The sequence below is a fragment of the Jaculus jaculus genome, chromosome 2 (assembly GCF_020740685.1).
Source record: "Jaculus jaculus isolate mJacJac1 chromosome 2, mJacJac1.mat.Y.cur, whole genome shotgun sequence".
Lineage (NCBI taxonomy): Eukaryota > Metazoa > Chordata > Mammalia > Rodentia > Dipodidae > Jaculus > Jaculus jaculus.
In genome coordinates this window covers 156,576,318-156,720,496 of record NC_059103.1, presented here as the reverse complement: position 1 = coordinate 156,720,496, position 144,179 = coordinate 156,576,318, and the positions used below count along the sequence as shown (strand labels likewise).

Below are 144,179 nucleotides of genomic sequence, written 5' to 3'. Positions count from 1 at the left end.
GAATCATGGATTTTCTCTTACTGAGTATTGAGTCCAATCTAAAGAGAATCTTCTGTCTTTTCTTCTTCAGTGTCTCAGTTGCCTGTCTAATTCTCCTCTTGGATTACAAGTCTTGGAGTCCCAGGAAGGGCTCTTTAACACTTTTCATTTTCACTCTTTTTCCCTTACATCAGGCCAGCTGTAGGAAATGGCAAGCTAATGTATACTTCTATTATTCTCTATATCTTACTTTTCATGCCAAATCAGAGTAAAATGTGGAGGATAAGTGAAACATTTACAATCAAGCCACCATATTACATCCCTGGCCCTCATAGACTCATGATCATCACACAATTTTAAATGCATTCAGTCTAACTTCAAAATTCCCCACAGTCTTTATAAATTTTAGCATTGTTAAAAAGTCCAAAATCTCATCTGAGACTAGAGTGTCTCTTATGAGCTTTGTAACATTAAAAATCAACTTTACATACTTCCAACACATAATGGCAGAAAGCAAACATTTCCTTTACAAAAAGAAGGCATATGAATGAGAGACAAGATGAATGTACAATCAATAACCAGGAGGCAAATACCTAACATCTGCAGTTTCAAGTCTGACATCTGTAACCAGTGATGAAGTCTTTAAGTTTCCAATAATGCCCTCCATCTGAGCAGCTCAATGCTATGGAAAACTAAAACTGGAGCCAGCAGTTCTCCTTGGCAGATGTCTCTCAATCTTGGTACCCAAACTCTAGGATCTCCATTGCAACCCATGGTTCTTCTTCATACAATGGTCTTACAGGGTCTCCAAACAGGAATTTCAACTCTGTTTCACATTTCCACATTTCAATGGCTCTAGGAACTGTGTGTACTTTGTGATCCTCTTTCCTGTATTCTCATGCTTTCAAAACCAGTACCAGGTAGAGGGCAGAGGCAAATTTGTAAGTCCAGGGGAGAATAAAGTTTGACCTTGAAGAGCAGGATACTACTACTTTACTAGTCTTTCTTCAAGCCTCACCTTTCAAAATAATTTACATCCCTAATAGTTCAACCCTCCATGGTTGGTTTTCACCCTCAGAGCATACTAATTTTTGTTCCAATGCTTAACAGTTGGCCCACCTTCAGTGGTGATGATCTCATTAACAATTATAGCTTAAGTCTAAAACCAGTATCTGTGCCTCTAATTTCAAACTTGCTCGAAAATTTCCTGTGATAAGCCCTATACTTTCATACATTTCTCTTTTATGCCTTCTTCCAAGCATACCATTCCATTACTCTAATCACAACTTTGCTTAACTTCTCAGGATATGGGCAGAATGCAGCCAACTTTTCCACCAGTAAACAAATTCCAACAAAAATTCTCTCCTTTCCCTTTGAAATGTGATCAGCCAAGCCTTCACAGTCCACATTCTTCTTTGCATTTAGCATTTTCAAACTCTCTTCAGAACAACCCATCAAGCTCTGCACATAATGCCACAAAACTCCTCCAGTCCCAAGCACCAAATCCTTTCATATGCATTCCGAAAGACCAAACCTCACATGGTCACATTCTTCACAGTATCAATCATGGTATCAATCATGGTATCAATATTTTTGTTTCAGTTACCTGCTAATTGCTGGGACAAACACCTTACTAGAAGTAGTTTGTGGGAGGAAAGGGCTTATTTCAAGCTTGCAGAGTCCAGGAGAAGCTTTATCATCCCGGAGGAAGCTGGCTTACTGCATCATACATCCATAGCAGAGAGACAAAGTCAGCACTAGCGAGCACGAGCTGATTCTTAACACTCATCTTAGGGCTGGGACTCAAGATCTGCTCCCAGAAACCCACCTCTTCCACCAGGGCTCAGCCTGCTGTAGACTTAAGTAGGAGGCATAATCTTTTTTTTTAAATTAATTAATTTATTTATTTGAGAGCGACAGACACAGAGACAAAGACAGATAGAGGGAGAGAGAGAGAGAGAATGGGCACGCCAGGGCTTCCAGCCTCTGCAAACGAACTCCAGACGCATGTGCCCCCTTGTGCATCTGGCTAACGTGGGACCTGGGGAACCGAGCCTCGAACCGGGGTCCTTAGGCTTCACAGGCAAGCGCTTAACCACCAAGCCATCTCTCCAGCCCAGAAGCATAATCTTAATTAGAAGTACCTGAGGCTGTTGTCAATTTAAAATTAAACTGCTTCATTGCCTTTAAAACTTGAGGGAGAGGTCTTGTGAGTCTTGTAATTTCTTGGCTTTCAGAGCCAGTAGGTATTGTTAGTTTTCTGATTCTTCTGAGCCTGTATCCCTCCTAAAAGAGGAATTGTTTTATTTCAGAAAAAAAAAAATGGTTACACAATAGTAGCCAAATCAGAAAAAAAAATGTGGATAAGTTGGGAAGATTTTAAAGAATTTCTGCATTATACAAAAGTTACAAAAACAACCAGCTTAGCCGGGTGTGGTGGTGCATGACTTTAATCCCAGCACTCGGGAGGCAGAGGTAGGAGGATTGCCATGAGTTCAAGGCCACCCTGAAATGACAGAGTTAATTCCAGGTCAGCCTGGACCAGAGTGAGACCCTACCTTGAAAAAACAAAACAAAACAAAACAAAAAAAAAAAAAACAAAAAAAAAACCAACCAGCTGGAGTCATGAAGATCACAAGTTTATGGCCATCCCATCCTGAGCTACATAGCTAGTTTTAGACCAGCCTGAGCTACATAGGGCCTGAGCTACTTAGGAAGACTATACCAAGGATGTAAAGAAAGAAGGAAATATTAACATGCTTCTGAGGCAGGATAAAAAGAACAAGAACATAATGAGTATACAAGGAGGGAAGGAGCCTCTTACTATAGTCTGGTTGAAGATTCTTGCCAGCTCAGAATGAAGAACTGCAGCACAATTAATCACATTACTGTGAAGGTTACCAAATATACAATATTTCTTTTGTGTACAAACATCTTCAATAATAAGGATTAATATAGGAATACTTGAGGTTTAAGTCTCAAGGGTATATGAACTTCAGTGTGGTCTTACTCCTGTCCTATATATTTTCTGAGAATCTCACAAAAGACTATGAACTTTGGTATACAGTAAAGATAAGCTAGCCTCTCTCATGATTTAGAATTTTATCTAATCCATGCTACTCATGTCTGACATAACTCAAGTACCATCTTGTGACATTACTTAAATTTCTCTGTAACACTTTGAAGATAATTTCAAAATTCACCAAAATCTTTAATGTAGCTATGGCAAAGACAATGAAGGGTGACTCTCATTGGAGAAGCCCACACCTACACTTTCTATTACCTCCTCACCTGTATACCTTAAATCTTTGCTAAAAATTCAGTTTAATAAACTCTAATTCTGCATTACCTTTGCTCATTCTGAAATATCTCTCTGTGGATAAGTCAAGGATCTCAGTGCTGTCTAAGTAGATCTTTGAAAAAAAAAACTCAGGCTAATGTCACTGCCACATTTGCTTCACATTCTGATTTTCTCTCTTTGTCTTAAGCTTTGTTTGTGAAAAATGTTAAAAGTGTATTTTGTATATGTTGTATAAAATGCTTCCCAACCTCTTGAGGGCAAGATACAGATAAAAAATGTGTTTTTTATTGTCCAAAAATATTTCAGGGTATGTTTCCTAAAACAAAGATATTCACTTGTATAACTTCAGTCAAATTATTAAAATTTGGAAATTAACATTGATAAAATACCAATGGTAGCATACTGGTGAAAGTGTTACCCTTAGCTTTCAGGCTAATAAGGTACCCCATTTTGTTGCTCTTGGTATTGAAATGAATTAATACCCTGACATAAAACCTTATATAAATTATAAAATACTGAATTTTTTAAGTTGTTATTGCAGATATCTCTCACTGCTGGGACAAAACACCAGCCAAAAGCAGCATATGGACCAAAGGGTTCATTTTCCTTTGCATTCTCTGGGGGAGAGTTGTCATGGTAGGAGACATTGCAGCCAGCAGGACCCTGTACCATCACATTTTACCACAGCAGCTGGTGGGAGGCATCAAGAAGGGTAGCCAACAAGCAGTGTCAAGCTGGCCTAATAAACTTGATGATCCACCCTTCAGCAAGTCTCCACCTCCCAAATTGCCACCAATCAGGGACTGAATTGTGCATGAGGCTTAATCACAAAGACACGAGGTATATTTCACACTCACTTGCACTCCCACACTTGTTTTTCACATCAACTTTCAGGATCCACTGCAGGACTGTTTGTAGCTGGCTTCTTAAGCATGTACAGGAGGTGCCAAATCAATCAGTCAATGGCCAAACTCCAAATCCCACTCAGCATATGGCTGCTTCCTCCTTGAAGGAAGCACATGGCCAGTGAGGAGTCATGATGGCCACCCGAAGCTGTGCAAAAGAAAAGTAAATATACATCTGGCCATTGAATTAGCATTTAATGAATCTTCCCTCTCCTTTGCTCTGAATTCTTACTATCAATCAAGGAAGTAAATCTGAGCTTAACCTTCTTATGACCTCCTCACTCAATGACTGTGTATTAAAGCCCTCTTTTGGAAAAATTGGATTATATGCATGTTGAACAGCAAGATACTGCTTGACAACACTATTTCCCATGACATTAATACTCCTGTGCTGGGAAATTTCAAGCCATGAACTCATGTCCCTATGCTTGGGGTAGGACCAATGTATATAGGCATCTGCTCCTGTGAAGTATTGCAAACAGAATCAGCAACACACACACACAAAACTATACTTTCATTGGTACAAGGTCTTAAAATTGTGTAGCAGTAAAGAAAAAAAAATGTTTCTTTTCAATCAAATATTTTCCTACTATTTTCCTGTATTCAGTTAATACTGCCTCAGTTTCATTTATGTACTATTTTCACTGAGTATAGGCAGATACCTGTGGCTCAACTAGTCCATTTTTATTTAAAAGACTGATAGATTTTAGTTATAAAACAATGTTATAGGTAACTTACTTAAATGAGGTGGCTACCAAGGAAGCTAGAAAAAAGTTGATACCTGGAATTAAGAAGATGGCAATTTTATATCTGTCAGATATTGTGTATTTTAAAATATGAACCCAAGTATATAAAAATCAGGATACAAAAGCTTAAATAGTATGAAACCAATATTGTCACATACTTACAGTATTTTAATGGAAGTTGATATGCCTTTGGGGTAGTTTGAATGTATGGCTCCATAGACTCATTTTTTTTTTTTTAATTAAAATTGAGTTTGCAGCCTCAGCCCTTAGTAAGCTGACTCCTGCTATAGGAAGTGTGTCACTGGGAGTGGATCTGAATTCCAACCCAAAAGTATGCAGAAAAGTTTGATCTCTGGGGACCCTGCTTGCTGCTGGTTTGTGTTTGCTGCTTTTTGGTGTTTGCTGGCTAGTGGTGGTTTCTCTTACCACTTGAATGTATGCATAAAGGTCAGCTTCTTCTACCATTGACTTCTCCTGGGTCCATAAGCTCAGAATAAATCCCTTCCTCCCATAAAACTGTTTGTTTGGATTTCATTCCAGCATTGTGGAACTGACTACCACAGCCTTATTGTAAATAAATGAATATAATATAATATATACAATATTCTGTAAGAAACTTGATAAGTTTTTAAATGCTTATACATACGAAAGTAGAGATGAAATATTTTAATATATCAGTTTCTACTTAAGTATAAAATACTAGGGGAAAAGACTTAATTAGAAAATGATGTTATCCTTATTTTTCTTTTATTTATTTATTTATTTATTTATTTATTTTCAAGGAGATACAGTGAAAAAATGGGTGCACCAAGGCCTCTAGCCACTACAAACTCCAGATGCATGCACCACTTTGTGTATCTGCCTTACATGGGTACTGGGGAAACTAAACCAGATCATTAGGCATTGCAGGTAAGTGCCCTAACTGCTGAGACATCTCTTTGGTCTGTAATCCTCATTTGAAAATTCATATCAGTAGTGATTTCCATAAAAATGGAATAGAATGTTTTCAGTGTGACTATTCTTTTTTTAATTGAGCATAACTTAAATAAATTCAATAAAGTAAAGCAAGAAAGATTTTGATATTTATACAAGCAATTGTGACTTCTAAGGAAATTAAGAGAAAGTTGATGTCTGGAGTTCAGAAGATGGTAATACTGATGTATGACTAAATTCACTTGAAATTTATATGCCTGTCATATATTGTGTATTTTCAGATATGAACCTGACTATGCAATGAAACAGCATTCAGATCAATTTGGAAAAAAATGTTGTTTAAAACAGGATAATCTAATAATATAGTACATGTGAATTTAGACATACTCATATTATATTATATTATATTATATTATATTATATTATATTATATTATATTATATTATATATTATTATATATAATAAATAAGATATTAAGGTATATTACCCTATTGATCTATAACAAATTTTACTTTTGTTTGGAATGTGCACTTTGCTTTACATTGATGCTGCTACATTCTGCTCAGATATAGTGCAGAGTGAACTCTTGATAGTTATTATAAATCAGTAACTTTCAACAACAAAAGGAAATTGTGTGCATGTGCGCATGTGTGTGGGGCTGTGTCCGCACACGTGCACATGCATGCACATGCATATGTGCTGGTGCAGCATCCTGTGGGCTTGCCTGCAGGGCCCCATGGGCTCATTTGCAGCAGCTGGATGTGTTCCCTCCATCACTTATTTGCTTGTTTTCCTTTCTTCAGAGTTCCTAAGTAATTCCAGAAGTCCAGTGGTTCTCTCATCTTTGCTCCCCATAAGACTGGGATTACACATGTGCTTGACCAGGCCCTGCTGTTTACATGGGTCCTGGAGACTGAAATTTCTTGGTCTCAGATTTTTTAAGATTACACAGGAAGTACACTTAACCACTGAATCATCTCACCAGTTCTAATTCTTTTTTAAAATAATATTTTATTTTGGTTTATTTATTTATTTGACAGAGAGAGAGAGAGAGAGAGAGAGAGAGAGAGAGAGAGAGAGAGGAAGAAAATGGACATGCCAGAGCTTCTGGCCACTGTAAATGAACTCCAGATGCATGCCCTACCTTGTGTATCGGGCTAACGTGGGTCCCGGGGAATCATAGCTGGGTCCTTTGTCTTTACAGGCAAATGCCTTAACTGCTAAGCCATCTATCCAGCCCTCTAGTTCTAATTTTAAACAATATATTACTATAGTAAAAATATAGGGTCCTACTGGGCCTGGTGGTGCATGCCCTTAATCCCAGCACTCGGGAGGCAGAGGTAGGAGGATCACCATGAGTTCAAATCCCCCCTCCTCCCCGCCGAGACTACATAGTTAATTCCAGGTCAGCCTGGGCCAGAGTGAGACCCTATCTCAAAAACATAAAACAAAAACAAAACCAAACAACAACAAAAAAAAAACAGGGTCCTGTGGAGAAAATAGTAGCTAGGCAAAAAGGAGACATGGTTAGTGGGTGTGTTACCATGGATTTTCATACATAATGAAGCCTTATGAAATACTTCTTACTATTTCCCTAGTGATGGCTCAACTGATAAAGTGCTTGGTATACAAGCATAGATCCTCAGCACCACGTAAATGCTGGTCCTAGAAGCATATGCCTGTCACCTTGGCGACAAACTTTTGGTTTCCAAAGAAATCCAGAATCCTCCCTGATGTAAAGACATGACAAAAATAAAAAAAGAAAGTTATAGACCAATATCCCTTATGAACATAGATGTAAAAATTATCAAAAATACTTACAAACAGAATTCAAGGCTGGAGAGATTGCTTAGTAGATAAGGTGCTTGCCTGTGAAGGCTAGGAATCCAGGTTTGATTCCCCAGTACTCATGTAAACAAGTTGTACCCAGTGGCACATACATCTGGAGTTAGTTTGAGCCAGCTGGAGGCCCTGGTGTGCTCATTTTCTCTCTCTCTATATATGCCCCCCCTCTCAAATACATAGGTAAAATATAGTTTTTTTAAAAACAATATCCAAGAACCCATCAGAAATCATTCACTATGATAAAGTTGACCTCATTCCTTGCAGAGATACAAAATGACACAATATACATAAATTAATAATACACTCTTATCAATGAGCTAGAGGACAGAAATCACATGATCATCATCATAAATCTATAAAAGGCATTTTAAAATATCTGACATCCTTTTATAATAAAATCCCTGAGGACACTGGAAATAGATGGAATGTATCCCCATCCTGTAGAGGAGCACAGAGCAGAGAATCACTGGAGCTCACAGAGAAATAACCACCCAGAATCAATAGGAGACTCCAGCTCAAGCAAGAACAGACAGAAGAAAGATAGAACAGGGCACACTAAGTTCTCCTCTGGCAAGCAAAGGCGAATGTAACACCCTGCAGGTGAGTCTATGAAGTGTCACAAGAGCACATGCACATGCAAGGACCACATATAGCACATTACACACACACAACTGAGAGAGAAAGATTCTTACACAGTGATATTACTGTCTTCGGCTATATCATCCACTCTTATATTTCCATGAGATTCCTGGACTTCTTGCTCTTCTAGATCCGTAGTTGTGTCTGGTTGAGAGAAGGAAGGAAAATAGATCAGTATGGCTGAAGGCCCATGTTGGCTGTGAAGTCCATTGATCCATCTAGTGGTTACTCATGGCTAGGCCAAGCTTTTTTTTGTTGTTCCTGGGGATCAAAGCCTACTGGTCTCTCAGCCTCTTCAGATTTTCATGCCGGCACAGTAAGTTCTCTTGGTCAGTAAGTCATCTTTCTAGCAGTATTTTTTTTTTCTTTTTTACTATATTTCACTGTGCAACCTAGACTGACCTCAATACCTTGACCCTCCTGCTCCATCCTCTTGAGTACTGGAAGAAATCTTTAATTCTTTATTATTTGTTTTTATTCACAGGACAGCTAAGTGTGGGAGGCGAGATTCATGATTTTCTTGAAACAGGATTTCAATATGTATCCCAGGCTGGACTTGAACTCACCAGTCTCCTGAGAGCTGAAATTACATGCATGTACCACTAGACCCAACTACCACTACCACATTGATATTTTCTTCCTTTTTACCTTCCTCCCATCTTCCCTTCCTCCCTCCTTTCCTTCCTTCCTTCCTTCCTTCCTTCCTTCCTTCCTTCCTTCCTTCCTTCCTTCCTTCCTTCCTTCCTTCCTCCCTTGTGACCCAGGCTAGCATTCCATTTATAATGTAGGTGAAGATCACCCTGAACTTTTCATCTTTAGTGCCCCACGTTATATGACTGCAGGCATATACCACCAGGCCAGGCTCACTTGTTAGTTTTCCTATGATATTAGGGCTAATTAATCGGTGAGTTACTTGACCAGTGGAAAAAAATTGTGTATATTTATATAGTACTACTGAACAAATATTTGTTGAATAAATTCATCAATGAGAGCAATAAATGAATGAATTATTCTCCTGAGTTATTGTCTTAAAAATTTAACTGGAGACCAAGAAGTAACTGGAGTAAAACCTCCTCTTCTCTTCCTTCTAGAGAACCTGAAGTCATGCCAGAGCACTCAGCAGGACTGTTGTGAAGAGTTTTTCCCCTTAAAAGCAATACTTGGAAATAAGGGAAGAAAGGAAAGTACTAGTTTTTGGCTTATCTTACAGATATGTTATAATATTCCTATATTTATCACAGAGCTAGAATTTGCTATTTCTCAAAATTTATATATAGCATAAGGAGGTGGACATGTGCATGTTTGCAAGCATATATGTGCAGTTTGCATGCATCTAGGAGTGTTAAATATTCTTTAGTGAATGACTGGATGAAGAAACTGGCGTTACTTCAACTCCTAATGCTCTCATAGGATGACTCTTCCAGGAAAGGCCACGCTCAAGCTCAGTGTTTCTAAGCTACTTAAGGAGTGTCAAATCAGATCATTGAGTGTCTGGTTGGTTCTTCCCCACCCTACTCAAGAATGTGCCTTCAAAGGAAATTGAACAATTATGAAAAGGGCCTGCTGTGGAGGGGAAAAAGTGGAAGAAAGGAAGAGATCAGTCTCTGTGGTTAAGCTTTAGTCTGGGATCCATAACAAAACACCATGGTCCCAAGTGGATTATAAACAATAAACTTATCCAAATCCATATATAAAACCTATTCAAAAAATGTTAAATGAATTTTTTCTGAAAATTTTGTTTGATGAGATTTTTTTGTAAATCTGCAGATATTAATTAAGTTCTGGAAGACTGAGGACCATAAAATAATTGCCTTGATGATGCTGTGCTTTGGATAGAAGTTGAGTGTGTTTCCCAAGGATTCACTCTCCACCATGAGGTATTAAGAGGACAGAGACTTACTTGACCATGTTTGTATAGGTTGGTCCTTTCAATAGTGATTATGTGATTAATAATAGATAAGTTCCTCAGGGTGTAGTATCCAGGACTTCATCTTGTGGTCTTTATAGGGAAAAGAGAGAAAGAGAGAGGGAGTGAGAGAGATTGGGAGGATGAGAGGGCCTACATGAATGCATACTCCCTGTTCTTTACCATGTGATGCCCCATACCATCTGAAGTGTCTGTCAGCAGTACGACCATCACTAGATTTATAACCCTCCCTTCTTTTTTTAAATTTATTTATTTTTTATTAATTAGTTTTGTACTCAGTGAATACAGTCAAGTTGGTACCACTGTTAGGCTCATCCATATTCTACCCCCTGTCCCTGGTCCCTCCTTGTTGAGGTATATGGGTCATGCATTGTGGAGTTCGCCCATAGTTATGGGTAGAAGAAGTGTCTCTATGTATAATGACCCAACATATGGCTCTGACATCCTTTCTGACCCTCTTCTTCATTTTTGGTCAGCTTCAGTGATGAGGCGTTGGGAACCTTTGCATCTCTGGATACCTGATTTTGCAGGAGTTCATTGTTCTCTGTGTCAATCTCCTTCACCCTTGTGCTGGTACCCGGTTCACCAAGAAAACAGCACCCTTGCTTGTTTCGCTAATTATTCTTAGTTTCAGCTGGGGCCCTTTTGAGGTATGACGGAGTGGTTCTCTCCTTAGAATCCGCATCTATCTGTAAAAGAGAAGCAGATTATCCAATGAAGAGTAAAGTTAGCACCAGATAAATGGGATAATCCTTATTTTTTATAGTGAATTTAAAAGTTGTAGGCCCTCTTGTAGCCCATGATTGATGGTGGCTTGATAATGGAAAGCGGGCTCATGTTTGGATATGGTTCTGACTAGATAATAGGGTGGGTGGGGAGGGAAGGAAGGGGGTGGGGGACACAAATCTAGACCCAAACAGCAATGCTACCATAAAATTCTACATCCAGAAGGCAGAACAAATGGTTGAACCTTCATCAGGCCCTTAGAGGGAACACCTGAGTCACAAGCCACTGGAGAGGGTACGATGAAGACTGACCTTAATCTTCTACATTTTCTGTCTCTCTCTCTCTCTTTCTCTCTGTCCTCTCTAACTTTTTTATATTAGTTGTCTTTTTCTTCCTTTTCTTAGTGGGCACTGACCTGTAACTCCCAGTACCAACAGGTGGCTATCATCCGACAGATTTCTGTCAGAGTACTTGATGACCCACCAAAGGTTAGTGGAAAGACCCTACTGCTGAAGACACCATATGCAGTTGACATGTAAAATGGAATGGCATGGCTGGAAGCTGGAAAAGAGTCAGTCCCCAGACAGCATGTCTATGTGCCAGAAGGTACTACATGGGTGACTGGGGGAAAATGACCAATAACTGTACAAGCAACTCATGGTCTAACTTACTTAGCAGCAAATAACCTGTCGTGATGCTCATACAAGTGCAATAGTGGCACACAGCCATGGTGGGAAACCAACTGCTCTTGATTTGGCTAACTGATCCTCTCAGTGGAATGTGACCCATAGCTGGAGCTGGGAAACAAGTCAGAACCATAACCCTCCCTTCTTTACAATATAGCCTGATTTAGGTATTTTGTAATGGCAATACGAATTCATTTTTCTTAGAATAAAGTTTCAAGACGCTAGTAATAGCAGTACACAATATACCTAAGCACTTGGGAGGCTGAGTCAGGAAGATTACAAATGAGGCAATATAAAAATCTCTATAAGTCATTTGAACTGCTTTGAGAAACTTCTTGGTTTTCCTGTGAAATATGTAAAATCTTAAATACATGCTCATTACTAAATTTTTATTAACTTCATGGTTTCATCATTTTTTAAAATTATTCCTTCAAAACAAACTAAATTTCCCCAGTTTAGAGGCTTATAACCAGGAATAATGAGAAAAAAACATCTGGACCATGTGTTTTACATACTAGGATTGAGTCAGCGCTCCACAGGACCTGAGAGTTCATTGGAGAGGATTGCTTCCACTTAGAGCACAAATTACAAGATGAACTCTGCTACCTTATGATCATACACAGAGACAAAGCATGCCAAGAGGCACTAATATAAACAGATACATGATGAGAGCAATAAATTGTATAGTGAAGGGATAACAGCTATAGCAATCTAATCATGTGGCTATATAGGTAGGGATTTGTCAAATGTCAGGCCAGGAAAGAAAACCTGATATTATCAAAACTGGAGGCAAGCCTGATCAATGGTTCCTGATTGGCACTGTTTTCTTTTCTTTTTTCTTTTCTTTTCTTTTCTTTTCTTTTCTTTTCTTTTCTTTTCTTTTCTTTTCTTTTCTTTTCTTCTCTTCTCTTCTCTTCTCTTCTCTTCTCTTCTCTTCTCTTTTCCTTTCTTTCCTTTCTTCTTTCTCCCTTCCTTCCTTCCTTCCTTCCTCTCTTTCTTTCTTTCTTTCATGTTTTTTTTTTTTATTTGAGAGCATCAGACACAGAGAGAAAGACAGATAGAGGGAGAGAGAGAGAATGGGCGCGCCAGGGCTTCCAGCCTCTGCAAACGAACTCCAGACGCGTGCGCCCCCTTGTGCATCTGGCTAACGTGGGACCTGGGGAACCGAGCCTCGAACCGGGGTTCTTAGGCTTCACAGGCAAGCGCTTAACCGCTAAGCCATCTCTCCAGCCCTCTTTCATGTTTTGATGTAGGGTTTCACTTTAGCCCAGGCTGACCTAGAATTCACTATATAGTCTCACACTGGCCTCAAACTTATGGAGATCCTCCTGCCTCTGCCTCTCAAATGCTGGTATTAAGGGCATTTGCTACCACAACTGGCATGCTTGCCACTATCTCTAAAATTTTTATTTCCTAACTTGTTTGCTTATTTCTAAGACCAGTAACAAGACTGGATAACCAATGATATAGATATCAGGTGCCATGACAAAGAGCGACTCAATCCTTGTTAGCTGTGTCTCGAAGCCCCTTTGTTCTTAAGTATCCTTGATGCTACCACTAAGTTCTTCTCTCTATAGCAAGCACTAAGGCACAACAGACCCTTCCTAATTTCCACACATGCACACTAATGAAATGTGTATATCCTCAGTAGACACTAGTTTTATAATAACCACATCTATATTATGCTTTTGTCCACATTGGGCTTTCAAAATGAATCAGGAAAGAAATACTCTTGGTCCCCACAATGAATAACAATAACCCAATGAGGAAGACCCTCAGCAGAATTGGAGCAGGGGAGAGGGAGTCTAAGAGTACAAACTTTTTATTTAAAATGTCAATCAATGAATGAATAAGTAAATTTTAAATAGACTTATGACCCCTTCATTAACAAATCTGGTAGCCCACCTGGTTCTATGGTGTATAACAAATACTGGAAAGACAGTCATCAGAGTCATCAGATATGCAACATGGCTTTGTTTTTCAGAAATGGATCCTGGGCAAGGTGGCACAGTGTATGCAGGTCTAGGAAGACCATTATATGAAAATGAATTGGAGGTGCTAAGATGCAGCTTGTGAAGCAGGGTTGTTGCAATTCTTATGTTAAGGCCCAGAAAAGACATTGTATGAAGATGAACCAACTCTGGTCACTGCTGTAATGCGACGATGGGAAACAGGGTTGAAATCCCTATGTAGAGGACAAGTAACGCCATTGTATGGAGCTGTGAAGATGATGGTGTTGTTTGCAGTATAGACCTGGAAGATATTGTGAATGAATTACTGTGGAATGGCTGTTACATTGAGCTGCTGGCCCATCTGGAAGGGCCGAATTAAAAATCCAGACACTTTTGTCCCTGGTTATTGATATTGGACTTGAACTACACATATTTGATGTTTGCCTACAGGTTATTGATTTTTACACTGGTCGAGTCTTTATTATATCTTTTTATAATGTGAGTGTTTATTCTGTGCTATTATGCATTGAAAGTAGATAATTTGGTATTTCATTTATGTAGGGCTCATAATTAAGAAACAATCTTGAGGTTTTACACTTTTGAACAATGTTAAAGTTGGTAGAAACTTAAGTTGGACTGAATGCAATTGGCATTGTGAGATGGTCATGAGTTTTTGGAGGCCAAGGGCAGAGTATGATGGTTTGAATGCATAGCCTTCTATACTCAGGTGTTTTTGATTAAGATTGAGCCTGCAACTTGGGTTGGGGAAGATTTATGTCACTGGGGGTGGATGTTGTGGTCCAGCCCTAAAATGTGTTCAGAGTAAGCTTAGAGTTCTAGCTGTTCATGTTTCTTCACTGTTTCGTTGAGTCTTTCTTTCTTCTATGATTCTATGGAAGTCAGCCAGGTTTTTCCACCACTGATGGTGTTTTTCCTGGAATCTGTAAGCCCTAAATAAACCTACTCCTCCCCTAAGCTGTTTGTGGTTGAGTATAATGATAACATGGCTTAGGCATAAGGGCAGGATTTCACCTCTGTTCTGGAATTGACAAAACATCTGTGCATGAATCTGTGGATAAAGAATATATGTAATTGAATATTATTCAGTCTTTAAAAGTAAGAAGTTAGTCAAGGGTAGCAGTTCTTACCTGTAGTCCCAGTTACTCACTAAGCTGATACTGGAGGATCACTTGTGTTTATGAGTTCAAAACAAATCTTGGCAACATTATCAAGGCCTTTTCACAAACAAATGGAATTCCTGATACGTGCTACAATGTTCTTAAAGTCCCTTAGGCTGAATGGGGGCTGTTTTGAATGACACTGTATCATCAGTAGCTTTCCTCTCTCTCCCACAGACACATACCCATAATGTTCCCATGACCTTTCAGAAAACCAGTGAAGCTGCAGTGTTATTCCTTTGATGGCTTTTCAAAGCTGTTTCTGTATGATTTTGCCTTTAGGTCATGCAATATTTAGACATAAATCATCTACTTCTTTGCAGAGTACTTTTCTCTAATATAATACTTGGCTTTAGTCACTTACTCTGTGTTGATCTGACATTGCTGGTTTCCTCTGAAAGGGTATCAGAAGGAACACAGAGATCTGAGTTACTGCTGTGGAACTGTGACTTCTGCACAAATTTCATTTGGACTTTTTCAAATTTTCTGAATAAGATTGGATTTTCAGTTTATGTCTGACATCAGAAGGTATGAGAGCCACAAAGTTTTGTTGACAAACATAGCACTTATTTCCTGTGAGAAGTAGTAAATAAAAGTATTACCTTTCAATGTTGTATGCTTCTCTCAGAGTACAAAAATGCTGTGATAGGATGGGAAGTAATCAATGGTGAATGTTAACCTGGAAGTGTGTGTGGGTTCAGAAAGGGGAGCCCAGGGGTGTTTCTGAAAAGCACCTTGTTTTGGTATATTGTGTTTTAATGAGCTCTGTGTATGGCTAATGCTAGATGTCGATTATCCACACTGAAAAATGATTCTGTGCAACTAAGAGCATTATGAGATAACATCCCAGAAAGGGTAAGTTTCTGACCTTCATCCTATTCACACAGATTTCATATGAGGGGCTCCTGGAATTTCCCATGATGCAATATACTACTTTATTAGCAATGAGAGAACTCAATGTTCTATGAAGAGTTTATATTTTGCAATTTACATGCTATCTTAAGTTCTCTAGAGTAACTTTATTGAGTTTTCAACAGCATTTATGTGAGTACTGTGCCCTGTTTTTCCTAGTAATGTAGAAAGAATTGTCACTAGCTGCTACTGACACTCATTACTCACATAACGCATTATTCCTTTCCTTATTCATTAGGAAAAATTGATTTTCTATCTAGTATATTCTCTTGTATTTTGAATTTCATGAAATATTTGATGTTTGCCATACATTAGATATTGAATAAAAGATATGTTTGGCTCCAATTAGAGTAGGTTCCTCATATTATGGGCAGTATTAAAATTGTCATAAAAGCAAAAGTAAACATAGCCTTTACATTAACATAAGTTTAACTACCATGTATTTGGCATTTATCACACGCCAGACATTTTTTTTTTTTTTTTTTGAGATAGGTTCTCCCTCTAACCCAGGTTAACTTGAAATTCACTGTGTAGTCTCAGGATGGCCTTGAACTCATGGTGATCCTCTGGCCTCTGCTTCCCGAGTGCTAGGTTTAAAGCATTATCTCATTTAATTCTCCTTTAAAGAAAATCTAAGTGAGCCAGCAAGTAATTCAAGAAGTTGGCAGACTGAGACAGGAAGATCTCAAGTTTTACACCAGCCTGGACTACATATTAAGACCCTGTCCAAAAAAAAAAAAAAATGTAAGTGATCGGTGCTAAGGCCAATTATAGACGATGAGACAGGTATAGAGAGATTGCTTTCTGTCTTTCATCGCTAAGTGCCTTCATTTGACCACTTTTACTAGTCAAATAACTTTCAGTTTGAAGCAAAACAGAACAAAAGAAAAAACAAAAATCAATCAATCAATCAAACAAACAAACAAACAAACAAACAAAAAACCCTAGGTAAACCTGTCTTAAATGACAGCATGTTCAATTAAGTCCGCATAGATATAATGCATCTTTGGAGACTTTTGCTGTGGTATCAAAACCAAGCACAGGGTGATGGCTATTGTGATAAACATGAATGGCATCTGAAAAAGCAAAATAAAAAAAAAATAATTAGAATGAACATCCATATATGATAGCTGAATATGTACATAAGCCAAGTAAGTTGGTGTTAATAAACTGGCTACATAAGCTATTAGGCAAATGTGCTTAGAACTCAAGTCAAAGCCAGAGTAAAGGGAAATGTTGACAACTGTCCTTTGGGGGACTATTGGCTAGATGAATGATATCTAGCATTTGACTTCCTGACTGGAAATCAGCATGACCAATGCTTGCTAAGACTATCAGCTGTCGCCCTGGATGGCATGAACTGACTCAGACGCAATCTCTAAGGCCTAATGGAGAGCCCCATAATTTTTTTTCCTCAAAAATATTTCAAATCACTAAATAATTCAAGACAAAACACAAAATCTATCTTTACCCTCTGTTAAGCAGGTAAATATTGACCAGTGAGTATGAATTTATAGGTCATAGCAGTCAGGATAGGTAACCTGTGGCAGGAGCTTGAACATGTTTTCTCCATATTAATTCAGGTTTGTTACCTCAGAGTTGAACACATCTAAGTTCTTGAGGTTATCTTGTTCTTCAGTGGCTCTGTTGTGCTGTGATCTTTAATTTTGTTGCTTCTTAAATGTAGATGCATAAGGTTCGAACATTTTTCTGCCAATACTTCCAGGTTCCTAGATATTTTGCTATTTATTAGTTCAAGCTTCTTAAGTTTGTTTACTTTGGTAAGTTTGAGACTGAGGTGATGTCTAAATTGACTGGGCTGAGGAGCTTGCCCCTTTCTTTCTCTCTTTCTCTCAAATAAATAATTTTTTAAAAACATAAAAAATGAAGAGTAGCAGTGCTTCGGACTCATCTGTGATGCCTTTGGTTTTGTCTTCAATTGACAAGTTCTTTCACACCTATATTCCTAGGAAGCATGTACTAATCATTCCCATCTTAGATATGAAAGAACTAAGGGGTTGGGAATAAGTAATATGAGGTAACTTGGAAAATAAGCAGTAGTCTTTAGCTCAACCTCCTAATGATTATCTTGTGCTATTTCTTGGTGTATTAGAAACTTATCACTAGTTCAACCCTGTAATTCTATCCAATTAGTGTCAGTGATGTTCATGTGGATGTGGGTCAGCAAACTGTAAAATGTGATACATTTAAGAAGACAGAGCTGTGGGACTAGTACATGAGGACACCTCGGGGATGCACCTCTAGTAGGACTGTGGACGTCAATCCACCATCGAAACCAAACTCCCCCAAGTTTTCTCTGAGTATCCTCTACAAGTCACAGTTGCACACATAACATGCTTTGGTTGTTGATTTACCTGTATGCCAAATGTAACCTGTCTAAAGTCAAGAGACAATTGCTATTTTGGGGAAGCCAAGAGTATCTAGCAATATGCTTGAAATATAGTCACTTACAATGAGTCTGTAAATACCCAAAACTTAAGTGATGGCTGGAAAGAAGAGGGCATAGGAAGACTGAAAAGGAAAGATGGCAGCAAAGTTACCATAGTTGATGATGAAAATATTGTTTTCTTTTTCCCTGTGTCATTTCTTATGTGTTTTGAAAACATTCTAAAGATAATGTAGAAATTTGAATCTTGGCTCCAGTTCATTGGTGTATGAATTTCTGAAAGTGACTGGGGTTGTATAACCTGTTCTCTAATTTCCAAATGAGCATAATAGGGGTGGGTATCCAAATTCTGAGCTATTGAATAATAAATGATCACCCAGAGTATCTCATTAACATGCTTTATAACCCACCAGCATATTTTATTATGCTATTAGCCCTTATTTGCCAAATAATTTTCTTTAGCTTCCAAGATTTGGCTTAGGTTATTTTCTGATTTTAAAAATCTCTCCTTTTCTATAAAATGTATTTTCATCTAAATTGAATGTAAGTTTATGAATAGCAAGGGTTAAGAGATGGAATTTCTTTATGATCAAAGTAAATTCAATAAGAACAGTAAATGTCATTTATGACTTCACTTTCTCTCTCAATTTCTCATTTACTTAATTTGCCCTTTACTGGAGAGGTCACTGGATGCATAAGTGGCTGCATAAGTTTCAAGGAATCTCAGGTCAAAAGACTAATAATGATCTGTCCTACCATCCAAAGAACTATCGTCCTCTCTCACAAATCTGTAAATGGAACCTGATAGATTTCCTATAGAGTCTGCCCAGCAGAAATTAAAGTTAAGAAGACCATATTATGAAACAAAACATGACCTTATTGGTGTCTGAATACAGTCGTCAAATACAGGTACATAGGTTAGCTTTTATTATACATAGGAACTTATTACAAAACCCACTTTTACATTCTAGGGTCTATGTAGATTGAGGACCCAGTACCTTCTTACCATTGACAACAAGGTCCAAATAGAAATCATAAAGTAAATACAGTTGGTCGGTTCAACAACCTTTGTTTAGATGACTGCAAGGGATCCTAGAGTGACCTTTAGTAGCACAGGTATAAGTGGAGAGGAGCAAGCATTCAGAGTACCACATATCAAAGGCAGCTGGCCCTTTTGGCCTGCAGGGTATGTCACTCTTGACGATTCAAGGATACTAGTTAAAAGGTTGCTAAATAATGAGGCAGAAATAGCAAAAGGAACAATCCATGTATAATTGTGGAGAACTCTATCTGTCCATGTAACTGCCACAGCATTTGCAGACAGAAAACAGCACAAGAGACAGTATGTTAAGGAGAAGGAAAGCTTTAGTAACATTTTGGTAACATTTAGTAACAATCTTTAGTAACACTTCCCAGAGAAAATACAAACTCTAAAAATCTATTAAGAAAATGTAACTTTGTTATTTCCATATAAAGTAACATACATGTATACAGTTCAGTCCCCATCAGGCATGGTTATCATTTTTACATCTTTCTCAAAATACCAGAAAAAAAAATTGAGGGCAAAGATGGATCATTTCTTTTCTATAAAAACAGTACTTGACTCACTAGCAGAACTTGTTCTGTTGAGTGGCCAGTAAAAGGCATGCTTATTTTCTAAACCTAGCAATGGGGATGCTGAGGTGCTGTCAGAGCCAGGTGCAGCACTGCTGGCAGAAACACGCACTCATCCTTGAGCAAGTTAATGTATTAGGAACCGGAACATAAGCTGAACACTGATAAAAACTATTTATGACATTTGAGACTTGTCTAAACACTTCTCAAGCAGTTATGCCCTTGGTCCCCTGGCGTCATGTGGCAAGGTATGCTTATTTCTCACAACTGAAGAGATTGGCAATGCATCCAAGTGGCAACCGGGAATTGTGCTCAGCCTCATACAGTGCACAGGGAGCCCTGCATCAAAGAACTATGAGGTCTTGTGCTGAGAATATAGCTCCAAGGTGAGATATTAACCTAGAAAACACAATGAGGCCCTTTGATTAATACCCAGCATCCCTTCAAAAATCTCATGGTCCCAAATGTGGACAGTGTTAAAATTGAGAAACTCTGCAGTTGACCAACTTTTAGGCAAGATTCTGAATATTTTCTTTGTTCTTCAAGATGAAGAGAACTTTTCAATTCTCATTCAAAATGTCACTAGGTATAAAACCATTAATGAAGCAATACAGTCACCATTTGTGGGAATTCTCAAATTCAAATCATATAATGTAGATACATGCTAAGATACAATCTGTCACATATAAACTAAATTTCAGGTTTTTTTTTAGTGGAATGGGTAGAGCAATCCTAATTTCCTTTGAAGTTATGATGTTATTACTAGTTTAGATGGTCATGAAGTGAGTGGGCAGGACATCAGAATGATGGCATAAATTACTGTAAGACTTTGCAAATATAACCAAATTAATATAACATCATATGTTCTCATTCTTAAGATCTTTATTTTGGGATAATGCTAGTCAGTTTTTATATTTGTGAGGTAGGGTCTTCCATATAGTCCAGGCTGGCTTACAGATTACTATGTAACCACAGCTGGTCTCAAACTTATGATCCTTCTATGTCAGTTTCTCTAGTATTGGGATAATAATTGTATATCACCAGGCCCAAGTATCAACCCACTTTAAGTATCTTTCAGTGTTAAATAGCTTTTTTATTAAGCACAACCCCACAATATTGGGTGTTATTATAATACTTCTTGCCTCAGTTCTTATTCATTTCCAAGAAGATATGGATGGCAGCTCCTTCTGGACACCACATCTTGACTTTTGGATACATTTACAATATAGTTATTTCTCATGCTGCAAAGGAAATTCTCCCTCACTTTCTTAGAGGATATTTGAAAAGCATGTTTGGGATAACCAGAGGAGGATTTTGAACAGTCCTGGCAGCATTGGGTAAAATAATTATATGTAATATTCCTGCATAATCTTTATTTCTATCTCATAGGTGATTTATTATTTTTCCTTCCTTTGCAGATCCTTTTAAAATTTAAAAATTATATCACTTTTTTTGGTTAAGAATTAAATAAAGAACACTAATGCTCATAAGGTAAAAGGTGAATGCACCTCTCTTCTCCAACTTCTCATTCTAGTGTCCCAAATGTAACTAGTAACATTTGTTTGTCTCTTGTCCCATTTTTTTACAATTATATCCTATTAACCTTGGTGAGGACTGATTGTACGAGTCTTTCATTGGCCCAGTATCAGGGATGTTTTCCCTTCCCATGGAGAGGGCCTAGAGTCCAATTAGAGGGCAGTTGGTTTCCTTGGTTTCCCCCATAACAGATGTGCCACTATTGCACCCGTTGGCTCATTTGGCATGGCTGGCCCAGAGCATGATAATTAGGCTAGGCTGGCTGTCCAGTGGGCCCCACCATTCCCACTCTATCCACCTTTTCAGAGCTGGTATTATAAGTGGGGGCCACGATGCCCAGCATTTGTAAAAGGGTTGTGAATGTTGAAATCAGTTCATCATGTTTGGCATACAAGCACTTTTCCAAATGAAGTACATCCCTTGAAGTAGTAAATTACATAATTTTTAGACTTCAAAAATACATATTTTTTTTGTATGCTTAATAATTATATAGTTCTCCACCCAATAAATTCATAGAAGTTGAATTTTGAGCTAATGTTTTCTTTAAGAATATTTTTATTCATTCATTTTTTTTCTTAACAATTTCCATGATTATAAAAATTATGCCATGGCATTGCCCTCCCTCTCACCACTTACTCCTTTGAAACTCCACTCTCCATCATAACCGTTCCCCATCTCAGTCTCTCTATTACTTTTGATGTCTTGATCTTTTCCTCCTCTTATGATGGTCTTATGCAGTTAGTGTCAGGCACTATGAGGCCATGGATATCCAGGCAATTTTGGTGTCTGGAGGGAGCATATTGTATGGAGTCCTGCTCTTCCTTTGGCTTTACATTCTTTCTGCCACCTCTTCCTCATTGGACCCAGAGCCTTGGAAGGTGTGATAGAGATATTGCAGTAGCAGTACTGACCACTGCAGTCATTTCTTTCCATTGACATGATACCTTCTGAGTTGTCCCAAGGTCACTGACATCTGAAAAGAGAAGATTCTCTACCAAAAGTGAGAGTAGCATTAATATAAGGGTGTGAACATTAACAGAAGTACTTATTGGGCAGTTTGAGGAGCATAGTATATACATTTGGCCAGACAAGAGCACACATTATACCCCTAGGGCTGATGACTACCCCTGTTTTAAGTTTTCAGTATCAGGGATGTATTCCCTTCCCATGGAGCAGTCCTCCAGTCCAATTAGAGGGCAGTTGGTTTCCCCCATAACAGATGTGCCACTATTGCACCCAATGGCTCATCTGGCATGGCTGGCCAGTCATAAGGCTTGCAGTGTCCACTGTTGAGGATCTTCACTGGTGATTTGTCTTTCTCCCATTGAACTGCATGCAGAATGGCTTCTTCCAGCTTTCTGTCAGCTGGTCTACATAGAGGAGGTTATCAGCTCAGATCCAGGAAAATTTCTTGGTGGCCTTGCAGCCCAAGTATATGGAGTCTTCAGCAATAAGGTCTTACCATCTATTCCTGGTGGGAAACCAAGGGCCTCGGCAATGGCCTATAATGTTTTGGGGGCATCAGGGATCTCCCTGGCCAAGACCTCACTGGAAGGTATTCCATCCCTGGCAGTAAAAACTTTCTAGCAACAATCTACGGCTGCTGAGTGTTCCATTGTGCAAAAAAGTAGGATTACATATGTTTTACTGATATACTCTTAGATTTTGATTAGCTGTCCCTCCACCTTTCCTTTACTCAATCTCTTCCCCAGAACTCATTTTGGGCCTTTTCACCCCCATAAATCTATTCTCCTACTTACACAAATACAATACCATCCTATTAAGTAACCCCCTCCCTTTCTTTCTCTTCCCTTTCTATCTATTTTCCAGCCTACTGGCCTCTGCTAGTGAGTTTTTTCCTTCTCACACAGAAGCCCAGTCATCTGTACCTAGGACCCACATATGAGAGATAACATGTCCTTCAGTCCACTTATATAATATATCACATTTATTGATTTACATGTGTTGAACCGTCCCTGCATCTCGGGCATAGAGCCTACTTGGTCAGGGTGAATGATATTTCTGATACATTCTTTTATTCTGTTTGCCAATATTTTTTTGAGAATTTTTGCATCTATGTTCATGAGGGAGATTGGTCTGTACTTTTCTTTTTTTGTTCTATCTTTGCCTGGTTTTGGTATCAGGGTTATGCTGGCATCATAGATGGAATTTGGTAAGATTTCTTCTTTCTTGTTTTTATGGAAAAGCTGAAGAATCAATGGCATTAGTTCTTCCCTGAAGGTCTGATAAAATTCAGCAGTGAGTCCATCTTGGCCTGGACTTTTTTTATTTGGGAGATTTTTGATAACTGCTTGGATCTCCATATTGTTATAGGTCTATTTAAGTTATTAATCTCATCTTGATTTAATTTAGGTAGGTCATATAAATGAAGGAAATTATCCATTTCTTTCAGATTTTCATACTTTGTGGAGTATATGTTTTTATATTATGCCCCTGTGATTTTTTAAATTTCTCTGGTATCTGTTGGGATGTTGCCTTTTTCATCTCTAATTTTATTAATTTGTGTCTCTTCTCTCTTTCTTTTTGTCAGATTTGATAAGGGTTTATCAATCTTGTTTATCCTTTCAAAGAACCAACTCTTTGTTTCATTAATTCTTTGGATGTTTTTTTTGTTTCTATTTCACTAATTTCTGCCCTAATTTTTATTATTTCTTCCCTGACTGACTTTTGGTTTGCCTTGTTCTTCTTTTTCCAAGGCTTTAAGGTGAAGCATTAAGTTGTTTACTTGCGACCTTTCTAATTTCTTAATATAGGCACTAAAAGCTATAAATTTACCTCTTAGAACTGTCTTCATTGTGTCCCAGAGATTCTGTTACGCTGTGTTCTCATTATCATTTGACTCTATGAATTTTTTGATTTCCTTCTTGATTTCTTCATTGACCCATTCATCATTTAGTAGTGCATTGTTTAGTTTCCATGATTTTGTGTATGATCTATAGCTTTTCTTGCTATTGATTTGTAGCTTGATTCCATTGTGGTCAGATAGTATGCAAGGAATTATTTCAATTTTCCTGTATTTTTTAAGATTTGCTTTATGTCCTAATATATGGCCTATTTTAGAGAATGGTCCATGTGCTGCTGAAAAGAATGTATATTCTGCAGCATTTGCATGAAATGTCCTGTATATATTTGTTAGGTCCATTCCTTCTATGACCTCACTTAGTCCAGAAGCCTCTCTGTTTATTTGTTTTCCTGGGATGACATGTCAATTGAAGAGAGTGGGGTGTTGAAGTCCCCCACTACCACTGTGTTTGGTGTTATCTGTGACCTTAGTTCTAATAGCATTTGTTTGATGAATTTGGGAGCCCATATGTTAGGTGCATATATGTTTAGGATTGTAATGTCCTTCTGTTGGTGTGTGCCCTTAATCAATATAAAGTGACCTTCCTTATTTTTCTTGACTAACGTTGGACTGAAGTCTACCTTGTCAGTTATTAAAATAGCAACCCCTGCTTGTTTTCTAGGCCCATTTTCTTGAAACACCATTTTCCTACCTTTCACCCTAAGATAATGTCCATCCTTTGTAGATAAGGTGAGTTTCTTGGAGACAACAAATTGTAGGATCCTGATTTTTAAGCCAGTCTGCAAGCCTATGTCTTTTGGTTGGGGCATTGAGGCCATTGATATTAAGAGATATTATTGAAAGGTGTGTATTTATATTTGCCATATTTTTTTGTAGTTCCGGTTCTACCTTTGCTCTCTTGTGTTAACTAGTGTTTGAGTATTGTTTGTTTATTCCAGGTTCCTTATATGTGTGCTTTCCTTTTTTTCTGCATGGAGGAGTCTTTCAAGTATTTTCTGTAGAGCTGGCTTTGTCTTCAAATACTCCTTTGGCCTGCTTTTGTCGTGGAATGTCCTTATTTCTCCATCTATTTGAATGGACAGCTTTTCAGGATAAAGTAACCTTGGTTGACAGTTATTATCCTTCAGAACTTGAAATACATTACTCCAAGCCCTCTGGCTTTTAAAGTTTGTGTTGAGTAATCTGCTGTAATCCTGATGGGCTTGCCTTTGTAGGTAACTTGATTTTTCTCTCTAACTGCTTTCAATACTTTTTCTTTGGATTGTGTGTTTGGTAGTTTGATTATAATATGGCGAGGAGAGGTTCTTTCCAGGTTTTATCTGGCTGGGGTTCTAAAGGCTTCCTGTATCTGCACTGGCACCTCTTTCCCAATTTGGGGGAAGTTTTCTTCTATGACTTTTTAAAACATTTTTTTGTTTATTTATTTATTTATTTGAGAGTGACAGAGAAAGAGAGAGAGAGAATGGATGTACCAGGGCCTCCAGTGCCCCCTTGTTCATCTGGCTAATGTGGGTCCTGGGGAATCGAGTCTTGAACCAGGGTCCTTAGGCTTCACGGGCAAGCGCTTAACTGCTAAGCCATCTCTCCAGCCCTTCTATGATTTTGTTGAAGATCCTACTATGCCTTTGCAGTAAAATTCTCCTTCTACTATGCCCTGAATTCTTATGTTTGATATTTTCATAGTGTCCTGAATATCTTGAAATTCCCTTTCTTACTTTTCTATTAGTTTGTCTTTCTCTTTATTGGACTGTATTAGATCTGCCACCTGGTCTTCTAGCTTAGATATTCTGTCCTCTCCTTCATTCTACTAGTGAGATTTTCTACAGAGTTTTTATTTCATTAACTGTGTTCTTCATTGATAATAATTCTGACTGGTTTTACTTTATTATTTCTATTTCCTTATTTATGTCTTGTATTGAATTCTTTATTTCATTAAATTGGTGTCTTGTGTCTTCTTTGATTCCTTTGATTTGTTCTTTGACTTCTTTGAACATATTTACAATCATTCTTTTGACATCTTTCTTAGGCATTTTCTCTAACTCGTTCTCACTGGAGGTCATTTCTTGTGTATTAATACTTTTGTGTATTTATATTTTCTTGATTTTTAGTGTTTCTTGAGTTATAATGTATACATTTTTGCTTTTTTGATTAATTTAATGCTTGGATTTTCTAGTTAGCTGGGTATTCTTAGTTGTATCAATCGATCTGATGTTATATATCTTCAGGGTAGGAGCTTAACATGTTAGGTGGGGCTCTTAAGTCTCTCAGGGTATCTACAAAGGTGTTCCTTTGGGTTGGGTTTGCCTTCTATGGGAGTATTCAAGTAGGCTGAATGGAACAAAATGCAGATAGATTCTAAAATTTAACTAAACAATGTACACATTCAATGAAAAACAGCACTAAGTATTTATGCAAGAGTAAGTATTACAGCAACCAGATCCTCTATCAAGAAAGAGGTTAAGGGCTGGAGAGATGGCTTGGCCGTTAAGCGCTTGCCTGTGAAGCCGAAGGACCCCGGTTCGAGGCTCGGTTCCCCAGGTCCCACGTTAGCCAGATGCACAAGGGGGCGCACGCGTCTGGAGTTCGTTCGCAGTGGCTGGAAGCCCTGGCATGCCCATTCTCTCTCTCTCCCTCTATCTGTCTTTCTCTCTGTGTCTGTCGCTCTCAAATAAATAAATAATAAATGAACAACAAAAAAATATTTAAAAAAAAAAAAAAAAAGAAAGAGGTTAAGATTTCTGGTCTGTTGTGGGTTCCAAGTCAGCTTGTGACCCAGTGAGACCCTTCCCTGGTGTAATCCTAGTTACCTTTTTGGGTGATTTTGGTCTCAGTTATGCTGTACTCTGCTTGAGTCCCTCTTTGGTGCACTGTGGGTTCAAGTAGGCTGGCTGGATTGCTGGACTATTGTTCTATTTTCTAGAGCTGGTCACTGGCTTTTCCTGTGGGGCAAGCCAAGCTTGGCAGCTGTAGCCCCACAGACCTGGCACTGCCACTACTAGAGCTGCCACTGCTGGAGCCCCTGCTGCTGAAGCTGCCACTGCTGGATCTGCCGCTGCTGTAGCTGCCACTGCTGGATCTGCCGCTGCTGTAGCTGCCACTGCTGCTGCTGTGGAGCTGGAGCTGCTGCTGTTGCCGGAGCAAGAGCCAGAGCCGGAGCCACCACTTACCCTGCTGCTGCCACACTGCCGGAGCAGCTTAGGCCTGCCTGTGTGGGCTCTGGATGCTCTGGATCTCTCCTACTTCTCTGCTGCCATTTTAATTTCTTATACACCTCACTTTTTAGTAAAAGTGTGTATTTTTCTGTGTATCCTTTGGCTTTTTCTCCCCTAGGCTGCTTTGGTGTGATTCCTAAGCTGCCATCTTAACTAGAAGTTCCCTATTCATTCATTTTTAAGAGTGGAAAGAGAAAGAGGGAGAGAACAAAGAAGGAGAAGGAGAGACTATGGGCATTCCAGAGCCTTGTGCCAAAGTAAATGAAGTTATAATGCCAGTTGGTACATCTGGCTTTACGTCTGTACTGGGGAATTGAACTCAGGCCATCATACTTTGTACACATGCATCTTTAACCACTGAACATTCCTTCCATCCCAGTTAATGTTTATTTTTTTAAATGAAATATTACCATGTTACTTTCCAAAAATAATTACATCAATTATATCAGTAAGTAATTCTAAAATTTTAACTTATATTTCAAATACCTTAACCATACCTACGAGATACCATGCTATAGACTGCTTATATAGAAGGAAGCATGATTAATTTTTGTCTTCATTCATAGAATTTATCACTTCAGGTTACCTTGTATTATGTCAACAGTCCCTAGTTTTAAGCATGGCCTAGACACCTCACAAACACCTAGTATGAGCACATACCATCAGCATGTTCCCAGGGCTTCTGGAACACTAAGATCTTATGCTGAAAGTCAGAGCTGGAGCTCCTTCCCATGCTTTTATCACATCCCTCATTACAGAAACAACCTCCTTTCCTAGGTTGCAGAACTTGTTTTCAAGGAAGAGGTTTGTTTTTAACAGAAAAGTGAGGAAGGGGTCAGGAATCTGACATTGACAGAATAGGGCACAACATGATTAGAACCACTTCTTTACCATGTAAGATATGGGATCATAGTTTGACATGTGTTCTACTAATGCCACTCAAATAAACTTGACATGCAGAGCACATGGAACTATAGAATTCTCATATACCATTGACAAATTTTCACACCTGTGTTTCATGTTTAATTGAAAAAAATATATTCCTTAATCCTTCAAGTTCCTAACTTTGATAGTGTATTACTTAGAATATTTGTGACTAATATAATTATGCACTTCATTAAAGAAATTTTGAAAAACTACATGTAAAAATAAAGTACAAATTAGCTGTTTGTTCACCATTGTTCATAGTTTACTTACTGTTTTATCAGAGATACAGGTCTCAGAATGGTCTATTTATTTATGACTTTGCCTAAATTATTTATTTCACATGCATCAGTTATTTTCAAAATCTTTCTTTTTGCACTGCCAAAATACCTTTCCTTTAAATATACATTTTCACATATATTTTAGGTTATTGTCTTAATTTGAATTCCTAGGGTACTATAGGTGATAAAATGTAAGAATAGTAATTCAGATGTTAAGCTCAGTGTAAGGACCATAAGTTTGAAAAAGAAAACACTGTATTCCTTATAAGCAAGTATAGTCAAAGTATATGAGTAGTTTCTCAAATAAGGCTAAACTGTTACAGCACCTATAAAATACTGCAATTCTTTGCTATGCCAGAAACTTACGATTTTTAATGGTGAATATTGCCAGACCACTGACAGTCATAAGAAATGCCACTTCCATGAAGCATAGCTGGCCAGAGCCCTTGTCACACTCCTGACTCACTGTATAAGGGCCCTTTACACAGTCAAGGCAGTTCATAAACCACTTCCCACATTTTCCCAGGTTTGCTTGGGGCTGGTCCCACAGGATCTGGATTCATTGTACTTTTCTGCAGGCTTGGTGAAGGCCGCTGCTGGGACAGCCAGGTGAGTGTGCTGGGCAGCAGTCCCATCAAACTGGGGCTGAGAACTCCCAGCACAAGGAGATGGTCATATTTACAGAGATGGGAATACTGGTGACTCCCACTGTCATCACACACTGTGTACAATATAATTAATTTTCACACTATACACCAATAATATGTACAATTATATTGCAATAGGAAGTATATTTTTAAAGCATTTTATTTTTATTTATTTATGAGAGAGAGCAAAAAAATGGGTATGCCAGGATCGCTAGCCACTGCAAAGGAACTCCAGATGCATGTGTACCCTTGTGTATCTAACTTACATGGGTCCTGGAAATCAAACCTGGTGTTGTTGGCTTTGCAGGAAAATACCTTAACCACTAGGAGATCCCTCCAGCTCCAAGAAGGTATATTTTTTTTAAACCTTCCTTTGATTTAACTTAGTGTATCCAACTTTCACCAAAACAAGAATAGCTCCTCAAAATGTATTAGTCCAAGAGGTGCTAGATGACAGGATTTTTGAGGAAGGTGCTGACTCAGGTTTTATGATGGTAGCAGAAATCAGCACCTTCCAGTTTCCCTTGTTTTTTCACTTATTTCCAAGTATCTTTTCATTCTTTCATTATTTTATTCTTTTAAAATATATGTTTAAGTCTTAAAGATTTTTTTTTTGAAGGAGGGGGGGTCTGTCTATGTAGCCCAGGCTAGCCTCAAACTAAAGCTCTTCCTAATCAGCTTTCCTGTGCTGGACTGTACGAACTCTCCATTACATGTGCCATAGTCTCTTGTTCTTTATGGCACAATTTGGATATAAAATGGGAATACTAAATAAAATTCCAATACATTGAGGAGTTTTGGCAACATAAATTTTAGAGTTATTTATAATAAATAAAAATAATTTAGGTGCTAAAATATAACTACATTTATAAATTCACCCTTTGTATATATATAATCTTCAACTCTTTCAACTGTCAATGGCCTGAATTTCTCATGTAATTTTTCTTAAAGCTCCCTATGTTACTGAGAATTGAATGTCATGAAAGTGTCAGCAGATGTTACCAACAACTGTATTCTGTCACTCTGAAGTGGTCAAGACAATGATCATTAATTTTGAATCTATTATGTGTTACCCACCAGCACTGGATATGACTTTCACATATTAACAGAAAATATATTGCCACACTTGGACATGAGCCATTTTTCTCGCTAACTCATACTTACTGGCATTCTGTTAGAAAACCATGAGTTCACTCTGTATGTACAATACTGGACCAGTATCAGTCCTTACTGCAAGTGGACACTAAGTAGGCGGTGCAGATTTTGTCATTTGTGTACACGTCTGAAAAGAAAACTTCTCTTGGTGATAGGGTAGGAAATGTTGGCAAGTAAATACACCACAGTGACCCCAGATACTGCTCTATGTATGCATGTGGGAATTGTCTTTTTGGGTTTTTCAGGTCTCCTGTAACACATAAAAGATCCAAACTATATTTGACAAAATATTTTTCCTCGAATTAACATTGAAATTATTCATGTGTCAAAAATTAGACTGAGTGCTTTTTTTGGTCTATTCTACTACTGCCAACACACACACGCACTCACGTGCACACACACATACAGTCACACACACATGCATGCAAGCACCACACACACACACACACACACACACACAATATTGCTCACTTATCTGAATTTCATGTTAAATGAAAAGGCTATAGCCCTTCTACCTGAAATACCCTTAATTTCATCCAAATAAAGGAAGGATATATTTTAGGAAATTTTCCCTAGGAATGGTAGTATTTCTGTTTTAATTTTTTGTTTATTTTTATTTATTTATTTGAGAGCAACAGAGAGAGAGAGAAAGAGGCAGATAGAGAGAGAGTGGCCTCCAGCCACTGCAAATGAACTCCAGATGCATGCCCCCTTTTGTGCATCTGACTAATGTGGGTCCTGGGGAACAGAGCCTCGAACCGGGGTTCTTAGGCTTCACAGGCAAGCACTTAACTGTTAAGCCATCTCTCCAGCCCAGAATGGTAGTATTTCTGAAGACACAAAAATGCAAAATGAAATATGATCTCATGGTTCCTGATCCTTTTGGAAAACTACATGGATAAAACTACACTAGTTACTGTGAACAAAAACTACTTAAGTACAAAGTTAGATGCAGACAGATCATTATTTCATACGTAAAATGGTATTTATTACACATTTCAGTTTACATAGTGAATTAACCAGCCCAACACACATGGAAATTCCCCAGTTTTTGTTTCCTCTCAGCTACCAGTGAAGAATTCTGTATTAGTTTATAGGTTAGTGTAGAACTATTTTCAGCAGATGTCGTTGTCTAACAACAGCATTTCTAGCAGTAGGGAAAGCTGAAACTGAGTCCAACAGAAGTCAGATAGATATTATAATAATTATAAATGGAGAGAGAGCACTCATTTTTCTTACCCCTGCAATTGAAGTTTCCCATTAAGTGACAAACTATTAAAGAGAACTATCACAGCCTTCATTTCTCAGTACTTAGCATTTTAACTCAATGCAAATTAACTGTTATATCACACCTTAAAGAACCAATGGAATGTCTTCTGGTCTGTTCTAAGACACAATTTCTAAATAATTTACATGTGGGTAGCCCTGTCTTTTGGAACGTGAAGTTTTTGTTCTTTAATATTTTATTTTCTGGTTTCTCTGCAGGATTTACTTTCTCTACATAATGTTTGAGAGTTGACATTGTCTAGGCTCCTATTTCTAATCTTAAACTATTCCTCTATATACTTGCCTTGTTATCTTATCTGTCATCCAGACCACTGGCCATTGGATGGAAAAAATATTATGTTCACTCAATGCGTGCTATGTCTTATATGCACCCCTTATGCTTCAATTCTTCACATATTTTTCTGTGACCAGAAATTTTATTGATTCACTCCACATTGCTAACATTTTATACTTTGTAACAATGAAATTGAACTGCTTAGGAGGCCTAGGTTTAAGGGTGGTGAAAGAAGGAAGTATCTTTTGGCTTCCTATGCTCATTGTTGCAGGTAGTAATCCCAAATAATTTTTTGCATTTTGGCTAGTTTGTTATCTAAAGGAATCCAATGTTACTGAATTATGGCTCTTAATAATGCCTACATGAAGGCTATAGCATTGTGATTTGAAATGCTTCATGTCAAACCAATTAAATCTCAACTAATTTTTTTTGTTTTGTATTTTGATTTTCTTTGTTAATTACTTGTGTTTACTTTTACTTTTTGTGGTACTGAGAATCCTAGGCCTTCATACATTTTAGGCAAAGCACTGTCCCGCTGAGCTATATCTCTCCAGGAAAGATGTAATTTATTAAATAGACCTTTATAATTATGTTTACATGTCAGAGAAAAGAGAATACAATAGAATATAATTCAAAAAATAAATGCATGAAAATACTGAAGTGCTTAATTTTGTCAAACCCACATACAACACAAACATGGTCTGATATTATATCCTTCCTGAATTCACAGTTTCATAGGAGGGATCATTTCTAAAATCTGAGTATCCATCTCAGGAAGGAAACTACATTAATCCAGAGGTACTATATTTGTACTTCTTGGACAGTCAATTTAAAAGAGCTGTTTGTTAATTAAATAAGAAGATTTTGGCACGAAATTGGAAAAGAATTAAGAGTTTGTAAAAGCACAAGGCTGGTGTATACTGATGTAGAAACCTCAGGTAGAAGAGAATATAATCATTTATCTTGGACAAAATTCCAAATACAATACAGATGTTCGTAATACACATGATAAGTCATGACTTATTTTTTCAAATTATTAATTACCTACTATGTGTGTCAAGCATTCTCCTCCTGAAAATGCATAACATCCTTGGAAGATGGCTTCAGTGATCAGGGTGACATCTGGAAGCTCACCATTAAAAGCATGCTCACTCTCTCTCTTCTTTGGCAAATAAATAAATAAAATATTTTTTAAAAGGGGGGACTGAAGGGATGGCTTAGCAGTTAAAGCATTTGCCTGCAAAGCCAAAGGATCCAGGTTAGATCCCCAGGACCCACATTAGCCAGATGTACAAGGAGGCACATGCCCATTCTCTCTCTCTCTCCTTCTCTCCCTCTTTCTCTGTCAAATGAAAAAAATAAATAAATAGTATTTTAAAAGCATGATGAAGTCTCTCTACATTCTCCTTCTTCCCTCTCATCATCATGGGCACTCCACTTAGAGAAATGATGATGAGTATGGATGTTTTGAGCATAGTGCTCATTGTCTGAAGCCAAGTCACCCCTTCCACAGAACCATAGTTCAGAATTTCCACCATCCACAACATAGCCACGGCCAGACATTTCTTTGGTAGACTTGTGCAGAGCAGCTGGGATAAAATGGATGATATCATACTCAGTAAGTAGCAGAGCTTGGGTAGCATCTAGCCCTGGGTCCAAAAACAAGGAAGTCCAAAGTCTCAGGAATGCAATTAAAGGGCCAAAGCATCTCTTGATAAAATAGTAGTGAGTCCCACTGTATGGGAAGGTTATACCTATCTCTGCAGAGCAAAGACCAGAGGTCATGGACAACAGGGCACAGGCAGCCCAGATACAAAGAGAGATCCCACATTCACAGAAAAGTACTCCAGCAGCCCTTGGGAGAACACAAAAATTCCTGCACCAACTATATTAGTAATTTAAACAACTTGTTCTCCAGAAATATTCAAGTTCTCTCTTCAGCTGTATTTTCTTCTCTCTACCCATTCTTATTGAAAACATTAAATTTTTGATAAATTATTTTTAAATATCTCTGCTTCTAATCCTGAAAGGTTGTCCATGGATACTCTGAAATAAAATGTACTGTCCTTTATGTTCCCCTTTATTAAATATGAACTATATTCAATGATTAACTAAGTCAATGTTACCCATTTAGATGAAATGATATAGGTTACTAATAATGATTTAGTTTGTCATGTCTTTTTTTTATTATTAGCAAAATACAACATTGCATCAAAAAAGGCATTTCAAAGAGTGGATTATAGTCCATATCTTCTCTAAAATATCCACTTCTAGAACAGTGTTCCTAGCACTAAAACATTTTTTTAAAAAAACATCTATCATCTATTAGCTTTTGGCAGAAGTTTTTTTTTTTTTTTTTTTCTTTTTCTTTTGGGTCAGGTCTTAAGTTGTTTTTCAGGATGACTCAGAGGAAAATCCTAATCTATGAGTGATTTGCCTACACTGAAGTTATTTAACACAGCATATTTTCTAAAGTAAAAACATGTTGAGGAAAACAGAAGTTCATCCTAGACTTTCTGGAGGAGATATCCATAGCATCTTCAAATAGTTGTGGCATGTTCTTCATGATCTCAGACTGTATGCATGTTCTGGGTGGTGAAAATTCCTAGGAAATTACCTGAAGGGTCCTATGTGCAACCAAATAAATTTTTACAACTGTTATAGAAACAAAGATATTACAAGATAAAAACTGAAGGTATACACAAACAGATTTATCCCATGTCTTTGTTATCAATAATCAGTCTAAAAGGCACATGGTGGAACACTGACAGTATATGAAGAAATAGCATGGGCTGGAGAGATGGCTTAGTGGATAAGAACTTGCCTGTGAAGCCTAAGGACCCTGGTTCGAGGCTTGATTCCCCAGGACCCACGTTAGCCAGATGCACAAGGGGGCACACACATCTGGAGTTCGTTTGCTGTGGCTGGAAGCCCTGGCGCGCCCATTCTCTCTCTCTCTCTCTCACTCTCTCTCTCTCTCACTCTCTCTCTCTCTCTGACTCTTTCACTCTCTATCTCTCTCATATAAATAAATAAATAAACAAACAAAATTAAAAAAAGAAATAGCATGTCATAAAATTGCTAAGCTGATAGATATTTAAAAATATAAATGAAATTGTGTAAATATTTTATCCCCTTATCTGATTTATAAGACTCATGCTGAAAGTCTTCTAGTGTATAAAGACGTACTTGCAGCTTTAGGACCAAAAAAACCATGTTATCAAAATATTTTATAAATCATATTTGAATAAAGAAAAAAATTCAGACACTAAAGATTTTTAATTTTTTTCCATGTTAAAATTTTAGTTATTTATTTGCAAGCAGAGAGAGATAGAGAGAAGAAAGACAGAGAGAGAATGAGCACACCAGGGCCTTTAGCCACTACAAATGAACTCCAGACATATGTGTCCCTTTTGCATCTGGCTTACTTGGGAGAATTGAACCAGGATCCTTTGGCTCTGCAGGCAAATGCCATAACCACTCTCTAGCCCAGACACTAAAGATTTTTATGAAATATATATTTTTTCTGGTAAAAGTCAATGATAATAATATGTTTATAAAATGCAGATATGTGGCAACTTAGAGATTTCCCAAGAAATTCAGTTTGATCACATCTGCTTTATATTTTAAAAGACACATAGTATGTTTCTAATCGTGATCACCACAAACAATAATGAATAAGTATTGCATTTTTAAGTTAATCACAATTGCCATTATGCATATTAAAATTCAGTTTATGTCATTTACGACAAGTTTTTGAGTGAAGGATTCATGATATAGCCCTGGCTACCCTCAAACTCATATCAATATACCTGCCTCCACCTTCAGAGCACTGAGATTATCAAACCAAGTGACCATATTTTCAAAATTCAGTTTTATTTGGGCCAAATCTGTATACAATAACTGACAAGTTTAAGTTTTATGGTTGTGTAGTAAGTATGATATCCAGAGTAGAAAATATTTTCATCACTTAAAAAGTAAAATTCCCTTTTTCCATATATGATTCTTAGCAATCAAATTTTTGCTTTTTGTCTTTGGAGTTTTGGATTTTCTAGAATTTTATATAAATGGATTCAAGCAATATAAAGTTTCTGTACCTGGTTTCTTTTACTCAGTATAATTGGTGATTTTTTTATGTTGTTGTTTCAAATGCAGGAATGAATTTAATTGATAAAGAGAAAATTAGAAAGTAAAGCCAAGAAATAAAAGTGAAATTTAATAAAGAAATAATGATGCTGAAGAAAAACCTAATGCAAAACTAAAATCAAATAGCCATTTAAAAGTCTCCAAGATTCCATCATGAAAAGAATAGCACATGTGGAGGCCATAATATCAGGACTTGAATACTAGACAGAGGAAACAGATCAGGAGGAATAAATCAATAAGTCAGAAATAATATATGAACAGAATACGAGAGAAATGTAGTACTCCTTTAAAGAGAGAACAACCTAATAATAGACTTAGATTAAGGGAAAGAACCACATCCAAAGGCATAGAGACTATATGCAGTAACATAGAGAAAACATTTAGGAATCTTTCTAAAGAGAGGCCAATCTAAGTACAGGAGGCACAGGACACTGAATAGACCATATCGTAAAACTGTTGGGTGAGGTGGCTCACTCAGGAGGCAGGCAGGAGGATCACCAAGAGTTCGAGGCCACCCTGAGACTACACAGTGAATTCCAGGTCAGCCTGAGCTAGAGTGAGAACCTTTCTCGAAAAACCAAAACCAACCAAACAAACAAACAAACAAAAAAAAACATATGAAAACAAATTTCCCACATCACATTATAGTTAAAACACTAAATATAAATCAAAAAGAGAGCACTAAAACTGGAAGAGGAAAAACAGCTGGCCACCTACAAAGGTAAGACCATCAAAATTGCATCTGATTTTTTAATAGTAACTCTAAAAGCCATAAGAACTTTGTTGTAGTCAGCTTTATATTCCTGGAAGAAAGCACCTGACCAAAAGTACCCTGTGGAAGGAAAAGGGTTTATTTTGGCTAACAAACTTGAGAGGGAACATCATGGGATCAGGGGAAAACATGGCATGCACAGAGGCTGGACTTCACCTCCTGGCCAACATCAGGTGGACAAAAGAGTGTGCCAAAAACTGATAAGGGGAAGCTGGCTATAAAGCCTATAAGCCCATCCTCAACCATGTACCTTCTCTAGGAGTCTCCAGTTCTCAAATTGCCACCAGCTGGGGACCTAGCATTCAAAACAACACATGAATTTATGGGAGACCCTTAAATAAAACCACCACAAACTTGGAATGGAGTATTTCATGTTTTAAAAGACCATAGCTTCCAACCTCAACTCCTATACCCAACAAAATTATCCTTTATAATAGAAGGTAAAAGGAAATTTTTCCACAATAAAAGTAGGCTTTATGAATAACTGAGCAGTAAACCATCCATCTAGAGAATACTGGATGGAATACTTCACACTAAAGAGAATCAACACACCCTAAAGGCCACTAGAGGGGAAAATGTCAAAACTAGAATAGCTACAAAAAGCAAATCAGATCAAGAAAACACCCAACTCTACCAAATCTTCAACTTTAGAGAGATTAACTCACACCTCTCAATTGCATCTCAGTACCAATGGATGCAACTGCCCAGTAGAAAGATACAAGTTAGGCAGCTGGATCACAAAACTGGATCCATCCATTTTCTTTCTTTCAGAAACCTATCTTAACATGAATGATAAACACTACCCAAGGGTGAAAGAATGGAGAAAGATATTAGAAGCAAATGGAAACAGGAAAAAAGCAGGTATTGCTATACTAATATATGAAAAAGTAGATTTTAAACCAAATGTAATCAACAGAGATAAAATAGTCCATTTTATCTCAAGAAGCTATTCAACAAGAGGGTATTGCAATCATAAACTTATATGCACCACACACAGGTAAACAAAATTTTATAAAGAAAAAACTAGTAGATATTAAGTCAGAAATAATTCCTAATACAACAACAATGAGTGACATAATTATTCCCCACTATTGTCAATATACTGGACATTTAAACAAAAAAAAAAAAAAAAAAAAGAAGAAGAAGAAGAACCGAGCTGAATAGCACCATAGGTCAAATGGACTTGACAGGCCTCTACAGAGCATTCCATACAAACCATGCAGAACACATGTTCTTCTTAGTACCTCAGTAAATCTTCACTAGAATCGATCATATATCATAACATACAGCACGTCTCAATGAATTAAGGAAATTTGACATAATTGTCTGTGTTGCCTGCCAATGATGCAATAAATCTAGAAACCAGCAACAAGAGAAATAATAGAAAAGACACCAACTCCTAGAGATTGGACAACACACTATTAAACAATGAATGGGTCACTAAAACAAATCAAGAAGAAAATAAAAACAATGAAAACACAACATGCCAACATATATGGGAAACAATGAAGACTGTTCAAAGAGGCAAGTTTACAGCTCCAAATGCCTATATTGCAAAAATTGAGATATCACAAATACATAACAATGATCTAGCTGAAGGTTTCAGATAATCAACAAACCTCAAAGTACCAGCCTGACAGAAATAATGAAGATCAGGGAAGTAATTGAATGATAATAAAGAAAACAATTCTAAAATTTGATGAACTGAAGAGCTTGTTCTTCCTCCCAGATAGCAAACTAAAAGCTAGATCCCATAGTAAGAGGGAGGGGCTAATCTTAAAACCATGGGCACTGCCCTGTAATTCTCAGTGCCAGAAATGGGTTACACTGCATAGAGCTATTGGTTGGGGAGATCTGTAAGTCTCCCCAAACAATGTAGGTTACTGCCTAAGTACTTGGTTACTTTCCAGAGCTAAATGGTAAGACCCTGTTGCTGAAGATGCCACAATCGATAGACCCAGGACATCCAGTGGCCCTGCTGAAACTTAGAAGAACACAAGCTTCCTACTGGCTAGCCCTGGTACTGCTGGAAAGTGCTATGTGAGCTGCTGGGGAAGAATGAGTACCCTCAGTGTGAACAAGCAAAGGATACAGCAAGTTTAGCACTGTGAGAGCTACTGGATCATAAAGGTCACCAACATCAGGAATAAGCAGTGGATCTTACGAGGTATGAAAGCACTAGACAGGCAAAATGTACCCACTGTTGCAACAGTGGTACAAGGCTATCAGGTAATCAACTCTCTCTGATTGTATGAGGTACAATTTTGTTCCTGCTACTGAGAACCAAATCAGAGGCCTATGACTTGGAAAGTCACAGACTCTAGAAGGAGGCTTCCACCGTTGCTGGAATAAAGTGAGAGTGTATGCTTGTCACAATTTTCCAAGTGTCTATGTTTATGTCTTTTGATCCATGCTGCTTACTCCTTGTCAGGAATCTGCTTTTTGCAGGTGGCAATGAATACAGGAGAACAGACACCCATCAGAATGACAATAAAAGACTGCTGACTTGGTACCATGAACAAGCCATTTCCTTCACATCCACTCCTGTCCAGGAACCATTACAGAGGAAGTTGCATATCAAATATGGGTGCTGCTTGTTCTCACTGTCAGTCTGGCAACCTCTTCCAGGGAGATGGTAGTAGACACTGAGGAGACTCAGCACTCCTCAAAGTATATACTTAGAAGAGGCTGAGAGATGAAAAGTAATGGACACTTGCACCATGCCCTCCAGCGCTCAGGGAACATTGCAGAAGAGGGGGCAGAAGGAATGTATGGGCCACAGGGTGCACTCTGAGCCATTGTATCTCCCACAGAAACCAACTGGTACATTCATGACTCCACAGTGATTTCTAATAACCCTACTGAAGAAGGCTCTCAGTGTAAAAGGGGAAGATGGAGTATAGACAGATGGGGATATGATCGATTTGCAACATGTCTATACATTCAAATTATCAATAAAAAAATCTCACATAAGATAGAAATGGAATTAATTCAAGTTTATGTATAATACTAAAATCAATTTAGAGTGGCTTTTGTTATCTCCTGGGCAACCACTCAAACAATACATTTTTACATATACTTAAAAAATGTAACATGGAGAATTTCAATGAAATACCAGAAAATATTGACCTATGGGATGGAGAGATTGCTCATTGGTTAAAGATGCTTGCTTGAAAAGCCTGATGGCCTGGGTTTGATCCCCCAGGACCCACACAAAGCCAGATGCACAGAGTGGTGTTTACATCTAGCATTTATTTGCAGAGGAGGTGTCCTTGGAATATCTATTCTCCCCTCCTCTCCCTCTTTCAAAGAAATATATATTTAAAAAAGAAACTATCAGTCTAACCTAAGAGCAATAATGAAAGATTAAATAGACATGAGATTTACAAAACTAAAGTATTTCAGAAAAAATACTGTCTTATCAGTTGTTATTTTAAATGCAAATAAATAAGTACACCAATCTAAAAGATAGAAACAGGTTGACTGGATTAAAAATCATGACCTCAGGCTGGGCAGATGATTCCTTGGGCAAGGTTCTTGCTTGGAAGCCTGATGGCAGGGCACCATCTTCCTCAGTGCACATGTAAAGCATAACACAGTGAAGCACATAAACATATTCCAGCCCTGCTACAATAAAGGGAGGAAGAAAGCATGAGCAGCCAGCAGCTCTTGGGCCAGCGAGACTGGCTTTCCTGCACCAAACAAGGAGAGAGACCCTGTCTCAAAAAGAAAGTAAAACTCAAGGAGGGACATCTTGACATTGTACCTGACCTCCACAGATAAACTGTGTGAGCCATATATAGTACACATGCCCAAATAAAATTACAACAGAATTACAGTAGATAAGAATTATGATCAACATATATATATATATATATATATATATATATATGTGTGTGTGTGTGTGTGTGTGTGTGTGTGTGTGTGTGTGTGTGTGTATCTGAAGGTGAAAGGTATATATTGGTTAAAAGAAAATAAAGTTATGTGAAACATGCAGTACCAGTCAAGAGCTAAGGAGGCTATACAAATCAAAAACAAATGAAACTTTAAAAAATGTTAGTGATAAACAGGGGAAACATTTTATAATAAGGAAGTTAACTATAAGCTGGGTGTAGTGGCACTCACCTATAGTCCTATGGGTTAGGAGGTGGAGAACTTAGTGCTTCAATCTCAAAAATTGGTAGAATAGAAAGAAAATAAAGATACATAAAACATAATATAATAACATGAATAAATATAAAATATAAATATGAAATGTATAACATAGACCAATATATACAAAATTATAAGAAATGCAACCAACCTTATGCTTATATCCACTTATAGCAAAATAGCCATCCTTTTCTACCACACATGAAGTTCCCCAGGATATAACATATGGCAAATAAACCATTAATCATAAATCATATGAAATAAGTGTTAGTAAGTAGATAAATTGGTAAATAGTATAAGCAGAGGTAGTTGGAAATAAAAAAATAGAAAGAAGCTATAGCAATGAAGACAGTATGAGCCAGGCACAGTGGGACATACTCAAGATCCCAGCACTTAGGAGACAGAGGCAGGAGGATTGTGAGTTTGAGGCCAGATAGGGTTATATGGTAAGTCTAAGACCAGGCGATCCTCCAAATCTCAATCCTCCTGCCTCAGCTTCCCATATCTGATCTGTGACAAAGAAGCAAAAGCAAACAGTTTGGCATGATTCTGGCAATGACTCAGAAGAACAGACTAGGGGAAATGCGAACTTTGTCAAAGATGATCTAAGTGGTCTTGAGCAGAATGTTAACTGCCATGCAGTCAGGAAAGGTCAGTCTGGAGAGGACTCACCTATAATTGTGGAACAAGGCTTTGGAACCTGGAATAAACACTTTTGTTGTCACAAAGTTGCAAGAAACCTGTCTGGCTTGTGCCTGCCACATCCTAGGACAATGAGCAAGGGGCAACTTACAGATGGTGAGTAGGATACCTGGCAAAGAGATCTCGCAACCAGAAGCCTTTAGTTTACTGCATGGCTATTTCTTATGCTGTATGTTGGGTTAGTTCATTTCCTTTTTCTTTTTGTAACAGGATATTGCTATGTAGCCATGACTGAAACTTGTTATGCAGACCATGATGACCTGGAACTTTTAACAATCCTCCTGCCTCTACCTACAGAGGGCTAGAATGCATTGCCATACTCTGTGCAAATACTTTTAGCCCATTAGGATGAAATGGGTGAGGTAAAAGATAACTTAAAGGTAACATCTGTAACTAAGGTAGGAAAGAGAGTGAAGATATGTAGGAAATTCTCACCTGGTTGTGTGGAAGAGAATACAGGCATCTTTCAGTTGGGCATGTGCTTATCATCTCAACTACTCATGAGGTTGAAGGCACAGGATCCATTGAGCAAAGGTGTCCAAGGCTAGCCTGGACAGCACAGCAAAACCCTCTCCAAAAGCAGAACAAACTATTCAGGATGGAAAAAAAAAGCCAAGGTCTGGATGGCCCAGTGATCCCTTGCCAAGGTGCATAGTATAGGCAAGAAATCATCACAAAGTGGGAGAAAGACCCTGAAAACTTTTCATGATTTTGATGTGACTCTCCCACCACAGGCCCAGAGCTCCAGAACACAGTGACTTTAGAGTTGAGGCTCAGCACACCCTTCACAGATGGGCTTGCTGCCCAGTGCTGCCTCAGGACTCTGCTCCCTTCTTTCCAGCACAGCAATCCTGGGCTCCTTTAGTTGTGTATTATTTGGCTCATCATTCATTCTTTCTTTCCTGCTTCCCTTCTGGAGGGACAAGTCTGTCCTATGTCTTTCCCACCACTGCAATTTAGAAGAAAATAATGTGGTTTAACACATTGAAAGCTGGCTTAAATTTGCCCCAGGATGGTTTATGCTGTGAACCTCACTTTTATTTGATCTGTAGAAGACTAAACTTCTGCGTTGGTGGTAGAATGAATTAAAATGTTGTGTGGTTGATGTAAGGGATTTTGTGACAAGGACATTAATGTGTGGGCATAGATGGAATGGTGCAGTTTGAATGTGTCTTCCAATGAAATTCATGTGGTGGAAACTTAATCCTTGAATTTATAAGCTATTGGTATTTGGAGGAAGTGTTTGGGAGGTATATTTAGATGTGCTCATGAAAGTGGAACCCTCATTACAGTATTCATGACTTTTTAAGAAGAGGAAGAGAGACTCTTGCTGGTATTCCTGCTTTGTTTACCAACGTTGAATCAGCAGGAAGACCCAGCAAAGACGACATGCCAAACCAATTCCAGCAACATGCTCTTGGACTTCCCAGGGTCCAAAACTGTAAAGCAAGTAAATATTAATTCCTACTTCTTATAAATTATTTACCCACAGACATAGCAACAGAAAAAAATTACAATGCCATCCAAAGACAAAATAATTTCATCAACCAAAGAATGTTAAACTATCATGGACAAAGGGATTGAGAATTAAACATCTACATGTGGAGTCCAGAGGGACTTTGACTAGGCTACTGTATGTCGTTTGGGTCCATTCAGTGCCCCTTACCTATTGTTCATATTCCTTTAAAATTGCCTACCCCTCCCTCACTTTATTTTTTCCTGTGATGATTCTATGCAAGATGCAGTGCTCTCTTTGGGTTTCATGTGGCTCCTATGCATGTTAAAAATTTTTCTTTTTTTTAATGTTTTTTTTTTAATTTTTATTTATTTATTTGAGAGCAACAGACAGAGAGAAAGACAGATAGAGGGAGAGAGAGAGAATGGGCGTGCCAGGGCTTCCAGCCTCTGCAAACGAACTCCAGACACGTGCGCCTCCTTGTGCATCTGGCTAATGTGGGACCTGGGGAACCAAGCCTTGAACCGGGGTCCTTAGGCTTCACAAGCAAGCGCTTAACCGCTAAGCCATCTCTCCAGCCCCAAAATTTTTCATTTTTATAGTAACCCATTTATTATCTATTTTTGAGCAATCTTATAGACTCAAACCTTCCTTCACTCAGGGAGGAAAAAATTCCCTTTGTCCATACAAAGTTTTATTTTTTAAACATCTCTCCCTTGCTCCCTGCCTCTCTTTCTCCTAGCTTCCCTCCTTCTCTATCTCCCTTATTTCCTGCCTGCCTTTCTTCCCTTATTCCTTCCTTTGTTGTTTTTGTTATTTGTAATGTTTTTGTTATCAGGGATTGAACTCAGAGCCTCACAGAAAGCACCTAGTGCATCACTGAGAAACACACCCAGTCCCTGCCCCTTCAAGAGTGAAGAAACAAATCACTTTGGTAAAGAAGTCTTAATCAAGAAATCTAGGAGCTTATTTACCTATTTTGATAATTTATAGATTGAAGACAAAGGTATACTTTTTGTGGTGGTTTGAATAGAATAGATGCCCCCCAATATATTCAGTTGTTTATTTGTTTGTAGTTTGCATTCTGCAGTCATCTGCCTGGAGGCAATGTCACAGGGTGATCTTAAGGTGTGGTGGTGGGTTTCAGATTTCAATCTAAAGATATGCAAAGTGTGCCTAGCAGAAGTTCCTGAAGTGTGCTGTGGCTTTTGGCTTTAGGCTTGTGCTTCTGTCTCTCTGCTTGGTCCTGTGAAGGCAGGCCAGCTTCTTCTGCCATTTATGGAAATTCCCCTCGATCTGTATGGATCTGTAGGCTTCAATAAATATCCTTTCCTCCATAACTGTGTCTGATCTGAAAGTTCATCTCAGTGAACCTGAATCTACATTTTAAAAGTGGGATTTTGCAACTCTCTTGCTCCTGAACCTTGGAAACTAGATTTTCAGATCAGTTTTCTTCTGTTTTTAAATTTTCTGAATTTAGAAGGATTTTTCAGGTTTATTTATCTCAAGTATATACTACTTGATAGCTCTTCCTATGTAGGGAAATCCTGTTTGCTATGGTATATGTTGCTCAGCAGTAAGCACTTTTTGCCTGATTCATCAGTTTTAAAGGTGCCAGGTAAGCATTATCACCTTTTATGTTGCCCTCATCCCAATGACAGAAAATCTCCCACTAGGCACCATTTCTACTGTTTAAATATTTTTTAAAATTAATTTTTAGTATAATATACAAAGTAATGAGTTGCATTATGGCATTCCATACAGAAGTCTCTACATTTTCTCCCTCACTGTCCCCCTTGTTCCTCTGTGTTCCATTCCTTTCTCCAAGTAACTGACTCACTTTCTTTCATGTCATATATATTCCATTATCCATTCCCTAAATTCCATATAATCATTGTTTCACTATTCCACAGCAACATCAACATCACTTAGTCTTAATAGCTTGACCTACTAGTAATGAGTCTCTGTAGAAACTACTGCCCAGTGTAAAAAAAAAAAAAAAAAAAAAAAAGTTACCCTCTATAACTAACCAGGTTGAGAACAGCCATAGTCAATTAACATACATACAAATGTTTATAAGGCAATCCCACAGGCATATCACAACCATTTAATAAAGCAATACATTGGCTTTCACAATGGGACCTATGAATTCCTTAGCCACAAGTGTTTACCATGGATTACAATACCAGAAGAAAGTTCACTCCTGTTGAGTGAGCCTTAAATCCAGCATGAAAATGGCTAATTTCACCCATAAAAGGCATTCCATTATTACATCAGCAGGCTTATCTTGTCTGAGTTGTTGGCAATATAGCATGCATGTTCCCTAACAAAGAAGGTCTGTTGGTAACAATATTGGCATCCCTCTCATAGACTTCACAGCATCTTCAGGCATTGGGAAACCCAGCCAAAAATGAAGTACTTACAGTTTAATCCTAGCTAAATTTTTTATGTCTTATAAGCAGTTGCACGTTGTATTTTAGGGCCTTAAACTTTACTTTTGGTATGAAACCCATAGCAAGTGAATTACCTTGTGTGTTGTATGGGGGCTCAAAATATTTCTTGGCCAGCAACCCTGGGCAATAGCCTGTGGGTCCTAGGAATGCTCTTTTCCACTTACACAGGGTATCACCATGAAAATTCCCTAAATGCTATGTTCCTTCCAAATACTTTTCCTAATCTGTAAAACATTGAAGGATTAGCATTATATAATGAAATCCTTTTTACATGCAGTGGGAAGGATCTATGAAGCCTCCTGTCAACCTGCTCTAAGTACATGCTCACTGTTCTTGAATGGCTAAGGATGCACTAAAAGTGAAACTGTAGTAAGGTCCAATGTAGCATGAAAAGATAACATCACTTGTATTTTGTCAAAAGAGCAAATTTTGTTTTATGTATGTGGGACTTTACCCCTCTAGTCATCTATAATGTAAAGTCATTTTCAATGAGCCATCATGCTTCCTCTTCCTGGGATGCCATGGCATACTGTGCATGTCACCATCCTCTGGGGCTTCATTGAGGCTCTATTGCATTGGTCAGCCTGGCTCAAGTCCTAGAGTGAGAAAGGCCACACTCTACCCTATTGTACCTGCTGCTAGAGCTGATTCTCCTGTTCTGACAGGCTCTGGGAGAAAAGTATAGCTCTTGCTTTTCCATGGGTCACATATAGCTGCTGAAAGGGCCCCATGAGGACTCCAAGTACACATTTTTTTTTTTTTTTCTGTTGAAGAGGAATGTGCATAGTATACTTTGGGAGAATAATTGCTTTCTCTAAGAATAAGTTTAGTCATTTTTTTTCTTCATTGTTTTATCATTATTTAATCTCCTGTGAACTGCTCAGGGTTTAGGCTTTCCAGATGCTCACCAGCATGGCATTTTTCTTTCTGTTAAATCCTCCCACTCCCCTCCAGACCTGCCTCCATGACACAAATCTCACACTGAAAACAAGTCAAAATCTAAATGAGTCAAATACCTTAATGTAAGACCTGGGACTGAAACTATTAGGGAAAAATGTAGAAGGAACACATCAAGATCCAGGCATGGGCAAAGACTTTGACACATGGACCTAATGAAATTAAAAGGTTTCTAATTGCAAAAGAAACAGAATGGGGGAAATATTTACTAGCTACCATCAAAAATATACAAAAAATAAAAATATGGAATAACCTCCCAAAGTTAAATAACCCAATCAATACATAGGCCCAAGAAATGAACTGTAGTCTTCAAAAGACAAAATATAAATGATCAATAAACATTAGAAAATGCTCAACCCCACTGGCCATGGGAGAAATGCAAATTAGAACTGTATGGATATTCTACCTCACCACAGTCAGAATGGCAGTAAGGAAGAAAATAAATAGCAACAAGTGCTGGCAAGGGCACAGATGAAAGAGAACCCTTCTGTGCTTTTGTCAGGAATTCCCAGTAACCAAGGGACTATATTAGTTAGTGTGCAGTTCTAAAGCTCTAATTTGATTTTCTATTTGACATAGCTGTATCACTCTTTAGTATCTTTTCCAAGGACTCCAGGTAAATATATCACAGAGATAGTTTCATATCAGTGGTTATTGTAGTAATATTTGCAGTAGCTAAATTGTGGTACTAAGTTAGGTGTCCAAAAACAGGGGATACAAATGAATAAGGAAAATGTGGAATATAAACACAATGAAATGACATGAAAGTAGGAGCAACATAGAGTATAGGACTAATGGAGTGGGGCATGAAGGGGGTATGCTCAATGTGTATCATATACTAATATGAAAATATACATTTTACATTGCATGTACAATCAATTTACATAATGAAATTTTTTAAAATCAATTTGAATTTAAAAAGGAAAAATATATAAATTCTGCTGGAGCCATATGTGGTTAAATAGGTAATCTCATAACTCATGAGGCTTAGGCAGAAAGATCACAAGTTCTCAAAGCCACCCTGAGCTAAATATATAATAAGTTTGTTTAAAACAAAAAGAAGGGACTGTGGAGATGGCTCAGAGGTAAGAATGCTTGTTAATCAAACATGAGGACCTAAGCTCAATTCTAGACACTTACACAGAAACCCAGGCATAACCATACATGGTTATAACCCTGGTATTAAAGGGTCAGAGACAGAGGATCACACAGGATTCTTTGTCAGCTAGTCTAATGGGTCAACAAGGAGCTTCATTTTCAGGAAAAGGCTCTGTCTACGGGAAATAGTGAAGAGTGACAGAGAACACTTGATATCTACCTCGGACAAACAGGTATGCGTACACCACGCACACACACACACACACACCCAAAAAAGTAAAAACAAAAATTATAAGTGAACTAAATACAACATGTAGAATAATCTAAGTGATCATCTCTTAGTCTATGAGTTGGCATCTTCATTGCTTTTCTTATTCTTGGATCTGAATGTCATTAAGCTACACAATGTCCCTTGGTTGTAAAACTGCATGTTTGTGCATCACTTTGTTAAACTTGCCTGTGTGACTTTCACGCTGAAAGTGTTTGTTGTTCTTCAGTGAGGCACTGTTGTGGTTTTATCTTCCTTCCCTGTGGGCACACATTATTGGTTGTGATTAGCCTCTGGCTCTAAGCCTTCATGGATTGAAAAGATAGTGGCTCAATCTTGCAGTAGAATCTGATCATTGCAAACAGTCAGCAACTTACAAGGAAAGCAACCTTATTGTTTTCCTTATTCAGAGAAATAGCTTAGAGTTTTACTAGGATTTTCCATGAATTTCAGCTTCCCTAGCATGCTCATGTTAACAATAATTTCTGCTTTCTATTTTCAGAAGCAGGAATTAAACTTAAATACTCAGTATGTTATTCTATTCAAATGTGCAATTTTTATTTTTATAAGATTTATAACTTCTATTTCATTAGACCATATATTGTTCTACAGCTCAGTGTTTTAAAAATCCTTTTTTTATTTCATTGTGTTATTTAGTTTGACTGTTCTGTATACAAAACACTTACAATTGTTGCTTCATGTCCAGTGGCAACACAGACAGGAAAACATCCAAAAAACAAGTTACAGCCTCTACACATCTGGCCTGATGTAGAATCATCATATTTTGAATTATAAAATACTGTGCCCAATACATGCCTGGTACCTTGTCCATTCCTGCTCTTTCTCTAAGCTTCCCTGACAGTCCCCAGATCAGATCAAATCCCTCATTAAACACTGTTAGGTCATCTTTTCTTACAAGTTTTATACCATAAATTCGTAAATATGTCATAACATATTTCATTTGGGATTATTTGAGTAATGCCCAAGTTTACCTATAAACTAAGGCTCCACAAAGGCTCAAATTATCCTAATTAATTTACAAGCTAAAATGCTTAAACAGAGAAAATACCAAAAAGTACAGTTTACTCAATCTGAAGTCTGGTTCTCTTTCACATAACATTCCAGAGCTGAGCAGTCTGGAGCAGGCAGGATGGCTTAGCTGTCCTCAATGCACAGGTTCCATCTTAGTGAAGAGGCCTGAAGACTTCTTGTTATTTCCTCAGACTGAAAAGAGAAAATGCAGCAGAGGAACACATGTTGAGTACTGTGAGTTCTTGAGAGAAGCAAATGCTTCTACTCGTATTGTGTTAACACCAACTCAGCGACCTGACTACACCTAATTACAGAAAAATCTGGGAACAGCAAGCTTTAGTTGCCAATCACTGATATTAGGAAATAAGGGGACATGAGATGTATGACCCGAACGAGCTGTTGACCACTAACTTTTCCTTTGTCATTACTGAGCATTGTGTCGCTAGAGCCTCTAACAGTGCCTGTCCAAAGCTACTGCCTCATCAGTGTCCACTGGATGGATCACTGCACTTCACATCATCATAGACCTTCACCCATATTTGATCTCATTTCTTTCCTCCTCTCAACAAGACCCAACTGTGGATCCACAGGAGCAAGAAAGCACAGAGACTCATGGAAATAGGACAGCGTATGCTGGAGGTCAAGAAGCAACTCTCTTCTATTATTGAGCTTATGAGAACAATGATGCCTATAGCAGTCAGGTTTGCGTGGCTGGTAGAAAACACCCAGCCAAGAGCAACTTGTGGGGGTAAAAAAGAGGTTTAGTTTGGCTACAGGTTTGAGGGGACACTCCACAATGGCAGGGAAAACAATGGCACGTCACCCCTGGCAAACATAAGCTGGACAATAACAACAGGAGAGTGTGCCAAACACTGGCATTTGGCTATAATACTTTTTAGGTTAGGACAAAATGGAGTCACAGCAGGATGGCTGGTGACAGAGACATAGGAAGTGGGCATCCACATTCCTCAAGGAACCACCCAGCCATTATCCCTCCCTCAAGTAACAATGCCCCCAGGTTTAGGTTTCCTGCCTCCTTATCTCTCAGGTCACTGTCTCAAACCTTAGCTATGTGAAATGGCTAATGTAAAGAACAAAGGAATTTTTTCCCCTTTCTCACCTTCCCCCAGCTGAAGAGCTCTATATAGTCCACTATCTGTAATCTCCAAGTTAACTATACTCTGCTCTTGAGACTCATGCTCACAAGACAGTACTGCTAGCAAGATCAGAGGGTGCAATTTTCACTCTGTAATGTCAAAAGGTCACCCATTCATCACTTGCTCTGCTTTGTGAAATGTCACTGGTTTTCACAAAAGTGGCTTTCAAGTCCCTAAAAAGTAAACTAGGTAACTATTATTACCATATCCCAAACTTCTGAGGTGTGACCTACATTAAAGCTAGTGGAACACTAATAATATATAGCTCAGTTGTATGACCTTCAGAATGACTTATTTTTTTTCATTTTTGGCATACATTTACTTAAACCTGAATTATCCTATATTTATAATCTAGTCTTTGCATTTATAAGTTCTATATGCCTTTAAAATTTATTTCAGGGTCTCTTTCTTTCCCTCCTCACACTGTTAAATGCTAAATTTCTTATGGGAGCCCACTGAGAATAGCATACTACTGTTATTTGTTCTTAGGAAAACATGCAAGAATTTTTAATTTTTCCCTCCCGTTATTTCCTTTGGTCCCACATCCCCCGTATTTCTTCTACATTTTCCCTTCTTATTTCAGATTTGTTCTCCTTCTAGCTTGATATCTTTTTTTTTTTTAATTTTTATTTATTTATTTGAGAGAGACAGACACAGAGAGAAAGTCAGATAGAGGGGGAGAGAGAGAATGGGCACGCCAGGGCTTCCAGCCTCTGCAAACGAACTCCAGACGCATGCACCCCCTTGTGCATCTGGCTAACGTGGGACCTGGGGAACCGAGCCTCGAACCGGGGTCCTTAGGCTTCACAGGCAAGCACTTAACCGCTAAGCCATCTCTCCAGCCCTAGCTTGATATCTTTTAAGAATGATTTTTGCCTTCTTCCATTTTCCAGATTAACATGTGATGGAGCCAATATCATGCAAGTAAAAACTGTCATTGTGAGGTCATGAATGTAATGGCCACTTCCTGTCCAAAGACAGTGCTCCAGAACAGTCTTGCTTGTATTTTGGCTCTTAGATTGTTTCTGTCACCTCTTCTGCAATATTGCCATTCCCTTGGTGAGCCTGATAAACATTTATAATTTGGTGTGGAGCACTTAATTGTTACTTTTCCCAGGACTTTCAGGATGCTTTAGTCTTGCCAGTAGTTATTCTCACCTATAAGAAAAAGCTTTTATGAACAAACGTGAGAGCAGCAGTAGTCTATGAACCCAAACAGCAATATTTAGAGAACAATTCAATGAGCACAATATATCCAGTTAACCACACAAAAGTTGTAGCTTCCTCTTAGGGCTTATGACCATCCCAACCATTGATCTTTTACTACATTTTTCAGTGCCTGACATGGATTCCTTCTGTGGAGCAGACCTCCAATCCAGTCAGAGGGCAGTTGATTACTGCCCAAAACATTCACATACCAGGGGGCACATCTTCCCTGGCTGGCTGATTCTGTAGTTCACACCTTTCCCTACTGAGTAAAACTGTTGATGATCATTCTTCCCCAGCACCTGGAAATTCTTTAATTCTTAAGATGATATTTCATTTCCAAATCAGTAGTCAAGAACTTACAGTTCCAGCCATCCTTTGCAACTTCATCGAGAACTCAGAGTTGAAGGCCTTCTACTAACTAGACGGGATAAGAGAGGTATTCAAATGAAAGTGCACACAGCATATACATACCCACAAGCTAAATGTGAATTCTGAGGGACAGTGTAGGCATATATAATTTATATTTCTCTAATAGAGAAAAGAGACCTTTCTGTCGTTCACAGCTGAATTTATACTTGGTATTATCAATATAAACAAATAGGAAATAGGAAAAATTAGTTTCAGGTTTCTCCGTGCTTTGCATTTTTTGTACACTAGGACTTGAGTCCAGGACTCACACATGGTAGGCAAACATTCTGTCATGGAACTACTTTCCCAGCTCCTGTATACTTGTGAAAGGATCTCATTATAAACTCAGCATTCTCCCTTCTGCCTCCTGAGGGCTGGGATTAAAGGCATGCCCCACCAGACACAAATCTACCTACCATATGAATATCCCCCTTCCTCCCTCCTTCCTTCCTGTTTCTTCCCTCCCTCCATTATTTTTCCCTTCCTTCCTCCCTTCTTCCTTTTCTTCCCTCCTTCCTTCTTTCCTTTCTTTCTTTCTTTTTTTCTTTCTCTCTTTCATTTTTATATCTTTCTGTTTCTACAGGGTTTCATATAGGTCAGCCTGGTTTCCAAGTTGTTATGTACCTGAAGATGACCTTGAACTCTTCATGTTTCTGCCTGTAGCCTCCTAAGTTGTGTGATTACACACATGTGTCACCATGTCTGGTTGACTTTGATACTTTTCATGTGGTATTTTAGATTGTTGCACTGTGATCTACTTGTACACTGAAAATATATCTTATTTATATTTCCCACAGCACATAGTAGTATTCAACAAGTGTTTGTTGAATAAATCAATCAATGAGTCATAAACTAATAAATGAATGAATCATTCCCCTGAGTTACTGTCTCAAAAATGTAAGTGGAGAACATGAAGTAACTGGTGTAAAACCTCCTCTCCTCACTATAGAGAAGCTGAAGTCATCCCAGAGCCCTCAGCAGGACTTTTGTGGAGAGGTTTGCCATTTAAAAGGAACACTTGGAAATGAGGGAAGAAAAATACTAGTTTTTGGCTTATCTTACAAATGTGCTACAGTAGTTCAGTCATGATGAGAAAAATATTTCTGTATTTATTATAGTCCTAGAATTCACTATCTTTCAAACTTTATACAAACATATGGACGTGTGTGTGTGTGTGTGTGTGTGTGTGTGTGTGTGTGTTTGTGTGTGTGTGTGTGTTTGTGTCCATCTGAGTGTGAATGGGGGTAGAAACTGCCACTCCCCCAACTCCCAGTGTTTTCATAGATTGACTCATCCAGGAAAATCATGTCCATCCTGAATGTTGCCAAGCTTTGCAGGGAGTGTCAGCACAGATCACTGACCGCCTGGTTGGTTCTTCCCCACCCACCTCAAGAATGTGCCTCCAGAATAAATGACAAGGTTAAGGAGAAGCCCTGAGTAGAGGAGAAGAGTGGAGTGTGAGAAGACACTCTGGTTAAGCTGCATATATTTTTCCTTACTTGGCTTGCCTCTATAACAAAGTACTATCGACCCAACAAACATGGTCCTTTCCAGTCTTGGGCCTGAGAAGTCCATGACTAAGCAAAGATCTGTGTGTGTTGAAGGTCATATTCTCATAGAGATTTCCAGAGCAAAACGCTGTTTTTTTTTTTTAAAGTTCATGCAGAACATGTAGATTAGAAATGTGCCTTCTCTCAAAGTGGATTCCTTTTTTTTTTCTTTTTTATCTCATCTTTTTAAAAATTTTATTAAGACTATGTCTTGTATGGACACATCATGTGCTGATATCATCATTTATGTCCTCCCTGCCCCCAATCTGCTGAGGGTCCACCTCAGTGGGGTTGTTGGCATTCCCAATGGGATTGTCGATTGTGCACTGTAAGAGCAGAAGTCAGTCGTTGTCGGTGGGGGTGGGGGGGAACCTCTGGGTATTCCTCCTGACCTGTGACTCTTACAGTCTCCCGCCACTTCCACAAAATTCCCTGAGCTGTGGTGGGTGAGTTTTAAGTCTACTTCAGTGTTAATCTCTCTAGAGCTACTAGATTTCTCCTTTGGGAGGTGTTGAGTATCCTCAGTGTCTGTGTCTTTCAACCTAGTGCTGATTGTCAGGCTCACCATGGAAGCAGAACTCCTTTTGTCTCTACGATTCTTTTGTGGTTTCACCTGGGTCAAAGGGGATCCTTTATATATGTTTTAGATGCTTGTATGCTATCTCTCTTAGTGTTGTGAAAAATCATATTTGAGGAATGTTTGATAATAAACTTACTAGCTCAAAATGTTCCCAAATGATTCTGCAGATAATTTTATCTTACCCAAGACTTCTAAAGGATGTTGGCTCACATAGCAAACCTACACACAAAATGTAAGTATTCAATGAGGAATTTATTGAAATTTTTGGTTGATTAGGTTTTTTATAACTCTGTGGATAGAAGTTGTCAAAGACTGGTTAACATGTAAATAATTGCCTTGTTGATGGTTTCTGTGTTTTGGCATGGAATGGGGCAGGCTAGGAGACAGGAAGGCTAAGGAAGGAGAAGGAAGCTGAGGAATTTGAAGTTATTGTTTCTCTAACTCACCCTTTCATACCAAAACTGAACATCTCAGTTACCTGCTGCTGAACTGACTGTGAGAAGTTTCCGTTCTCAACACAAGAAATTCTAAGCAGAGATCAAATAGCACTGTTTACATGCAGGCTTCCAATGATGAAATACACACACACACACACACACACACACACACCCCAAAAGGGCTTACGTAGGCAGATATAGTAAGCCTATAAGAATAGGAAATTAACCAAACATCCATGTAAGGATGAGTGAATCAATAAAATATATAATGGAATATTATTCAGTTTTTAAAAGTAATGCTTTAGTCTGGCATGGTGGAATTCACCTATGGTCACAGGTACCCACTCTGCTGAGTCAGGAGAATCACTTGATTCCATGAGTTCAAGACCAGCCAGAGCAACAAAGCAAGACCTTGACTCAAAAAAACAAAAGAAAGAAAGAAAGAAATCCCTGACTCCCGCCATAAGGTAAATGAACCTCAACCTTCCTTGGGCCTGAGTGGAGGGGAAACGTCGTTAATGGCACTGTCCCATTCGTGGTGCTCTCTCCCCACCACAAACCCAGGCCATAATCTCCCCATTCCTTTACAGAAGATCCACAGGAGCTGCAGTGTTAATTCTTTGATACCTTTCAAAGCTGTGTCTCTACGATTTAGCCTTTAACTCATACAATATTCAGACACTGTTTATTTTCCTTAGGGCTTTTCACAAATACAATAACTAGTTTAAGTCATCTCCTTTATCTTCACGTGGAGGGACTGATTCATGCTGAATGAGCATCAGATGTACCACAGACCTGAGCTGCTGCTGTGGGAAGTGTGACTTCTGCAGAACATTTTTTTTTCTTTTCGATTTGCCTCTTCATGGGTCACATGTAGTTGCTGAAAGGGCCCCATGAGGACTCCAAGTACACATTTTTTTTTTTTCTGTTGGAGAGGAATGTGCATAGTGTACTTTGGGAGAATAATTGCTTTCTCCAAGAATAAGTTTAGTCCTTTTTTTCTTCACTGTTTTTGGAGGTCAGGTCTTACTCTAGTCCAGGCTGACCTGGAACTCACCATGTAGTCTCAGGTGGCCTTGAACTCATGGCGATCCACCTACCTTTGCCTCCTGAGTGCTGGGATTAAAGGTGTGTGCCACCACGCCCAGCTACTGCAGACCATTTTTAAACAATATTTTTATTTATTAGTGAGAGAGAGAGACTATGGTGTGTTAGGGTCTGCTGCCACTGCAAATGAACTCCAGATGCATATGTTACTTTGTGCACCTGACTTTACATGGTCACTGGGGAATTGAACCAAGGCTGTTAGGCTATGCAAGCAGGCACCTTAACTGCTGATCTACCTCTCCAGCCCTTTTGCAGAACTTTCATTTGGGCTTTTTAAAAAAATTCCAGAACCAAAATTGGTATTGTCTTTCAGTTACAATGGCAGAATAGGGACCTCAAGAAAGAAATCTGGGGGAAAATGAGCCAGCTGATCTGAACTGCTGACTGACCTAAGTAGCTGAGACAAGCCAATAGTTCACCAAAGAGGGAACTGGTTTCAACACTCCACATAGGTGAGATAGAAACTCACCCCAAATGCCTTGTTCATTTATTGTACAGCAATTGCTGATATTGAAAGGATCATAGTTCACTATTAGGACATTTGCACAGTAGCTAGCTATATCACCAGCTTGGGTCACTCCTGCTGTTAGTATTCTATTCTGGGAAGAATATAGAGGCTATACATGGCATTTGAGCTCCAACCCTAAAGACATGATTTCTGACCTACATGTCTAAGAATATAGTAGATGCCAGGACAAAAATCAAATTATTATCTTAAAAGATGCAGAATAGACATTTGACAAAATCCAACATCTTTTCATGATAAAAGTACTGAATAAATTTGGAATAAAATAAATATATCAACATAATAAAGGCTAAATGTGACAAAACTGCAACGTATGTTATACTAAATGGGGAAAAACTCAAAGCATTTCCACTAAAATCAGGAACAAGACAAGTGTGTCCATTTTCTCTACTCTTATTACTGGAAATGTTAGTTACAGCAGTAAGACAAGAGACACCAACAAAAGGGATACAAATCGAAAAGGAAAATATCAAATTATTTTTTTGTTTCAAATGATATCATTATATACATAAGGGACTCATAAAACAACCAGAAAAACTGTTAGCTCTCTTAACAAAGTAGCAGGACACAAAAAATGAGCACAGGCCAGTCCCCTCTATATTGACTATTGTCTAAAGCTTCAAAGCTATTCACTTTAGTGTTCATAATAGAAACTTTATGAATTTTCCCTCTCTCCAGACTCATTTTTAGTAACTCATTCAAGATTCTAAAACTCTAACAGTACTGAGCGCTTTATAGCTCTCAAGTAAGTTAAGTCTTTGTAGATCTTGAAAGTTTTGAAATGCACTTTTGCTATAGGACATACCTTTCTTTCCATTTCCTAGCAAAATGCTATGTATCCTTTGAAATAAGCATTCTCCCCTCTGGAAAGTTTTCTATGGAAACCCTGCAGATGTCTGTGTATTTACACTTTGCATCAACGTTCTTAACTTCCTAAACATGCATCTACCTCATTGTATGTGCTCTTATGTTAATCATTTTATACTTCTAAGACTTTTACTTGTACTTACTTAATAAAATCTAGAATGTATTCACAAAGTAGAAATATAGCAAGATCAAAGTTCAGCTTCTTGCCACATGAATGTAGACCTTCATCAGGAACTCACTAATGATAATAAACCCTACTTGCAGTGTCTTGTGAGTGCACCATCATTTCCTGAGCGGTCTTGTCAATACTCCGTCCCTTTGATGCTGTGCCTCATATCCTTGGCATCTAATCCAGAGACAGAAATGCTAAGGCTGAATGGGCCAATAGGATATTCCCTCCCTGGGTAGTTGAAAATGAATTGAAATTTGCAAAAATGGAAGGCTCTAGGTGCCGAGTCATCTTTTGTGAAAGTTCTACCAAGAAAGCTCATGGGCAGCCAATCCTGATGATTGTCCTGGATCTGCTCCCATTTCTCTTCTCTTTCTGGGCTGCACACAAATAAGAAGGTATAAGACATGGCCTTTGTAAATATAGACAAAAGAAAAAACCCAACACAGAATCACCCAAATTTATCTCAACTGAGACAAGGACAAGTGTGCTCAGGTAGAGGGCTAAATTCAAGATAAGATTTAGCAGAAGCTCAAGAAGAAAATTCTACCTACTACTTCAGTATCACAGGCATTTTTAGTGAATACTTCATAGTCACAAGGAGTCCAAGATTTTGTAAGGTAGTTTGCAAAATGCACACCCAGCACCCAAGATTTCCACATCTACATATTGTCACAAGACATTATGTAATATGGATTAGAGGACATATAAGTTTGCTGCCTCAGCTTCACTACTTCCTGTCAACAAAGTTAATATTAGACAAATCCTTCATGTACTCAGCAGTTATTTAACAAAGTAATCTCAGCTCTCAGGAAATAGAATAAAACCAAAAAAAGTATAGTGAGAAGTCGCAGAGGCCACACTGAGGGCAGGTGCTGAAGTTTACCCTGATCACTGCTCACCCTCACCTAGAGCTAACTCTGACTGATCCCAATAGGTAGATGAGCAGCAGATTCCATACTGAAAAGGAAGCTAGGACAAAAGTTATGGATAGTTACCCAACTAATGCACTGTCAGTGAGGAAGGACCAAGAAAATGATAGGAAAAGCATGCGTAAAACTCTAAAACATGAAAACAAAACTAAAAAACATGCACGTGCCTGGAGGTGTTTCAAGGGACAAATAGCCCAATTCAGCTCAGTCACCCCAGAAGCAGCCCTGTATTATTTATGATAACGAGTATCCTGAGCTAGTAAGAAGAGTTAATATTCTGTGTGGTAGCCTCTGTTCAAGAAAACAGAGATATTCATTTAAATTTCTGTCAGAACTTATATTTATTTAAATTTATGTAAGAAATTATTTATTTTCAAATTAATTAATTTTATTTATTTGAAAGAAACAAAGAGAGAGACAGAGGAAGAGGCAGATAGAGAGGGAGAGAGAATAGGCATGACAAAGCTTTCATCCACTGTGAACAAACTCCAGATGCATGTGCCACCTTGTGCATATGGCTTAAGTGGGTCCAGGGGAATTGAACCTGAGTTCATTGGCTTTGCAGCCAAGGACCTTAACAGCTAAGCCATCTCTCCAGCCCAAAAATTTATTTCTTTATGGAGTTGAGTTATTGAGGCCTGGAGGGCACAAAGAGTGAAAGAAGGGTGACAATGCTAGGAAATCCCATGAAGGGTTTAGGAATGAGAGCAAGTGCTTTTAATGGCTAAGCCATCTCTCCAGCTCCAGGGTTGAGGAAAGACAAAACAATTGGAAGATGAGTTACAGCAACTAAATTGTAAGAGAAGTTCATGAGTAACCCTAGGGACTTAGGTTAGTGACAGGAGAAATTAGCATACAAAGAAAATCAAGCTATGAGGTATAGGTAGATATGTAAGATGAGGACCCTCTTTGATTAGAATTAATCCACAACAATTTGTAATTTTAAGTAAGATCATTATAGTCTAAATCTATCCACCATGCATGTCTATCTGTTACATATTTATAATCTATCACCTATTTTCAATATCAATATTAAATGTTTGATTTTATTTAATAAGTAAGTGTCATCTACCTTCAGCAGTCATCGTTCTTGCTAATTGGGACACAAGCAAGTATGAAATGAACACCTTCTAGCGTGTTCAACCTGGTGACTGGGATAGTCTCTTAAATCAGTGATTCTAATGTGAGACTGCCCAAAGTAGGTATGGCTGGGGCATTTATTGAACACCTACTATATGCCAAGCTATATGCAAAGCCTTTAAACATCTTACTCAATTTATATGATAGAAAGCTTGAGAAAAATGCAAATTTTCACAGATGGAGAAACTGATTTTTATAAGTTCAGTAATTTTGCAAAACCATATAGTTCTGGAAATTGGAGAAAATTGAGTATACCCCTCTGGTTCATAGGTTCCTGCTCTTTTCTGTTCTAACCAGTTAACTTCTTAAGAGTCTGATTTTGTTTGTTTCATGTTTAACACAAACTGGAGTATTTATTTACAAGACCTTTATGAGCAGGGTTCTGACTAGCAGAGTGAAAGTAATCCAGTTTGATAGAATTAAGACATTAAGAGGTGAAGATGAGAGGAGCTCCTTGGAGGTAGGAAAGGTTTCTATTATCCCAAAGGGACAATGTGGAGAATGGTGCTACCTCGGAAATACTTTAATACTTTGCTCTCAAATCTCAATTCCCATGTATGAACAAAGGAAATAATGGTTTTTGAGGCATCCCTATTTTGAAATATTTCTTCATGACCATGAAGTAAGTTCTAAGTAGGGACTGAAGTACTGAAGTAGAAGAGTAACAGGTAGTGAATAAAAAAAAACTGAATGTTAAAGATAATACTTCTAAAATGCCTCCACCTTTCATGACTACTTAATCTAAGACCATATTTCACCGGTCTTCCTGTTTATATATAATATAGTATTGAAACTTTTGTACTGGCTTGGTTGGAAAATGTTTTCTTGAAACACTTATTTTGGAATGATGCATGTGAGAAACATTTTTGATAAGGCTGGCTTGTTCAAGTGCCTGAGCAAAGAGGAAACACAGTGCTAACTCAAGGAGAGTGTGTTTCCCGCATTCCTTACCTCAAAAGAGAATTACACAGTTACTGAGTTCAAGTGGCTCTCAGTTTGTGTTTGAACGTTGTGTCTTAATCTAAATCTACACCGGAGTCTATTATGGAATGTCCGTCTTCCAGCGGTTTCACATTTAAGAAAAGAAAACTGTTTTGGCTTGATGATTAAATGGTACCTAATAATAAGGAGAACATAATATTAGTACATAGTAGGTACAATACTCCCAAAACACCATTTCTAGCTTATCTGAATGTTTTTCTGATCCTGGAAGGATGGATGATCTGAGACCTTGTACTGGTATATGGGAACTGGATTAAACAATGCCAGCCAGAGACCTGGAAATTAACCTTACATGCAATTTGCTAATGATTGAAATAATTTTTATTCTTCCCTCTTTCCTCACATAACATATCTTTTCCCCTTAGGATACTCATTAATTTTCATCACAGAAATAGAAACTTCTGTGCTTCTAGTTTGATCTATGTGCTTGGAACACTTTGAAGGAGAAATAACATAACTAAGTTGAATGAACAAACAGTTGCAAAGCAAACCTCTTTTGATAATTCAGTATGATTTTTCTCTTTTAATTCATGCACTAAATGAAAGAACTAGCTAGTTATTTATGTATTTCAAATTCCTGTGAATCTTAAGGTAGATGCTAAGTGTTTGAACAGGCAAGCAAATTGAATTGAGGGTCATTGCCCAGGCTTGTCTTGGTATTTGGAGGGCATGATGGAGCAATCTCATTGAATTTACTTGTTTTCTGACTTCATCTTTGACAGTCCCTATATTTGTAGACCATGAAGGGCTGTATTTAATTAAACAGGTTTTGGATAATGCATAGCTCTATTGGATTATGATTGATAGGATTATGCCAAATGTTCCTGCAGGTGGAGAGTGGTGACCAAGCTACTCCCTCACTTGCAGTGAATGCTTGTAGGGCAGAGCCTAAGCCCAGTTCACCTTTGTTTGTATAGGTATCATTCATGAGTGCTGATGCAGTAATCACCCCAGGTATGAATTCCTTCAACAAATACATGTTGAATGATCACTTTGTGCCAAGTAGTGCAGTAGGTTCCAGTGATTCATCAATGAAAGAAATAACAAGGTGTTTGGGGAATGTATTTTGAGGTCCTAGGGATGTATTTTTTGAGTGTTAAATGAGTAAGGGAATAGTAATTTTTTGGTTTTATTGTTTTGTTTTCCCTTTTTATCAGCAGCAAAATGTCTGCACCAGACTGGGAATTTATAATCCACAAGTTGACCTACGTTTTTAGATTTCCCTCTATGATTTAAATTAAAATTTATAGATGGAAGAATTGTTTCTTTAATTTGTTAAACAAATATATGTTAAATGCTTATAGATGCCAGACACTGTGTCAAATGCTGAGTATATGACACTAATCTAAAAGACACTTTCCCTTCGCTCACAGAACATAGTTGGATGGGGAAGAGCAGCATTAAAAAAACAAATTTATGAGTACAAACTGTGATTAGAGCTATGAGGTAAAGGACAAGGTGTTTTGAGACAGGAACATATAAAGTACCTCCTTCAGATTGGAGGATTTTCAGGTACATGGTAGACAGTAGTGTTATGTAAAGTAGAGTGGTTGGAACAATTCCAAAGGTACTAAAAGTACCCATTGGAGTTAGGCAATATGGTGACATTAAACCTTAAAAGGAGGAAGTATCCAACTATGTGAAAATTCAATGAAAAATTGCTATAGAACACATGTGATGGACACACAAAAAATGAGTGTCAGAGCTCATGGAATTGGAAATATCAGAAAAACCAGTGACAGTGGGCTGGTAGACATGGGGAAGAGACTTAAAAGGTAACCAAGTACCTACCTTTCTCATCTTTGTCCAGGGAATGACATGATCTTTGGTTTGAAAGTTCTCCCAGTTGTAGAAAAAAAAGGACAAGAGATGGACTAGAAATCAAATCAATTAGTGCTCTATGGCCCTAATCTAGACAAAGGCTGATAGTGGATTGGATTCATGTGGTAGATTAAAAAGTAATTTTGTTAGTAGAACTGGAAATATGATGGGTTCTATATGCTAAGTGAATAAGATTTTAGGATACAACCTATTACTAACAAAATATTAATATACCAATGCTTTTAGAACTAGCATTGAAAATCATTTTAAGTTTGCAACAATATGATATTACTATGAACTAGAAGTCATAAATTACACTTAACATCACATGACCTTGCACTGAGCACATGCTCAGATATTTGGTAACTGAATAATTAAACTTGGTAATATTTGTACTATTCTAATAGTTTATAGAATAAGCTCACATTTTATTTATATATTATTTTAGTGAAATAATAAATACTAGAATTGGAAAGGTTAACTAGAAATGCTTGGCAGCCTAGTCACCAGCAAACCTAGAACAGTTTTGTTGCTATTGCACAAGAGGGGCCCATTCTTCTGGTCTGAGTCCTTGGTAGACTGTGAGCCAAGAGTGCTGCTGAGCTCTTAGACACACATGGAAAGGCAGAGAGACAGTTCTTTATGGAACTTTTGAAGTCATAGGTCCACGTACTCTTTGCTTACCTGTTATATAAAAAATAATTTCCGGGCTGGAGAGATGGCTTAGTGGTTAAGCGCTTGCCTGTGAAGCCTACGGACCCTGGTTCAAGGCTCGGTTCCCCAGGTCCTACGTTAGCCAGATGCACAAGGGGGCGCACGCATCTGGAGTTCGTTTGCAGTGGCTGGAAGCCCTGGCGCGCCCATTCTCTCTCTCTCCCTCTATCTGTCTTTCTCTCTGTGTCTGTTGCTCTCAAATAAATTAAAAATAAATTTGAAAAAAAAATTATTTCCTTTTTGTATTTTAAGGGGATTTTATTGATGGCTTTCATTTTACACAAAGTCAAGTATCTTAGGAGACTATATCTTAGAGAAGATTATGTATATGGAAGTGTAAGGACACTTAACATCAGCTTTGGTGTTTTGATTTTTTTTAATTCAAAAATGTGTTTTTGTTTAAGCTTTATGTGAATGTTATAAAAAAGTTAAAACTAAAACCCACTACTCTCTCCAAGTCTGGTGAAACTGTACTTCTGAGTGTCCAACAGCCAATACTTGGAAGCCAAAAAGACAAAGAGGCTGAAAGGAGAGTCTATATTTTGGCTCTTGTCCTCTAGTCACACAGGACCTAGGGGAAAATGAAATCCCCCTAAAAGGACCCTGTCACTGTGGTAAGGTAAGATACCTATCCTCTTGATCAGAAGAGCTGTGGAGATTACAGATGTTGGACTCAAACTAGTATATATCTTAAAACTAAGCTAGTCATTGCAGGGAGACATGACCCTTATGCTTCCAAGGAAAGCCATAGGATCAGTGAGATGCTGAGCCATTCCAATAGATGGTATGACTAGTAGAGGGAAAACTTAAGTGTCAAAGGCTTCTTCATAAGTTTCCAAGTGTAACTACTTTGCAAACCTTGACTGACAACGGAAAAATGGTCCATTTCTAGCCACCTACATGGTCATAAATGCCCAGCAGGAACATATAACCCAAATATAAAACAGTAGACTTACAATAAAATTCTATGAGCCTCTATTCTATATTCTCATATTTGATCCAGTTCTACTGGGGGACCTGATTCTCTTAAAGACTCACAAAGATCAGTCAGATGACCAGTTTCAGTGAATTTAAAAGGAATCCTTAACAGAATTCACCAAGTACTCTGTAGCAGACAGCTTCAAGCCTCTAAGATGAATTTCCAAACCAGGTACAACTATGGAAGGAAGGGAATTTATTTGAAGCTTACAAATTCAGAGTAAGTTCCATAGTGGCAGAAGAAGCTAGGGTTCTACTCCCAGAAAGAAAAGCATCACCAACAGCAAGCAGGCACACTTCAGGATCTCCACATAAAGCTCCAGCAGTCTGAATATCTTTAGATTGGAAATACAGGTCCGCCCCCACACCTTCAGACTGGACCCTATGTTTGTGACACCAAGTCACAACTTTAATAAAACTCCTTAATTGATTGGAGGAACATCTGTTTAAACTACCATATGCTCCAATTTGTATAAAATTGTGTTGAGACAATTTTTTTCTGTTTAGAAAGTATTCACACTGAGCTACAGGAGAGCTGTACGCTCAAACTGAGCTATAGGGTGGGTCCTCTGGATCAGCAAAGTAATGTAGAACTTTGACTTTCTCTTCAAAAAGGAACCCCAAGTGTCAACCTCAGATAAGTCAGTCTATAGGTGCATGTTATATAGCCCTTAATTTTGAAATTAGCATGGGAGAGGTCATCATAACACTTAAGATCATCCTAACCTGGATGCCACTGGGTAAATCCTTTCTTAACTGCACATAAATTCTTTCCTTCTGTCAAAACTAATCTGTCTGCTTCACAGTAACAATCCACATCTCTACTTAGTGTCTCTTTTCTTATTGCTGGAGAAAACCTCCCTCGTGGTTGGGTTTATCACTCTCATTGTTAGATGATACCTGCACTGCTTGAACTTTAGTCTAATAAAAACATATCCCTTAGTTACTCCTGTAAGTCTCAGGCCCCAGAGGAATCCCAGGGGCTCACTGGACAACTGGTACATACTACTTAGACATAGTTAAATCCATCTCTTATCCTGATTCCCTCCTGTCTCATGGGCACTTCTGGGAAAAAGCCATCCTCTCACACCATGGACAATAGATTCTTGCCTTCCTGTTTTGGTTCCCTACTTGGTACAACTTTGCCTCCAGGTCAAGTTTCCTGTTCTGCCATTACATTTCACTGCCAACTTTTCTGGTCATTAAATATATATATGCCCATGGTTGACCCCTAATAGCCCTCTGACAGTTTCCTTTATTCTGCTCTGCACTTCTGATCTTTGCCTCCTTTGGTATCCAATCAGGATAGTTTCTTCCAGAGTTAAACAGATTCAGCTTCAAATATACAACAAAAATATCAGCTCATCTTTCCTATAATAGGTCCTAGACAACATACTCTATATTTGATCAAAGGGGACGAAATTTTGTCAGTAAATTCCAGCCAACATGATCTGCTTTTACTTAGATAACCTTGCATGGCAACATAACCAGCGTTGGTTACCCTACAAACAAGAGATAGCAAGAATATGTGACTGATAGGTAGATTCTATATCCCTACTTAGACTTGAAAGAAACTTCTCCCTCCCTCCCTTATAACATTATAAGGATCAATATTCCTTAGGAAGAGATTAAAACTGGGTAGGCAAGGCATATATCCAAAGGACTCATCTCATTTCCTTAGAAGTACATGCTCAACCATGTTTATTGCTGCTCAATTTATAATAGCTGGGAAATGGAACCAGCCTAGATGTCCCTCAACAGATGAGTGGATAATGAAGTTGTGGCACATTTATACAATGGAGTTCTACTCAGCGGTAAAGAAAAATGAAGTTATGAAATTTGCAGAAAAATGGATGGACCTGGAAAGTATTATACTAAGTCAGGTAACCCAGGCCCAGAAAGCCAAGCGCCGCATGTTCTCTCTCATATGTGGATCCTAGCTACAGATGACTGGGCTTCTGCGTGAGAATGAAAATACTTAGTAGCAGAGGCCAGTAAGTTGAAAAGGAGACATAAAGGGTGGAGAAAGGAAGGGAGGAGGATACTTAATAGGTTGATATTGTATATATGTAATTACAATGATTGTAATGGGGAGGTAATATGATGGAGAATGGAATTTCAATTGGGAAAGTGTGGGGGTGGGGAGGGAGGGAATTACCATGGGATATATTTTATAATTATGAAAAATCTTAATAAAAATTAAAAAAAAAACTGGGTAGGCAAAGAGTTAGATCTGAGTTAGCCAAGGAAAAGTGCTATTGTATCTTGATAACTGTATTTCCAATGTTCACAATGATCCTCAGTGTTTAAATATCCTTAATGCTATCATTATGTTCTCCCCATTATATCAGAAACACAGGAACATGGTTCTTTCCTAATAACCACACATGCTCACTAATAAAGGGTTTGCATCCTCCAAAGTCCCTAGATGCATTATAGTCTAATTTTTATTGTTGTTTTGATCCCTCCTCCTTGTAACGCCTTCAAAAGAATTATGGGAAATAATACCCTAAGAGAGATTTGGTCCATGATGACTTGGGAGGTCAAGAAAGTTTATCTTACCCTTGTGAATATACCATTTACATTATAAATATTCATAAGAATTTATTCAAAGTCCACAACACTTACTCTAATGGACTGCTAACTGCCTTTTGGTTCATCCCATTCTCACTCTCCAAAGTGTGCTTTGTTTTCTTTGCTAATGGAACATCTATTTAAACTGTTTGTGTCTCAAATGAATTGTTTCCTTAGAGAACAATAACCAAAGAAACTTTCACCCAGTAGCATCTCATTTTAAGCTGAAGTTAGTTATTTTTTACTGTTTAGAAGTTAAGTCCTTTCTCTACCTTTTCAAAACAAGGTACTATTCAGTTTTGGAGTGATTTAAGTAATCATAAGTTCCCAAAGGTCCTGTTGGCATACAACACATTTTTGCCCCTCTCTGTTTTGAACACACTATGTGTGATAAATGACTATTTTCTTTTAGAAATTATTTAGCTTATTTATTGAATAAAGGATTTCATATAATGTCATATAATAATACCGTTTGCAAAATACTTGATTGGCAATGTGAGATTTAGGTAAAGCAATCACAGTAAGGCTGCAGGTGTTTTGCTTTTACAATCTTAGGATCCTATTTGAGGGAAGTTCTAAAATTACCTCTATTCAGACAGCCTAGCTTTCCTAATTTCTGGAGAGTAAACCTAGCCCACTCTAGTCTCACTCTAGTCCAGGATGACCTGGAATTCACTCTGTAGTCTCAGGGTATCCTTGAACTCATGGCAATCCTCCTACCTCTGCCTCCCAGGTGCTGGGATTAAAGGCGTGTGCCACCACCCCCCGCCATTATTCTTAATTAAAGAGCCATGGAGGTTTTCTCTGGGGTCTTTTGGTTTCCTGACATGGAGGATCTGACTTGGTTCTCAGAGGTAGAAATGAATTCTTCCCTACTGAGCTGGTCCAATGTCTGATTCATGAGCAGTTGGTTACCTGCTTTGGTTGTGTGCCACTGTAGCACAATTGCGTGCTTCTTGCTCAGTTGGTTGATCTTGTATCTAGCTAAATCTACTGATTATCCACTTTGTTGGCAGTGGTTCTTCTACAGAAATTCTCCTAGAACTTTTCAGCACCATGTAGGCTAGCTAGGAGGGAACTGGCTTCCCTCTCAGTTCCAGTATGGACACTTGATATCCTATGGCCATAGGCTTTGTTGTCTTCAGCAATAGGGTCTTACCTTTTAGCTCTTACAGGTAACTAAGTGTTTTAGCAATGACCTATATTAATTTAGGGACCTCATATGTTTCTCTGACCAGCAGCTCACTGTGGAAGGCAATTCTGGCCTTGGGAACTACTGGCCAAAGACCATGGTTTTAGAGTTATAATTTCTCCAACTTCTCTGGGGCTCTTCTCTTTGGGTCTCCCTCTCCATCTTGTTAAGGGTAATGACTTGTAGAATAGTATCCCGGAGGAAGTTTTCTCTAAACCTTGTTCATGCTGCCATTAGTTTTGTTTATCTCCACATTCCTTCTCTGTTCTCCCCTTCACCTACTCCCTAGACCTTTCTACCTTTTTTGTTTCCTTTCTTTCTTACTTTTTTCTTTTTAAAAATTTTTTTTAAAATTATCTATTTATTGAGAAAGGGAGAGAGTTGTGGGGAGAGAGAGTGTGAGCAAGCATGCCAGAGCCTATAGCCACTGCAAAGGAACTCTAGATGCATGCCACCTTGTGCACCTGGCTTGTATGGGTAATGGGGAATTGTATCTGAATCCTTAGCATTTCAGTTAAGCACCTTAACTGCTAAGCCATTTCTCAAGCCCTCTTTTTTTTCTTTCTTTCCTTCTTTCTTCCTTTATTTGTTTATGGTGACCCTTGACTTGTTGAGTAACCAATCTCTTCTCCTCCCTATTTCCTAGCTTCATTCTAGTACTATGTCCATACTGTTGATACTTATTAACTGAAGCTGATCCAAGTTAGGAACCACATATGAGAGAGGACATGCGACATTTGTCTTTCTGAGTCTGTGTAACCTCAATTAGCATTATTTTCTCTAAGTACCATGATTTCCTGCTATTTTGATTGCTCTATTTTTTCTTTACCACTAAGTAGAATTCCATTGTGCATATGTAAAATATCTTCAATTAACCATACATTTGATGATGGGCATCTGGGCTTATTCTAGTTTCTGGCTATTGTGAATAGAGCAGCAATAAAAATGGTGAAGCAGACATCTCTGTAATACACAGTGGAGTCTTTAGGGTATATGCCCAAAAGAGGTGTAGCTGGATCTAATAATAGTTGTATTTCCAGCCTTAAATGAGTCTTCACACTAACTTCCATAGTGGCTGTACAAGTTTGTACTCCCACCAGCAGTGGATGAGGGTTCCTCTTTCCCCACATTCCCAACAGCATGGTGGTCATTTGAATTTTAATGGTTGTCAGTCTGACTGGAGTGAGATGGAATCTCATATGTCTTTTAAAATTGCATTTCCCCAATGAGATGTTGAAAATCTTTTTAGGTGTTTAATGACCATTTGTATGTCTTCCTTTGATAATTCATGTTCAATTTCTGCTCCATTTTTTAAGTGGGATCCTTGATTTTTTTGTTGTTGTTGTTTAGATTTTTGAGTTCTTTCTAGGGTCTAGATATTAACCCTTTGCTAGAGATGTACTGGTAATATTTTCTCCCATTCAATAGATTGTCTGTTGTCTCTGTTGATAGTTTTCTTATCTAAGCAATACAAAACTTAAAACAAAGGGTACACATTCACCTCTGTAGCTCCAAGTCCAACAACTCTAGGCAGTGACAAATCTCCAAGTCAGATAATTCTAACCAGTGATGAATCTCTGGAGTTCCAATTCTGCCTCTCAGCTAGGCTATTCATAGTCCTCAAAAACTTCACCTGGTGCTAACCACTCTTCCTGGCAGCCATCTCATAGTTGTGGCATCTCCATTGGGTCATTAATACAACCCATGGTTCATCCTCATGGCTCCATCAGGCCTCCATGCAGATAATCCAACAAAGCCTGCTTCATAATGCCCATAGCCATTTCCAAAATACAAAACTGTGTTGCAAATTAAATGACCCTTTCTTTCCTGCATTTGATATGCTCTAAAGTACCAGGTGGGCTACCAATTTGTTAATATGGGGTGGGGATAAGGCAGACTTTGTAGAACAGGACACTCCTTCAGCATTCAGGCCCTTTCTGGATTCTTCCTGTTGTCTCAGTGCAGCTTAGCTGACCCAATCTCAATGTTGTTATCTCTCAAATAATTGTGGCTGATCAAGCAGCAGTTTCATCTGAAAGATTTCATTTTGTTCTGTTCCACATCCCTCTGCTCACATCAGTCCATTTCTATGCAATGCAACTGTGCACAAGTTCTCAGGACACAGACAGGCAGAATATAGCAAGCCTCTCACACATGCTACTGCTAGCCCACTGGCTACAAAAAGACTTTTCTCTCCCTCATAAGCCAAACTTCCAGTCCACAGTTCTTGCTGAATACAGGTCCTTCAACTCTGACCATACTGATCCATCAAACTGTACTTATAGCACTGCAAGGCATCTCGTAGGCCATAGTTTCAAATCTTTCATATCCTTCCACATTCCTCCTGCAAATCAGTTCCCAAAGGCCAAAAGCCACACTATCAGGTTTCTAGCAGCAGCTTATGGGATGAATGGGTTTATTTTGACTTACAGACTTGAGGGGAAGTTCCATGATGCCATAGGAAAATGATGGCATTAGCAGAAGGTGGACATCACTTCTTGGCCAACACTGAATGGAAAACTGCAATCAAAAACTATGGCAAACACTGGCAAGGGGAATCTGGCTATCACACCCATATGTCCACCCCAACAACACACTGCCTCCTGGAGAATCCAATTTCCAAATTGCTACCAGCTGGAGACCTAGCATTAAGAACACAAATGTTTGTGGAGGCACCTGAGTCAAACCACCACAGGGTCCAAATTCAGTCTTCTACATGTGGATATCTGGTTTCTCCAGCAGCATTTGCTGAGGATGCTGTCTTCCCTCTATCGAATGTTTTGGACCCATTTCTCAAAGATCAGGTAGCTGTAGTTACTGAAATTCATAACTCAATCTTCAATCTATTCCATTGAACTATGTGTCTATTTTTGTGCCAGTACCATGCTGTTTTTATTACTATAACTTTATAGTATAACTGGAAATAAGGTATAGCAATACCACCAAAGGTGTTATTTTTGTTGAGTACGTTTTTGGCTATTTGAGGCCTTTTATGCTTCCATATGAATTTTGAGACTATTTTCTCTCACATTGTGATGAATATTGCTGGGGTTTTGATTGCAATTGCATTGAATCTGTATATTTCTTTTAGTGGGATGATCATTTTAAAATATTAATTCTTCTAATCTATGAGCATAGAATGCCATTTCATCTTCTCATGTCTTCCTGCAGTTCCCTCTTCAATGTTTTGTTTTCATTATATAGATCTTTTACTTCCTGGGTTAGAAAGATTCCAAGACGTTTGATTTCTTTTTGTGTGTGTGGGTATTATAAATTGGATAGCTCATCATATCCTCATTGAGTTTATTCCTTTGTTTAATGAATTCATTCTTTGTTAGTTCTCTTTCATTTTCATTACTCTTTTATCAATATCTTTTTGGTTCTCTTCAGTTTCTTTAAGTATTTTATTATTTATTGATTTATTTATGAGAGGAGAAAGTGGGGAAGAGAGAGAGGAAAGACATAAAAAATGGGCATGTGTTGGCTTCCTGGCTCTGCAAAGGAACTCCAGACACATCCACCACTTTGTGCATCTGGATTTACATGGGTGCTGAGGAATGAAACGTAGATCCTTAGGATTTGTACCTAAGCACCTTAACTACAAAGCCATCTCTCCCATTCTCTCTTCAATTTTTTTGAGTCATGTATTAAATTCTTTCTGTTGATTTGTTTTCAGTTTATTTAGTCAGGCTTTGAGTTCATTCTTCAATTCTTTTTGTTAATTTTCTTCATTGAGCCATGCTTTGAATTCTTTTGTTAGTTGTTTTTTGATTATCTTCTAATTTTCCAAACTTTTGTTCATGGCCTCATTTGTTGACTATACTTACTCTGCAGCCCCCTGACAATATATGGCAGTTAGCACTTGGCTCCTCAGCACAACCAGTGGTCAGGCACTTCCTCCTTCTGCTCCTGAAAATGCCTGGCAGTCAGCCACTTCCTCCCCAAACCTGGAGCACACCCCATGGTTATAATCAGTGGGTTTTTTTCTATTTTATTTTATAAATATTATAACAGGTCTTTTATTCACTAACTTCTACTCCTATTTCCCTGGGTCCCATATCAGTGGAGTTATGGAATTCTCTGTGGGGTCATGAGTTCCTCAGTAATTCCTTACGGAGTAGGGAGGGGAGTCTGTGCCTCAGGATATTCCTACCCACTCTGTGGATCTTACAATCTTTCTTAGATGTTTTCTGATTTATTGTTGTTATTTGTAGTCTCTAAATTTCTGCTTTTATAGGTTTTGATTAATCATTCTGTTTGTCACCATCACCCTGGGGCTGGTCATGCTGGCACTCAGAGCAGTATTCATGATGTCACTTCTTCTGAAATTTTTCCTGGGCCTTGGCCAGTGTGGCAGAGGAGACAAGACTCATGATGAGCAGTCAGCTGTCTTGTTTTCTAATTGATGGATCTAGGCTGTCCTTCATTTTCTCTGACATCTTTAAAATAAAACATTCTTCAACCAAGCATGAGAACAGTGTGGGTTAAAGCAGGTATGCAAAGTTGTTTGAAAGATTTTTGGTGTGCAAGCCCGCAGTGTTTCTTCAGAGAGCAGTGGGGGCTTCTCTCTGAGTTTGGGTTTTTCTGACCATGGGATTCTGACTTGACCAGCTATGAGTTCTCTCCCACTGAGTGGGACTCATGTTTAATCAGAGAACAGTTGGTTACCTCTATTGGCTGCATGCCACTATTGCAAAGTGTGTGCTTCTGAGATGTTTTCTCGTGTTGTCAATTATTCTTACTTTTAAATGGCACTTGTAAACCTAGGAGAGCCATCGTTCTCTGTGGAACATGTCCTTAGTGTTCATAGTGGTCTTCCATGTGCCTTCTTATCCTCCTTTCTTTCCAAGATGATTTCAAATCCTTTCCCTAGCATAAGCTTTTGGGTGTCCTCCTCATTGAGCAGTGCTCTGGCCTATTGGACTTCAATCAGTGATCAAGCTGTCAGTCAGTGATGAAAACTGCTACACAAGGTGACTGGGAAGAAAGGAGTTGGTGGGAAATAACTGATGAGAGCCCAGGTGGCACAGTGAAGATGTAGGAGGAGGGGCAATCCAGGCAAGATTTGGGGGCCTATAGTGTCTACACTTGTGTGTGTGTGTGTGTGTGTGTGTGAGTGTGTACATATCAGACACTTTTTATGGCTATGAAATCATCCAAAATGGCATCAAACCTCCCAGGCTCAGCAGTTGTGAGGTATAAAGGATGAAATCACCAAGAATGGTGCCCTTGGATAAGGTCACATTTAATTGCTATCACTTATTTTATGTGTACGTATTAATACTTCCATTTACAAGGAAATAGTGCTGAGGGTTTGGGGGAGGGAAAATGAATCATACTGAGAGGGAAATTAGATAATTAGAAAAAGTCCCATAAGAGAAATCTTAAACTGGTTTCTGGCTGCTTACAAACATGGCTGCTTATGTCACACCTTTGCCCTGCTATCTGCAGCAGCTGTCTCGGAGCTGGGATTACTCATATGCATGGGACGTGCAAGCCCAGCCCCTTCTTGTGCCCTGTACCCAGGTGAACTGGCTCTTTCCTGATTTAGCCCCAGACACAAAAAAAAGCCTGGTTGCTCCTGAAGGTTTTCTGCTTTTTTCTCTTTCCTGGTTCCTGGGCTGTTTATCTCCCAATACCTGAGCTTTTTGATACTAGCAAGGTTTTTTTCCTTTCCACCCTGGCAGCAGCTAAGCTGTGAAGGTTTGGAAAGGATATTCTTGTTTATCCCTAGGCCCTTGGACTTTTCCATGGGCTCTTAGACCATGTGCATGTTTCCACTCCTAACCCTTTGGTTCTCCGGCTTTTCCTTTCCTCACCTCACCTCTGCTGAAATGGAATAAATAAAATGATTTATGAAAAATCATCCTTCTCAGTTTGCTTTCTCAATTGTTTGTTAAAAAAGACATGAGCTCAGGTATGGGGTTTGCATTTGAACCCCCATAAAACAAAACCCCATCACAATGCAAAGGGAAAATGTTGTCTGGATCTGAAAGTAACAAGGACAAAGACAGTAAAATTGTAAACATGTGCTTCATATGTCTTATTATAATATGTTTTCAAAACATTACTAGCAGCAGTGTGTGTGTGTGTGTGTGTGTGTGTGTGTGTGTGTGCACATGCATAAAAAGTCCAGAGGCCAATGTGGGGTCTCCTCCTCAATAGCACTTCATCTTATTTTTTGAGACATGGCCTCTCACTTGAATCTAGAGCTCTCCAATAGGGTTACTCTAGATATCCAGCTTGCTCTGGAGATCTCTAGTTTCTGCCTCATACACATTGTATTATGGGCAAGTGCCACACCCATCAGCAAGAATTTATGTGGGTGTCTGGATTTGAATTCCCTTACTCACACTTGGATGGTAAGGGCTTTATCTGCTGAGCCATCACTTCAGTACAACTAGCAGCATTTTAAAGTGGTAAATTTGGGTGACATTATTAAAATAGCCCTTCAAATCTGATCATCACTGTGCAAAGGTTTCTTGTGATCTTCTAAATGCCATTTTATAAGAAAGGGGCACTTCAGACTGCTTAACCAAATCCCTTCATTGTCCAAAAATACTTCTCCTTGACCTATACTCACCAGGTTCAGGTCATCTTTATTTGCTCTCACTTATTGTTCCTGATTCCTAAAGCTTCAAAGGAAAGGAAAGGATGGTATTTCTTCTTAGATAGCCTCCAAATGCCTTGAGACTAGCAATTGCACCATTGGAATCCCATGGAGCAAAATTGTCATATAGCAAACCTCATTTGGAGTCTAACAAGTTCCTGGCCATGGACAGTATGAAAAAGGAACTTTCCAACCCATGATAGCAATGCTAAAGGCACTCAGGAGGGAGAGGGTAAGAATATTCTGGAGGCTATGAGTGAATGAGTAGGACTGGATACAGACTGTAAGGAATTCTGAGAATGGAATTAATGAGAATATACTGTTTCAATACCCAATACTGCCGATGGAAGAGGTGGAAATTTAAGAGGTTGATGAATTATTGGGAGCAGGATGGGGAAAGGGTGGTGAAGGTATTAGCTTCAGAAGCTTACAATGAGCCAGGCATAGTGGCCCATGCCTGTAATCCCAGCCATGGGAAGCTGAGGCAGGTGGATACAGAGTATGAAACCAGCTTGGTCTACCTAGTGAAACTCTGCATCAAAACAAACAAACAAACAAACAAACAAACAAACAAACAAAAATGGGTTGTGGAGATGGCCTGGTGGTGAAAGGTAATTTCTTGCAAAGCCTGATGGTCTGGGTTCAAATCTCTGCCCACATAAAGCCAGATGCACAAAGTGGCACATGAATCTAGAGTTCCTTTAGAGTACAGGAGGCCCTGTGGGACCTCTTTCCTGCCTCTCTCTCTCTCTCTTTAAAAATGAATAAAATATTAAAGCAAAACAAAACAAGAAAGACAACACCACCAACCAACCCCCCAACACACATCCTTGACATGCGAAATGAACTTCTCCCTCATTATTTCCCATGGTTCTGTATGCCTGACCTTTTTACCTCCTAGGATAAAATGTAAAGGCCCATGTCCTCTATTGTAAACTGTTTTCTAAGGCATGATGGAAAAAAATGTTCCCTGTTTAGTAACTTTTTAAAAGCTATGAATCTAGGTAAGTTCATAAATGTGAATGGTTTACATCTGAGTGTGTGATTGGGATATATTTTATTTGCTTCAAGGGGTGGTCAGGAAATTCCTTTTCTACATTCTCAATGATTGGGCTCTTTTTGTGGCTGAGGAAAGGTTATGGGAGGTTTTGAGTATTATTTACATACAAGTAAAAGGGAGAGTAACTTCAGCTTACGGCACACTGAAGAAACTATATTATGAAGAGATGGGATGGGAAGGGAATAGTGTGGGAAGCATTTCCATGACCTTGTCAAACCCCTTTTCTTTTTTTTGGTTTTTCGAAGTAGGGTCTCACTGTGGTCCAGGCTGACCTGGAATTAACTCTGTAGTCTCAGGGTGGCCTTGAACTCATGGCGATCCTTCTACCTCTGCCTCCTGAGTGCTGGAATTAAAGGCGTGTGCCACCACGCCTGGCCCCTTTTCTATTAGTATCTTTGATCCCTACCTACAGAGGATCCCTAAGCCTGAAGACCTGTGAGACAGACACCACATAATAAAATGTAATTGCTTCTCAGACCCCCTTGTCAGGGAAACATATTTTATCATTTATTGCCTACCTCAGTGGGTTTGTGGAACCTTGGTGCAAGTACCCATGACCTCCTCACCTCTGCAATTTGCATGTCTGAAAAACCAGTATTATGTGGGTGCTGTTGCTAGATTCTGCTACTGGTCTGAGATGCAGCCCAGACCTTTTAGACCACAGTTTCAGCAGCTTCTATATGCCTTTGAGGTTGAATTGGATAAAACACTTACCTAGGCAAGCAGATGTGTGTGCATGTGTGTGTGTGTGTGTGTGTGTGTGTGTGTGTGATGGGTATGCATGTGCATATTCATGTGTGTGAGTGTGGGTATGCCCATGTAATGGAGCATGGGTTGGGGTCATAGGATAACTTTGTGTGTTGGTTTTTGCTTTCCACCTTATAAGAGGCAATTTATTTCATTGTTTACCTTTGTATTATCCTGTGATTCTGTCTTGACCTTTCATCTTGCTGTGGGTGTTCTGGGATTCAAAGTGTTGGGCTATACAGTATGTGTCCTTTGCATGGGTTCTGTAGATCTGAACTCAGCTCCTCACACTTGTGTGGAAAGTGCTTTATCCATGCAGTCAGCCTTTAAATGTAGATTTTATGTTTATGAACACTCTTCCAGGATGGAGAGGTGGCTCAGTGGACAAAGCACATGCTGAGCAACTTGACTTACTGAGTTCTGATCCCTAGGCATCACATAGAACTGGAAGCTATGGCAGGGTTCTGTAATCCCAGGGTGCCTACAGCAAAAAAGATATCAAACACGGGAGGATTTTCAGAGACTCCGGAACAAAGCAGTGACTAATAAGAGAAGCTGCCTCAAAAGTGAGGTGGACGTAAGGACTAATCCAAAAGTTGTCCTCCTAAATTCCATATTTACCCTGTAGCTTACATACGCATGCATACCAAATAAATTAATATGTAAGCAATAAATTTCTGCTGTTTTTGAAAAATAATGCTTTTCCTATTTAAAAAAAGTATTAAAGTTGTATTTTATTGTTTTCTTTCTCTTTTTCTTTTTTGAGTATCCTTATGCACAATTCTTGATTTTATAAAACATCCTCACTGCACAAACTAAGTAGGTTTCTTTTTGCTTCAAAAGGTATAAAATACAATTGGTGAGATTATTTTATTCTTAATCAAAGTATGAAGGAACCACAAGATTACATATACATTTGTCAAAAGTTGTGAGAGTATGATTCATTAATAAATTTAACACTATCTGCTTCTAGTGAATTGTCTACCCTTCTCAAGCCTATCATCAAAAGGTTATGGAGAGGGAGGGGGAATTGAGATTTCTCATCCAACTTGGTCCCTGTTGGCTCTACACACATTTTGGGTTTTGTGACTATGGGAAGGAACACACAGTTGAAAGGAGAAGCAGACACTCAGTATTTGGGCCAACATAAGAAAATGGAAAAGTAACAATGAAAAAAACTGTTATTAGGTGTGATTTTTAACATGACCAAATAAGAGTAGAAAAAATAATGTAGATGAATTAAAATAAGTGTTTAAGGCTAGTGAACAATGGTACATGTGTGTAGAAAAAAAGATTTAAAGCTGAAAATTTTTTAAAAAGTACTTCCTTTCAGGCTTGGTTTATTAGAGTTCTAGTGGATTTACAATATTTAAGAAATGCGGTATGGCTAAATTTGTGAAATCTAAATAATGTAACATAGTCCCTTTTGTTTTCCTCAATAGCTTCTCTTGAAAATATTAAATTTTCTGCATTGTGGTCTCCCCCTTGATTTATAAGATTGGAATGTAACTGTTGATTTTAGTCCGATGTCTCTGTGAAATGCATTCTGCTATCCACACGATATTTCTCATTTCTTGCTCCTTCAGCTTTACATATGCATAAAACACTCCATAGTGGAACTGCCTGTTGAAGGCCAGCACATTCATTTGTACCTGAGGAAGGAAAAGATGACATAGACCATCGAATGTTTGGAAATACTCCATTCATGAAACAATACTAATAATACTAGAAATGGGATTTTTCTTATTTTATCTCTTATTTGCACTAAATAGTGTTTAAGTTGGCCCAAATACTAGAAAACAGAGGCACCTCAGCAAGTTTCCAAGTAATACTGTCACTTTGGCCAATGAAGACATGGTTTTTTAAAAGGAAGTTTATAGAGTCAGAGATTCTGCTTCAAATCTTAGTGGAAAGGTTTATTTTGGGATGTGTGTCTAGCTTTGTACTGATATTTATCTGATTTCCAGCTAACATGTTTGCCTCACTTAGTAAAGTATTCCTTCTTTGCCATAGCTTAAAAAAAATTTGTAAAGATATCTGGACTGTTTAGCTCCCTTCCAGGAATATGACCCAGACTTCTGGACTGAACACTGACTAGCAGGATAAGCGTCTTTTCAAGGCGCCCTGAAGCTACATTCCCAAGACTGAACTGTCTTATTCTATAAAAGTTAAGTGAACAAAAGAAAATTTAAAAAGAGAATTAAACTAGAATAAAGCTGGAAATATTACAGTTACTTCATTCTTTTTCATTTTGACATTTAGTATGGAAAAATGCAGGCAAGGTACTGAGTCCATCATGCAGAGCTGAAAACTTCAAACAAGGCCATTAGGAAGTGGAAGCTACTCCTGTTTTGAGAAATAGCCACTTATTTTCCTAACAAAGAAGCTTGCTTAATTGCTTCTTTTGCAGCAGTGATGAAGCAGTGTGTCGCTTATAAAGATCCCAAGTAAGTTGGATTATATGCCTTGTTTTCTTTTTCCTTTCTGTGACAGACTTAATAGAGAACTTCTAGAAAATGTCTGTCAGATACAGCACAGTTCCCAATCTGCTTTAAGCTAGTCCAACTCTAAACTTTGGTGCTTTTGCTAGAAGTTTCAGATTGAGGTGGACAGGACAGATAAATGAATACACATTGGAAAAATTATTCAGATGTGGAGAAACTCATCTGATTAAGAGGGAAGAGCCTCTCTGATAAACAGTACAGTAGCTGGGAAGCTGAGTAGAATTGGAAAAAATAGTCTCCTGAAATTTTTAGGGTAAAAGCATAATGTAGACTCTCTGGATGGACTTGTATAGGAAGAAGCCCCAGGGATTTTAACTGTGCCCATATGCTATAACTGTGACAGGATCTGCAGCTTGAGTTAACTAGCTATGGAAAGCCACGTTCCTTCTAAACTACAGTGTCCATTTGTCCATCTGCCTACACAGGACTGTTCCTGTGAACCACAGAGCCCTGGAGCTCCAAGAAAGGTGCTCATACTGTTCACTGACAAGCATCCATTATCCTATTGAAATGTAAAAGGAAATTTAAGTAAGAAAACATTTAAAACCCACAGTATGAAAAAAAAAGTACACAAACCACCAGTATTTCCACTTATGCATACCTCACGCTCATAAAACACATCCTCCAAGGTCTTTCCCCCGCTGCCACCTACAGCTTCAAACAAAGGCTTGTATACCTTAAAAAAAATGAGAAAAGTTACATTAAAAGGAATTTTTATTTCTTAAAAAATATTTATTTTGGGGGCTGGACAATGGCTTAGTGGCTAAGGCATTTTTAACTACAAAGCCAAAGGCCCTCTGTTTGATTCCCCAGGACCCACATAAGCCAGATGCACAAGGGGGCCATGAGTTTGGAGTTTGTTTGCAGTGGCTGGAGGCCCTGGCATACCCATTCCCTCTCACTCTCTCTCTATGCGTCTTTCTCTCTCTCTCTGTCAAATAAATAAATAAAAATAAAGTTAAAATTTTTATTTAGTTTTGAGCTGGGCATGGTGGTGCATGTCTTTAACCCCAGTACTCGGGAGGCAGAGGTTGGAGGATCACTGTGAGTTTGAGGCCACCCTGAGACTACACAGTGAATTCCAGGTCAGCATGGGCCAGAGTGAGACCCTACCTTGAAAAACCAAAATATATATATATATATATATTTTTTTTTAAATTTCTCTCTTTCTCCCCCACCCCGTGTGTGTGTGTGTGTGTGTGTGTGTGTGTGTGTGTGTGTGTGTGTGTTCCTGTGTTTCTGTGTGTGGTCTTTCGGTGTCCTGAAGCTTGACAATTTGGTTATACTTGCTGGTTAGCAAGCTCCTGGGATCCTGCCATCTCTTCTCCCTAGCACCAGAATTATAGACACATGCTATCATTCGTGGCATTTTCACATGCATTCTCTTCCTCATGCTTATGAGAAAAGCACTCTACCCACAAAAGAAATTCTTTTTCAAAAAAAAATTATTTATTTGAAAGAGAGAGAGAGAATGGGCCTTGCCAAGATCTCCAGCCACTGCAAACAAACTCCAGACACATGTGCCACCTTGTGTATCTGGCTTACATGGGCCCTGGAGAATTGAACTTGTGTCCTTTGGTTTTGCAAGCAAGTGCCTTAACCACTAAACCATCTCTCCAGCCCACAAAATTCTTTGTTTTTTTTGTATATATGAATATATTTTCTTGGCAATATAGTGTGCATTTATGGTTTTAGAACATCTGTACCAGAATATCTGAATGATTTTTGTAGGGTCTTTGGTTTCCTGAGGAAATACAAAAAAAAAAAAAGAAAGAAAGAAAGAAAGAAAGAAAGAAAGAAAGAAAGAAAGAAAAAAAGAAGGAAGGGAAGGAAGGAAGGAAGAAAGGAAGAAAGAAAGAAAGAAAAGAAAAAAGAAAAACACCTATAAAGAGTTTGGATGATATTCTAACTTTAACTTAGAGGCTTATTTAGAGCTAAGATTATAGGCAAAATCTACTGTCAGTCAACATGGCTAGAGGTAATTTTCACATACAAACTCTTTAGGCTCAATGAATGTTTGTAGTTTTACTGGTATAGGTTCATGAATTCTTTGACATGGCAACTGACAAAACTCATTTCATAGAATTTCAGGTGTGGGAGGAGTAGAAACTGGGGAAAGAGAAAATTTTAATATAATGAAGAGTCTCATGCACTATAAGCTAGAAAGGAAAATTTCTGTATTGTTTGCTGAAAAACACGTGTCACTTTTGGCCCGAAAAGAACTGCAGGATGTACAGTGAGCTTCCACAGGTCAGGGGAAGTTAAATCTGGGGTGAGGAGTGTCACCTCGTGAGCTCTCACAGCTGTCTTATAGCAGTTGGATACACGAGGAGGAAAGAGAATAAGCAGCTCTTTCTTCACTCAATTTCTGCCACTCAGCCAATGGAAGAGAGAAACCCATGTCTTCCCATAGCCTGCTTGTCACCCATCTGAATATTCTGCCTTCACCCTGTTCCCCCAGTGGGTACTTGAAAGAACCATGGGTTCAGGCAGTATGACATAACTTTGACATGAGCTCACATTTCCAGAACCTTGCCTCAGCCTCTTGGGGAACTTATCAAGCACTTCAAAGAAGTGCTCAAATAACCACTCCTGGCAGACTGAAACAAAGACTTATTTAGCAGCACCCTTCAAAAATACCAGCTTGGACTAGAAGCTTGCGGTGTTCTCTGGGAGAGGGAATTAGAGCAAGAGACATGGCTTGCTACCATAGAGACATGGCTTCTTTTAATGAGCTATCTGCACTGGGTATGTAGGCTTCTGAAGCACCAGGGATGACACAGTGCTAGGTGCTCAGGACACCTGTGTAACCACTTACTCCGTAATGGTCGGCTACCCTCTTCATCTGCTCAAAGTCTTCAGCTTGTGCTAGCAAGCGCAGCCCCTCCGGATAGAGCTTGCCACATGTGGGGAAGAGGGCCTCCCGGTCTTCCTTGCTTAATTCAGTGCCGAAAGAGTTAAGAGTGATGATGACAGCACGTCTGTCGGCTTCGAACTGAATTCACAAGACACAGATAAGTGAAATCTAACCACTGACAACATTCTATAAACAGAATTTCAATGTTGAAGTGATCTACTTTCCATATCTGATTATAATGTAGATGTGTTATTAATGGTCCCTTAATTTCATCTTGGAAGGAAACAACCTTACCAGAGAAGGCTTACAGAACTATGATGGTATATGACTCTTGAAACCCCACCTAGCTTGATTTCCCAGGCACTCTGCAATGCATTGCTCCCATGTCTCTGTCATGTATGTGGCCATAGAAATCAGAATAATGCCTACCATAATCCAGACAGGATAGTTTAAGGCAATGCCATAAAAAGTTTCTACCTGGGTGTTTGAATGAGAAAAAGTTCTCTAGTCCGTTTTTTATTTTTACATAAGGAAGCTTTCTGTTTGTACTTTCCTGGTTACATTATTTGAATGTGTTGGTGTATATAACTCTGGAGCTAAGATTTATGCACCTTCAGATGAGTTATGTACCTCACAATACTGTTTCTCATGATCTTCAAAGAGGCTGACATGTATTTCTCAGTGCTAAATACTCATCCATACTATTTCTAATCTTATTTGAGATTTCTTTTAGAATTTTTTATTTGAGACATACATATACATGCACACATGCGCGCGCGCGCACACACACACACACACACACACAGAGAGAGAGAGAGAGAGAAAGAGAGAGAGAGAGAGAGAGAAGAGAAATGAGAGGGCTTCTTGCCACTGCAAATGCAAACTTGAGATGCATGTGCCACTTTGTGCATCTGGCTTTATGTTGGTAATGGAGAACTGAATCTGGGCCATCAGAGTTTGTAAGCAAGCTCCTTTAACTGTTAAGCCGTGTCTCCAGCCCAAACTTTCTTCTCTGTTCCTTTTCTCTCCATGTTTCTACTATCTCCCAGTTTTTCTTCTAATCACTGTGACCATCCCATTCAACCTTGTTCTATTCCTTTTTTCCCCAACAATTTTTTTCAGGGCCTCTCCTTTGCCTATTATGAATATTTAACATTGGGCTCAGAAATTCTTCTGAAGGCCTTTGAAATGCTTGACACATGTTATTTTGAAATCTGTGTCTGTGTTTTAACAGTCCCTACACTTTTAAATGTTTGAAGGACTTTCATGCCTAGTGTTCATTTTGTATAGCCAGCGCATTTTGCATAACTGAGTTATTTACCAAATCTAACAGAATAGACTTATTTAGCCACTTTCAAAATTCTCTAGTGCAGGGGGCTGGAGAGATGGCTTAGACTTTAAGGCGCTTGCCTGCAAACTCTAAGTGTCCAGGTTTGACTCCCCAGAACACACACAAGCGAGATGCACAAGGTGGCACATGAGTCTGGAGTCTGTTTGCAGTGCCTGGAGGCCCTGGTGCAGCCATTCTCATTCTCATTCTCTCTCTCTCTCTCTCTCTCTCTCTCTCTCTCTCTCTCTCTCTCTCTCTCTCTCTCTCACACACACACACACACACACACACACACACACACACACAATAAATAAAAACAAATCTCCAATGCTCACTACAGTATTGCTCTTTAAAGTCATGGCTCAGCATCTACGTGTCATAGGAAGTTCATTTAGAAGGGCAGAGTCAGAGGCTGAGCAGATGATGCAGTGGATGAACCTTGTTACACATCTCTGGCTATCTCAGTTCCGATTCCCAGATGTCATATGAAACTGGAAGCTGTGGCAGGCTTCTGTAATCCCAGTGTGCTTACAGCAAGAAGAAAGGCACAGAAGAATTTCTGGATGCTCCTTAAGTGAACAACTAGAGATCTTACCTCAAAATGTGGTGGAAGGTGAGGACCAACTTAAAGTTTGTCTTCTGACTGCCACACTCACACCTGCACTCACACGCACACATATCAAATAAATAATTTCAAAAGAAGAAATTCAGTATCTCAGGCCACTTTCCAAACTCATTGAACTAGACACTGAACAAGGATTCCAACACTATTCCTATGTCCAAGAAAGCAGCATTCTGTCCATTACTTTAGTTTATTAGCCAATAGCAAAGCCATACTTGCTGGAACTGTTTTGTTAGAACAGGTGCTTCTTATCAGAAGGAGAGTGAGAGTTCCTGCTGATTTTTTTGATTGCTTTCATAGAAATTATGGGTGGGTCAGAAGCAGGGAGCAGTCTTATTTGGAAAGGAAGGCAGCTGTATCTGGCAGCTGAATATAACCAATCCTGTCAGTAATTTTAGACTTTCCTGGGATAAGAGAGGAAATACACAAGGGAGATTTCATGGCAATAAGAATCCTTAAAATAAAAATTAGGGCACAGTGAGCAACAATGGAGGTAACTGTCCCAGATGATTGTATGCTTTTTTATGTTCTAAGATGTTAGAATTTTAAGGAGAGAAAGAGTGGGAGGTAGATAGCATTTCAGACCTGCAAGACAGCAGAGGCCATGCCAGGGGAGGGAGGTGCAGGAGGGACCTTATGTTCTTAAACTCTGGGGCAGCATTGGAGGAATGGGTTGGCAGAAACTGGAGAGAGAGCAGCAAGGACCTCACATGGCATGGGAAGAGAAGACTGATAGTTTAGTCAATATGAGCACCCCATACATTTTCCTTCTTGCCTTGATACTACTTTGTCCCTGAGCCTGCAATGCACATGCTCCATCCCATAACCCTACATACCGAGATACTACCTGCACTGAAGGGTCATGACCGAAATAATCCTTTGCATACCAATCCCATTAATTTCCTCCTTAATGAGATATAGTTTCCTTTGAATTCTTACTATTCTTGAATTTCCCTTATATGACAATTATACACACAACTACTTCAGTCTTTTAATTTAGAGGCTCTCTTTCTCTATTATCATAATTTAAAAAAGTTAAATGCTGTTCTTTGAACCCCTCCAAAGCAGAGTTTTACAGAGCATCAGATTATAGGAGACTCTTCTCTTCCCCCTTCATTCCCATCTCTAACTTCTTCTCTGGTTCCTCTTACTCTTTCCCTCTTGTACTTTGCAGGACTGGGAATTTAACCCAGGGCCTTATGGAAGCTAAACAAGCACTTTCCCACTGGACAACATTCCCAACCTTTAATGCATTTTGAAGTTAAAGATTCAATAACATACATGGAATTTTATAAACCTCAGTACTCTAAAAGTGCACAAATAAAAGGAGTATAATTATGTGACCTGAAATATATATCATATTTGACTATTTGTCATAAAAATGTTTAAGGACTCTTTCTTACCTCAAGAATGGGACACATAATTTCTGCTGTGACATCACCATGATTCTTACAGAACTTATAGAATTCCTCAAGGTAAGACTTTAAAAGAAAACATGTAAACAATAAAATGAGTAAATTTTCTTTTGGAAATTACCAAATCAGCTTTTCAAGACTTATTAAGCGTTATAATAGAAATTAAGTTATTTATCCCTGGGGAGCTATGTTAAAATAAATTTAGTACAAACTTTCACATTGAACCATATTGTACAAACTAGAAAAGAGCTCCATTAAAGAACAAAGTTACACTTATCATAACTTATAATTATTTACTTAACAAGCATGTTTTTGATATGATTCCTGGATTGTTTCATATAGTTGATTCGGGTTATTCTAACAGGACTTCCAAGTTCTTTTCTGAGCTCAGCAAATCATTTAGCAGCCCTCATGTTTAATCTTTTAGAGATATACTGGCTTTGAGTGTGGGAATATATTGGAAAACAGGGTCTGGGTTGCATAGTCAGACTTCCTGTGTTTCAATTCTTACTCTAATACTTAAGTAGCTGACTGTTGCTAAGGAAACCTTACCACTCTGTCTCTCTGCTTTGTCTGAAGAGTAGGTATAGCACAAATTTCACAGCTTTGCTACTAGATTAAGTGAATTAAGGCCCACAAACATCTTAGAACAGAACCTTTGTAAAATTTCACCTCTGGAATGCCTCCTCAGAACCCCCTTCACTTTATAAAAAAGTCGTAATACAATGCTTTTGAGATGACTGTGTGTCTGAATATATATGCTATTTATATAACAGTCATATATCTTTATGTAGTCTGTGAGAATGTCCAAAGATCCTATAGTTGTATGAATAAAAACAGGCAGATTTGCATCAGTTTATAAAATATAAGGTTCTCTAATGGTGGCAGCTCAGTCTAGTCAGATCATGCAGTTCTACAAATGGTATAGTGGCCTCCATTTGGTCATTCTGGTATGCTGTACCTTCTAGTTTAAATTTTAATGACCAAGTTAACTTTAAGATTTAAAGAGTATAAGTGAAATACCAGAGATGGTCACTAAGTAACAGAATGTCTACTATGAATGCTAGGCACCTGTGATATGGCTCACTCCACCCAGTTATCCATCCACCTACCCCCATCTAGTCAGTACTTTTTATGTTCTGGGCATGGTACAGAGCTAGGAATACAGAATTGAATATGCCGCTCAACAATTCTGCTGACTAGGGGAAATTCATGTACATAACTAGAAGAAGGGCCAAAACAATAAAAGCTATGTTGCAAATATATATGTCTTCACAATTGCAGAAGTTGTATAATGGGCAAAGTAACCTTATTAATAAAGAACCACAATTATGTTATATTGTTCAATCAAGAAAAAAAAATGCAATCGCTGGGCATGGTGGTGCATGCCTTTAATACTAGCACTCGGGAGGCAGAGGTAGAAAGATTGCTGTGAGTTCGAAGCCACTCTGAGATTACATAGAGAATTCCAGGTCAGCCTGGGCTAGGGTGAGACCCTACCTCAAAAAACCAAAAATCAAAAAGAAAAGAAAAAAAATGCAATAGTTGGGAAATCTCTTACCTTGTATAGTTTATTGCGTAGTAATTCAATATTCAGTTCATCAAGAGCATTTTCAGACATACAGTCTTGAAAGAAAGGAGCTAAAAGCAAAAATAATCATACAAAATATATAACTCAAAAGCTGGACTACATACTGTAAAAATGTTTCCAGAAGGTTCCACATTCTGCTCACGACTAATGAGAACCCTGAGGAGTTGTAATCCTGACTTAGCAAGGCTAATGACCAGGATGATAGAAGTTGTCATTTAGTAAGCATCTGTGAAGTGTGAACCCTGGACACTGCTCAGTATACCAAGCACTGAGTCCATTTAGCTTACTTAATCTTCACAGCACCTTGAGAACATTCACTTAATGCTTACATTTTGAAATTCATTCCTTAGATCCCCCAACGCAATATCAGCTATCTAATAGCAATATTTATTTACTATTTGCAACTAGCTTATGCCAGGCATTGAGTTAAAAAATTATGCTTTACTTTTCAAACTGTGTTATAATAATATTTAAATGAAGAAATAGGTTAAAATGAATAGTCAAAGTCACCTAATTAAGACCCCAAAGAGCTTGTTTTCATGCTTGCAGCAGCTTGATAGTAGACTCACCTTGTTGCCACCAGGCTATGCTACCTCACTCAGTCTTGGACACTTGAGGGTGATACAAATATTTTATTTCTTTAAAAATTCCTGTTTTAAATGGCAAAGATTTTGTTTGGTAATGTGTGACCACTGATAGAACATGTTTATAGCATGTAAAAGGCCCTGTGTTTAACTCCACAATTAAACTGTAGGTTGACTATTATGCACACAATCAACAATGAATTGCTGTTATTCACATTTCCTTACAACAATATATGAACAATGCTTATAAAATTTCCCTTTAGCATTTTGAACAATACCACTTATGTCAGTGCTGAATTATGAAATTAACATGAGTTTCATAATTGCTTTGGGTCATTTTACAGAAGCTTCTGGGCATCTTAATATAATGACATTTTTAAACTTCCTAAGAACAAAATGCTTCCTAAATGTGACCTTATTTGGACAGAAGTTTAATATGAAGGGATAAGGAATCACTTATATGAAACCAGATAGGAAATTAATATTTCAAGACCTTATAAATTCTATTGTTTTTTTAAAAAATTTTATTTCATTTTATTTTACTTTTAATTTATTTATTTGAGAGCGACAGACACAGAGAGAAAGACAGATAGAGGGAGAGGGAGAGAATGGGCGCGCCAGGGCTTCCAGCCTCTGCAAACGAACTCCAGACGCGTGCGCCCCCTTATTGTTTGTTTTTTATGGCCTAGAGAAAGTACAAGATTTGGAGCTATTCTCTAATATGAATGTTTATATATGACCCTGAGAAGGTTGCTTTCCTTGTCTTGATCTGAAAAACAAGAAAGCTAAGTTAGATGATTCTTTTGTTGTTGTTGTTGTTGTCTTGAAACGAGGACTTATTATGTAGCCCAGGCTGGCCTCAAACTCGCTAACATTCTGCCTTAGTCTTCGAAGTACTGGAAGTATAGGTGTGTGTCACCATGCCCAGCTTGGATGGCTCATTAATGTGCTATCCATAGCTATGACTCTGCATTATATGATTCAAAAAGTTGCAAACTGATTTTCAAATGATTGTGACAAACATATGTAAGGCTTTATGATGTTACAGTTACACATTCATACCCAGTGGTGTTTCCACCAGCACAGCTCTGAAGAGATCTGACGTGGTCTCTGCAATGTTGACGGCTTCCATCTCTGTGAATCGGCCCAGTGGGTGGCACTTCGCCAGGACTTCTTTCACAGATTTCTTCTGCAACGCACCATTCATCAGCAGAATCACATTGTCTATCATGTAACTGCATCTGGTTTAGAATAACAATCAGCATTAGGAAACATGCATGAAAATATGAAAAAAGAAGTCTACCACAAGTAAAAAAAAAAAAAACAAAAACAAAACGACAACAAAAATCCCAATCCAGGCACACTTTAAAAAAAAGAATGGCTTTCCGCCAAGATGGTGCCGAAAGTGAAGCAGGAAGCTCCTGCCCCTCCCAAAGCCGAAGCCAAAGCAAAGACGCTGCCAGCCAAGAAGGCCGAGCTGAAGGCGTCCACAGCCGCAAAAAGAAAAAAGATCGGCATGTCACTGGCCTCTCGGCGACCCAAGACGCTGTGCCTCCGAGGCAGCCTGAATACACTGGGAAGAGCCCAGGAGAAGCCATCATCAAGTTCCCCGACCACCGAGTGGGCCATGAAGAAGACAGAAGACGACTACACCCTGGTGTTCACTGTGGATGTCAAAGCTAACAAGCACCCGACCAAACAGGTTGAAAAGAAACTCTATGACACTGATGTGGCCAAAGTCAAGACCCTCCTGATCAGGCCTGATGGACAGAAGAAGGCAAACGTTTGGCTGGCTCCCGATTATGATGCTTTGGATGCTGCCAACAAAATTGGGACCATCTAAACTGGATCCAGCTGGTTAATTCTTTTTTTTAACAATTTTTTTAAAATTATTTATTTATTTATTTGAGAGCGACAGACACAGAGAGAAAGACAGACAGAGGGAGAGAGAGAATGGGTGCGCCAGGGCTTCCAGCCTCTGCAAACGAACTCCAGATGCATGCGCCCCCTTGTGCATCTGGCTAACGTGGGACCTGGGGAACCGAGCCTCGAACCCGGGTCCTTAGGCTTCACAGGCAAGCGCTTAACCACTAAGCCATCTCTCCAGCCCTGGTTAATTCTTAATACACCTTTTTTTTCACTATACAAAAGAATGTCTTTATATTTTAAGTTTTGAGGTTTAGGAGATATGTGTGGAGAAAATATTGCAGAATATATAGTAATTTGAAGAATCACATTCTACTAACTAAAGCTAAATAAAACCTTGGCTTGAGGGGACAGACAAAAATAGCCCCTATAAAGCTATTGTCACTTGTTGATAAGGTACAGGTGAAGGTGTGAAATATATCAGAATGGACTAAGTTTTGACATGTTAGGAGCATTGACATACACCCTTTCACTCTACTTTAAAAACTATCTGCAATGAAGTGTGATTTCTGAAGTTATGCTAAAGCAGCCTCTTCTTCCTCTGAGATCACATGGTTAGTTCCTAGTTTATGTGTTCCCATGGCTGCAAGAATCAGAAGGTAATGCTTTACATGATTTCTTTACTCAGTACAAACTCTGCCTAGATACTCTACATGTGGTACCTGTCCAGTCATGTTTAAATAAACTCAAGAGGTTCAGAGACCCAATCTCTTCCTGAACAGCGAATATAGTTTAAAGGAAAATTTGACAAAGAACTATTTATAGTAAGTCCCAATGAAACATATGTGCTATGCAAAAGAAATTATAGAGTACAGATTTGTAGCTGTTCCCTAAACAATTCCAGGGATAACACTTCCTTGGGAAGTGGCATTGAAGCTGAAACTTGAAGAGTGAGTAGATTTGCATGCACAAGGAAGGTTGCCTTGCTAGGTCCTGAAAGATCAGATCAGGACCTTACATGGTAAGGGTAATAGAGGTTACCGAGTCTCTTTATCATTAACCTGAAGAGGGCACTATGTGCTCTGTGTTTAGTGCTAAAACAAAAGAAGTAAATACACACTTAGACAGTGAGGTGCTTTGGAAAAGCCCCCCCCGCTTTTTTTGGTAAAATAATGTAGCAGTTACCTTCTGGTTGCTGAGACAAAACACATAACCAGAAGCATCTTATGGAAAGGGTTTATTTCTAGCTTACAAGTTTTTAAAAAACATTTTATTTATTTATTTGAGAGAAAGAGAGAGACAGAAAGAAAGAGGGAGACATGGAGGGGAGTAAGTATGGGCATGCCAGGGCCTTCTTTCACTGCAAACAAATGCCAGATGTATATGCCACTTTGTGCATCTAGCCAGCTTACAGATTTGAGATGAAGTTTCATCATGGTAGGGAAAGCCTAACAGGAGTAGACAGCCAGATATCACACCTCTACACATCAACAGGAAGGAAAGGAGAGAGAGGAACTGGATTAATAAACTTCAAGGCCTTCTGCTAGGGACACTCCTTCAGCAAGGCTCCACCTCCCAAAAGCTCCACGACCTACAAAGTATGAGGCCTAATCATGCACACATGAAGTTATGGAAGACATTTTACATTTAAACCACTATAGGTAGGCAGGTTTTTTTCATCTTACAGGCAAGGAATGAGAGGTCTAAAAAGATATATATATAGCCCATGATAACACTCACAACTAAAAAATGGGACAGTTGAGAATCAAATGTTGGCAGTCTTCTTCTGAGACACTTTTAACCCTTGTGTCATGCTGCTTTTAGTTGTTAAGGACCACAGGCAAATTTAGGAGGTTTTGACTGAGAGGAGAACATTGGAAGAGGAAGAGGTTGTGGTGGGTGCAGATATTTTGGGCAGTTAAGTTTAAAGTGCTTAAGAGATAGCCAAGAGGCAAGGTTAAGTAATCTCAGAAGTGTATCCTGCAGACAGCTGCAGACCAGAGGCATCTGTAAGGCCAGGAGTGGAAGCCAAGCTCCAGTCATAATTAGGATCAAGTCTTAGAATGTAGGTATTCTTTCTTTATAAAATGTTTTAATTTATTTATTTGAGGGGGGGGGAGAGAAAGAGGGAGGGAGAGAGAATGACCACACCAGGCCTCTTACTTCTGCAAACAAACTCCAGACACATGGGCCACTTTGTGCATCTGACTTTACATAGGTACTATCAAATCAAGCCCAGACCATCAGGCTTCACAAGCAAGAGATTTTAGCTGCTGACCATCTCTCAAGCCCTAAAGTGTTCTCTCTTTAGCACCCTTGGGAAAACCTCTACATTTAAGGAAACTGAGAAGAGTGACCAGATGTGGGGAGCACAGCCAGGGCAGTGAAAGATGAAAAGTTCCAGAGGGATCTAGAGGGAAGTGGTAAAGTGTCAAAGGTCACGGGCACATCAAGGTAGACATTAAAGTAGGCCTCCATCTTCTATAGCAACTAAGAGGTCACATGAATAGTGACACATTCAGTGGAGTGTGTTTGTCGGAGCTGGAAGGGGAAGGGAGGCAGAGTCTGATCACTCTGCTTAAATGAATGGAAAGTGAGAAGGCCAAAAGAGGAGTTTAAGTTGATCTTAAAGTAATATGAAGCTACCTATTCAGAAACACAGAACCCAAGGGGAATTTTGACTATAAATTTTAGTGCATGTTTTAAGGTGTGAGAGAAGGGAAGATGTGTCAGTGCCAAGGGGAAAGAAGCAGTGGAAAAAATGAGGTGGGAGAGTAGGAGAGGGAAGGGAAGTGCATTGATAAATTGACTGTGGCCCTCTAAGTTTAGTAGTGGTGAGGAGATGCACCCCTGTCCTTATACATACTTAAAGCATGACAGCTTGCTGTGAACTTCAATTAACCTGGAGACCTAGAAAGACTGTAGTCAGGGCCAGATTTCATGGGTTACAGGCTTGCTAAGCAAGAATTCATTTCTGTAGCGAAAAGCAAGTCTCTTTTGCTGTGGAACCTTGACAGTCTACCAAAATAAGAATTTTAACTACTTTTGTCTGACAGTTATCCCCTAATAAAAAGCACATGAATACAAAGTTTCTTTACCTCCCAAATAGTCGTGCCAAGTTTAGATATTATGAAATTTTAGGACTCATTTTATCTGTTGAACATGGCAATATGGGAATGTTTATTTAACCATCCCTTATGGTTCAAAAGCAATCACCTGAGAGGGGTGTTGCCAGAACTTAATAATTCTTGGATTCTCTAGAAATCTAATGTTCCCCACAGCACTCTGCAATATAAAAATCCTATGAGCTGCTAACAATCCTAGTTTACAACTAATATTGATGCTGCGAGTAGGGTTTCACCTACATGTAATGATCTATGTGTGGAGTGATTATGTGTGTATTGAGTGTGTGTATCTTTTTAGTAATAGAGAAGGTAACCTTATATTAAAAAGAGAGTTGTTCAAATTGAATTTATTTCAACTCATTCTTTGAGATACCATATTTCTAAAGTGGGACAATAACACCAGTTCTCATAGTGTTTAGGAAATGAAGTAAGAATCCTGGGCTTGCTACTGAGCATCATGGGCTATCTCTTTCCTGTCCATATCACAAATACACACCAGGGTCATTATTTTGGGCTCCTGGTGGGTGAGCAGGCAACGTTTCCAGAAGGTAGCTTACTTTCTTCTTCTATAATCTTTCTAAAACTCCAGGGTCATGTGTTTGGTAGTGAACGTCAAAACACTTGGCTGCTCACTTAGTTCAAACTCCTTATGATGTAGATAATTGTCTTCATAGGTAGCGACATAGTGTGAGTGAGAGCTTACTCCATCAGGCTAATCTTCTCCTACTCACAGTGTGCATCTCTTCTCTTTAGTTGTAAATGTTTTATGCTATAGCTCTAATATTGGCACCTGTGTTCTAACTGTTTTCTGCTGGCACCTCTGAAAAATCATTAAGTTACTCAAAACCATGACAGAGTTAGTCAGTTTCAAAAATATTTTTAGTCTTGGGGCTGGAAAAATGGCTTGGTATTTAAGGTGTTTGCCTGCAAAGCCAAAGGACCCTGGATCAATTCCCCAGGACCCATGTAAGCCAGATGCACAAGATGGCACATGCATTTGGAGTTCATTTGCAGTGGCTGTGTGCCCAGACACACCCATTCTCTCTCTCTCATAAGGAAATAAAAATTTCTCCACAATGCACAACCCATTTTCATTAACAAGGAGGGTCTAATGGGAGGGGGTAGATCACAGATGAGCCTAAATAATAACTAGTACAAACTGCCTGTATTTACTGAAAAGAAAACTAATAAATTAAATTAAAAAAAAATTAGATCTGAAAATATATATATATATATTTAGTCTAAATATGGTGGTGTGTACTTGTATCAGCATTCAGGGGGCTGAGGCAGGAGGATCACAAGTTTGAGGCCAACCTGGGCTACATAGTGAGATCCTATTTCAGAAATTAGAAGTAAATACCAATCTTTTAGAGGTTTTTGCCATGTGGCAAGCATTATGTAATGTTCCCACTCAAGCCTCCCAACAGTTTGCTACTAAACTTCACAGATCAGGGAGCAGAGGCATAGGGAACTGCATGCCTTGCCTCAGATTATACTGTTGTATCTGCTGGCAGCTTGTTGCCAGTAGTACCTGCCTGCCTTATTACTAATCCTCTTTTACCTTCTGAGCCTCAGAAGAGCATCCACTGCTTTTCTTGGCTGTATAAAGTGTCCATGCTCATTAGAAAACAGTAAGTAAACCATCACTACTCTCAAAGGCAAAGCCTGCACTCCTTCACCAGATAAAGTCAAAGTGCCTCAAGCCAGACAATACTTTTCAGGGTTTTATTTGGTTCTAGAGTTATTCTCTCTCTTTTTCCTTATATGTTTAAATATCTTGAAAATTACTAAAACATATTTCTGTATGATAATGACCAAATTCTTGGCTGACACAGCAGTTGCTGAGTGGTTGGCTAAGGTAGAGCCACAATTCCTGAGTAAGAACTTTCTTCTAGGCATAGCATTTCTAGTGTGCCAATGTCATTAGCAAAAGCTGGGGAATAACTCATCTGCTAAACACTCTGGAGTGAAAGATAAAAAGATGAAGGCTTTCTATGGAAAACAGGGCAGGGAAGCGCTTCTGTGTTGATGGTCTTGATAATTATGAAGAGTACTAGTCAAGTATATTGTAGGATGCCTTGCTACTGGACTGTGTTATCACAAGGCTTAGAATGTAGGTGATGAGAGGAAGACCATAGCTGTCTTCATTGCATCAAGGGCAGATATTGACATATTCTGTCACTGTTGACGCTGACCTTAATTACCTGGCTGAGGTAGCCTTTTTACGTTTTCTCTGAAGTCAAACTTTTCCCTCTGTCCTTCTTCATACTTTTCCTTTTGGGGAGGCAGATTACCTTCCTCTCCTTGAGGACAGACCATCTACAAAAGTTATTTGGAATTCTTCCACATGAGGGATATCTTCTTTCTCCCTTATTTATTCATATATATAGGAATTTATTTATGGCAATAGTGACCCATGGATGATGACTCTCTTTATTTTGTTTTCTACATTGTTCCTATTTTGCCCTTTATGAGCTTTTTCAGTTGACCTTGGTGTTACATTCACATGCCTGCATCTCTAAGGTTTTGGGTTTTAGCACTTCCTCACTTTTTGGCCCTATAAGGGCATCCAGGCTAATTCTATGCATTTCCTGTCCCAGTCCCAGAATCAGCTATTTCTCTAAGAAAACTTCTTTGTTCCCTATTTGGGAGAAAGATATTAGGAGCAAAGTTTGGGCACTAGTTTTGCTTGTTTCTTTCAGACTCTCTCATCTGACAGAGCAAAGAAATATGTGTGTGTAGATACCAAGGTTTCCATTTTAATATTACTCTCATTCAGTCTGCTCCACTCAATGATCTCAGGTATGGTCACAATTTTCAGATCTTTACTTCTAGATAAAATCTCCTTCATGAGTCTCAGATCCATATTCTTTTCTTTTTAATACACAAGTAATTTTTTCCCGGCTTGACCAGATATTATTTATTTATTTTCACAATTTTTTTATTAACAACTTCCATGATTATAAAAAATATTCCATGGCAAAACCCTCCCTCCCCCACTTTCCCATTTGAAACTCCATTCTTCATCATATGCCCTCCCCATCTCAATCAGTCTCTCTTTTATTTTGATGTCATGATCTTTTCCTCCTATTATGATGGTCTTGAATACACAAGTAATTTTATCATGGGTTTATAATGTGAAATAAAGCTGTAAGATTCATAATCTTAATTTGTTTATTGTAGTGCTGGGAATGGGCTTAATGCATGAACACAAGTGTTCTATCACTGAGCTACATCATTAGCCATGATCCATATTCTTATAAGTTCTTTCAATTGTTATTCCATATGACATTCAAGAAGTTCAATGTTATTTGTCTCTTTGGGAATATAATTGTTACTTTCAATATATTATGATCAAAGTGTGTTAAATGCATATATGAAATTGTCATAAGCCCATTATTTTGTACAATTAATAAATGCTATTAGTAAGAAATCTAACAGCCAAAACCAAGGCAGTACTGAAAAATGACTGCTTGATTGCCTACAGGCACTTCAAATGATCAGAAGAGCTCCAAACACACATGCCCCTAGTCTGTTTATGCCTTCCCCTGCAATTCCAACCTTTATGAGCAATTCCTTCACTCTCACTCCTAAATATCTCTCAATGGCTTCCTTCTCTCTTTAGAATAAAACATGAATTTCTCATCCTTGGTTTATAACTCTGTTTTTAGTTGGTCTGTTATTTCTCCTTCAGTTGAAGATAAAATAATGTCAACTAAAGTATATATTTTGGAGGCTTGAGATAGAATACATGCCTACCATGCTCCAAAGCTCTATGGGGGACCCATAATACACACACAAACACACACAAAAGAACTGAAAAAAACAAATGTAAATTTTTGAAAAGGAAATAAGACAGATTTCTAGGGGCATTAAAAAAAAAAAAAAAAAACTTTGTGAGATGGACTGAGAAAGTCCAAATGGTAACAGGAGCAAAGCAAAACACTGTTATCTCAGCATGGATGGGAGATGGGTAGCAAGTGGGAATGCCAGAGTGAATTAGGAAGGGGCTCAGTAGCTTCGTTTTGGTCGTATGGTGGGGTAAGAGACAAGACTAAAGTAGGTGAGTGAAAAGTAACAGAGGGAAATGGATAATCCATTACAGCAAATCTGGCATCATGGGACAAGAAGGGGCAGATTTTGTACAGCACTGCTGAAATTAAATTAAATCATGTGCAAAAATGTTGGTTGTAAATCCTTAAGAAGGTAGTTACAGCACAAGGCACTTAAGCTTTGGAACAGATCAACCTGATTCTAAGTCCAGTTATGCCATTTAAAATCTAGTTTACAAACTTCTCCATTTCTTCAGTGCAAGAATGGAAATGTTTATTCAATTTTGAAAGGTTGGCTTCAGGATTATTAACATGCATGAAAGCATGGTAGGGTGCCTTGCCTAAAGAAGGACCATACACTTTGAGAAGAAATTTTCCTATGAACTCATCTTTGCAGGGATGGAAGCAGAAAATACCCTATCATCTTTAATAAAAGGGCCTACACCTATTAAACTCTGTATTAAAAAAGTAAGGGTTATCTCATTTGTCCTGGTACTAACTTACTCTCCTTTGGAGATTCTGCTTCTCTTTTTCAGATAGATGCAGATCCTAAGGAGAGAGCCACCCCATCATACCTCAAAAAGGCCCTGCCTGAAACTAAGAAAAATTGGCAAAACAAGCAAAGGTGCTGTTTTCCTGATGAACCAGATACCAGCACAAGAGGGCAGGAGACCAACACAGAGAAAAATCATCTCCTACCAAATCAGAGAGCCAGAGCCTCAGAGGCTCCCAACACCTCATCACTGAAGCAGACCAAAAATGAACCCAACATGGCTCAGGGAATTTTTGTGGAAGAGGGGGTGGAAAGAATGTCATAGCCATATGTTGGGTCATGATATGCAGAGACATTTATTGTACCAATAACTGTGGGCTAACTCCACAATGCACGACCCATATGCATCAACAAGGAGGGGCCATTGGGGAGGGGGTAGGTCACTGATGAGCCTAATAGTGGTGCCAAACTGCCTGTATTTGCTGAATAGAAAACTAATTTAAAAAAAATTCTGCAATGTTTTTACCTTTTTTTAAAATTAAGCCTGACCTTTCTCCTCTCTAATTTTACATTTAGTTCTAAGTAGAATAATCCTTTCAAAGTTCACCTATGATCTCGGACGGGAGGAGGTAAAAATAAGAAGCTGAGTAACAGTCATTTGACCATGAATGATATTATGTGTTGGGACACTAGCCCCCAAGTGCTTGATTTATATGTATTTTGAAAACCCTATTGCAATCTGTTTTGCATCTCTGTATGTGTGTGTGTGTCCATGTGTCTGTGCACATGTGTGTTGAGACAGTATAGCTACAACCTTGAACTTAGTGATTCTCCTGCCCCTCCCTCCTCAGTGTTACAAACACAAATAGGCATCTTGGAACCCTAGAAAGGAATGGGCTTCACACATGAACACAAGTATTCTACCACTGAGCTTCATCCTCAGTCATAATCCATATTCTTGTGATTTCTTTCATTTGTTATTTTATATGGTGTTTCTTTAAGGTCTATGACATTCAAAGAGTTCAATTGGTACTAGAGAGATGGCTTAGCGGTTAAGCGCTTGCCTGTGAAGCCTAAGGACCTCAATTCAAGGCTCAATTCCCCAGGGCCCACGTTAGCCAGATGCACAAGGAAGCACATGCATCTGGAGTTTGTCTTTAGTGGCTGGAGGCCCTGGTGCTCCCATTCTCTCTCCCTCTCTATCTGCCTCTCTCTCTCTCTGTCACTCTCAAATAAATAAATAAAATTAATAAACAAAAAGTTCGATTGCTATTTGTCTCTTTGGGAGTATAATTGTTATCTTCAAAATATTATAATCAAAGTGTGTTAAATGGATGTATAAAAATTTGTAATCCCATTATTTTGTACAATTAACATATGCTACTAATAAAAAATGTCTAAAAGCCAAAACCAAATCAGTACTTAAATGGCTGCTCTATATGACATCATTTTTATCTACAAAAAGGTCTAACCCCTGTTTTTAGATGGAGGCACTACAAGACTTCTTCCTTGGGTCCCAAATAAGTTGTGAATCACTTGGTGATGATAACAGATGCATTGTCTACAAGTGTTGTGACTGATATTTGACTGGATCATGGGAGAAACAGTTTTATAACCAGCTAGACTGCTGTAGGTTCCTCTCTCATGAACAGGCCATGTCAACATCCTTTTATCTGCAAAGTAAATGCATTATATCCCCAATGACAACAATTCTGCCTCAGATGACCTGGACTCTAAGATATGTTGGCTAGGTCACATTGGAACATGTGGGAAATATAGAATGGAACCTAGAGAAAGAACTGTATGTCTAAGATACAAATCTGGTACCTTTAAGAAAGCTACTTCATTGATCGACAAAACTGCTCATTGAAAGGTATTGACTCACTCCTAATAGGCCTACCTGTGGTGGTGAACAGAAAGGACTGTTAGAAGCATGTTCCAGTGGACAAATTCTAAAGTGGAAGCTTTCCTTGGTTGCATTGATAACCATTTTGTTTCTTCTAGAATGGCTTATTCCAGTGCTAAGCACATGAGCTCACGTGAGGAAGTCTTCCCACGCTGCATGATTTGCTAAACGGTCTGCTGAGGCTTAGAATGTCCTCATAAACATTCTGCTATCTCTTCATTTTTTATAACATTTCTTACTTCTCTGAAGCTTCTGTTTTTTAAATAAAGGATGTGTAAATTAATTTTTTAAAACAATTTTACTGTCACATTATTTTTTTACTTCTAGCAAAATAAAGTACTAAAAATTACTCAGAATTTAGCATCACCTATATATTTAAAAGCAAGAAGGCTGAACATAATGCATTTCTCAAACCCCTGGTAGTTCTAGAACTATTAAACCATTTAGTATTTAAGATGCTCTATACAGTCTTTGTCTAACCCATTTGCTGGCTTGGCAATTCCTCACATTAATTTGTCCTTTTCACACTGTTATCTTTGTACTTTATCTTCTTTAGATGCATAAAGATGCTAAAAGTTCATAGATTCAACTCTGTTTTTACTTAACCTATTAAAATCTCTCCAATTGGAAGCTATATCTCTCTAATTTCCATGTACATATACTGGGAAAGCGGTTATGAATGTAAAGACTAGTAAGCACATTCATTCACAGATATTAACTGCATAGGTAATAGAACATAAAACCTGAATTTCACTACTAATTCTGAAATTTTCAACTATGTATTCTTGAGTAAGTCACTGTACATGTTTATTTGAAATATTGTTATTTATAATTAATATCCATTTTAGTGACTATAATATTATGAATACAAGAACTTTATCAAATATGTTTTGGTGGCCTCACAGAGGGCTGGATTATATGTGTTCTTTACACAGAACAAGAACACATTTTATTTTTCAATTGAGTACATTTTCTTGTGAAAAAAGAAGTAAAGAAAATACCTGCTAGGTGGCATCTTATACTGAGTTCCCTTCCTTGCAGTTCTAGCTTCCTATATCTCACATTTTCTGTAACTTTTCCATCCAGGAGAATAATCATAATACTAAGGATAATCTCCAATATTGCTTCTCTTTCAGCCATTCAAGAAACATTCCAGTAATTTACAGGAAAAAAAAAAAAACCACTAGTGGAGTGAATCTTGTCAGATCAGTTAACCATGCTGTGAACATCTATCACAGCCCATTCTCCACACTGTCAAAACAGTAGGGTGCTATTTAAAATATCATTCAGAAAAGGTTTTAGAGAATCACTTTTCCAGCTGAGAGGACAGAAAATAAGCAAGATTTTCAAACATTCCTAGAGTATTATGGAACAATGTGCTAATGTCAAAATCCAAAACTATTGCATATCTTTTGAAAAGCAATTTCACTCCTACATCCTAAAGAAATCTGATATAAGATGTGACACAGGTATATGGATAGTGGTATTGGTTACAGCATTACATCAAAAATGAATGAAACAGCTAAACCCAGAATAGTGGCACATTAGCACATGCCTGTGATCAAAGGCTGAGGAAAGAGGACTGTGAGCTTAAGGTCTGCTTAGGAAACACAGAGACCAACCCAATGAACAAGCGGACAGACAAATAAACAACATAATTTGAAAAAGGAATGACTAAATAAATTATGACGCATTCAACACAATAAGATATATTATATTCATTATAGAAGACATACAGAGATATAGACATGTGGAAAATTAATAATAAATACAAGATAGACAAATTATAGGCAATACCTGTGTTCCACTCAGGTTTGCATTGCTGGTAGAAATCACAGGATCAAGAAAAGCTTGTTGGGGAGAAAAAGGTTTGTTTTGGCTTACAGACTTGAGGGGAAACTCCATGATGGCAGGGGAAAATGATGGCATGAGCAGAGGGTGGACATCACCTCCTCACCAACATCAGGTGGACAATAGCAACAGGAGACTGTGCCAAACACTGGCAAGGGGAAGCTATCTATAAAATCCATAAGCCTGCCCCCAAGAATGCACTGCTCCAGGTGGTGTTAGTTGCTAAATCTCCAACAGTACATTCAGTTCAACTTTAAAATTCCTCAAGCAAGATATTGGTCATTTCCCCCAGTCGCCCATGTAGCACCTTCTGGCACTAGACACGCGGGTCATAATATGCAGAGACATTTATCGTTCCAATAACTGTGGGCTAACTCCACAATGCACGACCCATTTACATCAACAAGGAGGGTCCAATGGGAGGGGGTAGATCATAGATGACCTAAACAATGGTACCAAACTGCCTGTATTTGCTGAAAAGAAAACTAATAAATTAAATTTTAAAAAACTAAATCAATGAATGATAAATAAATTTAAAAAAAAAACAGCAAAAAAAATTTCCCCAAGCCATAATGCCACCCCCCCCCAAATCCCATAATGGTACAGAATAAACACGTACACTGCAGAAGACAGCATTGTGCATAACAAAGAAATATTCAGCCAACACAAGATTTAAACAGGGCAAACATAGAACTGTAGCTCCAAATCCAACAACTCTAGTCAATGACAAATCTCCAAGATGGATAATTCTAACCAGTGACAAGTCTCTGGAGTTCCAATTTAGCCCCTCCAGCTAGGCTACCCATAGTCCTGGAAAACTTCATCAGGGGCTGGCAGCTCTCCTTAGCAGCTATCTCGTGGTCCTGGCATCTCCACAGTCCATCCTCACGGCTCCATTGGGTAGCCATGCAGGCCATTTTTAAAACACAAGACTGTGATGCATATTCAATGACCTTCACTTTCCTGCCTTTCTATACTCCATAATATCAGGTGGGATGCCAATTTGTTAATCCAGGGGATAATAAAACAGACTTTGAAGAACAAGACACTCCTTCAGCATTCAGGCACCTCTAAGAGACTGCATGTTTTCTGTTGTCCCAATGCAGGTCAGCTGGCCTAATCACAAAGGTTATAATCTCTCATACAATTGCAGATGAATGGGAAACAGTTTGGGCCAAAAGATTTCTTTTTTGTGCTATATTCTTCTGCTCACACCAGTTCATTTCTATGCAAAGCAACCCTACACAACTTCTCAGGACACGGGCATAACAGCAAGCTTCTCACACAAATTGCTAACCCAGTCCAAGTAAAGCTTTTTCTCACCCTCATAAGCCAAACTTTATAGTCCATAGTTTTTCCTACATTCAAGTCTTTTAACTCTGACCAGAATAGTCCATCAAGCTGTACTTACAGCATTGCAAGGCATCTCTTGGGCCAAGGTTTCAAATCCTCCCACATTCCTCTTGAAAATCAGCTCCAAAGGCCAGAGCCACACAGTCAGGTGTCTAGCAGCAATCCCACACCTCGGTACCACTTTACTGTTGCAGTCAGGTTTGCATTACTGTTAGAAATCACCCAACCAAGAGCAGCTTGTAGGAAAAGAGTATTTTGGCTTATAGGCTCAAGGGGTAGCTCCATGATGTCATGGAAAATGATGGCATGAGCAGAGGGTAGACATCACCCCCTCACCAATATCAAGTGAACAATAGCAACAGGAGAATATGCCAAATGTTGGCATGGAGAAAATGGCTAGAAAACCCATAAGCAACCCCCACCCAACAATACATTCCCTACAGGAGGTGTTAATTCCCAAATCTCCATCAGCTGGGAACCTAGCATTCAGCACACCTAAGTTTATGGGGGACACCTGAATCAAACCACCACAACCTAAAATATTATGTTACTGTTTTAAAACACTAAAGCTAAGTATGCAGAGATATTTGTGCTTACATATAAGTTTATACATATATATGAAACTTTTTCACATGGGAGTTATTTGGAAAGATATACATCAAATTTACGAATGGTTGCAACTGCTATTTGGCATGAGTACTTAATTTGTTTCCTTAGCTCCAAAAATCCAATAACAATAGTGCCACCAGTAGGGATGATATGAGAATTAAATGAATCTAATACATGTGAACTGATTACAAAAGTACTGTTTTGTAGATAGTATTTAGTTAATTTAAAACTCAGTTTTTAAAAACACAAGCTTGCTTCATTTCAATTTTTAAAAAGGAAGATAAAATCAAACAACAGCAATAGATAGGATCAGTACCAGAGTAGATTTCATTTTCTGTCAAGTAAAAAAGGTTTTAGAAGAGCATCAAATTTTGAAACTCAGCAGCACTTAGGAAAGCAGGTTAATGGGATGAAAGGTGCCCCCTGGTGGATGACTGATGGGTAGCCAGATGATGGATAAAGCCCAAAGTAGAGAAAATGGCCACTTTGTCCTCCAATCTGAAAAACTACTGGAGCAATGGTATCCTAAGCTCTCCCATCTCTATTGCCTTAAATGTCTTTAACTTTCAAACAATATATTTTTCCATTTCAATATTTTCCTTAATTTCCAGTTTGGTTTCAATGGATTTTTTTCCATTTTCATATGGGTAATGTATTTTGACCTTATACCCCACCTTTGTCCTCACTTATCCCTTGTCTTTCTCCTTAGCACCCTTCTTCCCCATTAATACTCATCTTACTTTCATGCTTTTTTTTTTAACATACTGAGTTAAGTTCAGGTTTCTTGCAGGAGTGTGGGTGGAAGATCATTTATGGCAAAACGGAAAATTGAGCACTGGCTATCCTACTGATGAACCTGGTTCACTGTTTCCTGGCAACCCTTAGCTACCGTTTGTTACTCTGGGAGGTGTGCAGTCTCATGGGCCCTCCTGCATTCATGGTGGTGCCTTCACAGGCTGTCTTGTGCCATAAACCACAGTTGCTCTGAATTCATGAGTGTGAGAGTCATGCCATATCCAGAAAACAGGGTTCCACAGCTCCCCTCCTCTTCCTCCTGCTTTTACATTCTTTCCACCCTTCATCTTGTTAGAAGTTCCCTGAGCCTTGCAGGGGGTGATTGCAATGTCTTGTTGAAGATGAGTACACAGCAGTCACTTGTTCCTGACAATTTTTCCAGCTATGTGTCTTTGAATTAACCTCTACCAATTGTAGTAAGAAATTACTGAGATGGACTCTTCAAACAGTACTAATCTGTGAGAACAAATGCAGATATTTAGCAGGCGGTTGGACATGCTGTCCATTTAGCATAACTATACTTAGCAAGGTCCCCTCTAGAGCCTATGTCCCTGGCCATAGGTTTTTAGCCTGGTTTCCAGTACTAGGTGTGAATTAGCTTAAGTGAAGTAGGCTTCAAATCCAATCAGAAAGTAGTTGGTTACTCTTTTAATATTTATACCAGTATTATACTAGTAGATATCTCTTTCCTGACATGTCAGTTGTGGAGCACACAGGGTCCACCACTAGGTAGGACTTTTGTGTCCCATAAGCTTGCATAATAGCTTCAGGTGTAAAGAAAGCTAGGAGGCATGGAGGAAGCTTCCAGCTCCCTTCCAGCTTAGTTTCTCTACATCCTGCAAACAAAGAGTGGTATCTTCAGTAAAAGGGACTTGCTATCATCCTGTGTTGGTGGGCAACCAAGAACAAAAGTAATAGCCTATATTGTTATTAAGGTCTCTGTAGCCTCTGTGACAACTAATTTGGAAATGTCTCATCCCTAGAACTAGAATTTGGGATTAATAACATCTGGAGTGGTATGAGACCCTTAATCAAACACTTTAAAAATATTTTAAATTGGCTTACCAAGTAGTAGGTTTCCATATAACATGTTCATATGTCCTCATATGTTCATCCTCCTATCACCCCTTTTGTCCCTTAGCCTCCTTTCCCTATCCCTGATTAACCTGCTCGCCCACTATTAAGCTCTACTTTCATGTCACATGTGTTCTACTACCCCCACTGAAAAATCTCCCTCCATGCCCCCTTATTGACTCTCTGACCTTCATAAACACTAACTCTGACATAGAGAGACTAATCTAAAAATTCAAAGCTGGGATCCCCATATGAGAGAGAACAGACATGCAGCCTTTGTGGTTTCTCTCCCTCTCCTTGATCTACACACAACATAGCTTTTTCCAACTTTCTGTCAGCTGGTCTACTTGGAGGTTTTCAGCTCAGCTCCAGCAGGGTTTCTCAGTGACCTTGCAGCCCAAGTATGTGGAGTCTTCAGTAATAGGGTCTTACCATCTATTCCTGGTGGGAAACCAAGGGCCTTGGGAATGGCTTGTAATGTTTTGGGGGTATCAGTGACCTCCCTGGCCAACAATTCACTGGAAGGTATCCTGTTGAATTTCAGAGTAGTTTTAATTTGCATTTTTCTGAAGACTAATAATGGTGAACATCTTTTTTTTTTAGGTACAAGGCCTTTGGATTTTTTTCTTTTGAACACTGCTTAGTTCCATAGCCCACTGTTTGATTGCGCTGTTCATTGTTTCATGTTTAGTATTTTGAGCTTTTTTTTATATTCTAGAAGTTAATCCTCTGTTAGATGTGTAGCTGGAAAATGTTTACTCCCATTCTGTAGGCTGCCTCTTCACTCAACTGATTGTTTCCTGTGCTATACAAAACCTTTTAAATTTCATGTGGTCCCATTTAGCAATTATTCATATTATTTTCCTAGTCCTACTCAGAAAAGCTTTACCTATGTAAAGACTATGAAGTTGATTGTGTGTGTGTGTGTGTGTGTGTGTGTGTGTGTGCATGTGTGTGCATGTGTGTACATGTGTGTAGGGTTAGAGACAAGAGTCTAGCTTAATTTTAAAACATACAGACATTTCATTTTCCCAGCACTCTTTTTTAAGAAGCTATCTTTTCTGCAATGTGTATTTTTGACATTTTGTCAAAATCATATTGCTAGGCCTAGGCCAGGCTTGGTGACCCTTGCCTTTAATCCTAGCACTTGGGAGGCCAAGGTAGTAGGAAAACCATGAGTTTGAGACCATCCTGAGATCAAAGAGTGAATTATTACAGGTCAGCCTGGGCTAGAGCAAGACCTTATCTCAGAAAATCAAAAAAGACAAACAAATCAGGTGCCTGTAGTTGAATGCACCAATATCTGGATCCTGTATTGTATCCCATTGATTTACATGTCATTTTTATGCTAGTACCATGTGATACATCCAGTAGTAGTCTTTTTGTTCAGGATTGTTTTGGCTATCTAACATCTTTTGTGCTTCCATATAAATTTTAGAATTGTTCTATGTCTGTGTAGAATTGTCCTAGAATTTTGATTGGGATTACATTGAATTTGTAGATTGGCGTTGGTAGAGGTGGCCATTTTCATTATATTAATCATTACAATCCTTGATTTCCTTCTCAAAAGATGTTTTTTTCATTCATATGTAAGGAATCTATTGATTTTTGTGTGTTTTTGGTTTTCTGAAAGTGATTATCAGCTGTAGGAGTCTTTAGGCTGTCTTACATATTATTTGTAAATAAGGATACCTTGAGCCCATCTTTTCCTATTTGTATTCTTCTTAATTCTTTCCCTTACCATATTGCTGTAGCTAAAACATCAAATGCTATGTTAAATAAACATAGAGAGGGTGGGCACCTTTGCCTTATTCCTGATCTTAGTGACAAGGCTTGGGTTTTCTTCAATTTATCATGATATTAGCTACAAAATTGTCGTATTTTCCCTTTATTTGGCTGAGATAGATTCCTTCCATTCCTAGCTTCCTCAGATTTTTGTCATTAAGAGGTAATGAATTTTGTTAAAGACATTTACTGTATCAATTGAGGTGATCATATGATTTCTGTTAGATACTAATTTTGCTGATGTCATTTGGCATCCACAACCCAGGTACCAGGTAAAATGGTGTTTTCTATTCTTACTGCTGGATTTTCCTGAGTGCAGCAACATCCACATAGAAATACAACTCCACCCTACCATCCTTAGCTCTGGTATTTCCTCATTATGGATCCTTTTCTCTTTCACAGTTTAACATTATGCTGGAGTGCATGAATGTATGTTGGGTAGGCTTATGTATTGTGTAAATACAGATACATATCTTTTGGTCAGTTTCATGGATATGTGACCTATGACCCCAATTTTGTTTAATTATTTAGCATTGTTTTCTTGAAGTTATTAAATATTTTGTGGGGGAGTTGAGGTAGGGTCTCACTCTAGTTCAAGCTGACCTGGAATTCATGATGATACTCCTATCTCTGTCTCCTGAGTGCTCAGATTAAAGGTGTGCACCATCATACTCAGTTTGAAATTATTAAATATTTTAAAATAGAAGGTCCTGCACTTTTTTTTTTTTTTTTTTTTTGAGGTAGAGTCTCACTCTAGCCCAGGCTAAACTGGAGTTAACTATGTAGTCTCGGGTGGCCTTGAACTGACAGCAATCTCCTACCTTTGCATCCCGAGTGCTGGGATTAAAGGTGTGTACCACCATGCCCAGTGGCCCTACTCTTTTGTTTGGAGTTGGCATCATATTCTTAAATTCATAACTCTGTTTTGTATAAATGTACATTATTCCATTAGGTAGAAGCCAAGATTTTGAGTGACTTTTTTTGAAGGATTAAATCAGTATATTGTATACCCATGTTAGAGTCTCCTCATATTCTCACTGAGCTTAAATTCTTAACCTAGTATATCTCATTTCAGTCATCTATTAGTTCCTATGGTGAGGCTTGGCTCCAGAACCCCTAAAAATACCAAAATCCACAAATGCTTAATTTATTTAGGCAAATAACTTAGTATTTGTATATAACCTGCACATTGCCTCCCATACATTTTAAATCATACCTGAATGACTTTATACTACTGAATATAATGTAAATTTTATGTAGGTATTTGTTTTATTATTTACAGAATAAAGTCAACAAAACCTCTGCACATGTTCAGTACAGAAGAGGCAATGTTTTAGAAATATTTTTGATCCGTGCTTGTTTCATGGGCAGAGGCAGACCCCATGGTTAGGGAAAGCTGACTGTTCTCTACTCATACTGCAGGGTATATTTCTTTAGTCATCATATAAAGGATTAGTTTTAAGAGATGGCTACAAAAGAGATAAGAAGTTGAGATGCTGCTAGAAAGTACTGGTTAAGCAAGAAGAAAAATAAACCAAGGCAGGCCTGCATTAGATAGTCTTCATGAAAATGCAATTGGATCCATTCCTTTGTTTCATACAACTGTGTGTAATTACAGTATGCAAACCCTTCAGATATCCCTTCTACTTAGGATTTAAAAATATCTGTTCCACATTTTCAAAATAAGTTTCTCCTGTACAGTAATTATCTCAAATAAAATGTGCAATGCTTAAGCTAATCAGCTTAAATTTAGACTGCCTCTCTTTGGGTGCACTTAGACATTTCTATAATGTCACCTTAGGCATTTTCTAATATAATAGGAAGTAATTCTATTTGATGGAAGTTAATGGGAGCTAGATATAGACTTTACTTTGCAAAACATTCTAGAAGCATAAGAAACATTATTTCAGAACTATAGGACACCTTTCCCCCATGGCAAATTTCAAAGCATTTTTAACTTCCATTTTCCTGATGGCTAATATGTGACATGAGAGCAGAGGGAGGGCAGTGGAGTGAGGAAGGGGACCAGCAGGAGGGGCCCAGGGGTTTGAAAGAGGGGAGCGGGGGAAGAGGATCAACAAAAGCAAAGTATGTATAAATTCCCTTAATGAAACTCACTGCTTTGTACATGAGTCAATGTTTTAGAAAGAAAAAGTAAAGCAAAAAGGACCTGAGATACAGCTCAGTGATAGAGTGCTTGCATGTGTAATGCCCTGGTTCATTCCCCAGCCACAGACATGGGAATGCACATGCGTGCACACACATACACACACTCACACACAACTTTGATGTAACAAAGTCCAACATCCTTAGCCTGGAATCAAAATCTTTCTAAAAGTCTGGTCGCAGTTTAGTTTACCAAGCCTTTCTTTTCTATTTATCCCTTCCCTCTTGGCACAGATCATCCAGCCCACACTGACCCAAGACCCATGACAGGGATACCTTTCTTATCTATATGCTTCTACCCCACATGCTGAGTCTTCTCTGATATTGAATTTTCTACCATATTACCCAGCTCGGAAGCAATGTCAACCTTGTGGGAAGGCTTCCAGAATTCCTGGATTGAGTCAGATCCAAGTTCATACTAATCTTCATCACTGCATTCTTAGAAACATCAGGGCTAGAGAGATGGCTCAGCAGGGAACACACTTGCTTGTAAAGCCTGAGGACTGGAGTTCAATTCCCTAGTACCCATGTAGTGCCAGATGTACAAGGTGGCACATGCATCTGAAGTTCATTTGAAGTGCCTAAAGGCCCTGGCATGCCCATTCTCTCTCTTTCTGTTTCTCTCTCTCTCTCTAAAATAAATAAAATATTAAAAAATGTCTGCATCAGGGCTGAAGAAATGGCTTAGTGGTTAAGTGCTTGCCTGTGAAGTCTAAGGACCCCCGTTCAAGGCTTGATTCTCCAGGACCCACGTAAGCCAGATGCACAAGGGGGCTCATGCTTCTGGAGTTAATTTTCAGTGACTGAAGGCCCTGACACACCCATTCTCTCTATCCACCTCTTTCTCTCTCTGTCGCTCTCAAATAAATAAATAAAAATTTTAAAAAGTCAGCATTCGACTGGAAAGGTGGTTCAGTTAACAAAAACCCTTGCTGTGGAGGAGGAGTCATGAGCACTTGCCCCAGTCTGATTCCCTAGCACACACTTTAACACACTGGGTATGGCCATGCATGTTTGTAATGTATGTAATCCCAGTCTTGAGGGGAATAGGAGGGAGTAGCAGAGACTACTATCACTGGAGCTTGATGAAGGGAAACTGCCCTTCCAGATTGACTCAGAGATACTAAGTGTATGAAAGATAGTGGAAAAACTCTTGACATCCTCCTCTAATCTCTGCACACACATGCACAGGAATGCATGCATCTGTATACACATGTGCATACATGACATATCACATCATATACCATACCATACATACACTACACACACATATACACATATGTGCCAAAAATGTTCAGCATCTATTTCTTGCCTATCAATAAATGGAGTGAATGACAAGAACCATGGACACTAACCAGTGTTGCAGGATTATCAATTACTTTCTTCCTTGAGCTATGATCATTCCTCCTACTTACTCATGGATAGGATATAATAACAACTGGAGAGCTACTGGGAAAAAATTCTACCTAGATATTTACTGATTTTCTTTAAAACCAAATGAATTCTAAGAGAGACCAAAGCTTTAAATGTAAAATAAAACATCATCAACTAGAAAATGGAGGAAAAGATAAGTGGATATATTTATGAATCTGGAATAGAAGAAGGTTTTCTAAATTGGACAGTATAAAATGATGAGAGATCAATAGAAGAAAACATTAGAGAATACAACAGATTAAAAGTGATGATTAGGTCTGGGGGTATGACTTAGTTGTGAAATACTTGCCTAGCCTACGAGGCCCTGAGTTTGATCTCAGTGCCTCCCCAAAGCTCAATGTTTCTATAGAAAACAGTAACAATAAATACTATAAAATTAAATTATTTCAAACCAAGAAAATAGCTTTGCAACACATACTATAAAATTCTGATTTTCTTAATTACAAAATGTCTTACATAGTAACTAAAAGTGCTACAAATTCCAACAAAATGGGTATTTATTTAAAGTATTTAATTAGACAGTAAATGCATACATAGCAAATATGAAATAATTACTTTAACTCATAAATATCTTTAAATTGAAGGAAAATGAAACCATTTGCTAATCTACTTGGGTTGGCAAAAATTAAAAGATAATAGGTAATATTGGAAATGGAATAAAGATGCAGGCCTTCTCATGTACTGTTTTTGAGGTGCAAATTGGTGCTATTTTTGTTGAGAACAACTTAGCAATATTTGCCAAAACAAAAAATGCAAATTCCTAAGCTGAGAAAGGTCATAAACTTGAAACCAGTCAGGGCTACACCGTGAGTCAGAGACTACTAGGAGCGCCTACACAGAGTCTGTCTTAAAAAGCAAACCAAACCAAAAGCAGTGATAAAAGCACATTCTTTTCTCTGAAGTAAATTCAAGATCTTCAGAGATGCCTTGGCATGTCACTTAGTGGCAGAGAAGTCACTTTACCTAGAAAATATAAGGCGTTGGAGTTTCATTCCTTGCCCTGAAATGAAAGGTCTTTACAGAAATAAGCTAACTGCAATTTTATTTGTAAGGGAAAGAAATAGAAATTGCTTAGCTGCTTGTCAATAGAAGACTGGTAACTAGAGTCACGACATATAGTAAACACAGAATCTACAGGTTTTTTACTGAATGGTGTTCGAAAGGATATCTTTAAGAAATGGTAAGAGGAGAAAAGCCTAAAATGAAAGATACCATCTGTGTACACTTCACTATGAAGTGATGAATAAGAATGTATGCTAATACTAAGACACATAAGTATTTTCATGGAAAAACACATAAGAAACTGAGGAATGTTTACTTGGGAGAGAGGAACTGGGTGAAGGAGAAGAGGCCAGATGGAACAGTGTGGTTCTTATATTTTTCTGATTCCTCTTCTTCCTCTTCCTCTTTTTTGTAGAATGGGAGAAGGAACCCAGGGCCTTATCCATGCCAGCCAAGTGCTCTAATATAGAACAACAGCCTCAGCCCTTTTCCCTGAAGACATACTGATGAAGTATAGTTGATCTTCTAATAACAGGATACTGTATGAAATCCCAAACAGAAGAGTCTTCGATTATTTCTGGTCTCTCCCAGTATCGAAGCCAGAAACTCAAAATTGGTTTCCCTTTGTATTAAAGCCTGGGAATGGAATTCAGTTTCTATGGAGTGTTTTCTGGGTGTCATTTTTAGATTCCAAGAACTACCTGCTGAGTGTGAGAAATCTTGCTGACATGTTCTTTTCTCGTGAATGAAAGTCATGTGCAGCAGTTAGCATCCATCTGGCTTTATTCAGCTCAGCAAACGATTTGGATATTCTTAGTTCTTCTGTTCTCTATTCACTGGACTCAAGGTCAGAGCTGCTGCTATCTGCACAATGGCAGGATGGAAGAAAGGATAGAGGCACAGAAGCAGTGTCTTCCTTGTCCTGGTCCCTGAATCATCATAATTTATGCATTACTGAGCAGTCAGACAAGAGAGGCCAAATCTGACTTTCCAAAGGCACCTCTGTCACTGGCTTGCCCCACCTTTCTTTTACTTTTTAGAACCTGGCTCTGACTAGTGTGGGGAATCTCCCAGTCCTCCCCACATGTATCTCAATGCCCATTTTCTACTTGTTGTCCTAATTCATCTCTTGTACTGAGCACAGTATTTTTTTTTTAACCAAGTCTAATTCTTTTGTTTCATTCTCACTGATTTTGGTTCATACAACCAAGCACTTGTCCATTGCTGACATCATTCTGCACAAATATTGAGTGTCTAGAAAGCTTGGTGCCAGTGAAAATTCATAATGGTGTAACTCCTATGTAAATTTTACCTAAATAATATGCAACTCATTTATTGCAAGCCTTTTTTCCTAGCTAGGACAACTTGAGGAGCACAAAGATATGAATGGCTCATTCGAGTTCTGGATGCAATTTGAGTTCAATTTATGTTTGTGTGGGGGTTAGGGGCTCACACATTAAAAGTCTGAAACCACTGGTGAGGAACAAAAATAAAATAGATGGAACTATCTGTGATACTTTATGTTGTCTGTCAACACAATGGGACCTAGAATAATCAATCACTTGCTAGGGATTATTCAGATCAGGTTAGCCTCTGGCCATACCTGTGTGACATGATCTTGATTATGTTCAATGAAGTGAGAAGACTCATCTTAACTGGGGCTGGGGTCCAGGGCTTGATAAAAAGGAGAGAGAGCGATAGCTGAGCAGCAGCATTCTTTATTCTGCTTCCTGACTGTGCTGAAGATGACCAACTGCCCCAAGCTCCTGTTGCTGTGCCTTGCCCACCATGATGGAATGTGACCTGGATCTCACTCTAAACTGAAACAAACTCTTCTTCCCTTTTAAATTGATTTTTTCCCCATACTTTTGTTTCAGTAATGAGGAGGTAACTAAGATACTATGCAGGAGTTACTTATTCTGTTAAGGAGAGGAACTGGGGGAGGCAGAAGTGATCATAGGAACAAGGTGTGATGTCTCATCACCAGCCCCACAAATGATACAAAGTGCATCACAAAAGGTTTACTTTTAGTACTAGTACTTTAAGCATCAGCTCCCGTTTTTTTCCGGAGACTACCTCTACAATGGCCTTTATATTAATGAAATCTTTTTCTCTAATGTGAAAATATGACTGGGGGCTTTATCAGTTCCTAAAGTCTGTATGTATTCAAAATTACTGGCAGTCAGACCTAATATCCCACTGGTAACTATTAGTGGTCATTTGCCCAGGCACAGTGGGACTTAATAGAGCACCCTGTTATACTTACGTCATGTATGTGAGAAATGTGCTGAGGGGCTCTAGAGAATGATTCCTGAAATACTCAAATTCTCTGCAGAGCTTTTTCCTCATCTCAGTGTCAATTTTGGAAACAGTAAGTGGATTTGTTTCATTAGCCAAGAAGTTGCCATAGTCAGTCGTCTGAAGATGAATTTTCAGATCTGAAATAAAAGGAAATCCCAAATAAAGTTAAATTTGAAGCAATGGTGAGTTTAGCATAAAACATATCTGTTATTTTCATAGATTTTAACACAGGTCTATTTATTATTAGACTTTAGTGTTTACCTCTAAATGAAAAACAGTGTAAATGCAGATATCCTAGCACACTATAGTAACATTCAATTAGCTAAGAAACTTAGCATTATTTCACAGAAGTAATATTAAAAAAAATTTAAAAACCCACACAGGCCAGAGATATTATGATGATTCATCTTGATTGGCAACTTGATGGGATATGAAATCAACTAAGTGACATGCTTCTGAGCATTTCCAGGACGGGGCAGTTGAGGAGAGGAGATTCCCCCATGGTAACAAGGGGCTTTTTCTCTCTTAGCATGTCTCACAACTATCTCTGTGAACACATAGCACCTATTACAGAATATGATTTTACTTTAAGTTTGAGAACTTTCAAAGGTAGTTACTTTACCTTAGTTATATTTTATATCTGTGGCTAACATGTAAATGTTATTGAATGTCTCAAATGGCATCTAAGCAACATGATGCATGCTTGTAATGCCAAGCACTCAGGAGGCTGAGCCAGGAGTATCATGAATTTCAGGCTATTTTACTTAAGTAGCAAGTATAAGACCAGCCTTGATGATTAAAGCGAGACTCTGTAGATAACACAACAATCTGCAACTTATTAGATTTTCATGTGAATGCTTATTGTACATGTATTGTCTTCTCTCAAATATAGAAAACCCAAAAATAAACTATATCCCACACTGTCTGGTGAGGGAGAAGGCATCCACTAACATATTCAAATAATTTATTAACTTTGGTGATAAACATCTTAGTTTATGGGAACAGGGAAAATGAGGCCACAGGTCAATAGGGAAGGGAGAAAGAGGCCAAGGGAAGTTTCTTGAAGGAGAGAAAGCCATAGATGAGCCTTAAAATGCTATGTCAGAGTAGAAGGAAGGCATTCCATGAATTAGGGCTGATGTGTGATAAGTAGGCAATCCTAAGCAGTTTGGTGCTGTTGAACTATTAGGTGGGAGATATACAAATTCAAAATGCAGCTACCACAGCTATCGTTTGATTTAGTAACTCCGCTACTATTCCCAAAGGAAGTGAAATCAGCATGTTGAACAGGGACTTGCACTTCCATGTCTATTGCCATGTCAACCACAATATCAAAGCTGTGGACACAAGCCAAATGTCCACACAGAGGTGAGTGGGTAAATGGTGTAGGAATATATAGTGGAATACTACTCAGGCTTATAAAGGAAGGAAACGCTGTTATTTGTGATAATACAGGGGAAGCTGGAGGACATAATGTTCAGTGAAAAAAGCCAGGCACAAGAAGGCAAGTGCCACATTAGCTCACTTTTGTGAAAACTCAAAGAGTGGAACTCATAGAAGTAGAGAGGAGCATGGTGGTTATGAGGAGATGGGAGTGGGCAGCGCTGGAATTAGGGAGGTGTTCATTAAAGCATTCAAACTTTCAGGTAGATAGGAGGGATAATACCAAAGTATTCATTGTACATGGTAACCATAGTAACAATGTATCATATTTTAGTACAAAAAAATAAATATGTGAGGTACTGCATATGTTCATTTTCTTAGTTGACCAATTCTACTATATGTATTTCAAAACATGATGTTTAAGTACAGTAAGATAGAAACAAGGAGTTCATGTGTTTTTGCACAGTAAGGTGGCTATAGATAACAATAATATACCACATATTTCAACATTTTGGAAGATTTTGAATGGTTTCATCTTGAAGAAATAACAGCCTGGTTGATGGCACATATCTATAATCTCAGAACTGTTCCAGGCTGTTCTAGTCTGGGCTAAATAGCATGACTTTCCATAAATAAATAAACCAATAAAAATACTCAAGGTTTAAGAAGTATATGAGTTACTTTTTTCATCACTGTGACCAAACACACAACAAAAGCCACTTAAAAGAAGGACAGGTTTATCTTAGCTGATGGTTTGTGAGGGGATGAGGAAGGAATGGAGGTAGGAATTCCAGTTTCCTCAAGGAATGCAATGCAAAGGGGTTTTCTCTCCTCAGTAAACCTTCCTGGGAACTCCTCAAAGACACACTCAGAAGTATATCTATCCCCAGGGTGATTTCAAATTCCATCAAGTTGATAATAAAAATTAACCAACACAAATGGCTAGACATGTTCAACAGAATTTAAGTAGTGCATAGTGTATGCATGTATGCAAACAACATAGGGAACCCTATTAATTTTTATGATTTTCATATATTTATGTTTAATTTATTTTATTTTTTAATATTTATTTATTTGTGAGAGAAAAGAAAGAGGCAGAGAAGGAGAGAGAGAGAGAGAGGGGGGGTGGGGGGAGGGAGAAAATGGGCACATTAGGGCCTCCAGCCACTACAAACGAACTCCACCTTGTGCATCTGGCTTATGTGGGTACTGGGGAATTGAATCTGGGTCCTTAGGCTTTGTAAGCAAGTGCCTTAACCACAACCACTGGAGTAAACTCTCCAGCCCTATGTTTCATTTGAAAACACATTTAATTTACAAAGAAAGCAAAAATGTTCTGTTACATGATTGATATCATTAGTGTGTGTGTGCAGAGTATGTGTGGTATGGTCCCCTGTGAGCGCACATGGAGGCCAGAGGAAAGCATCCTCCTCATCTGTGTGCATCTCCCCACGATGGAGTCTCTCCCTCAGCCCAGAGTTCTGGTCCATGCCCTGCAGAACTTTGGTTATGGAAGTGTAAGCTCCAGAAGTTCTCTGGTATCCACCTCCCCAAGGACAAGGATTCCAGACTAGCATGGCCATGCCCACCTATTCACGCGAGTGCTGGGAAATGAACTTGCATGCTCTAAGGTCTTCTTGGGACCTCATGCACTCTTAGCTGATGAGCCATCTCTACATCCCTTCAATACCATTACTAATGTTTTTTTAAACCAAAGGCTGGTAGGAAGGCAGAGGTAGGAACCAAAGCTACAGAAACAAGCAGATGTCAGAAGGAGTGCTTGGGCTTGGTGTCTCTGAGGAGTCTTGCTATCTTCATTCTAAGGCTACCAGGCAGCAGCTGTGAGATTTGAACTAGGGCAAGGAAGACATAGAATTCTTCTTCAGTGTCTCAAATTGATTTTGTATCAAACATGCACTTTGTTTGACTCAATTTTTATTTAATTAACTCAACTTAAAGCAGCTACACTTTGGTGTTTTTTTTTTTTTTTCATGCTTCCTTTGGATCTTATTTTGGTAGTTCAGATTTGTATATAATTTGACAGTTTATATTCTCACCACCAGAGAATATTCACTAACAGAAATGACACAAATGTTTCTTTCAAAATAATGATGCTTTGCTCTGTGACATATGTTTCTTTTAAGCTGAATGACTTCCAAATTTTTTAGCTGCCAGTGAGATCTTAAAATTAAACATCTCAAGTGTTTCAGACCCTGAGGGACTGGAGTCACTGGAGAGGCCAATAACATAGAAGACTCTTTTCCTCCTCTGGCCCCAAATAACCCAAGCGATACTTGCCTTTGGAGTCTCAGTAAACCCTTTGATCTGAAATTCTGAGATGGCGGTAGAATAAAGCGATGGCAGAATGCCAGTGGCAACAACACTGTTCATGATTATAGTTTTCAAAATGGATTCACTTAACTTTTTTTCTCCTATGTTTTCCTAAACACTTACTTATCTAAGTAGGTGTATCAGAAACAAGATTTTGTGGCCCAGCATATTAAGAATTAATAGGTTGCTTTATTGTAGGAGCTGAGAAGCTTTGATAAGTTAATTCATGTGATGTATTTAAAGAGTATGATGGAAAACCTTCCCAGTCAGCAACAAACAGGAAGGCTGCTTACAGAGCACACTTGGGGGAAATTACTCTGTTTTTGTTCAAATAGGAAGTATAGCAAGTAATGTGTTTGCTTTTATTAAAATGAGAAATATGGGACTGGAGGAATGGCTTAGTGGCTATGGCATTGGCCTGCGAAGCCTAAGGACCTGGGTTCGATTCCCCAGGACCCACGTAAGCCAAATGCACAAGGGGGCACATGTGTCTGGAGCTTGTATGTAGTGGCTAGAGGCCCTGGTGTGCCCATTCTCTCTTTCTCTCTATGTATTTCTTTCTCTCTCAGAAATAAATAAAATATTTTTTTAAAAAAGAGCAAGTATGTTTTGCCAACCATGGTATGCCAACAGGCTAAATCAATTTAATAATTTCTAAAGAGTAAAATGCTTCCTAAACTGTAAAAGGGATCCACTATGCTATTTTCACTCATATCAAAGAACACCACACAGCGGTGTGTATCTGTGTGCCTGTGTACTTGTGTGGGGTCAGAATGTAAGACAGCCTTCTGAGGATTGCCTCTCCCAAGGGAATGATCCCCAGGCACATGGCTAATCAATGAGTCAGGAAGAGCATGATTACTTCTCTCCACTCACTAGTTGGCTACTCATTTTTGGAAAATTATTTTCTTTGTACAGTTTGCCGTTTGGACATGCATATAAAAGTGAACTTGGGACCTGGGTGCATGCTTATGATCTCAGCACTCTGGAGGCTGAGGCAGGAGGATTAAGGATTTAAGACCAGCCTGAGCTATCGCAACCTTTGGCTCTTCCAACACCATCCCCCCACCAAAAAAAATGAAAAGAAAAAAAAAAAAAACTTAAAGTGAATGTTCTACCTTGTACTTTCCTAGATGTTCTGTTAAGGAAGCCTGTTTAGAGATGCCTGTTCCCTGTTTTTTTTGCTAGTGCTAAACCCTGGGTGATTATTTGCCCTTTCAGAAGTCAGTTTCCTCATCTGCAAAGTAGTAGACAGCTTGCCTAGCACAGGCAAGACCCTGAACTTGCTCTCCAGTCCCATACATACACACATAAAAGAAGATAGTCTGTACTTCCAGGCTATGGCTGGGATGAACTCGGATGGTAGTCCTGGTTCAGTCTTCAGCTTTATGTTGCTGCTGTTGTTAAAAGTGGCAAGCACAGAAAGTGAAGAGGCAGTGTGCAGAAGCTACATCCAATTATTTTCGGTGTCTTCTTATGTGTGCCTGTCCACTTCTAGGTTGGTTTGATTCAGGTGGCTAATAATTTTGACTCTTAATTTCTAAGTGAAGAATTTCCAACTTCATGGACCAGATGTAATAAATACTCCATTTTTTAAAAAAAGATATCTTTTGTGATTTTTAATTTTTTTGAGAAAGAGAGAGGGAGGGAGGATGGGCACACCATGGCCTCTAGCCATAGCAATCATATGCCAGACATATGCACTACCTTGTGCACACGTGCACCTTTTATGTCTGGCTTATGTGGGTTCTGGGGAGTGGAACCTGGGCTTTACAGACAATCGCTGTAACCACTAAGCTATTTCTCCAGCCCAATTATTATAATTTTTAAGAAACATATTTGTTATGGTTTGAATGTGAAATGACTCCCACAGTCTCATGTCTTTGAAAACTTGGTCCCAGCTGGTGTTGCTGCTTGGCAGGGAGGGCGTATAGAACCTCTGCATTGTATGGGCTGGGCTGGGATGATATACCATGGAACTGTGAGCCAAATCAAGTCCTTCTTCCTTTCAGTTGCTTATGCTAGCTATTTTGTCAAAGTGATGAGGAAAGTAACTAGTACAATAGTATTATTTATAAAGCCTGCCACTTCTCCATTTTTGCTGGCTTCTAGTTTTTCATATGGTGCTAGACCTTCTCTTGAGGCTCTGTGTACCTCTCTCCCTCCACTCTTCCCTCCTCCCACTTCCATCCTTCTTTCATCTCCTCCTCTTCCCTTCTCTCACTTTCTCCTTCCTTTCTTCCCTTCCCCTCCCTTCTCCTCCCACACCTTCTATTATTCCTAACAGGATCATGTAAACTAGATTGGCTTCAAAGTCAAAACCCTCCTGCCTCAGTATCCTAAGTGCTGGGAGTATAGGTGTCACCTACATTTCTTAGATGATTTCTATTCCCAAGTTTTCTAGTTAAGAATGATCATCTGGCACCTATATTCCAGCGCCAATTTCTTAACTGATATTTCCAGGCTCTTTTCTTTGTATGAGCTCCTGGTATAAAGTTAATTATTTCTTTCCTGAAAACTATTGTTTTCTTCTAATGATCTTACAAACACCTTGCAGCTTCAAGCCACTAGAAGTATTAAATAAATCAAAACAGGGCTGGAGAGATGGCTTAGTGGTTAAGCAGTTGCCTGTGAGGCGTAAGGACCCCAGTTTGAGGCTCAATGCCCCAAGACCCACATTAGCCAGATGCACAAGGGGGCACATATGTCTGGAGTTCCTTTACAGTGGCTGAAGGTCCTGGCTTGCCTTTTCTCTCTTTCTCTCTCTCTCTATCTGCCTCTTTCTCTCTCTGTCACTCTCAAATAAAAAATAAAATAAAATAAATCAAAACAGCATTTATAAGATTTGTAAGGTGTATTGACACTGATAGGATGGCCTTAGTATGCATTACCTCTTAACCTTGCCCATAATCCTCATTTCACAGGTGAAGAAACTAAGGCTCAGAGAAGTACTATACTTGTGATTTCCATGCCAGCAAGCATGTTAGGCATGAACCCGGTCCTCTTCAGTGTTAGTCTCAACATCTGGGCCTTTACATTCTGTTCTACAGATGCCTCGACCTTTTATCAGCCTAAATTCTGCCTTTCCTCCAGGTATTGCAGTGTCTTAGCCAAATGGAAGCACTTCATTGTTTCCTTTTTCTGTAGTTCATTGGCTTTCCCTGACTGCCACAAGGTTTTGCTATGTCAAATCTTCCTTGAAGTCCATCATCAGCATTTTCTCAATATTTTTCAAATTTGATTTAAAGTATAGATTGGAGCCATTTTTGTATTCTTAAGTTTTATTGATTATTTACTTTCCAGTGACATTTTGAACTAGATGTGTATACTGAACAGTGACTTATTAATTTTCTTACTCTTCTCAGTATCTCATTTCAGTTTTTTCATATACATAAGCCTCATATATTTGATTGAATTTGGGATTAAAACTGAGGACCAGTGCTTATACAGTACTTCATTCATTATTATGCCTGGTGACGGCTATCAGTACTGAAATGCCTCAATTCCTTTTTTTAAAAGAAACTATTTTAGAAAGTTTCTTGTCCAGGATGACCTCCTGCCTCAGCCTCCCAAGTCCTGGGAATACAGGCATGAAATCACCATGGTAGGCTTTTTCACTTTGATTCTTATGCTTCAGATTTCCCAAATTGCTGCTTTCTGTAGGAGAATGGAATTGACCGGTCACATACTAAACACTGTTAACCAAGATGATGAACTATTTCAGGACTTCCAAAGTCTGGCAGAAGAAGGGAATCTAATTTTGACTGTATGTGCATTGCAGTGTGTAGGAAAATCCTGGGTGTGCTATTTGGAGTCCTTCCCTGACCTGGGAGATAGACCAGGAAGAGGTTCTCTAAGAATAAGATAAGATAGCACCTTGCTAAATATTCCATAGCTTTTTTAACAACTCAGGACCAGAAAGTAGAAGAGTGAAATTTATACTGTGCAGCCTTGGGCTCCAGCAGCTATGAGAGAATATAGTGTATGTGTCTGTTTACTGTCGAAAAGAAGCTTACACTAGGGTGTAGTCGCTAGGTAGTAGAACTTGCCTAGCACATTTCAGACCCTGGGTTCAATTCTCAGCATTGCTAAAAGCAAAAGAAAACATCGCTATAAAATAGCAAATAAAATAGGTGGGACATTATTCATTCATGAGCTGACACTAACTTAAGTGTCAGCAGCTAGAAAGATAAATGATTCAGATGTCCTACAGCAGGATGACACACGTATGCACATGAGACTATACAGGATTAGGTTTATTGCTAGTCACATGAGAACATACAGTTGAGACTTGCTGATTCTGTCATAGCAGGGATATGATATTAAAGAGTCTATAGAAGAGACTTGAAAGGGGATTTGAAAGGAGAATGAGTTGAAAATTTCTCTGGTCAACCCATATATAGAGAGGAATTGTGATTGAAGGCTTAGCTTTAGAGAGCCAGAAAGCTTCTGGCAGAAGTGTAAAGGCTTGACAGGTAAAGATCAACTGACATTCATCTGGCCTGATGGAAAGTGTTGAAGTATTTTATTTTATTTTAATTAATTTATTTATTTTTGATTTTTTGAAGTAGGGTCTCACTCTAGCCCAGGCTGACCTGGAATTCACTATGGAGTCTCAGGGTGGCTTCGAACTCACGTCAAACCTTCTACCTCTGCCTCCCAAGTGCTGGGATTAAAGGCGTGCACCACCACGCCCAGCAGAAAGTGTTGAAGTATTTTAAACAGCGATATTGTTCAATACACTTTTTTTTTAAAGTCAGAAACTTTACTTACCCATGATTATTTCCTTGACTATCATTGCCAACTGTTTAATATATGGTTGATGAACTGATTCCTACCTGAAGACACAGCTGGAGAAAGACTGGAGTCAAACCACTTGAAGGGACACACTTGTTAATGAGACAAAAAGTATTTGCTCTCCACTCCCTTCCCAGAAGAATTGTGGCAAGGACAGAGAGACAGTTCAGTACAAGGACAGAGAGACAGCTCAGTAGAGCACATTCTGCTCACCATGAGAGTGAGTGCAAACTCCCACCATGCTTCAGGAAAGATCAGTTATTACTAAACTTTAAGTTGGTTTGACCATTGTCTTTTTCCAAGAGGAAGAACATTTGCACAACTATTTGTAACAAACATTATGAAGAGAATACTAGTGTTAATTTTTTTTAAGAATAGCAGCTTCCTTCTTTTGTACTTAGGAAAGACTGAATCACAGTCAGGAACCCATTAGTCAGGGTCAGGCTTTGGAAGAGATGAGAATTTCTGAAAATACTTGCTTAGTTATGCTCACAATCCTACACAGTTGTGAACACTTGGACTTTCCAAAGCTTTCTTGGGTGACCTTTATCTTGTCTCTCCTAAATGTACCTTGTGTTCCTCGTAAGTGGTTCTGTAGGAGTCTGTCACTATCAGAGTCCTTTTACAGAATACAGGACTGTAAAAGCAAATGAAATCTTTGCCAAGCTAGCTCTTCTGTCACAAAAAACACCTGCTCCAACACACTGCTGTTACAACACAGTTTAAGCTTCTCCTCTATATCCAGGGTTTGCACACTGCGTACTTTGTACAAAAGCAAGCAGAAATCCTTAAGTCCTTATCATCTGTTCCAGCAAATGCCTTTGATTCTTAACTGAATTTAGCTCAGGAGGTGGCTGGGATGGTGCTTCACATCCACAGAAGCCACACATAAGTTGCTTTCCATGACTTGTTTATTCCCTGACAACCTAGTAAATAATTAGGTAGGGTAGGTAGTCTATGCTATTTTCTACTAGCCAAACAGAGTTGACATCAAACCAGCACAGCCCTAGTACACGTATTGTTTAGTGTGTATACTTGTGTGTTGCTGAAGATCAAAGATGGGCTTTGAGCATGGCGAGGCTAGCAGAAGCATTCTTCCTCTGAACCATGCACCCAGTCTCATGTGTCTTCAATTCACATTCAGGAAGTATTTTATGGGGTATTTTAGTGGAAAAAGAGGCACAGATATGTCTATCATCCATTGCTGGCAGCCTGTAGGCTGATTATAGCCATTCTAATTCATGTTCCTCAACAGAATGAGGATAAAAATCTTCTTATTTAGGTTTATTTTTCAGCAGTCATGATCACCCAAATCTGGTTTGATGACTTTGGCAGTTGATATTTCTGGGAATCTCCAAATAGTAGTCAGTCTGACACACAGACTCAAATATATCTGGGAAATGAATAATTGAAACAAAGACATTATTGAGAAGAAAGACAGAATATCATGAGATATGATGATTATAAAGCAATGGTGTTGGCGATTGTGGAAGGGAAGAGTTTCTTAACCAGGGTGTGAGGATAGTTCCAGGGATTTATGATATCATAACATTGTATGGGAAGTTTTGTAGTTGTGTCTGTATAATTTCCTAAGGGGTTTCATTCCTGGGGTCTCTAAAAGGGCCTGGAAGCTGTCCTTGAAACCAGGGTACCAAATTCAATCAAGTGTCTATTCACAGGGTCAATATACTAACCTCATTTATTTCTTCTCTTCACTCACCTCCTCTTTCAACAGAATATTTGGTCAAAAGGCCCATGACAGAGAACATTGGGAGCAGTTTTTTAAAAATTATTGGTTTGTATCCTCTTAATATCTTATTTCTTGGAATTATTTTGGGGCTTTGATATGGCTTCTCTTAATTTTTCTCTGATTCTCTTAAGATCAGGCTAAAACATGTTTTTGGTATCATAATGATTTATATGTTGCTTGCATTTAAATTTACATTCCTTACTGCATTTAAAAGCTTGCCTGAAAACTAAAAAATGTATTCAAATGGTTTCTCTCTCAAGCAAGTATTCTGTCCTATGTTTTTTACTTTAATATATACAGATTTTTTCCATACATTAACATTCTACAATCACCAGACTTCTCACTGAATATGTTAGGTTTGTGATGTGGGTTTATATATGATTTGCTTTAGCTAACAGAACAAGTTATCACCTGAAAGATTCTAGCTGTTTGTACTGCAAATGGATAAACAAGGTCTTTACCAGCTTCAGTACTTGGGCCTTGTCTCCAGCTGTAACTAGCTGCAGCTTTATAAAGGTGGTTTCAGTGTCCTTCAGCCTCACCAGGAAGCCTGCAAAGTCACCTCCAGAAGGTTCTTTGGTTTGTTTTGTCTGCTAATGTCTGTGCCAGGAGGCTTTCTTCTTAGTTCTTATAAGCACATAGTTCATTTGCAGTGGCTAGAGGTCTTGGAGTGCCCATTATCTCTCTGTCTCTCTTCTCTCTTCTCTTCTCTTCCCTTTCTCTCTCTCTCCTTGCAAATAAATAAATAAAGTTTAAAATTTTCCCAAATTGTTACTGGAAAACAGATGCTAGAAAACATTTCTGTAGACAAAAAAGTTATCTCTTTTCTCCCCAGCCTATAGGTTTCCTGGCACTTTGGTGAATCTGTTCTCCAAACAGTGTTTGTAAATAAGTAGAGTTGTCCTCTTAGTGCCCTGTGTCAGTCTCATAGAATGTATAAATAAAATGTAAATATTTAATATTTTAAAATAAAGTTACCAAAATGTTTTAAAGGGTCTAATATGTGCTTCTTTATTGAGATATTGAAAATCAAACTAAAGAGTGAATGTATTATCAAGTACAACTTCAAAGCATAGAAAACAATATATTTCAAAATATCTGAAAGAATGGTGAACTTTAGAGGGATATAACCCCAACTTTCTGATGGTCAGAAAATCTCAGTTACTGCTTAAGGATGTGTTAAAGTTCATTGAAAATACAGGTCTTTTTTTTTTTTTTTTTCCACACTGAAGATTCCTGAACAACAGATATCTATATTCTAGGAGATAGGAGCTGTTCAGGATTTTTAGGCCATGGGATCACAGTTGATTGTTCTTGCTTCCAGAGACTAACACCATTTCCTTTTGAGTCCTCCCTCTCCTTTTTTCTTATTTTTAAAGGACAAGGAGAGCCATTCTTACCTTCCAGTATCTCATACTGCATTATGTTGATATAGTCCTGCTGGGTCAAGAAGGGGGAAAGCCACACTTACCTTCCAGGGTCTCACACTGCACTAGGTTGATGTAGTCCTTCTGGGTCAGAAGGTTGGCTTTGCATCCTCGTACCAGGCCTTCCAGATAGCCATGGTCCACGTTGAAGTAGAGCTCAGCCCTTTCAGACATGGGGACAAGATCCAAGCCACTCAGACTGAAGTTGCTCTGGAGCCCTGGGCAGCCCCTGAAGACTGGCACGAGTCTGTACAGAGTTGCTGGCACTGACAACCACTCAGCTGATGGTCAGGGTAGTAGTGACTGGTTTTCTCCTGTTCCAGGGGCTCACAGTGCCTCAGCCTTGTTTTTATAGCAACAGTGAGTCAGCCAAATGGTTCAAGCAAGCCATCACTGAGGGGCAGAAGAGTGAGGCAATAAGAAGGAAGTGTAGAGGGCTTAATTCTATTCCCTGAACAATTTGGACATTGGAAGATTTCCTAAGTTTAGTAAATGTGCCTTTCTCACATGGAAGCTATCAGCCTTCGATTACAAATTACATTTGTTCCATACTACATATATATTCACAGCAAAAGTAATTCTTTTTTATTTTTGGTGTATATGTAGATGTGTAGTGTATGTGGTATGTGTATATGTTGTATGCAGATGTGCAAACTGTGTATACCATGGGCCAAGGTGAGAGAAAGACATCAGATATCATCATCTAAGATTCTTTCACCTTGGGACAGAGTCTCTCACTGAACCTGTAATTTCTTTATTTTCAGTTAAACTGACTGACCAGGGAACCCCGACAATCCTGCTGTCTTTACCTGCCTCAGTGCTGGGGTTGCAGGCATGCATGGCCTTTTCCCGGGCATGCTGGAGGTTGATACCAAGTCTTCATGCTTACTGAGGCTAGCTTTCTTACCTGTTGAAACATTTCCCTAACTCCAAAAAGAGACATATGAGACATGGTGGCTCACACCTATAGCCCTAATGCTTAGGAGGCTGAGAGAGAAGGATCACTGTGAGTTTGAGGCCAATTTGAGCTATACAGTGAGTGACAAGTCCGCCTAGGTTACAGTGGGAATTTGTATAAAAAAAATCAGAATGGGGAGATAGAGAAATAGTTTAGCAAATAAAAGCACTTGCTGCACAAGCATGAAGGCCTAAGACCATTTGAGTTCAATTCTCTAGCATCTATGAAAATAGCTGGGTGTGCCCATGCCTGTGACCCCTGTCACAGGGATCAGAGGATCACTGAGGCTGATGAAAACTACAGCTTTGGGTTCAAGGAAGGTCTCTGTTTCCAGGGAAATACACAGCTGATCATCAGTACATCCACATGCATACACTACACAGCACACCACACACGCCCCATCACACATCCTACATATGCCAAAACGAAGAGAGAGATTTATGTTTATGAGACAGGTTCTCACTGTAGTCAAGGCTGACTTAGAACTCACTCTATAAGCCCAAGATGGCCTTGAATTCATGGAAATCCTCCTATCTGAGCTTCATGAGTGTTGGGATTATAGGTGGGAGCCACACACCTGAAAAGATGGATTACTTTTCAATATATTTTTAAAAAGCTGGGGTGGGTGGTAGTTCAGGATATCTATCTATCTATCTATCTATCTATCTATCTATCTATCTATCTATCTATCTATCTATCTATTTATCTAATCTCCTGATAAATAAATTCTATAATACAGTGTATTTGTAAAACAATTGATCAGCAATGCCTTAAAATTATCAAGGGCTATAGAAGCTTCTTATCCAGCTCCAGTCTGAGCCTTGTGGTTACATAATAGCATCTACCTTTGAAAAATCTAGCTGATTATACAACACTGTATTTTCTTTTCTGTCATTTGAATGGCATGGTTACTTGAGATAGATCAAATTGTGACACAAGTCACAGATAAAGAATCAAATTTCAGAAGCTCAAAATGCATAGCTGGTAATGAAGTAGGTGTTTAATGAAACAGTGGCTTAATTTTTTAGTTTTAAGTTCTAAAAAGGAGTATAAGTTCTCCTAATGTATTTATCTCAAAAGCAGTCAAACCAGGGCTGAGGAATTGCTCAGAAGTAAAATTCACTTGCTTGCAAAGCCCAATGACAGAGGTTTGATTCTCCTATATTCACACAAAGTCAGAGGCACAAAGTGATGCATACATCTAGAGTTCATTTGCAAGAGCAAGTAAAAACTCAAAGCAAGAGGTTTTCAAGAGCACCCATATTCTCTCTTTCTCCTTGCATACATATATATATATGTATATGCATATATGTATATGTATAATGTATATGTATGTATGTATGTATGTGTGTATGTATGTATGTATGTATGTATGTGTGTGTGTATGTATGTGTATATATATATATATATATATATATATATATATTATTATAAAAAGTAGCCAAACAACAGTTAGTCCCAACTGTTGTCCCTATCATAGAGCTTTTACTTATTTAAATAGGATGAAATGACCTGAAAAATGACATTGGTTGTGATATGCAATCAGAAAAAGTGGGAGGAAACAAAGAGGCCTAAGAGGGTGGGGAAGTGTAGGCTCCACACAGCGCACACAGCCACAGTGAGAAGAGGAGGCCTCTGAAAAGCAGACTGTAGACTCCAACAGGAATGCTAGCACTAGCTACTTTTCTAGGTTTTTAACCAAAGACTTCTCAAAAATGAAAAAGTTAAAAGTCAGTACCTTTCTTGGAGTTAAAGTGACAGATATTCTCTGAGTGTTGTCTCAGAACTTCCAAACTGTTTGGGATAGGTAGAAAAGATTGAATCAATGTAAATTCTGCAGCAGTTTATGAAAATCATAAGAGAATCAAACATATTTTACACAATGACCAAGATAAAGATCATTCAATCATTAAAAGACTGAGGTTCTTACTCTGTTTTCATAGTCTCTTTTCTACAGTTCTGCATCCATAAACATCCTAAATGTTTTGTGGTGAATTGTATGGGCTTATCTGTCCCTTTCATAGGTCCGAAGGAAGTTGTAAATCAGCTACTTTATGTAACTGAAATTCACAGAAACTAACATATACAAGCAAAACTTTCTCAAAAATTGTTTTATATTCTTATACTAATTGTGTCCATCATATCTAAATGGTAGCTTTTCTTTTCTTTTCTTCTTCTTCTTTTTTTTTGTTTTTTTTAACCAGCGTGGATATTGAACACAGCGCCTGGAGCATGTTGGACAAACTCTACCTTTATCCTTCACCCCAGCACACTGTTGTAGATATTCCATCAAACAGTGTGTTCAAAATATCTCTTCTTGACCAACCATTACAGGAGTATTTAGCCCATAAGAAATGTGATAAATAAACATATTATTTTTGTACTTATAAACTTTTATCTAAATTAGCAAGGAGACCACTCACATTATACAGAACATGCAAAGTTCAACATGTGCCTCTACCATCTCACTTTGATGCTATTCATGAAGTAAATTACATTAGGGCTGACATTCACACAGAAAGTTCACTGATCTGTCAGTTGCCCTTATAGGTTATTATAGAGTTAACAGTAGTAAAAACAACAATAAAAATCAATCAAATGTTGAAAAAATAATTTTTCTATATAGAATTTATGATAAAGATTATTTGGTTGTGCTTCAAATTAATGATGACTCTTTTATAACAGTAAAGTTTATAATAAATACTTACAGATACATTTTTTGAGAATCAGTTATTAAATCTTTATGTCATAATATTGTTACAGTTTTCCCTTGGAGGCAAATTTTTGGTCCTGTCCAGTAGACATTAAGTGAAATTTTAAAAAATTTCTGTATTTGCTAATGACATTTAAGAGTGTGGGCCTCATAATCATAGGCTTCGGTTATTGCCTCTCTCTGAGCCCAGTGTTTTCTAAGTAATGTAATATGGTAATAGTAATCCTTACCTCCTAGACTCCAGTAAAGATTAAATGAGATAAAAAGTTTAGTAAATGATGTAGTTAAATACAGTGGGCATGGTCTTTTCATCTTACTATGTCACTCTTTGATAGCATTCTAATTTTCTAAAATGTCAAGATGTTCTACCTTTTTTTTTTTATTAGTTTTCTATTCTGCAAGTACAGGCAGCTTGGTACCATTATTAGGCTCATCCGTGACCTCCCCCCTCCCTATTGGCCCCTCCTTGTTGAGGTATATGGGTCCTGCATTGTGGAGTTAGCCCACAGTTATGGGTAAGATAAATGTCTCTGCACATCATGAACCAGCATGTGGCTCTGACATTCTTTGCACCCCCTCTTCTGCAAAATTTCCCTGAGCCATGTTGGGTTTATTTTTGGTCTACTTCAGTGATGAGGTGTTGGGGCCTCTGAGGCTCTGGCTCTCTGCTTTGGTAGGAGTTGATTTTTCTCTGTGTTGGTCTCCTTCCCCCTAGTGGTGGTATCCAGTTCATCAGAGAAACAGCACCCTTGCTTGTTTTGCCAATTTTCCTTAGTTTCAGCCGGGGCCCTTTTGAGGTATGATGGGGTTGCTTTCTCCTTAGGATCTGCATCTCTCTGAAAAAGAGAAGCAGATTCTCCGATGGAGACTAAGTTAGCACCAGGACAAATGAAATAACACCTACTTTTTTTTAATAGAGAGTTTAATAGGTGTAGGCCCTCTTGTAGCCCATGATTGATGGTAGCTTGATATTGGAGAGTGGGCTCATGTTTGGATATGGTTCTGACTTGTTTCCCAGCTCCAGCTATGGGTCTGGTACCACTGAGGAGATCAGTTAGCTGAATCAAGAGCAGTTGGTTTCCCACCATGGCTGTGTGCCACTATTGCACTTGTGTGGGCATCACACCAGGTTATTTTCTGCTAAGTAGGTTGGAACATGAGTTGCTTGGACAGATATTGGTCGTTTTCCCCAGTCACCCATGTAGTACCTTCTGGTACTAGATGTGCTGACTGTCTGGAGACTGACTCTCTCCTGGCTTCCAGCCATGCCATTCCATTTTACATGTCAGCTGCATATGGTGTCTTCAGCAATAGGGTCTTACCACTAACCTTTGGTGGGTCATCAAGTACTCTGACAGAAATCTGTCATTCTTTTAGAAAACCTTGTAGGTTTCTCTGATCAAAAGCTCATTGTGGGTGATATCCCCATGCTGGTACTGGGAGTTACAGGTCAGTGTCCCCTAAGAAAATGAGGAAAAAAGGTAACTAATATATAGGAGTTGGAGAGGAGAGAGAGATGGAGAGAGGGAGAGGGAGGGAGGGAAGATGTAGAGGATTTAGGTTAGACTTGATCCTACCCTCTCCAGTGTCTTGTGGTTCAGGTTTTTCCTATAAGGACCTGGTGAAGGTTCAGCAATTTGGTCTGCCTTTTAGGAAATAGAATTTTATGGTACCATTGCTGTTTGGGTCTAGATTAGTGTTCCCCACCCCTTTGATGCCCTCCCCTCCCTCCCCATTCCTCCCAGTGTCTAGGCCATGGGATGCTTGCTGGATGTGTAAGGTATATTGGGTAGATTAAGGTTAGGTACTGTAGATGAGTGAGACTATGTGGTGATTTTTTTTTCTGTGATTGGGTAAGTTCACTGAGAATGATCTGTTCCAGGTTCAACCATTTTTCCTCAAATTTCATTGTATCATTTTTTTCTTACTGCTGTATAGTATTCCATTGTGTAGATATACCACATCTTAGTTATCCATTCTTCTAGTGATGGACATCTGGATTGATTCCAGCTCTTAGCAATTACGAATTGAGCCACTACAAACATGGTTGAGCAAATCTCTCTGGCCTGTGGTTTGAAGGTTTTAGGGTAGATGCCCAGTAAGGGAAAAACTGGGTTTGTTGGTATCTCTATATTCAGCTTTTTCGGGAGTCTCCATATTGCTTTCCAAAGTGGTTGTAACATCCTACATTCCCACCAACAGTGGATGAGTGTTCCTGCTTCTCCACATCCTCACCAGCATTTATTTTCATTTGATTTTTTGATGTTTGCTATCCTTATTGGGGTAAGGTGGAATCTCATAGTTGTTTTATTTTGCATTTCTCTGATGATTAGGGATGATGAATATTTTCTTAAGTGTGTGTTTGCCATTTGTATTTCTTCCTCTGTGAACCGCCTGTTCATCTCTTGTCCCATTTTGTGAGTGGGGTATTTGTCTTCTTACTGTTTAGATTTTTGAGTTCTTTGTAGATTCTAGAGATTAGGCCTCTATCAGTTGGATAACCCACAAATATTTTCTCCCATTCTGTGAGTAATCTATTGGCTTTGCTTATTGTATGCTTGTTTGTAAAGAAACTCTTCAGCTTCATATGATCCCATCTGTTGAGTGAGTGTTTAAGATTGTGAGCTACTGGGGTTTTGTTCAGGAAGTCTTTTTCCATTCCTATATCATGGAAAGTACTTCCTAAATTTTCTTCCAAGAGTATTTGAGTTTCTGGTCTTATATTGAGGTCTTTGATCCATTTGGATTTGAGTGTAGTGCATGGTGAAATGTGTGGATCAAGTTTCAGTTTCCTGCATGTGGTTATCCAGTTTGTCCAGCACCATTTGTTGAAGATGCTGTCTTTTTTCCAGCCTATATTGTTCGGGCCTTTGCTGAATATCAAGTAGCTATAGTTGCTTGACCCAAAGTCCAGGTACTCAAGTCTATTCCATTGGTCTATACACCTGTTCAGGTATAGTGATGCCACCAGAGGTATTTCTTTTGCTGAGGATATGTTTGGATATGCGAGGCATTCTGCCTTTCCGTATGAAATTTGAGATCATTTTTTTTTCTATCTCTGTGAAGAACACTGTAGGGATTTTAATTGAAATTGCATTAAATCTATATTTTGCCTTTGGTAGGATTGTCATCTTCACGATGTTAATTCTACCTACTCAGGAGCATGGTAGGTCTTTCCATTTTCTCAAGTCCTCCTCAATTTCTTTTTTGAGTGTTTTTATGTTTTCGTTGTATAGATCTTTCACTTCCTTGGTTAATGTTATTCCAAGGTATTTTATTTTGTTGTTGCTATTGAAAATGTGACTATGTCCCTTATTTATTTCTCTGTATCTTTGTCATTTGCCTATAGAAATGCTACTGATTTTTGTGCATTGATTTTGTATCCTGCTACTTTGCTATAGGAGTTAATCACCTTCAGGAGTTTTGGGATGGAGTCTCTCGGGTCTCTTACAAATACAATCATGTCATCAGTGAATATAGCTAACTTAACTTCTTCCTTTACAAATTGTATCCCTTTTATTTCCTTCTCCTGTCTTATTGCTTGAGCTAGGCCTTCCAGTACTATATTGAAAAGCAGAGGTGAGAGAGGACAACCCTGTCTTGTTCCTGATCTTAATGGGAATTTCTCCAGTCTCTATCCATTAAGTATTATTTGGGGCCTTCAGAACTTTGTATATTGCCTTTATTATGTTAAGATACTTACCAAGTATGCCAATTCTCTCCAATGTTTTGATCATGAAGTGATGTTGTATCTTGTCAAAGGCCTTTTCTGCATCTATTGAAATGACCATGTGGTTTTTATGTTTAACCTTGTTTATGTGGTGTATTACCTTGACAGATTTCTGTATGTTGAACCACCCTTGTGTTCCTGGGAAGAATCCCATTTGGTCAAGGTGGATGATGCTTTTGATGTGTTGTTGGATTCAGTTTGTGAGGATTTTGTTCAGGATCTTTGCATCTAAGTTCATTAGGGAAATAGGCTGGTAGCTTTCTTTTCTTGTGGCATCTCTGCCTGGTTTTTGAATTAGGGTGATACTAGCTTCATAAAAGGAGTTGGGTAGCTTTCCCAGTTCTTCAATTGTGTGGCACAGTTTAAGGAAGATTGGTTTGAGTTCTTCCATGAAGGTTTGATAGAATTCAGCTGAGAAGCCATCTGGTCCTGGACTCTTCTTTCTGGGGAGGTTTTTTTTATTACTTTTTCAATCTCCATGAGTGTGATGGGTTCATTGAGGTGATTAATCTGCTCTGAGTTTTGCTTTGATAGATGGCATGTATCCAGGAATTTATCCATATCCTCACATTATCCAGTATTGTGGAGTAGAGGTTTTTGAAATAAGTCCTGATGATTCTCCCAATTTCATTTATATCTGTGTGATCTCTCCTTTTTCATTTTGAATTTTGTTAATTTGAAGCCTCTCCTTTTTGTGCTTGATCAAATTGGCCAGGGGTTTGTCAATCTTGTTTATTTTTCAAAGAACCAGCTCTTTGTTTTGTCAATTGTCATAATTGTTTCCTTGCTTTCCAATTCATTAATTTCTTCTCTGATTTTAATTATTTCTTTCCTTCTGGAGCTCTTTGGGTTGGATTTTTCTTGTTCTTCCAGTTCCTTTAGGTGGATGGTTAGGTTATTGATTTGGGATCTTTCTGTCTTTTTTTATGAAGGCATTGAGTGCTATGAATTTTCCCCTGAGGACTGCCTTCATTGTGTTCCATAAGTTTTGGTATGGTGTATTCTCATTGTCATTCAATTCCAGGAATTTTGCAATTTCCTTTTTTAGTTCATCCACTATCCATTAATTGTTTAAAAGTGTGCTGTTCAGTTTCCAGGTGCTGTTGGGATTCTTGGTGGGTCTTTTGTTGTTGATTTCTAGCAATATAACATTGTGATCTGATATCATGCAGGGAATTATGTCAATTTTTCTAAATATGTGGAGGCAGTCTTTGTGACCCAGTATATGGTCTATTTTAGAAAATGTTCCATGGGCTGCTGAGAAGAATGTTTAGTCTGTGGATTTGGGATGGAAAGTTCTGTAGATGTCCATTAGGTCTAAGTACTCTATGGTTTTGTTGAGCTCTCTTACTTCCCTGTTGAGTTTCTGTTTGGATGATCTGTCTATTACTGATAATAGTGAATTGAAGTCCCCAGCTATGATGGCGTTGGTGTTTATTTCTGTTTTATTGTCAAGTAGGTTTTGTTTTATGAACTGTGGTGCCCCTGTGCTTGGTGCATACAAATTTATGATTGTAATATCCTCTTGATGGATCGTTCCTTTGATGAGTAGGAAATGGCCTTCTTTGTCTTTTTTGACTATATTTGGTTTGAAGTCTATTTTATCCGATATTAATATAGCTACACCTGCTTGTTTCTTATTCCCATATGCTTGGAATATTGTCTTCCACCTCCCTTACCCTGAGGAGGTGTCTGTCTTTAGTGGTGAGGTAGGTTTCTTGAAGGCAACAGATTGAGGGGTCTAATTTTTTGATCCATCCTGTTAGCTTGTGTCTCTTGATGGGTGAATTAAGGCCATTAATATTTAGGGTAATGACTGTGAGATTTGATTTGATCCCTGTCATATTGTGGTGGTAGATGTGTGTTGGTGTTTTCATGGGCTTTGAAGTTTTTTGTGCCTTCTCTGAGTTTGGTTATTGTGATCTGCTTCTTGTAGGCATTTGAGTTTGGTTATTTATTTCTTCTTTGTGGAGAATTTTCTGAAATACTCTCTGTAGGTTTGGTTTTGTGTTCATATAATTGTAAAGCTGACTTTTGTCATGGAAAGTTTTTCTTTCACCATCTATTATGAGGGATACTTTGGCCAGGTAGGGTAGTTTGGGTTGGAATCCATAGGTTCTTAGACTTTGGAGAGTTTCATTCCAGGCCCTTCTAGCTTTCAGGGTTTCCATTGAAAAGTCTGAAGTAATTCTTATGGGGTTACCTTTGAAAGTGGTGCACTGTTTTCCCTAGCTGCTTTTAGGATTTTCTCTTTGGTTTAGAGTCTTAATGATAATATGTCTTGGAGAGTTTCTCCTTTGGTCTAGTCTGTTGGGAGTTCTGTTGGCTTCTTGTATCTTGATGGGCCTTTCTTTTAAGAGACTAGGGAAGTTTTCTTCAATTATTGTGTTAAATAAGTTCTCCATGCCTTTGTTCTGAAATTCTTCTCCTTCTGGTATTCCAGTGATTCTGATATTAGGACATTTAAGTGTATCCCACAATTCCCTCATGTTCTGTTAAAAGGAACTTTTGAACTTACTGAAGTTTTTGAACTCTCGAACTGTTTCTTCCAGATCACAGTTTCTATCCTCCACTTCGCTGACTCTGTTCTTGAGAGCCTCTAGAGAGTTTTGGGCTTGTTCAATTAAGTTTGCATTTTCTACTACTTTTCTATGTATCATTTCCATCGCTCTGTCAAGCTCCCTTTTCACATCATTTCCTGATTTTCTTGATGATTCTTGGAATTCATCCTTGCATTTCTTTATGCCTTCATTTAGTATGGCCAGCTGATTTTTAAGGTCCTAGTTTTATTCACTCTCCCTTAAATCTATTACCTCTCTTAGAACTTCTCCCAATCTCTTATTAATTTATTCTAGCTTAGTGATGGTAGCATCCACACGATTATTGGTCCTTTGTTGCTTTCCTGCAAGTTCTATCAGTAGGTTGGTCAGGGTTGCATTGCTCATAACTTCAATTTGATGTTCTAATCCTAATAACTCTTCTATGTTTTGATTAGATGCATTCATTGTAGGACTGGGTGGTCTAACTGGGTTTTCTTGCATTTGCTTTTTCATGTTATTTCTTTTGCGCTGTGGTCTGCCCATGACAGTGTAAGAGCAGGTAGGTGGGTGGATCAGCCTGGGTTCTAGCTTAGTGGGAATCTGAGGCAGCCTGGGGCAGTTGTCAGGCAATCTAGGCTTTGGCTCCCAGTTGCCAAAGGCACCTATCTACTGTCTGACAGGGGCGCCAAAGTTGCCTGAATTCTGAAGCTATAAAGCACCAAAGCTGCCTGCTTTTGAGCTTATAGGGGTACTCAGTTACAAAGTCCTGAAGCAGCCCAAACCCTGGCTGGGAACACTGGGTCCCGGAAATAGTCTGAGCTCCCCCTGCCACAGGAGAATGTAGGATGGCGGGAGCTGCAGACAGGTAGGAGAGGGCACTCTGGGCTGGTGTGGCAATTGCTGTGGAACTGGGCTTGCTGAACAGTAGTGTGGGCGAGTGTGCACAGCGGTTTAAGCTTCCGCATGCAGGGATCGATCTGTGCGTGCAATCTGGGCTCGGAAGTGGGTGTGGCAGCTGCGGCAGGTGCGGGGACCGTGAGGATGGTGGGTCAGGGTCCACCGGGCAGCCGAGGCAGATCACAGAGCCGCAGCAGCAGGTTGTGAAGGCCATTTGGTGTTAGGGGTGGTCTACAGGCCCATGAGGGGATCCATGATTCACTGTTCTCTCCCACCCTGTGCCATCCCACTTACAAGAAGTCCCAGAAAACCCTTAATGTCTTGCCTTTCTTTCCCAGGGATTTGTAGGGCAGCCAGGCGGTTTCCATCTTGGCTGGAAGTCCTCAAATGTTCTATCTTTATTTGTAAAATTTTGCTTAGACCCTGAATCAACTATTTCTTTGATTTAAGATCACAATTATTCATCCCTCTCTCAACTGTATTTAGGTAGAACTGACAAATGAAAGTTGAACATATTTAACATATATATTGTGATTTTATGTATGTATGAGTTTTAAAATGCTTATAATAAATCAGCCAATTAACTTATCCCTCATCTGACATAGTATCTTTTGTGTATGTGCATGTCTGTGTATGAGAGAACTTAAGATGAATTGTCAACAAATTTCAATACATCATATCAAGTATAGTCACCATATTGTACATTAGTACTGTAGAACTTATTTACTGTATTAGTAAAAGCTTTTTCCCTGTGATTGACAGCTCCCTATTTCTCCTCTTCCATTTTTAATTTACCTTGGATTTCTATAACTCAACTTTTAAGATTCCACATATAAATGAAATCAAAATAGTATGTCATCCTAATCCTTCAAGTAGGTATATATGGCTAAAGGAAAATGAATTAGTATTAAAAATACAAAAACCTAGACTCCCATACTTATTGCAGCATGAATCACAGTAGCCAAGACGAGCAAACAATCCAACTATCCACCAGCTGGTAAATGGATAAAAAACTATGATGTGTGTGTCATAGTCCGCTTCACATTGCTGGGATGAACTTACAAACCAGGCACAGTTTGCGGGAGGAAGAGGCTTATTGAAGCTTACAGAGCCAGGGGAATTTCCATAATGGCCAAAAAGAGAAAACCCACCACTATAAGCAAGAGCAAAATCTGGCTGCCAAACAGCAGGGAACCCAGGCAGATCTCAAACTGCTCTCTGCACATCTTAAGCTGGAATTCCAGATCCACCCCCAGTAACATCTTAGGGCTGGACCCTAGGATCAGTCCACAGTGACACCTCTTTCAGCCAGGAAGTTGGAAATCCAAGAAGCTTTAATAAAACTGAACCTATTGGGGGACATCCATTCAAACTACCACATTCAACCCCTGGCCTCCAATAGATTCATGACTATTTTACATTGTATACTGTGTTCAGACAAGATTCAAAGGTCCCCACAGTCTTTGTCAACTTAACATTGCTCCAATGTTCCAAGCGTTATCTGAGATTTAAGACTATCTCTTAAATGTGAATCCTGTAAAATCCAGTAAGTTACATACTTCCAGCATATAATGTTCCAGAGTAAACATCTTCATCACTGTAAGGCATAACAAAGAGAGATTGGACCAATGCTACCTCAATCACCATCAAGCAAACATCAGTCACCAGCAGTTCAAGTCCAACATCACAACCAGTGACTGACAGTCTCTGGATTTTCCGATTCTGCCCCTGGCCTCGTTTCACAGGTCCACACAGCCAAAGGCAGCTTCAGATTGCTGGGATGGACCTTCAGACCAGTTACAACTTGTAGGAGTAACAGAATTTATTTTAGCCTCACAGATCTAGGGGAAGTTCCATAATGGTAAAAGAGAAAACCCACCACCAAAAGCAAGAACAAAAACCCAACAGCCAAACAGCAGAGAACCCAGGCAGAACTCAGACTGCTTTCTGCATACCTCAGGCTGGAGTTCCAGATCCTCCCCCAGTAACAGCTCAGGGCTGGACCCTAGGGTCTACTCACAGTGACATCTCTTCCAGCCCAGCATTTGGAAACCCAAGAAGCATTAATAAAACTGAATCTATTGGGGGAAATCCATTTACACTACCACAGTGTATAATATTTAATCATAAAACAAGGAAATCCTGCTATGTATAACAACATAGGTGGTCTATAAGAAGATCTCCATTCTTTATTAAAAAGAGTTTTATTTACTTAGTTAAGAGAGAGAGGCAGGGCTGGAGAGATGGCTTAGCGGTTAAGCGCTTGCCTATGAAGCCTAAGGACCCCGGTTCGAGGCTCTGCTCCCCAGGTCCCACGTTAGCCAGATGCACAAGGGGGCGCACGTGTCTGGAGTTCGTTTGCAGAGGCTGGAAGCCCTGGCGTGCCCATTCTCTCTCTCTCCCTCTATCTGTCTTTCTCTCTGTGTCTGTCGCTCTCAAATAAATAAATAAATAAAAGAGAGAGAGGCAGAAAGAGAGAGAGACGGAGAGACAGAGAGAGAATAGACACATCAGAGCTTCCTGCCCCTACAAACTCCAGATGCATGTGCCATTGTGCATCTGACTTTATGTGAGTGTTAGCAAATAGATCCCAGGTCAGGAGGTTTTGCAAGCAAGTGCCTTTAATCGCTGAGCCATCTCTCTAGTCCCCAAGATTTCCTTTCTTATTGCATGTGCAGAAAAAGGCAAACTTACTCTAGTATATAATGCATGTGTTTGTGTTTGTACATGTGCAGTAAATGGTGTTATAGCCTCACACTCCTTGGAGTTGAGGTCAGCTTCTGGATTTTTCTGATCATGTGCCTTCCTCAATATAGAAAATACAAGCCATTTTTACATGGCTCCCTGAACATCTATTGCAAACAGCTATCATGTGTCTAAGGCTGAGAACAATCCTGGTTTAACTAGTCTCTTAGACATGGAGTGTAAGTGGTATTTAGAAACACTGGCTTTCCAAGCCACCTCAGCTGTACTCATATCTTACATTTGAGGTTAGAAGAACAACAATTTGTAATTCATTGACTTTGGTTAATTTAAAGATTTAAAAGTGTTTTAATATTTTCTTCTTCCTGAAGAGAAGATTGAAAGATTTCCAGGTGTTTGGCTGGTTATTAGATCTGTCCTACAAGTGACTTGCTTTGTGCTACTTTTTTTCCCTGATGGCTCACTTTGTACTTTAACAAAATAGTACTTTTTTTCTTTTATGCATCAATTAAACCTGAATTTTATTTAGTACATGTCTTCCTTTGTAATATTCAGAATTCACTGTATTTCATCTCTCATTACAGATGTGGAAATAAATCTTAATCTGACTAGGAGAGCAGAAAATCAATCACCGTGTGTTCAGATTTGGACAAAGTATTTATGTATTACAACCACAAAATGAAGGTAAAAAGTTAAAAGTCACAATGTATTTGTTCATTTCAAAAGCAAAAGGTCATTTCCTTTACCTTATTCCAGATTCTATGTTCTCTAACTTCCAGAGAAAGGGGTAGTTACCTTAGACATATCACATCTTTGTATCTTTGTGTATTTGTCCCTTTGTGTATTTGAGACAGTCTTGCTATGTAGTTTAGGCTGGCCTTCAACTTGTGAACCTCTTGCCTTACCTCCTCAGTGCTAGGACTAATGTGTAATGCCACCATACCTGACTATATTTTTTTTCTGCTCATCATAACTATGAAAATTTTTTCCATTTTGAAAAACATTGAGCCACTACAGAAATATATGAGACAAAAGTCTTGTAATAGCCACTCTGAAAAGAAATCCCCTCACAACAGTTTACTGAAAATCAAAGGAAGCACTGAAATACCAAAGCACAAAAAAACCCCTCAGGCTATCATGATTAATTTTTTTCAATGGGTCATTCTGGTTTTGAACCACAAGAGGTCATCATAACATTATAATAACTGAGTCTTCATTTGGTTCACCTAACCAGTGAGCTTTAATTGAAAGTGTCACAACAAAGTTTTTTAAAGCTCCCAGCTGTTTCTCTTAAAAAGAATTTTTTTAAAAAGAATCTCACTGTGGCAGGTAGTTCTGTTTCCTTTCTCTTACTCTCTTCCCCAAACTGCCGTTGTGTTCACACATGTAAGCCCTTCTTCCCTACCTCCTCAGTAGCACATGACTTTTCCCCTTTTTACCTGCTATTTTACAATCTACTTTGATTTACTGTGTATTCCAGTGATAGATTTTATTTTAAGGAGTGCAGAGATATGCTTTGACAGGAGGAAGAGATCTGTGTGAGCAAATGAGTTTCTGAAAAGAAACAGCCTGTCTTGGATGTCTTTCGGTACTTAACATTGCTAACCTTCAACCCAACATTTTCCAAACAATTGATTACTTAATAGATTCCTTCCTATTGGCAAATGACACGTTTAAAAAGCCAATAAGTAATATTCTTTGGAAAATGATTTAGTTATCCTGATGTGTAACATAATTTTAATGTGTTATACCATTTTATGTGTTTTTCCTTTGTGTGTGTGTGTGTGTGTGTGTGTGTGTGTGTGTGTGTGATACATGATTCATGTGTATGGTTGCATATGTATATGCAGGTGTTCATGCATGTATATGCATGTAGAATCCAGAGGACAGCCTTGGGTGGCTTTCAACAGGGACACTGTCCACAACAACCTTTGAGAAGACATTTTTCATATTTTGTGAGCATACCACCATGTTCAACAATTTTATGTGCGTTTTGAAGACTGAGTTCAGGTTCTCATGCTTGCAAGGTAAGTATTTTTATCTACTGAATCTTCTCCTCAGCTGTATTTTATTTTTATGTGAGAGAATGAGAGAGAGAGTGGGAGGATTGGCACATCAGGACCTCCAGCCAATGCAATCAAACTCCAGATACGTGTGCCCCCTTGTGTCCATGTGTGATCTTGCATGCTTGGGTCACTGTGCACTTGGCTTACATGGGACCTGCAGAGTCAAACATAAGTACTTAAGCTTTGAAGGCAAGCATAAGAACCACTAAGCCATCTCTGTAGCCCTCAGTTGTATTTTATTAGTTTTAATTTTGATTAGCATATAAACAAATGGATTTCATTGTAAAATTTTTATACATAGAGATGTTTATTTTCTTATTCACTATCTGGCAAAAATAAAGCATATTCCCATGGATCTGATGGCTCTATTATTTCATCATTTAGTTTATTTTATACCTTCAAGATTTTGTTAGCCAAATTCCCTTAAAATTCAGTACAGGGAGCCGGGCATGGTGGCTCATGCCTTTAATCCCCACACTCGGGAGGCAGAGGTAGAAGTATTGCTGTGAGTTCAAGGCTACTCAAAGACTGCATAGCTAATTCCAGGTCAGCCTGGACCAGAGTGAGGCCCTACCTCAAAAAACAAACAAAAAATGTCAATATAGGGGAATTGAAGAGATGGTTTAGCATTTAAGGTGTTTGCCTGCAAAGCCAAAGGATCCCAGCTCAATTCTCCAGGACACACATAAGCCAGATGCACACTGGGGAACATGCATCTGGAGTGTGTTTGCTGCTGGTGGAGGCCCTGGTGTGTCCATTCTCTTTCCCTCCCCTCTCTCTCTCAAATAAATTAATTAATTTAAAAAATTAATACAGGGCTGGAGAAATGGCTTAGCGGTTAAGGCAATTGTCTGCAGAACCTAAGAACTTATGTTGAACTCTCTAAGGTAAGCCAGACACAGTGACTCAAATATGCAAGGTCACACATATATACAAGGGGCGCATATGTCTGTGTCTGGAGTTTGATTGCAGTGGCTGGAGGCACTGACATACCAATCCTCTCTCTTACACTCTTACTTTCTCTCTCTCCCTCTCTCTCTCTCACACACACACACAACATGCGCACACACACACACACACACACACACACACACACACACACACAAGAAAAAGGCCAGTCTGTTGGGCTTGCCTTAAAAAATCAACATAAAATGGCTTTAAATATTTGAAATAACTTTTGTTTTTCCTGGAAAAGTATTTCTCTGATTTAGAGTCTTCCAAAGATAACATCAAATAGAATTACATGACATCTTCAAAGTGACACAGAATTTAGGATATTCAAAAAAAATCTTACCTTAAAGGAAGAGAAATCTAATTTAAGGGCTGGAGAGATGGTTCAGTGGTTAAGGCTGTTACCTGCAAAGACTAATGACATAGGTTTAATTCCCTGGTACCCACATAAAGCCAGATGCACAAAGTGGCACATGTATCTGGAATCTGTTTGCAGTGGCAGGAGACCCTGGTTCACAAATTCCTTCTGCCTGTCTCTGTTCTCTCTCTGATTGCAAATAAATAATTAAAAACATCACACAAAAAAAGAAGCCAACTTCAAAGAAGTTAAATTTTCTTTCAGTGCTCTAGGAGTTGGGAGAGATTTCCTGAACAAAACCCCAGTAGCCCAGGAAATTAAAGAATGATTCAATCAGTGGGATCTCATGAAGCTAGAAAGCTTTTGCACAGACAAACCTACCATAAACAAAGCCAATAGGTTACTCACTGAATGGGAGAAAATCTTTGCCAGCTACAGCACTGACAAAAGCCTAATATCTAGAATCTGCAAAGATCTCAACAAACTAAACAATATGCTGGGAGTGGTGGTGTACTCCTTTAATCCCAGCACTCAGGAGACAGAGGTAGGTGGATCATCGTGAGTTTGAGACTACATAGTGAATTCCAGGTCAGCCTCAGATAGAGCAAGACCCTACCTCAAAAGAATAAAAATAAAAAATAAAAACAACAGCAACAAAAAAACACTAAACAATAAAAAAATCAAACAACTCACTCTGAAAATGGGGCAGAGAACTGAATAGGGAGTTCTCAGAGGAAGAAATACTAATGGCTAACACACACTTCAGAATCTATTCAACACCCCTAACCATTAGGGAAATGCAAATTAAAATAACCATGAAATTCCACCTTGCTCCAGTAAGGATGGCAATCATTAAAAAATCAAACAACAACAAATGTTGGCAAGGATGTGGGGAAAGAGGAATCCTCACCCTCTGTTGGTGGGAATGTAAACTTGTACAACCACTGTGGAAATCAATTTGGAGACTCCTGAAAAGGATGAGCATAGAACTACCAACAGACCCAGTTATGCCCTTACTTGGCATTTGTCCTAAATGCTCCATGCATCAATACAGAAATATTTGTTCAACCAGGTTTAGAGCTGCTTAATTCATTATAGTTAAGAACTGGAATCAATCCAGGTGCCCACCATTGGATAAATGGATAACGAAGTTATGGTATATTTACAATAGAATTCTACTCAGCAGTGAAAAAAATGATACAAATGGATAGACTTGGGATAGAACATACTCAGAGAACTCACACAACCACAGAAAGACAAACACCACTTGGTATCACTTATCTGTGTGGTTCCTACCCTGGACATCCTGGAGTTGCTCATATGTCTGATAGGCAACTCAAGGACCAGACAATAGGGATGGAAGGGCTTAAAGGGAGCGGAAAGGGATGGGAGGCGCGGGGAGAAACAAACATAAAATTAAATCCAAAATGAGCTGACACCATAGAAACCTTATCCTTGGAGATAGCTTAAAACAGAATCTTAAAAAGGAGTAAGGGGGCAGCACCTGAAAAGCAGGGCCCTCTCTAGAGAGGGTGGGATGAAGCCTAAGCTTAAAAGAAATTTTTTTTTCTGTCTCTGGTCTATAGCTCCCAGTACCATAAGTTGGTTGCTACCCACATTGAGCTGTTGATTGGAGAGACCTAGATCAAAACAACTTTCTGTCAAAGAACTTGATTACTCACATGAGGCAAAACATAAGACCCTATTGTTGAAGACACCATATGCTGCTGACACCAAGCAAGGAGAGGCCTGGTTGGAATCCAGAAGAAAGCCAGTACCTGGACTGTTAGCTTGTCTAGTGCTGGAACATGCCACATAGCTACTGGGGGAAAGTGGCCAGCAACAGTCTGAACAACCAGAGGTCTAAGCTACTCAGAAGCACACACTCTGACAGGATGTACACACCAGTGCAATAATGGCATACAGCCTTGGTGGTAAGCAATTGTGTTATGATTAGCTAAGAGATCCACTTGTTGTAAAGGAACCCATATCTGCAACTGGGAACAAGGTCAGACTCCTATGGAGACAAAGATTATGCATTCTAGTGTCAACTCTCACTAGTCTTTGGTGAAAAGAGAAGTTATATACACTAAATTCTCCCTAAATTAATAACGCTTTTCCATTTAAACTATGCTGACTTCACTCTCTATTGGAGAATAGGTTATTGTTTTTCAGAAGGTAGGTAGACTAGAGGAGATAAACTACCCTTCACACTTCAGACAAACCTCAGCTAAAACCACAGAGAAATTGGGGAGACAAGCAAGAGTGCTGCTTCCATGATGAACCTGATAATCAGCATCAGGGTGAAGGAAACAGGAATGGGCACAGGGATGAGGGAAAAGAGGGTATCAATACATGATGTGTCCATATGAAATATGTTGTTAATGATAACAACAATAATAATAAAGAAGGGCTGGAGAGATGGCATAGCGGTTAAGTGCTTGCCTGTGAAGCCTATGGACCCCGGTTTGAGGCTCAGTTCCCCAGGACCCACGTTAGCCAGATGCACAAGGGGGCGCTCACATCTGGAGTTCGTTTGCAGTGGCTGGAAGCCCTGGCGTGCCCATTCTCTCTCTCACTCTCTATCTGCCTCTTTCTCTCTCTGTCACTCTCAAATAATCAAATAAATAAATAAATAAATCTTTAAAAAATAATAATAATAATAAAGAAAAGAAAAAAGAGCATAGCCTGGTATAATGCATTTGTTAAAAAATTATAGTTCTGTAATTTCATGAGTGATGTCAAAATTCATTCACTCTGAAATATGTCAACTTATCTACTTAATGACCACTGTTTTATTTTGTAAAATAAAGTATATAGTAATCAGTGGAAAAAAAAGGTTAAATTAAAGCAAGCAGAAAAAACGACAGTGGCAGAACTGGGCACAAAACAAAAATATCATGACTCTAAGTTTATGACTCATTCCATTATACTAAAAGTGATTTGTTATCATAATTGTATCATTCAGTTAAATTTAATTGAATTTACTGTATTCTGAAACGGGATTATTCTTGTAGGGGAGAGTGGTACTTTTCCATTTCGACCACTAGATGGAAAGCTACAGAATAAAGGGCATGTGAATCTCATATATAGCCTTCTCAGGGTCAGTGAAAAGAGTGGTTGGAGTTTGGTAAAATGCAAAGTCCTTGGAGCT

The 144,179-nt window shown here is 38.7% G+C and overlaps 1 protein-coding gene and 2 pseudogenes across 1 annotated transcript; all 3 read right to left on the bottom strand.

The window, feature by feature from the left end:
* The window catches only part of LOC123453240, a 33,849-nt pseudogene extending 18,565 nt beyond the window's left edge, over positions 1–15,284 (bottom strand).
* Positions 15,285–16,688: 1,404 nt separating this feature from the next.
* LOC101603093 lies at positions 16,689–33,855 on the bottom strand (annotated as a pseudogene).
* Positions 33,856–77,015: 43,160 nt separating this feature from the next.
* Positions 77,016–124,403, bottom strand: Atp6v0d2 (ATPase H+ transporting V0 subunit d2). Its single transcript, XM_004656917.2, has 8 exons — positions 124,154–124,403; positions 112,387–112,558; positions 87,672–87,850; positions 85,996–86,075; positions 84,423–84,500; positions 81,029–81,205; positions 78,812–78,886; positions 77,016–77,358 (listed from the first exon to the last, which is right to left on the bottom strand). The coding sequence occupies exons 1-8, from the start codon at positions 124,281–124,283 to the stop codon at positions 77,197–77,199; spliced, it is 1,053 nt and encodes a 350-aa protein (XP_004656974.1). The 5' UTR covers positions 124,284–124,403; the 3' UTR covers positions 77,016–77,196.
* Positions 124,404–144,179: the final 19,776 nt, after the last annotated feature.

Coding starts and splice junctions, on each gene's coding strand:
- Atp6v0d2 (XM_004656917.2), bottom strand. CDS start 124,283: ATGTCTGAAAGGGCTGAGCTCTACTTCAACGTGGACCATGGCTATCTG. Junction 112,559..124,153: donor GCAGTGTGAGACCCTGGAAG/GTAAGTGTGGCT, acceptor CTTTTATTTCAG/ATCTGAAAATTCATCTTCAG. Junction 78,887..81,028: donor GGGTAGCCGACCATTACGGA/GTAAGTGGTTAC, acceptor ATTTTTTTTAAG/GTATACAAGCCTTTGTTTGA.